Raw genomic sequence first — 117,565 nt, 5'->3', positions numbered from 1 at the left:
GGGCCGCGCAGCGGGGCCGCGGGCAGCGCCGTCCCCCCGTCGGTGCTAACGCCGGCCTGGGGCGGCACAAGGGGCACGGAGACGGGGCCTGCCCTTCTTGATGCAGGCGATCCACAGAAGCGCTGATTTTTTCGTTTCTTTCTCCCCTTTCTTTCACTCTGTGTCCGTATGCAGCTGGGTTGTGCCCCCAACGCGCAGGGTCTGGCCTGGCGTGCGGGAACGCGCCCCTCGGGGTGAGCGAGCTGTGCCCCTTGCACCGAGTCTGAGACTCGGGCCTGGGTGTTGCTGATGCGTAGGGCACGGAGAAGGAACCTGTGGGGTGCAAGCCCCCAAAGCCAAAAACCGCCCTGGTGAGTCCAGGTCAACCAGGTTTTAAAGCAGATCGGACCACGCTCCAGAGAAAGCCACCCATACTGAGCATCTATCTCATGATTTTTTCCAGGTGACTTCCTGTATCCGTGTATATATGCAATCATACATGCATAAATAGGGTTGTTTTCAAGAAGTGATTTGGTCTAAGCTCCAGTGTGGCCCAAAATGGGACACACTGCTTGGTGAAGTGGGAGGGTTTAGTTACCCCATGCTACAGCAGGAGAGGTGAAGCACAGCCGAGCACTTAATGGTAATTGTTAAGTGACCTGTGGCACAGCTGGGACTGGAACTACCCTTTCCCTTTGCTTGTTCTCCCTGATGCTTGTGGTCCTGTATTCCAAGTATCTTCCACCTGATTCTGTGTATTCAAAGAAAGCAAAACTGCATACCTCCCAGAAATGTGCTTTGTTGGGCTCATTTGACATCTTTTACTTCTGAAGGTTAGTAATGTGGTAATTTAAATTGAATTCTGTGTGTTATTTCCTGATCTTCTGGGGTTAGTTTGTTTGTTCATTTTTTTCTTTTTCCTCTTACATGAAAAGGAATTATCCATCCACTATTCCTTTGAAATCTGAGTCCTTACATGTGGGACATCTTTTTAAGGGAGGAAAATGTTTATGTTAGCATCTCACAGCAGGGAACGCAACACTGCAGTGTGAGATGGCCCTCTCCAACATGGCCATTGTGTTTCTCTCCCCGAGGTGGAAAAGGGTAGGAGAGCTTCAAAACACATCCCTCCAAGCACTGAGAAGGGAGAATGAGAATGAGGGAGGTAGGGAGAAGCTGATATATGGCTATACACAATCCTCCCCATGTCCTGGTTCACCTCCAGGAGGAAGCTTTAAATACCTTGGAGCTGCCTTCTCCACAAAGCCCTTGGGGTGGTGAGAAGGCTGTGGAGATGGGAAGGTTGCCTGGAGCCACAGAAGGAGCTGGTTGGGAGGGAAGCAGCCCCAGAGGGGAGACATGAGGCAGATGTGGGTGTTTTCATGGCTCCCTCAGCTGCTGTATGGGCTTGACCAGGTCTGCAGGACATCTCTTACCCTGTGGCAAGTTTTTTGGTGTAACTAACCTTTCAGCAACTGTAGAGGTTCTGCTTCTCCTGAATGAAGTTAAGCCAATTTTTCGGTTACTGTGTGAGGTGGAGGTGGAATTTACCCCTGCTGACCCCCTGCCATAGGGCCTTCCACCTTTCTTTCCACGCTAAGCAGCCATTTCCATTTCCACCAGCCTTGTGGAAATAAGCAGCCTTAGCTTCTCTAATTTCTCTTTTGCATTACTTCTACTTTCTTGTCCCTACTCTATCTATCTGGACTTTTTTTGAATCAGCTCTCTGGCATGTTTGGTGTCATGATCCACTAAGGTTCCCTTTCACAAGAGATGTGTGAGAACAGAAGAGAGCTGTTGACCTGCACTCCCTTCTCGTGATCTCTGTCATTAACATCTCCAGGACATGCAGTAGAGCTTATGCTTTACCTCATGGATGCAGGTACAGGAATACTTTATGTCAAAATCATCATCAGCTAAACTGAGGTGTGTAATGGTATGAAAGCAATATTTAAGTCTTGTCTGAGTTTAGTTTCTGTGGGATTGCCCAGGCTATTTGTGTTTCAGTAAGTTGTATTTGCGGATCATTTGTACGGCACCTTTGCGTCCTGCATCCAAGTTATCCTTGTTAAACAATCTTTGACACCATAGATGGTCTTTGATACGCTAGGTTAATGCTGTCAAAATCTCAAATGATCTCAGCATTTGATTAATATCAAAAGCTCAAAATCTGGCTTCCTCTAAGGTGCAGTGTCTTTTTCTACCTGGATGAAGTGCAGTAGCAGCTGATGCAACAGACAGTGTCTCTTAATTGATGTTTTGGACTAATTGCCACAAACATTATGTGGATACCAGCTTGCAAATCCAACTGGTTCCAGTTGTGTGTCTAGCTCTTCTGGCAATCTGAATACAGGGAACTTCCTTGCTAGAAGCACTGGCTAAGAAAGCTTTATGAGTAAACTGTATGAGTTGTCAGCACCTCCCTGCTTTCCTAAGATGTCTGTGAGGCAGTTTATGCCTTGGAGGCCCTGAAACCATTTCTTGTGCCAGCAGAAAGACAAGGAAACGCCCCTCTGAATGATATAGTTAATGCCAGAGAAAGGATAACGTTTTTCTGATAAATATTGGTGTTATGGAACAGGAGGTTGTCGGAGTAGTAATGATAAATTAGGGAGTGGGTGCCTTGCTGAAGCAAGCACATCTGAAAGCCCCAGCTGTGGTACATTTATTAGGTATGTCATGAAGAACAGCCTTTGATTGTGGCAAATAAATGGCTTGTTAAAACAAGCCTTTTTACGTCCGTGTGTTTGTTCATTAGCAGTCAGTTGTGCAGGCTTGGGTGCCCTCCATTCCACAGGTGCTCTAATTGATTTCATTAAGGTCACTTCTGCTAATAAGGATGACTCATATGCAGTCACAGCCTATTAGGATTCTTTGCTTTAAAAAGCATATCTTCATTAAAGTAATCACGTATTCCTCAAAACTGCACCGAGTCATGCTGAACTGCACAGCTGCTTGTGTGGCTCGGGTCTCTGTGCTGCTCAGTCATTTCAGGGTACTTTTGTAGTCTAGGCAACCTCAGAAATAGCCTCTTATTACAGGTAGAGCCTTCAGTTTCCAGCATAAGAGCTGTTTTGGGGCTGGTTTGGAGCACTGGCTCCATGCTGAGAGCCTTCAGTGCTTTTCAGGTCTGGCTGCGTGTTGCTTCGTCTGCTGAAATGCTCAGTGGTAGAGCAGGGGTCTGGGCTTTGCTGTCAGACGGGTAAGTTGTTGTCCCCCTCTTCACTTCTCACTCGCTAAAATTAATATCCTTTTAAGAACCAGCTAACGCTTTTCTGCTGCGTAAAACTGTAACAATGCAAATTACATCAGGGCTGATGATGTTGGGAGCGGTGTTGAATCACATTTTAAAATTGCAAAATAGAAGCACGTAGTATCAAAACCTGGGAGGCTCTAGAGCAAGAAATGATGTCATGGTCTTCAGCATGGAACCGAGCAGTATGAGCTGAGCAGCACCTGCGGCTACAGTGCCAGTTATGTATTTTTCACAACTTATACTGACAGTTTAACTTCCTTTAGATCATTTATTGTAATTCTTGCCCCATACTGCAAATGAAAAAAAACAGACTTATTTAGCAGTATCTTTATGGTGGAGTATGTCTACACACAGCCAAAATATTACTTTAAGCTCCACGTGAACGACCTTTCCTCCTTTTACATATAGGACAGTGGAAAGCCTTGAGAACGTGGTCATCTCTATAGATTTATTTTTGGCTTAAAGTCATATATAATTCACATCCTCATTTATCTTTTGATTCTCCATGTTCAAGAGGTCTTCATAAACAGTTTTGGAGGATTTGAGATGTAGTAAGCTGAGTTCTTCATGCTTAGGTTCAATGACTCATCCTCTGGCCATATATATATATGCAGTCTTTAATTTCTGTTGTAGCATTGGAAGGTTTTTGTTGTTGTTCTTGTTTATTTTCTGGAGGCATATCAACGAAAGGAGTATTTGGCATCTTGGGACATTTGAATAGAGTTGCTTCATTTCCAAACACCCCAGATATATGTGTAATATCCTTTAATTCCTTTCTAATGAGGTTTCAGGATACAAGGATGCACAATTAGAATCTGCTCTAGTCTGAAATATCTGCATACTGGGAACTAGAGCACAGGGTAATTTTGTCTTTTGTTTTCCTGCTTTTTGCTCAGTATATTTTCTGCTGCAGGTATCAAGAGGGATTCAGAGCTTTTTTTCTTGGCTGTGTGCTATTTCTGCAGCCAGATATTCTGAATTTATTCAAAAACAAAAGGTTTTGAAATCCCTGTATTGTCTTGGTAGGCTGCTTCTACCAGCTCAAGGCAAAATCCAGGCTCCTTGCTCAGTGTGAGCTTGTGTGCGTGTCTGTGCATGCAGGTATGTGTCAGGAACCTGGAATTTACTGCCTTCCAGAGGGAAAGGGACTTTTTGGTTGTGTTAGTACTTCATGAGTCTATGCATTACTTTTCTGAATCTACTGGTTATTTGGAAGCTTAATTACTGTGTGTGTAACTTCAGACACAGTGATTTACTTATTTTTTACAGTAGAAAGAAAAAAAAAATTGCCAAAGAAAAGCTCTAAGAAAAAAAAAACACATGGAGAATCATGATTTCAAGATGCGTGAGCACTTCTTGTCAAAAGCCACCTTGATTATAATCTAAGTCTTGGAGACATAAACCTTCCAGCTGTTTGATGCAGCTGAATTAGATTTGGGGGAGGGACAAAAAAACTGAGGAATCCTTACACCTATTCTATCACTGCACTAACGCTGCAAACTGCACTTGCAAATCTTGTATAGCAGAAATATCCATGCTAAGAAAGCTTTGGAACATTTGGGCTTACTAGTTTTGTGAAATGTGTACACTGCACTTCGGAAGCAGCTGCTCTTTCAGGATTATGCTTGTAATTGCTGTCAAAGATGCTAAAAGCAGCAAAACACTTAAGGATTTGCTGCACTTGGAGTGCATGTGTATGGTTCCAGTGATATCAGCGGGACTGTCCATTAGCTTAACATTAAATGTCTCAAAGCCTCGCACAGATGGGATGAGGATGCTTTGCAATTCTTCGGAGCTGTTCCTAGAAGAGCAAGAGGAAATAGTTCTGGTCATGCCGCCACTCCAGAGAAAGCCAGGCCATACACTTTGTATTTGGGGATGGCTGCATTTCCACTGATTAACAGCAGGACAAAACTCTCATCAGAGTTGCTGAAGCTTATGAGAAGAGTTCAGGTGCCTGGCTTATTTGGCAGTGGAAGCCCAGCTGCAATGTATTCTGAGCCCTGAGGCTCTTTGTAGGCTCGATTGGAGCCCAGTTTACTGGGTAGCCTGGTGCTACTGGATCCTCAGAAGCCAAAGGCTAGAAAATCTAGCCTGGATATAGCTTATTATTATTTTGGGCTAATGGGACTCAATTTCCCAGCTCATCAATGAACTGCAAGCATGGGGGAGGAAGGAAAACGTTCTGTTTTAAGCTTTGTCCGAAATGAGATTGCCTCTGGCCATTAGGTTAAGTCAACCTAGCCGTTTAACTGTTCCTAACCTTGTTCTCGTATCGGGCAAAAAGCAAAGGGCCCAAAACTCCAGATGAGTCAGAGCTGCATGGGATTTGGTACCGCAGCATGATGCTTTGGTGACCATTGGTACACGATCGAATTGAGTTATTGCTCAAAGGAAACATCAGAGCTTCCAAGGGAGTGCGGTGATGTGGAAAGAAGGAAATTAGAACAGCAGCCCAAGTAAATTCAGCAGTGACCAGCGCTGTTCACTTGCTGTGTCTGTCTGCTGGGACTTGCTTTCCTTGAAGGTATTTCCTGTCATGAATTGCGTTATCTCCCTAAGCCAGCAATTTCTCTCGGTCCTCTCTGTTGCTTCACTAGGCTCCTTGGCTTGATGAGTGTATGTTAGACAAGGTTGTTAACTGTTCACGGGGGCTATGGTTTTTAAAGGCTTGTTTTGAAGTAGTGATAGCTGCCTGGTATTCTGAGCATTTGCTTTCCAGGAGATGCACCCTTCTGTGTCCAAGGAAGGTCTTGGAAAGTTGGTTGTAAATGGAAGGCAGTCATGTCAGCCTTCAGTGCCTTAATCTGCTAACTGTGCCTGGGAATAAGGTGGGAATTTGTCCATTGATTTCAGTGGAGTAGCGGCATTCTGAATGCGGGGGCAGCCTTTGGAAAGCATGAGCTTGACTCTGTGTATGAAGTAGTTGGTGCTCATGTGCAAAAAGGGCCGGAATGAGGAGAGTGAAGGGCTCACCTTCTGTTTGGAAGGCGTTGAGTGTCCCAGCGGGGCTCCTCTCTATCCCTCCAGCTTTGCAGCCAACAATCCTTGTGTGTACATTAAGCATTAAATAGAAGGAAGAACTGTATCAGCTGAGGAATGCTACGTTAATTTTGCATATATGCTCCACAGCTTTGGAGGGAGGAAGGGGAGCAGAGGCATCACTGTGCAAGAGTTCTCCCTGCAAATATTATGGTTCTGTGGGTAGGTGGCAGCCAGAGCTGTTGCTGTTAGCAGTAGTCACTGCCCACCCTTTCGTTCTCATGCTGGCTCCCACACACAGTCTTCTAGGACTGTCTCATAGCACTGGCTGTTTAAAAATATGTGTATTCTTAGCCTGAATCTGAAACCTTCCTGCTGCCTTCTGCACTCGTAGCAGCTGAGGGAACCAATACCAGCCAGGAAACAGCTAATTAGAAAACGTAACCTTACAGTCCCTTCAGAAGAGCTCAAAGCCTCTGCACGGTCAGCACTGGGAGGACAGCTGGATATAGGGCCAATTCTTTTGGTTTTGCAAAGAGATTACCTCCCATGTCAAAGTTGTGGCTGGGGGGGACACCCTCAACCAGCTGTCAACACTTTGCTTGTTCCTTAGAAGCCTTTCTGATGTTAGGGAAGGAAGAACGCTCCAGGAAGGAGCAGCGTGTGCTTAAAATGAAACCCTGCTTCCATTCCACCGCGACTTGCTTTCTCTGCCAAATCAATTGGATGAGCATCTGCAAAGCCTGCGAAGATGTGCTGAGCCTTGGGGTTTGTGTTCTGGGACCGGGAAAAGCTACCAGCTCCGCGGAGCCGTGGCACGTATGGTCCATGCAAGCAGGAAGGGCAGCGGTGTCGCTTCAGCTGATGCATAAAGGTGTTGAGGTGCATATTCAAGGAGGAAAATGATTGGAGAGCAGATTTGGAAACACATGTACTAAACAAAATATAAAGTTATGGGGGATTTCTAAAAGAGCAGCTGAGCCTCAAGTCTTGGAGCTGCTGATTATGCTTTGGTTCTCTAAGCCCCACTTAAATATGTGCTTAGATTTAAGTGTGTGAGTAATTCTCTGAACTGTTGTTTAAATAAAGTATATAATTAAGTGCCTTGATGTATTTGAATAACTGGCAAAGCATCTTACAGTACCAGCATACCTTTTTATACAAGTGATGTCGACACAAAATTGGGCGGTTCCTTTCCTTTCCCTTTTCCTCTGCACCACATGTTTTTGCTGAACTCCTCTCAGGGATTTTATCTCACCCCTTTGCATATACACATGTATAAACATTTCTTAAGTCAGATCTACTGTCTTTTTAAGTATCCTCTTTCTATACTTCTCATATCCTCTCTTCCGAATTTTATGTATTATTGTAGATGCTCTAGTTGCACTCGCTCAAGTCCAAATTCCGCAAAGATTTGAGTGTAGATCTGAAAACTTTGAAAGAGTAAAAATTCTTATTGTGCAGAAAGCCATCCGTGTGCCTTAATTAAGATCTGCCTTCTGAGAGGGAGCGAGTATTTGCACAGGGTTGCGTGCATTCAACTTCAGCAGCTGAATCCAACTCTCATCCTCTGAAGAGTCTGGAAAAAATGCACTGTTGTTTACAGAACTGCAGATGAAGAAGATGAAATTTGGGCAAGGGGAATTCACTATAGTAGTATAGAAATTGAGCTCTAAAGCACAAAATCTCTTGTTCTAGCAACATTTTTGTTCTGTGTGTTATCCCAGCAAATCCTCTGTTTCCCTACTGATACTTTGAGATCTCCAGGTGGATTATGTAAATAAATGACTAGGCAAAAGTAGTATGTGTTTGATGTGCTTATCAAAGAAGAGATGCTATTGAAGAAGAACTTGCTACAGTGAGAGCATAAGCAACCCAACCGAGACCTTCTTCATTGTCTTGCTAAAGACAGAAGTGTGTTCGTATGTTGTATGTCTACCCAGAGACTTTACTTAGTTGCCAGTTAGACAAACTAGTGAATAGTGAATACAGAACCTAAAACCCTGGGAAAACAAGTATCATCTCATCCTCTCCGCTTTGTCTTTTGTTTACTCTCCAACTGAGGCAGTAAAACATAACACACCAATCTGAAATATTCTGAATTTTCTTCCCTAGATGATGAACTTCAAGATTTTTGGGGAAGGCTTTACTGAATAAATGGTTAATAATGTTAAGGCATGGCGAATGGGTGTTGTTCTGTAATAGGATTCAGGCAGCTGTAAAATGGTTCATTCTGTCTTGGTCTCTGAACCATATGATTGGGCATGCTGTGAAATTGTGCAGATGGGTAGAGCAGTGAAATCCTGAACTGATTCATTGTCAAGGTGGCAGATGTTTTATTCCCCTGGTGTACTTTCTGGCATTTCTCTCCGATGTGGAACAGAATCAAAAGAAATTGAATTGTTGTGCTCTCTCTCCCTTTTTCTCTAAGGCAGTCTTGCAATTCATTTCTCCTGCAACATTATCAAGTGCGAGAAGAGGTACCTACCTCCTGACTTCGCTTACACCTGTGCTTTAAACTTTTACAGCTAACTTTCTTTACTCAGCTGTAATTTTTAGCATGGGTGGGTTTTATCGTGCGTCTCTTACCCCTTTGGTGTACAGTACAAATTCTCTCTCAAGTACACAGTGTGCTTGAGCTGATTTAGATAATGCTGGCCAGGTTCTTGGCGCTAATTTATTATTTATAAGTGTTGGCTTAGAAAGTGGTGCCTAGATTACCAAAAGACGTGGGTTTTTTTTGGTTATGGAGAAGGAAAGGATTTGGGAGAGCCTATTCTGAGATTATAGCAGATAAGCTGGGAAGGACATACAAAGCCATCCCCAATGGGAGCGGATGGAGGAGGGCTCTCCAGGGAGCCGGGTGCCCTGCAGCAGGACAGCAGCGTTGCTGGGGCAGCGAGCAAGGGACAAACTGAGCTGGGAGAGGGGCCACAGGCTGCACTGGGACTGGGTTGCGCCAGCTTGAGCACGTGCTCTAGGATGGGGCAACGACTTGCACAGGTAGAGCCATGAGCGGCTGTCACGGTTCTTAGGGTTGTTGTCTACGTGCAATGTATTGTGTATGACTGGACTTGATGATCTTCAAGGTTTTCTCCAGTCAGAATGACTCTACAATTCTACTGCTGTTACTTGCCACCTACCCAGCTAAACTTCTGATCTGAGCAGTTGCTTTAATTTCAGATCATTTTACAAGGGGATAAAGTTTCACATGCAAATAAAGGATGCTTCTGAGAGGAAGGCATGACTTGCCCGTGCTGCCAAGGAGAAAATAAGATCACAATGAGAACCAGTGCTCGTTTGTCCTGAGTTCTGTGGTCCGCTAGAGGCAATCCAGAGACTTCTGTTTTCCTGTATCCTCACTATGGCCCATGTAATGGAGTCAATCACTACACATCCCTATAGTTCTGCATTCTGACAAAATTAAAGCTTCAAGCTTGCTGCCTTAGCTTTCAGCCCGTGATTTATGGTCTAGCTCTGATTTTTATTTATTTTTTCTTTCTAAATATGGAGCTGTTCATTTCAAAATGAATCTAGCAGGTGAACTTACACGGTTTAGGAAACCTGGCAGAGCAGGGCACACTCCTCCCTGAAAACGAGCAACATCTCCGAGTGCTGGCTTGCCCAAGTCCTCAGTGCTGGGATGAGTTCTGGGGGAGCTCAGGACCATGCTACGACTCTGATAGCCATGTCTTTGCTGCCATCCCTGTCTCTTGATAGTAACAGTGTTGACAACGGAGAGAGGCTCCAGCTGTCCCACCTGTTTCCAGCTTCCACCTTCACTGGCGTGGGATAAACGCCTTCCCGATTCACGTGCTTGCAGCATCAGCTCTTTATTTTTAAAATGAGTCATTTAAAAAAAAAAAAAGCAAGCACAACTGAAGGTAGCATCGCTCTGTCAGCACCTTCTGTGGAGACTGCAATGTTGTGCTTTATCTGGTGAGGTCCCTCTCTATTAAAGACCTAGCATAGAGGTCCCTCTCTATTAATTTAATAAAATACCTAATCTAAAGGCCATGTGCTTACCTGCTGGAAATAGGTTTTATCTCTGAGTTGTGCAAATGCAGGATCTGGCTTTCCAAGTGCAGTTTACACTGGTGATGCTTGTTCACTGCTGTTGTCTTATTCCTGGGTTTAATTACCAGCTCTAGCAAGATGAGTAACTGCCTCACACGTAGGTAAGTGGTATTTGCTGTAAAAAGGCTGAGTGAATGTTTAAAGCAATAATAATTAGAGATGGCTTTCTTGCTTTGTTTGAAAATATTGAGATAAAACATTTGAAATAATTAACACTTTCTCTTTGATAGCCAAACAACAAACGCTTGAGCTCATATTTTCCAGATTGTCCTCTCAGAAAAGTGGGCGCAGAACTGCCTGCAGTGGCTTATATAGTTGCTAAGTATTTATTAAGTCAAACAGCAGTTGACAGCACACCATCCTCTAAATTAAGCACTAGATTAACAAAACTGTCGGGACTGAATCTCTGCTGCTCTGCCCCTCGGGGCTGTGGGGCTCCACGCACTGAGACCTTCCATGGCCGGAGCTGCAGCCGTGGCTGGGGATGAAAGTGGTTGTCTTGCAGGACAGGATTACATGGTGAGAACCACGGTAACTGCCCCAGGGCAGCCCTGGGACATGTATTCCTGTAGAGTGGCACCACTGGTACCTACTGGTATTTATTTTAACAATTGGGAAGGGTGCAAAGCCGAATTATCTCGGGTCTGAGCAGCGGAAGGAGGGTGGCTGAGTGCCAGGTTAGCTGTTATCAATCACACGCTGCCCCTGTGCTTGCTGTGTTTTCTTGTGTTCATAAAAAGGACTATGGGTCCCGTGGGAGCCCAGCAGCCAGTCTGCAGCTGGAGCACTGGGGCACAGTATGGCCCCGTGTACCAGTAAGCTCAGCCCCAGCAAGTGCTAGTACATGGGCAGTATTTACAGGGATGCAGTAATGAGGCAACTTGTGCTTCATTTCCTCTCGTTTGGGGAAACCTGATTCCTCCTCCTGCCCCCTTCCCTGCCCTGCTAATGCAGACTTGCACCTAAAATCTGAGAGAGGTCAGCGAGTGGCAGTGCTCGACTCTGCCACTGCCCTCTGTGTGCTGCTGCCTTCCTGCCCACCTCATCAGCCAGTATCAAACAAGCCTGGTGCTCCTCTCTTAGGCCTGCTAAAAGAGGTATTTATTCAGTAACTTTAAAATACCGTCCTATGCAGGATCCTGGGCAGTGCTCCAGAGGTGGCTGCACGGATGAATCTCTAGGGAATTTCTGCATTTCCCTAGAAGCGCCAGATTGTGGCTTTCAAAGTGCAGCAGTCTGCCTGGTTCCCCTCGGCTTTTCCTCCCATTTTGCTAAATAATCATAAAATAGACCTTGTTTTTATGAGTCCAGGATCAACACTTCAAGAAGTACAGCTTAGATTAGTCTTTCATATGTCGTACTTTTTTTTTTTTTTTTCCCCTGTGGAAATGTTTATTTCATATTTGATCTGTGCTACATTTATTTCTGTAGGTCCAGATTCATGTGGTAGGCTATGCTGCCCAGACCTAGCATTGATTTTTACATAGTAGGAACTGTCAGATGAGACTTGATTTTTACTTTTTTAACTTCTTCACAGAAGCTACTAAATAGCCTCTAAATCTCTTATTTGAAAAATATGACCGAGTCCCAAAGAGACAGGTTGATGGGAACCATTGCTACGAAGGCAGTGAAGGAGGCAACACGATGGTAAGGGTGTATGTGCATTCACATCACTTAGACCTGATGTCCACCCATGTGAGTCTGAGCACGTCTTCTTCGCTGCCCAGGCAAGCCCAGAGGCGACAGGATGTCACCTGATCTTATTACCACTTAAGAACAGGGTTAGCTCTAGACTTTTGGCATATGCAGGAGCAGAAGGCATCTCGTCGGGGTGTCCCGGGCAGCTCAGTGGTCCTTGAACAGAGGAGCACATGAGCATGGAGATATGGACGGAGGGTGGAACTGCTGCTCTGCTCTCCGTGTGCTGCTGTCCCCGGTGCTCATCCCAAAGAGCCAAGGGAGGTGCCGGGATCTAGGGGCACAGGACAGCCCATCTTAAACAGTGTTTCTGATACCCTGCTCCATCACGTTGTTTGAGGGACTTTTCAGGTTCACGTTGTGTGTTGAGCACTCTGCGCTCAAGTCAGTCTTAAAACAGCAATGGGAATAAGCACCAGCCTTGCCTGGGCTAAGTACATATGTCCAAGGGAAAAGAACACACAGCTAAAATCATCATCAAGCTGAGATATACAGCAGGGTTGGAAAATAATGCAGGAATCACGAGCAGAACTAGGTCTACTCACTATTGCTGTCTCTTAGTGTCAGTGTCACATGTCTTTTATTGAGAGCAGTTCTTACATTTTGAGCTTCACCCTTCTTTTTGCCACAGAATAAGCATTGTGAATGGAGTGCTCATAGGTTGTTCAGCTCCTACAGAATACATTAATGAAAGGCAAGTTAGCATTATACAGAACAGTGGAGGGGGCAAAGACACAAGCCGAGGAAATAACAAATGACTGATCAGCACCAGTATGGATGCAGAGTAGTCTGGGAGTGTTAGGAAGACTTGGAAAACTGCAAGGATCAAGCAAAGAGAAAAGGATATACTTTTTTTTCTTAATCTTTGGTCTTGTCCTTGTCTGTCTTAATTTCCTGCCTTCAACTTAAGAGCATTTCTTTCATAAATAAGGCTTTGTGTCAGCCCTCTCATCTATCATTTTGTATTTCCTGTCAAAAATGTGAGCTCCTAATTCCAGCTGGCCTACAATGACCTCCTCCACTATCCACTTTTTAGAAGTCAGAGATGCCTTCTCCCACGTATCTGCAAATCTGGCTGGATCCTGCTGTCCATCTAACTGTTGCTCTATCAGTGCCAGCTTTGCCCTTCTCCAAATCTGGAAGTGTTCAGCCTTTTATTTAGCTTTTGATCAAGACACTTCTCTATTTTTTCATATTGCAATTTCTTATATTACTTGTCGCTATTTATTCTCATTGTTTCTGTTAGGAACTGTAAGTTTCCTTCCTTGCAATTAACTAGGGCTATTAGTTTCTGGAGTGAGGAACAAAATGAAACATTTTCAAATCACAAGTATTGAAATATTCAGTGGATTGAATACAGTCCTCAAGGGATTTTCTTTTTCACAGATGTGAAGAAAACTAATAAAAGTGCATTCCCACATGTGTGTCCGGATATGTCTGAAGTGTGATGCTCCCAAAACATGAACAGTTCCACAGTCACTGGCTGCTCATAGCCCTGCTACTACTCTCCAGTAGCAAAGAGTGGACCATTTTCTACTAGGCAATGAACCTGTTCTGGGGATATCTTGTTTTGGGTGGTCCAGCTTCAATGTCTTTCACTTTGCAGTAAAGTCCAACATATAAACAGACAAGAAAGAATACAGATAAATTATATTTAAGTAGCCATATGGGATAACCAGAGAACATCTCCGACAGCTCCTAACAGAGCTAGTGAATTCTGTTAGTCCTTCGGTTCTGATGCGCTCAGCTCCTCAGCAGCAGGTGAAAGATCAGCAACAGAAGCTGACAGAAAAGAGCAATTCTTTTATGAATCCATTTCTTTGCAAAAACTTCCTAAGCAGCATGAGTTCAGCTGCTTTTTTGCTTGATTAGCTGGCAACTCGCACAGCTCTGCCACGCAGTTCTGTAAGTGGGGAAGAGCAGCCTCTCAGTTGTTCATCTGCTCTGAACTGTCTGCTTGGATCACTCTCCTAACGGTAATTTTTAGGTAACTGAGGGAAAAAAACAATCTCATGCCTCGTGTTTATGCCTCTACTTTCAGATCTGGATTTTAAAAATGTGCATTTAGATTCTGTTTTATGAGCCTATGTGTGTAGTCCATTTAATTAGTCTTCATTTTTATTTTTCAGCCTGTTGCTGAAAGTGCTGTTGTTTTTATACATGTGTCAAGGTTTTCATTCCTTTTCCAACCCTTTTCTGGTCAGCTGATATTTGTGTGTACCTTTTCAGCATCTTGTCCTCACTCCATCTTTTAAATCAGGCCCTCCGAGCAGCAAATTCAAATTAATTGTCGGACCTCAGACATGCCCCTTGGCTTGTTGCAGTGAGCTGAGGGTATCTGGCATATTTTCAATAAATGTATCAGTCACTGAGAATAGGAACTACATGTGTGCTGGTTCTGCATCTTTAGAGAGGGAAATAAAAGCTTAAGTGTGGATATGAATGAGGATGGCTAGAGGGAGATGGTTGTGGCTTTGAACTGCAGACAGTGCCTCAGGATGTGCTGTCAGGTCTGCAGAGCATGGTCTGGTCCAGTTAGCATTGCTCCAGTTTTGGTTGATTTCTTTCCATTTTCAATGGCATTATTATAAAAAGAAATGGCAAATATTGTAAAAAGAAAAGTCATCTGAAATTATGATGCAAATTAGAAGTCTTTTTTTCTATTACAAACACATTTATTCTTGCCCCTAGCTTCTTTCCCTTCCTCACCCCTCCACTTGACAGAGCATGTTATTCAGCATATGTGAAGAGTGTCACCTGGAAGAAACTTCATAAATGTATACTTTCCATGTATATATGCGTTTTTGGACCATACAGCTAAATGCATCAGTGTCATACACACATCATGCATTTTCTTTTATATAATTTCTGTGTTAACAGCATCGCTAAGGTCATAAACTTCTATTCTGACCTGACAAGTATCCTTTTTTTTTTTTTTTTTTTTTTAAATCTTATTACAGTGCTTTGTGTAAAAAATGCTTCTTTTTTCACTCAGACTTGATGTTAATTGTAACATGAATATTTATCTTAGCAAAACGTCATACCTCTTAATCGACAAAAGACCACAGTAACTTTTTGAGAAAACAGCATATGTCAATATCCCCTTAATTAAGTCCATTGATGTCAAACCTTTAATACTTAATATATCTAATGTAAGTAGAGGAACGGGAGTGGTGAGAGGAGAGTAGCACTTGGTGAAAAGGCAGCCGCCCTGCTTAACTTGCTGCTGTTAGTTCAGCCTTCTGGTCCCCACAGCTTAATTACAGGACTCTCTGTTCTAGCACAAGTCTTCTGGAGGGTGGATGTTTTCTTTTTTTCTTCTTTTTTTCTTTAACCCCAGGAGAAGACAGTGCTACAAAGAACTGACACGAGGCAATCACATTTTGTAATGAGGACCCCTCTCTCCTGCTGTAACACTTCCATGAGGTTTTTTGAAGATAAAAATGAACGTGCCCTTGTATTTAGCCTTCCAGTGAAGAGTGCTCAACAGCAGCCTTTAGCTGATGTGGCAGGAAAGTCCATGGCAGGCATTTTTCTGACAGAACTGGTAGACCAGCTTGTTAGATTTTGCATTTGTTCCATGCTCTGAATCCACTAGGCCGTTAAGATTGGCAAATCATAAACTAGCAATGAGAATTGCTAAAAATAAGCAATACCCTATCATTAATCAGTGGGCAAGATTAAGATCAGTAAAGAAAATTAGTTCCACCTTTCCCTTTTCTCCTACTTCATTGTGTAAGTAATGAGATTTGAGATGCATCTTTCCTTGTGAGGAAACAAATCCAGTCTGGATGACTTGGCTGCTGTTTGCATGTGAGCTGATGCACGCTCAAAATCCATCTCATTTGGAGCCTTTTATAGGCCAAGCTCAATTGGCAGCTGAGGTTTGGTTCTAAGTAATAGATAAAGATTTTCTTGGCACAAGACGTACTGTACCTTTCTTTGAAAGATGCTAGTTCATTCTGCAGGCAGACATGACACAGTGATATTTCCTTGGTAGTGAGTCATTCACTTAAATGCTTTCTAGAAACTTTTTATCTCTCTTTTTTTTTTTTTTTTTTTTTTTTTTTTTTTTTTTTTTTTTTTTTTTTTGTTTTGGCAGCACCACATGGAGCACAAGAGCCCCGGGCATCTCCTGCCCGAGGCCACGTCCTTTAGGCTGCAGGAGCCGCCTGCGCTAAGTGCAAGATGACAGCGCCCGCTGGAACTGCTCTAAAATTTTCTTTTTCTCTCTCTTTTCTTTTGCTCCACTGGATCAGCAAAGAGTAGAAGGAATTGTTAATGCCCCTTCTTTGGAGCAAAGGCTCCAATCCAGGCTCTGTTTTCACCATGGTATTGGTTTTATCAGTGCTGGGGGTAATTCATTGCCTGGTTGGAAGGGAAATGCTCCTATGAGTGAACTTCAACATGCAGCCTGGCTTATCTTGGTATTTGAAGAGCAGATTCAGCATCAGCGAGCCTTAAATGTGATTGTGGGGGGATTGGGGTGTTTGTCCCTTCTTTCACACCAAGGCTCTGTGAAATCTGGGAAGACTGCGCTTGAGAAATATGGCTTTGGCCTGGGGAATCAATGTTCATTTCCCATCTCATTCTTTCTAGATCTTGCAGTGGAAAGTTTAAGTTATCCAAGGCTGACTGTAAAATCTTGTGGACTCATTGCAAATCTAATTGGAAAGACTGTCTTAATGAGCATTTACAGGGATTTATTGAGACCAGTGTGAAATGCACAAGGCATCATTCCCCAACAGATCCTCTTCCCAGCATGTACTGGTTATGTATCTCTTCTCTGGTGCCTCTAGTCTACCTGTATCTCTCTAATCATATTACAACCTCCTCTAAGCCTTTCAGTGGTATATTTTGTTCCGGAAAATGGGACCAGGTAGCCAGGAGGAGGACCATGCCATGACTTCCCAAGCCACAATCAGAAGGGCCTTTGCTTTTACGCACAGAGGCTAAAACGGGCATCACAAGAGCCTGATTCCTCCTCTTCCTGTTACAGTTCCTGCCACTGCATCTCACAGTCTGGTTCTCTTATCTCCGCTGTGGTATCTAAATATCGCTTTTGGAGTAAGCAGGGTGTTGCGTTTTGTGAATATTCTTTAGCTCTGTCTTGTCACTTTTGCCTGCAAGCAGATAAACCCTGCAGCCCTCTGAAATCAGTGACATGATTGCGTATGACAGTCATTAGTGGATGAAACAGAAATCTGTCTGCGAGCATCTGTTTTGAGAGATCCAAATATAATTAAAGTTTAACCATGCTGCATTTGCTCTCTTATTTACTGGGACCCCATCCGACTCCTTATGGATTGCGGTCACATTTCATATGGTTCTGAAGAGTTCTGGCTTGCTGCCTTTTGTCACTGTGTGTTTCATACAATCATGTTTCATATCGCAGCTCTATTAAATAGGTGTATTTGGAGACTTGGGTCAGATCAATGAAACTCCACCTTCTTGCATGATTACTTTTTTTTTTCTGTAAAAAATCTTCACTTTAGGTTATTCTTAATGTGCTGACTGTACACTGCTATCACTGGCTGTTGTAGTTCCTAAAATAAATGAGACGGAAAAAAGACAGTCCTGATGATTCCTGATAATTCTGCTAGTAACTCCCTAAAACTGATAAGTCATTTCTGCAGTAAATGTTAGCATGAAGCTAATGGAAAGAGGACAGTTGGATCCAATAAATCCCATTTCATTTTTCTTATACATATAGTAGCCATGCTATACATGCCATGCATGCCTGGAGACTAACTGAGAGCAGTTGGTTGCTCTTGGCCACTGGTAACTGCAGTTACTAGTTATAATTTTAAGTAAACTGTAGTCAGAGTGCGTAGAAAAGAGGGGGGGCTCCCTGTGCAACGCTTTGTGCAAACCAAAACTGTGGAAATCCATAGTAAAATTGAACCATTCTATCAAAAACTTGAAGCATATGAAGAACAAAAAGAAAATGAATTAGGAAAAAAAAAGTGCAGAGAAATATGAGTTTCTTAAGCAGCGTCAAGGATATGAATAGGTTTTCTTGATGAGCACCAGCCTGCTTACCCATGGCACCTTCTAGGTCTGGAGTGGTTCTTTTCTGATTGGGTGACTATCTACAGTTGCTGGTGTCCCTGCTGTGAAGTTGGTAGAGCTTCTCCATTGCCTTCCACAGGCCCCTTAGTCCACATGTACTTTGTATGTGGTTGGGAAGTGGCCTGAAATTTTGTTGTAATTGCATTTTTCCTTTTCCTTTTCTCTGTCTTAACTTGAATTCATAACAGCAGTCTGGAATAAATGATTCTAGAGAGAGTTGCAGATGTTTTGTTGTTGTTTCTTTTTAATTTCCCACTTTTCCAGCTCTCTTGTTCCTGAACTGAGCTGGCATTTACTGTTACATAGCTGAGGGGGAAATTTGTAAGCTAGATGGATTGTGGCTTTTTTATTTTGTAATTAATTCTGTGCAATGGTCAATAAATAAATAATGTCTTTGCTTAACTTAGAGGAGCTTTAGGTCATGGTCAACCATAGAGGAAAGGAATTATGTTCTCATTTCAGAATGCAACCCACAGAGGTTTTCAAACAATCTCTGCAATCAGTGAATGTACTGTGATACTGACTTCCTGACTTCTGATTTATTTTTGAGGAAGAATTTAATCAGGTAAAGAACATGTTAGGGGGAGAGCATGTAAAAACAGCAGGGTCCTACAGAGTGAAAACATTTTATTTAGGTGCTGGAAAGACTTTGCATAAAAGGCTGCCTTGTGTTGCAGGCTACAAAGAAGGTTGTTTTGTCTGGGAACATTTTAAAATTTCTAACCTGAACTCGGTTTAACTTGGGTGAATGTGGTCTGTGGTCATCTATTTTTGATTTAGTGTTGGTTTTATCTTTTCAAATATGCTTTCAGTGTACAGTTACTTATATTACAGAAGGACATACGATATGCAGGGCACTTTCAAACTAAGAAAATACAGAAATGCTTAAAAAAGTGATAATTTCATTCAAAAATAAATCCTTCCCTTCTGCCATTCCTTGTATTAGTAGATTTTTTCTTTTAGATATCTTAGACATGCTTATCCATATCTATTTTAGATTTATGTCTGTCTGCTGCTTTTTACTGCAACTCTAAAGTTTTAAATGAAGTAAAGAAGACAAATAAGAAGTATGTTTCCACAAGAACCTGCCAACATAAAAGTTTCTGATATAATCTGGAGAAGATGAGCAATGTGTGCAGTTCCCTATTGCACTATGTTGTCAGTGGAGAGCAATGGATGTCTCCATAGGGAGATCATGATACCTAATTTAAAATCCTAAATCTGTCTCCTCTTGACTGGATAGAGTTTGCAAATGTTTTTAAGGACATTTCTTTCAGGCAAGCCAAATGAAGTGAATGTCTCTGTACTTTTTATTGATGACTTTACTCGTTTCTTGTGGCATGTGTTGTAATTCTTTTTTCTCTGTAACTTCCCTTCCTGAGTTCTTGGTACCTGGCCCTATTGCATATGTGCTTGTGCAAGGCACAGAGTGGGGTGTGCAATGCGTAAGGTCCCTGGAAATGGAGATATTTAACCTAGCATTTCACAGAATGCTGATGAAAGATCTTAGGGGTGCTTGCAGTTTTGCAAGTCCAGGATGTTTTCACTGCTGCTGCTGTAATTTTTTTTTTTTTGTGCTCCTTATTAGGATTCTTGTGTTGGATTTCTGATGAGCGATGCTCACCTTGTAAAGGGCTGGATGTTCAGTTTAGATGTCGGTCCTGCTGGTGAGAGCCCCTTGGTGGGTGCCCAGCCGGCTGCTGGCGCGAGGGAGGGACTGGTCCCGGCTTTGCCCCCAGGAAGCAGCAACGCCTGGAGCGTTTCAGGGTTAGCTCAGATCAAATCTCCTTTGTCTTCCCCTCTCTTCAAGAGGTCTTTACTCACAGTTCATGTGATTTCAAAAGCCAGACTCATTGGTGCAGTGGTATCTCAAGCCTCCAGTTTTCCCTCAGCCAGGCCTGTAGCACAGCTTGTTGCTCCTCAGTGAGTCTCTTCATAATCTCTCCAATTTTTATCTCCTTCCCATCTAGTTTCCTTACCATATGCTCATTAATGCCATGAACAAATCAGACTATGATATTTTACTGATGCTTAAATTGGCTTCAGAGGGGTTATAAATGAAGTCTCAACGTGGGTAAAGGTATTATAATTATAATGAATGAGATCATTATCTATCTTAATATTTAAGCTTTGGGCAGAGGAACCCAGCCAGCTTTTCACTTGCATTGAGTACTGTAGAATCAGTCACATGTGAAAGTCTCCATGAGACTTTAGAGACCCTGGGCTTCTGCCAGGCATTTTTATTTACAGAATTTATTTACAGAATATTTAAGGTTGGAAGGGACCTCTACAGATCATCTAGTCCAACCTTCCTGCTCAAGCAGGCACACCTACAGCATGTGGCACAGGGCGGCATCCAGGTGAGTTTTGAAGACCTCCAGAGTAGGAGACTCCACAACCTCTCTCCACGGCTCCTCTTTTACCCCTCTCCAGAAGCTCCACGTCCTTCCTATACTGGGGTGCCCAGAACTGAACACAGTACTCCAGGTGCGGCCTCACCAGAGCTGAGTAGAGGGGCAGAATCACCTCCCTCGACCTGCTGGCAACACTCCTCCTGATGCAGGCCAGGGTCCCATTGGCCTTCTTGGCCACGAGGGCACACTGCTCACTCATGGTTAACTTGGTGTCAACCAGGACTCCCAGGTCCCTCTCCGTGGAGGTGCTTTCTAACAGTTTTCATAGGACTTTTTCTAACAGTTTTCATAGGACTTGTACAAAGGTCTTCACAAAGCAGACTTGCAGACCTAGATGTGAATCAGGGACCTAATATTTTAGTCTGCTATACTGCTATCTACCTTCCAGTAGTTAAAGTTAATTCTCACCATAAAAATGTGTCTGTATAGAGTCGCATTTGTTCTTGCACCTGCAAAGGAGTATCAGGATCTATGGGTGTTCTTGTCTTGCTGCAGTCTCAGTCCTGTATCTTAAAGTGTCAAGATAGACACTAGCTATTTTGTTGTTGGGGGCTCTTGAACTTTAGTTGTTGGGGGCTAAAAGGACTCTTAACTTCGGGTTTAAAGGAGAGTCTATAAATTTACTTTGGCTGACAGGCCCTGGAGAAATGGGTGCAATGTTGGTGCCAGCCCCATTTTTGATTAGACGCCTTAGCTAAAAGACCTCTCAGCTGCTTGGTGGTGTTGGCTCTTTCCATACCCGAACTGCATCAAGGCAAGGGACAATAACATTGTTCTTCTGTTAATTGCAAGTTTCTCAAGATGCTTATACTTTCAAAATATTGCTCCAAAACAATATTTCTGCAAGCAAAGAAGCCAAGTGAGTGCAAAATCTGTCTTTCAGAAGACAAGGAAGGGCCACAGAAATGCATTTCATGGAATATCCAGGAGTTGAGTCAGATGCACATGATGACTAGTCACTTTGGTTGATCTGTCCAAGATAACTAGAGCAACAGTCCTCTCTCCTGCTTCTGGCTCTGGAGTGTTTTCATCCATGGTTTTCCATAGATTTCAAAACCAAAAGAGATAATTAGGCACAGATCCTTTCCTGTCCTTTTCTCCTCTTCTCTCTGAGCTGTTCCAGCTCTCCAGAGCAGTAGTGATTCTTCAATTCAAACTTCACTGAAAATAAATGAAGAAAAAAAAATAGAAAAAGTAAATTTGTCTTTTCACTATCCCCTGCTCACCCTTCCGTAACACAAAAATGACTGAACAAGCTTTTACGGAAATCATTTCTGGGTAGGAAAAAAATCATTTGCAAGGAAAGCTGTTCCATATTCATGCCTTTAATTAGCCTGAGCAGTCCCACCAACTGTAACAGTTCAAAGCACAAATATCAAATTGCAAATAGAAGTATAATAAATTATATATTGATTTGCGCTCATCCTGTGCGTGTGTGTGTGTATATATACACAAACAGCCACAAAGGAGTGCTACTTTGCATACACATATATAGACACACACTTGTTTAGAGTGAAGGAATCAATGTATAATTTATTGTATTTTTCTGTAATGTGCTTTGAACTGTTTGAACAGTTACACAGAAGCACACAAGCACAGATGGTTTGGCTCCTCTGTTTGTCTGGCACGATAAAGGTGTCAGCAGCTGCTGTCTAGTTGAGCCACACTTGATCATCCCTTGATGGCCTTTGTAAGTGAGCAAAACTTCGGTCGTAAGACCTTCAATTGTAAGAACATATGCAATATTTGGCTCTGATGAAGGCTCTTCTCACACTTTGTTGAAGGTTTTTGCCCCCCACAAAACAGACTCTTCCTTCAAAGCACGAGTGAACCAGGCTTACTCTAAGGCCTTTGTAGAGTGTACTCAAATTAAGCCTGCGAGTATACTCAAAATAAGCCTGCTGTCTGTCTTTCCACCAAAGTGGATGGGAAACACATGTTACTTCTCCTTGGGCACTGCTGGGGAACACTAAGTCCTAGAAGCTGGCTGAAATGGCTGCCTGGTGGCAGTAAGTTCTTAAGCGCTCAGGATTTACAAGTGGTCTAGCTTTTAGTTTCTTCATTAAATTCAGCAAATCATCCTGCCTGGGAGGCACTTTTCTCAATAATATGAATTCCTCTTCAAATGTCATAAATCAAGGAACTGGCAACATTTTTTTTTTTCTCATTCTAATTTAGATTCTCTTCTGTAATGTGTGCTTAGCTCACTTGTGAGGCAAAAGTGGAAGCGAATCAGATGAACTTCTACGCAGATTCGTTTCTTCGGGTATAACCCACTATTGAAGCATTACAGGACAGGCTATAGGGACTGGGCAGTCTATAGGTTGTACAAGCTATGAGCTGAGCCTGCTGTGCCTGATGTAGTCAAGGAGTATGGCAGCCCACCAGATGCAGTTATTGTATCAGATAAAGTGCACACAGCAGGAATAACACGGCATTCCTGCTTTTTCCAACACTTTATCTGACTTCTTTGAATGCCATTATCCCTGTCTATAAGGCTTCAGACTCGAGGAGTGCTGCTTGTTAGGGCTCACCGTGTCAGACTTCTCTTTGTGCCCACCTCACCTCAATATACTGTCCTGGTCTACCATCCGGCTTGTCTTAAATTCTAGCCAAGTAAACAACTAGGAGTGTTTACACTCCTGTTTACTCCTATTAAGTAAGAAATAGGAGATGTGAAGATGTGAACTGGCCTCCTCATCCCTCATCTCCTCTCTCCCTTGCTTTTTGTTTTTGAGATTATGAATTAGGCTGAAACTATATGTCACTCTGTTTTCCTTCATTAGGCTTCCTTCTGGTTGCCTGTGTGAGAGTTTATCTCTGTAAGGCATCATAAACAGATTTCCTATCCCAGTGGGCTCACACTATGGGGGAGCACTGAACTAACTCTTAAGTAACATATGTGAGGAGCGATTCCAGGTAGCTGTCCCAAAGGTACTGAAAACTGAGGCATTTTTACCATGCCATTAGGCACAGCAAAGCTGCCGTGATAGCTGTGACTTTCCTCAGCAGCCCCAAGTATCCCAACTTGTACGCGCAGTATAACCTCTCTGGGTACAACACCAGACACATGGCTTGGAAGACTTCTGAGCCTGCATGGAATAGTAAGTAATTTCTCTGATGAAACAGAGCTAAACTATTTTAGCCTGTTAGTGTAGCATAGCAAAACCTCAGCTGATTAATGTTTCATGGGCTGTGTAGCAGGGATTGGAGCAACTACGATTTTTTTTTAATTCCTACCAAGCCTTTCTATTTTTTTGTCTCAAGAAATGAGGTGGTGTCTAAAATATCTTTCTAACACTTGCCCCTAACTCCTGTTCCTTGAGATTATTTTAGTCTTTGTCAGGCAGCCTGACTGCTGAATACTGAAAGGTCAGTCATTAAGAAAGTCACTGCCTTTGTCTATGCCCAAAGATTTATGTTTTAAACAGTTTTTCAGTTGCAACTAGTTTAGTTTTGCTGCTGTTTCTTCTGTCGCTGGGAGTGACTCCTGGTTCCCAGCCCTCCCTGTGAATTAATTGAAATGAGAATTTGAAGTTAACTGCATAAAGCTGTTGCATGGACCCTCCCCCCTCACAATTAGACCTGTTTAATTGGATTAAATAAGATTGCCTTAGGTTCTCTTCCATTCTGATTATGTGTGTGAGGTTAATGCATTTAAATTAATCCACTTACAGTGAACACAGAGTAACGGTCCTGGTTGTCCCCATGTGCCCAACGTTGTAAGTAGTTGGGAGATACTTGGCACGGCGTGGACAGAAGGGCTTGATTCTCCAGATATTAACAGTACACAGATAGAAGCAGTAAGAGGCACACAAGGAAGAACTTCTTCACTGTGAGGGTGACAGAGCCCTGGCACAGGCTGCCCAGCGAGGCTGTGGAGTCTCCTTCTCTGGAGATCTTCCCAACCCGCCCGGATGCCGCCCTGTGCCCCGTGCTCTGGGTGTCCCTGCTGGAGCGGGGGGACCGCCGCGGGGATCCCCCTCTGCGGCCACGGGCTCCTGGGAGCCCCGGCTCCGCTCTCCGTGGCTGGGCCAAGACGGGCTTCCCAGCAGGGTGATAGGAACTGACTCCATCCAACTCCAAAATGAATGTCATCTGATTCCCAATGGTGCAATGCTGTCGCTAAATGATAGATTTTATGTGACGTTACTTAAGAAAGCCATCATTTTTAGAGAATCAGTGACTGCTACCTGACTTTTTTTTTCCCCTTCTTTTACATGAATCACATCTGCCATAAAATAGGATTTTTCTGCTAACTGGGAAATGTGCCACTTAACTGTTCAAGGGCCTTTCTTTCCTCCTTATGACCCCAGAGCCTGCTGATGGATGCCAGCAGGAGGTATTCAGCACAGAGGGTGCTCTCATTAGCACTTGGCATTTTGCTGTTTGATTTCCTGCCTGTTGTTATTTAATTATTTGGATTTAGAAGCCATTTAGCAAGAAATGTACTATTAGCACCACTATTAGCGTGTAGTCGCTAGGAGAAGAATTTCATCTCAGAGCAGAGCTGCGGCAGCATCCGCTCTTGCCATCTGCTCGTGCCACGTTCCTCATCGACTCGTTTTCCAGTTAACCCTTTGCCCGGCCCCCTTGCCCAGTGCCCTCGGGGAGGGCAGTGCACGAGCTGCACAGCTCAGCCCCAACCGTGGAAACTCACAGAGGCCAAGAGAGCTCTTTGTGTTGTCAGTGACAGGGGTGGTGGTTTTGGCTGATGTAAATTGGTACGTGGGCAAACAGAAAGCCCAGGAAGCGCTGTGTGCTCCCCATCCTTAGCCTGCTGCTCATCACAGACACCTCGCGCTCCATTAGCAGGGACTTGGTGTCTTGCTGCCCTTGATGGATTAGCTCACACAGGATTGTGGAGGAAGGGTGCAGCAATAGAGCTTCTGGGAGAATGAAGACATCAAGACTAAGGATGAGATTCATCTCACCAAAGTCGATCTACCAAAAAGATAGATGGTTAGTTGATACTAAAGGGAAGAGCATTTCCCAAGGATGATTTGTGTCACTGGGAAACCCTGACTGCTAAATGGCAGCAAGAGGCCGGATTAAGAAGGATGTTCAGCTCCACACGAGCTCAGGCAGAGGCTGGACAAGTTTGTGGCAGTGAAATTCTTTGCAAGTTAACTGAATCCATGGGAACAGCATCTGGATTATGAAGCTGCCAAGCTGAAAACAGTTGCAGGCCTTGAGATATTAAGGAGTAGCACCAGACATGCTTTCCTGTTTCTGTTTTTACCCTTTCTTAAGCCTCAATTTTGGCCACCTTCAGAGGAGATGGGCTTTGTGTCAGACCCCATATGGCCGTTCCTGCACTCTTATGTGAGGCTGTTTTAGTAATGAAAAGGGAGAATGCACATTTAGTAAGAGCAAATTGCTGCAAACTGGAAATTGGCAGCAGGGTTTGTTTCCAGATCTGCAGTGAAGTGCTACTGACCTACAAATAGAAAACTGGAAGTCAGTTTTAGAGAAGGAGCCTGTGCCAGGTGCTGAATGTCAGTGCTTTATCACAGGTCACTGCAAGCCTCTCAGAGAGTCAGATGAGCTGTTTCACCATGTGTTCCTCTCAGATGGAGAAAACAGCCGTTTTGAGCCTTATCCTGTTTAAGATTCAGACCTGACATGGTTTGCAGTGCGTGCGTAGCTGTGCTGCTTTATGGATGCTGCCTGCCTCTGTGACAGCACCATGTGGACTAGCAGTGTGGGAGCTTGTCAGCACAAATAACTCACTGAGGGTGCAGAATTGATGACCCACAAACCAGACATCGCTCATCAGAACAGTTCTCATGGCCTCTCACCATCTTGGGCACATACACATACCTCCTTCTTACTGTGTATACGTGGACCCCTGCATGTGTTGAGAACATTCACGTTTTGATTGCCTCTGTGGTGGTGGTTCCAGTTAAGGACGCAACTGGTCTACACCTAAGGGCTGGTTCCCCTAAAATGGTTTGCTAAAGAGCCAAGCACCTCAGATGGAGCATTTTGTTGCTGGTGTTTGTTTGCCACAAAGATCTCCAGTGTTTCTATAGCTGTTAAATGAGAATGCTGCTGCATGAATCCACTTGTCACGTGTTTGAAATCCCATTTGTCTGTCTTGGCACTTCCTAAATAAAAAAGCAATTCTGATTCAGCTGACCAGTGTTTTTCTTGCACAATCCCAAGCCATTAAAAAGATTGGTGGAATTGGATTCCAGACATCATCAAGCAGGGCTTGTTGCGAAATGGATACGTTTGTTTTCTTTAAAACACTTGATGCTGAAGCTGGAAGCAAAAAATGATGTAGAGGGAATGTATCAAAGTTGACTTTTGTAATTTCCTGTTTGGTTTCTTGCAAGCTGTGTTTGTTTAATCCTGTTTGATCTCAAGTATAATTTTATTTCATGTGGATTAGGTAATACAGTAGAGCCATGGTGGTACTTCATCATTCGCTTTTTCCTTTTGAATGTGACGTGATATTTTCTAGTTCAAATTAAATCTGTTTAGCGGGCAGCTTTGAGAGACTGTCATTTACAGCGCTCTAAAATGTTATGAATAGCAATCAAATAAAAGCCACTTGATCCTTAGGGTGCTCGTGGGTGTCTCAGTCCGTTGTAGGTTGCAGCCAGCACCGTGGTTCACTTGCTTTATCCTCTGGGCCTGTCCTCTCAGCTGCCTTCATAGTGCAGGTCCCACCACCAGGAGGGGGTGCAGCACCAAAGGGAAGGGTTGCTGACAGAATCAAGGGGAGATGTGGGAACTGAAGGACAAGATCTGGAGAGAGAGTGATTTTCGCATCTGAATAGGTACGGGGCATGGTTGTTTATTGCCAGTGGCATTTAATCTTGAAGGCAACTGTCTGATTTGGCCACAGGAAGGCAAGGTTGGTTCCTCTTTTATTCATAGCCTGTGGTAACTCCAGCAGTTTTGTGATGCTGCTAGTAGTAATAACAGGGCTAGTGCGAGTACCCTGCTAGTACTAAGGGCTTCTATTTAGCCTGATGGGTTCAGCTTGTGAGAGCCCGGTGCTCTCCAACCAGCTTCTTTTAGGTCTTCCACATAAATGGAGAGTGCAGTGTTTAATATAAAGGTTGACTTTGAAGATACTTGATGTTACATGTGATTTTTTTTGATTTAGCAATATTCTGCAATCACAAGGGTGCACTTACACAGTTCAATCACAATACCAGTGTGATTGCCACTACTGGCCTTTATAATGTGGTCACTGTCAGGATGCTGGGGCTCCCAAATTGGCACCAGGAAGGAGTGTGTATATATATATATGTATATATATGTATATATGTAGAGATTAAGCCAGCTCAAGCCTGTTGGTCCCTTTGAAATGTCTTTGTTAGTTATTCAAGTTTTGTACTCTGTGTTGGGCTGAGGCACATACATGCTCCCCTTGTGCTGGCCTGACTGATCTCAGGGAGACATTCACATTCTTTTGATGAACCAGGAAGAAATGTTTATACCAGCAGATCCACTCAAGAGCTGCCCTTGCTTCTCTAGCACAGAGGTGCTAGATCTCTGTGTTGAGATAAAGTCAGTTCTCTGGGCATCGGCTCTGATGCTCGAGTTGCATCTTATGCTATTGCTGAGCTTCATGGGCACCTTGCCCATCTCCTCTGATCCTTCTTCCATTGGTTTTGGTCAGTCACACAGCTGCAAATGAAAGCCTTGCTGCGAAAGGTGTTCTAGAAAGAATAATTATATCCAAATCCAGAATTGTTTGCAAGCAACAAGTCTATAATGTGGTCTACAAGTTGGAAGATGAAAGCAGCAGCTTGGAAACCATGGAGAGTAGGGGAGATTGGCTGGTGTTGCAGCAAGCTGTTTTTTTAGGAGAACAACAGAATAGATTATCCAGGAAGCTATCAAAGATGATGATGGTTTTTTGATTGCAATTTTTGAGTTTTGCAGATGTGTGGGAAATGTGGGATAAGGCAAAAAGCACTTGTTTGAAATTTTGCAGGTGGATAAGGGAATGTGTTTAGTTTATATAAACTGTATGGAGGGGGGAGGTGACACTGTGACATGATGGGCAGATGACAAGGGTGAGAATGGATCATGAATGTGAAGGTAGGGTTAGAGTTTAGATGCCTATGAAAAGGAAAGGGGACCTACCCAGTGTGTGACACAGAGACAGGTGACACGATGGGAGGTGACTTTTGCTAGGGCCTCCTGTTGGATACAGGCAGGACAGAACTGCTTATGTTACAACCAAAAGTATGGAAGCACTCTCATTCATTACTGGAAAAGAGGATGATGGTCATTTTAGTCCATGCTCCAGCTCAAACCAGCCAAGTCCTTATGGAGCTTTTACACTCAGGTGAGCCTGGCAGGGGTGTTTGGACACGTAACTGTTTGTACCCTGGTTCTGATACTGGTCTGGTCAATCTGCTGCAATGCTCTTGGATTTTAGTTACTGACTCTGCAGAGACTTGGGGCTTTAGGAGATCCTCGTGGTTCCTGCTTTTCTTGCAGTACGTGACAGTTGTGGATTCTGAGGTTGCTCATCAGATTTTAGACTTTTTATAGATGTATATGTGCTTGGCATCTACAGATAAGTGAAGCAGATGTTTTGCAGGTCATTTCAACACTGGATCCTTGAGCTGTAAGTGATTGCAGAGTCTGGACTCAGTGAAGCAGGGCAGATGCTCCCAGACTTGCATTCCTAAAAGTGCAAGGAACCAAGATGAAAGCAAAACACTTTCATGGGAGCCTTTTATTAAAAGTGATAGATAGTTCTAGCTCTGCAATACATAACCTTTTTCTGCTCAAACAAGAAATCCATCTGTAGGATAAAGCAGTTGTTCTATCAAGAAGCATTTGCACTGGGGTCTGACCTAAGGTTGGGAAGACAACTGAAACTTGTGTCAGGACAAGTGTAAACGATTCCTTTTTACTTTGTTTCCATATTCTTATGCTGAATTACTGCCATCCTGCTGAAAACATCTGGTGTTTTATACTTCCCAAAAGGAGCAGAGTGAGGTGGGAAAGCTGTTAGAAGCCTGACTCCTGCTGTGGAACATGCCTTGTTGAGGGTCTTGCCTTTCCTAATCCAACCTGAAGCTTCTTGCTGTATAGGCTTTTGAACCCTGCATCTTTACAGTGGGGTGTTTTGCAAATGAAATTAGAGCACTGCACACACTCCACCTCTTTTACAATAACAACTTCTGCAAGAATCTCTGTGTAAACCAAGGGTTTGCTTTTGAGCCATACATGTCAGGGGAATGAACTCCCTGCATGAGTTCCTCCTCATTCTGCCTGCTCCACTCCTCAGTGCAGTGTGATCCCATCGCTGGTGATCATTAGTTGTAAAACAGATGCAGTGCTTTAAGTCTATCTTTTTCTATAGGAATGCCTTATGGAGAATTCTTTTTAAATCTATATATTATTTAGGTTGATTTAGAGTCTTCTAACACAGTGTATATTACATGCAGCATTATTGTTTTGTGCAGTAAAATGAATTCTAACAGAAAAAGAGACATCTGAATACAGAATGTCCACGGAAGTTACAGAAGCTATAAAGTAAAATACATGCATATATGTGAGGTTCCTCACAGCTTAGCACCACATACATGAAATAATAATTTTGTAGGTTGTCTACTGGCATCTTTCTTGTAATGACTTCAAGACAAAGCAAATAGAGACATGAGCCTTTAATCTAATTTTGCCATGTGTTTCTTCACAGCTTCCTGTTATGGGAGGAGCCTTTATGGACTCACCCAACGAGGACTTTAGCACAGAGTACTCCTTGTTTAACTCATCAGCCAATGTCCATGCAGCTTCTTCCATGCAGAATCCGCCAGAAGAGACATCCCGTTCTTCAAACGATGCCATATTACTATGGATTGCAATAATTGCAACAATTGGAAATATTGTGGTTGTGGGAGTGGTGTATGCCTTCACCTTCTAGGATGACTGACACTCTAACCATGGGAGGCGAAAATAACTGCAGCAGTATTTGTCCTGTGTATGTATGTATGTGTGTATATATACATGTATATCTCTATAAATACATATAGGTAGGGACTTTGTTAATTAAGTGCTACCCCAGTCATGGAAATGAAATACAAATTAATCACCTTGAATCTTGATGGCAGAAAAAAAGACTTGGTTGCAATTGCAAATTGTATGGAGGTGAGAGCTTTAATCACGACCACAGCCAATGTGTGTTTTGTATAGAAATATAATGACAGAGAGGACAGCGTGGCTACAATAAATGCAAAAAATAGTGAGATTTATACAGACAGTCCTTATTTTCTACTGTTTAGATTTTTCTAGCAGCTCTTCTGGCTTTTGTCAGTTTTTTTTTTTTAACTGTGCACTTGCTAGGTATAATGTTCTATGAAATCATGTTTTTCTGGACAGCTCCATTTTTCAGATGGAGTAACGTTAGTCACTGACTCGGGTCTGATGGAGGCCAAGTTCATCATGTGGATCTAGAGCACAGGCGTACACTTTGCTGTGCTCAAAGCTGTGAGCTGAAAGCTCTAGCAGGCAGATCTTTACTATCTAAATCTAATATCCTTTCTGCAGTCAATTACTAGATATGAATTGATGCTAACCCTGTCTGCTGCTTCCAGGAAGGGGCACAGCTGTTACAAGGTTTGCTGCTCTCCAGAAGATGAAGTGTTAAACAGAGTAGCTCCCCGCTCTGTCTAGGGGATTGCAGTGACAGCAGTGGTCCTTAGGTGTGTCCCTTCCAGAAAATAAAGGCCAAATACCATGTGTTCAGCTCATTATGTTGTAATCTAGATTTCCCACAGAAAGCATATATGTCCATAAACATATTGGTGAACCAAAGCAATGTGAGGAAAGGGTGAAGTCTAGTTAACTGCAAGTGACGTCTATGAGAAAGGTACAATTGAAAGGCAGATTAGACATTTTTACCCTCAGTGAGGAAGTGAGTGCACAGATCAGGAATGTGCTGAGGTATAAATAGCATTCAATATATATAATGGATATATAATAATGGGCAGATTTGTGAATGCTTATATTTAAATATGAATATGCCTCTAGGTTCTCATGAGGTTCCTGTACTTTATATAGCCAATTTAGATAATTCTACTTAATCATTTGGAATTGGGTCTATATTTTCATTGTATTATTCCCATAAGAGTTGTCTTTTTTTTAGAATTGTATTTTCAAAACAGGCTCCAGCCTTTCTTGCTTTAGAGATTATAAAATCTTCAAGGAAGAAGGTTGCCTATGATGGAAATCTCTCTCTTCCCCTTTAAAAACCAAACAAGAGTACATAAGGTCTCTGAGCTGAGAGAGCAGTAGATAAATCCTTTCTCTGAGTCCAAATGTACTGTAAAGGTTTCTGTTCTCATACAGCTACTATCCTCATTCCAGAATGCCTTGGCTGTTGGCACAGAAACTATTTTTGATGCACACCTGCCATTGAACTTAAGGCTGGACTAAGAGCTGCCAAAGATATAGGAAAGTATGGATTTCCTTTTTTTTCCTCCTCTTTAAAGCAATTTTCCTGGAGGGGTGATAGGAAGTTACTTGAATTAAAGCAGCATGCCCTAAATCAGTATTTATTGTCACATATATATTTATTTACTGTGGATGTTTTTTGCCCTTTGTGGGAGCTGGCCTTCAAATTTGTCCCAGTTCTGTGGTAGGAGTTTGCTGCCACGCAGTTGAAGAGATCCCTGGAGGGGCAGGGGAGCTCTCCCAAGGCTGCATCTTGGATACAGCCGAACCCGCTTGGACAGAGCCCTGTGCCACGTGCTCTAGGTGACCCTGCATGTGCAGAGGGTTGGACTAGATCATCTCTAAAGGTCCCTTCCAACCTTAGGGATTCTATGATCTCTCCTCCACCTGCACTTTCCTTGGCGCACACCGGGCATCAGCCTGTGTGATTGTGCTCTCCTCCACTGGATGGGGATCATGGAACAGGATGCAGACAGAGCTAGCACGAGGGAGAAGGTTAAGTTATTCACAGGATAAGGAAAATCCTGACAGCTCGCTGGAGGTATAGAGCTCTTACGCTTCTGGTTATTTCCCTGTTTGGAGGCATTATTTTGTGAAAGCGGCTGATACCAAAAGAGGGCTGCAAAAAAAAGAAGTTTGAGAAAAACAGAAAGCAAATCTTGTCTGGTAAAGCAGCTGAAGTCTTAAGAACATGAAAAATGATACCCTTCACTACCCTAAAACATCAGTTTTCTTCATACACAGAGGGTACTAAAGAGCATGGAAGCTGTTTAAGACGTGAAACCTCCTTTTCTTACGCTCCTTAGCATCTCAATTAAAAAAAAAGAAAAAAAAAAAAAAAAAAGCTGTGATGTGCCCAATCTTGAGAGACGCTGGCAGACAGCTTCCAGTGCAGAACTGAGTAGGACATGGTTTGGTGTGTAAGACAATGGGAATATTATGCACTGTCCCTACAACGTTCAGATATTCCATTGCCTAGGAACTGTACCACTTACTCATGCCCTTTTCTTCACTTCTTCAACAGCATGTCTAATTATGGCAGCTCTTGCAAGCACTGTTTCTGCATGGAGAAGAACAAGACATGATTAAAAACAGTTTGACAATATGGTAATTACCCAGTGGGATTATTCTACTGCTTAATGAATTTGCCAGTGAAGTGGTTTCTGTAAATTACTCAGAATATTAATCTAAGTGCAATTAACAATGCTTGCATTTCTCTCCCAAAGCACTGGACCAGATTCTTCACCCATGAAGAGTACTGTTTGAGAGGGAACAGCAAAGAACCTCCCTCCTGCTAATGAAAATGAGAGTGACACATTCGTGTTGCTTTTCCCAATGAAAGTGCCCTACTTTCATGGGAAATTGATAGTAATCGCAGAACTGCTGGAAAACAACAAGTTCTGCTTCCCTCATCCAGATCATCCTCATACATATTTGCATCATTAGAGGTAGAATTGTCAAGAAGGCCCAGACGGAAGTTGAATTAAAGTAATTGGTCTGACAGGGTGAAATGGAAAACAGGGTGCAGGCAGCAAGCACAAGCATTTGCTGTCTCACAGTTGAAGGCACTAATTATGCAGGTTTTCCTGTTAATATTTTTACAATGCAAGTGTATTAGTGTACACAAGAGTCTCTGCAGCATATTGCCAGGTCTATTAAAGATGAGATTCTATGTCCCTGAACTACAGTAGCCAAACTGGTTCAAACTTGGATCCATCTTTGATGCTGGCAACATACTTGGCATTGGGCTGTGTAGTTACGATACAGCCTTCTCAGGTGTCAATCTGGCATGCCCTGAACACTTCTGTCTTTTGGGAGGTAAGGGAAGGGTTAAATCCAATCACTGCAAAAGAAAGACACCCACCCATCATTAAGAAAGCTTGTAGAGACAACAGAGGGGAATGGAGAAGGAAGTGAAAGGCATAGGGAAAGTGTTACTACTACTTTACGCAGGTACATGTTATTCCTTCCTTTGGAACCAGGCAGTTGGGAACTGCTGTCACTCCCTCTGTCAGGGCTGAGGAGGAGGCCCAAGCACTTTGCCCACCGCTTTTCTCCCAACCTGTTCTGCAAAAGCAGAAGAGACCTCTGTACTTGGTTAAGCCTTTTGTGCATCAGAGAGAGCAGGATTCCACTTCCAGATCAAGGTCTGTAAATAAAAGCACCTAACACAGATAACTCTTAAATGATACCGAGCTGAATTTGCTCTATAGTAAACAAAACAATTATTTTGTGCAGTGTTAGACCCCCCTAATAAGTTGCAAACATCTTAAAAACACAAGCAATGCTAGCTGTGCTCTGCAACGTTATTAACGAGCTGTGGGAAGCAGGAAGACATCCTGCTGTGTCTTTCTTAGTGGTAGCCTTTAAGAGTCTCTGAAAACATACTAAAAAGAAATCAAATTATATCTTAAGATTTCTCTTTAAGCAGCCACGTGCTAAAGCAGGCAGCTGCGTGGCCATCACAGCAAAGAAGCTGACTGTTCAGGGAATGGAACATCTCTCGTATGAAGAGAGGCTGAGTGAGCTGGGCCTGTTTTCTCTGGAGAAGAGACGGCTCAGAGGGGATATGATTAATATGTATAAGTTCAGGAAGGGAGAATGCAGGGAGGAAGGGGACAGGCTGTTCTCACTGGTGGCCAGCGATAGGACGAGGGGTAATGGCCACAAGCTGAAACACAAGAAGTTCCGTCTCCAGGTGAGGAGCAACTTCTTTACTGTTAGGGTGACAGAGCAGTGGAACAGGCTGCCCAGGGAGGTTGTGGAGTCTCCTACTCTGGAGGTCTTCAAAACCCGCCTGGATGCCACCCTGTGCCACATGCTCTAGGTGTGCCTGCTTGAGCAGGAAGGTTGGACTAGATGATCTGTAGAGGTCCCTTCCAACCTTAAATATTCTGTGAATCTGTGGTTTTGGAGGTATCTGCAAAGACAGGTTAGACAGGGAAGCTCACAGAGGGAAGCTCTGGCAGGGAAGCTCACAGAGCCAGTGCTGCATCTCCAAGCCTAGGGGATCTGTCTTCATCACCGTCATAAATACACTCTTAAAATAAGATGAAGATATATTTCCATGTCAACACATTTGCAAAACAGAACGACAAAAAAAGAAACTGATGAAACAACAGCATCAGAGAGACGCATCTGCTATAAATAATATACTTAGCCATTTAACTGGGAAAATGAGCTGATAGTTACCTCAAAAATAATGAGCCCTCCCTCTCAAAAACTCTTGTTTTCAGTGGGACTGGAGGCCAGTCAGCATCTCACCAACTTGCTGCATCCCATCAAACAGCTGAGCTGTCTGTTAGAACAAGTCCCAAATCAAAAGAGATTAGAGCCAGCGAGCTATTATACTCTGATCCCATACATCCATTTCAGTTGAAAGAAAATTCCTCCTTTGTGGCCGGGAGTAAGCCAAATTAGGAGTCTTTAGTCTACAGGTTGTTATGTATTTTGTCTATTATTAGAAGCTTTCTTTTACTTTTCCAGTTCTTAATATCCTTTCACATTTCTCTGCAGGCAGCTGAGACTTACTAATTTCACGTAGCTCTGCCCTTTTATATCATGTAATTTTACTGAGTTTCCTGTGGCTAACCACAGAGCAGAATGTGGAAAATTATTCTTTTTAAGCATGATTTCTATTATTAAGAGGAAACAGGCCAAAAATCAAAATCCTAGTGGAGTCAGCTTATGTGCATTAAAGCTTTCACAGCTCTGAAGAATGGGATTTCATCTGGTTAACTCTCAGAAAGAAGAAGGGCATCCAGGTCTCTGATGATAATGTCAGACATCAGGATTCTGACAAGCAGAGCTTAGCGCTTCATTAAATCTTATTTTGGCCTTGGGAGCCCTGCTGACTTTCCGGGCACACAGTCTGAGCTGAGTTTAAGTGAACAAGCTATCAGGTACAGCATGTCCTTCCTCGTTTTACAGCCTGCTAATCCTCAGAAAAACAAGTGTTGCTTCCATTAGCAGAGCTCAATATTCTATTAGGTGTATTTTATCAGTCAGTATCACAAGATAAAGACAGGGACAGTTTAACATGTGGTTGGCCCTTTGCCTCTTACCTAAGGAACATCCAAAAGAGATCCAAACATCCCATTTTCTTCACTATAAAAGCTCCCACTGCACTTGATCTGACACTGACTGTACATGTTTCCTTATATCCATTCCCTTGCCTTAACTATCTCTGTTACCAGCTCCAGATAGAGAAAATGAAGGTGCCACTAAACTCTTCTGCAGATAAGTGAAGAATTCATAGCAGGCAGGGACCAACCAGCTGCCGGTTTCCTTAGTGGTGCTTCAGGCACAAAGTAAAAGGGAAGAATCCAAGTGTCCAGAAATCCCCAAGGAAATACACGTCTTTGCAGAACAAAATGTATGGCAATTTTATCCCCTTCTGGCCTGTTCCAGGATGGTTACACCAAGACCATCCAGTAGATCTGCACAGATTAAATAAATAAATAAATAAAAAGTCTCCATGTCATCTGGCCAGAGTGAAGCCAAAGCAAAGTTTGCAAGTTTATATGACACATGAGCCATGTCATTAACAGAACTGAAAACAATCCTTGGGCTAAATGGTACAAAAAGCTAGTGGGAAGGGAAAAAGGAAAACCCTAAATCCTGTTATTACACTGGCACCTTTTACCTGTTTTTCTTTTTTCCAGTCCTTCTCACACTTCTTTCTAGATCCCACTTTTTCAGTGACCTGTTTTGGGAACAGACCAAGAAAAGGAAGCAAAGTGGTGATACAAACCTGTCACACGTCCAAGCATCTCAGTGTATTGCAAATCCATCCTTTAAAGCCAGGCTTTTCTAGGTGGTATAAGTAGCTCCTGTCTCTTGGTACTAAGGCAAATGCCCTTTTGCCTGAGCCCAACCAACATTTTCTTTCAGGGAAGTCTTATGAAGGCTCTTTCTTCTGTGGAGGCTTCTGGAAAACTTTTTTTTTCAACTTTAGAAAGGATTCAAAAATCTGCCACTTTTAATGGAATATATGCAAGGCTGATCATCCAAAACTCTAGTCTCCCTTACAAAGGTTTTTTTTTTTTTTATGCATATAATATTAAGACATCAAATAGCAGCATAACAATCATGTGCAATAGCATCACCTTATTCTCCTGTACAGGTCTCAGAGGGAGCTGTATCATTACCCACACTTAAAAAAAAGGTGAAAAACAGCACCAAGACACTTCTTAAGCCCATCCCAAAAGTCAATACACAATCCTTGAGGCTGGGAAGGATGATTCCTTTTTCCTCCCAAGGTACCCTGACGTGACCACATCCCTTTGCCACCAAAATGTGTCTCTATGCCTCCAGTTTATTTCTCCCCTGGTCTTTTAATTCCCTGACATCATACCATGTATTCCAAGTATTGGAAGCCAAAAATGTTATTCTGCCCTTCTTAAAAACCTCTGTTGACCTTTACTGCGATACGACACAAAGATCAGTAATACAACATCTCTTCCTGGAGCTAAATCTCAATCATCAGCTACCTAGCCAAACTGCAAGCGTTTCCCTCAAGCAGAAGAGTAAGTTGTGGCCACTACGTTTAATGACTGTATTATCGATAGCCATAAAATCCAGTGCTGCCATTCTGAAATTCAGATTTATTTATTTATTGATTTTAACTGCACTAATCCGTACCCAGCACTTAGTCTTTCTATCCTCCCCCCCCAACCTCCTGTTATTCTGTTAGTCTTGGCAAAACAGGATTAGTGGTAAAATACTTGGAGCAGGCAAAAAACGGGAGTCAAAGCGGGTAGTATAAGGAGTTTCATATACAAAAGAGTGAGGTCATTCCATATGGGCTATATTAGGGTGAAGGTCATAAGATCCCAGCCTGGTCAGTCAAAAAACATTCTATTTAAATAAATAAATAAAAAGGCCTTTTTCAGGGTGCTTGCTAAGCCATGGATATTTCAAATCCATTCTACCTGCTGTTCTCAGCTGCACAGCCAGGCTGCTACTGCCGGTAGCACTTGATCATTTCTAAATCTCATTTGGAACAAAAGGAGATTACAGGAAGGCCTGGGACAGAACTGAGAGGCAGTAGAAAACCTCCTGCAGAGATCTGTGCTTATTCTGGCTTCATCACAGGAGCTTTCGGAGCTGCAGTCAATAAGACTATGCTGCGCTTCTGGTGTAATTCAGTCCCATTTCAGAGGAATAAAATTAATTTATTGCAGATGTCGGTCTAAAATTCTACTGAGTTCTGACCTTTGCAAGGATGCTTGAAGTTCCCCATCTCACAACCTGCTCAGTCCAGAGGGACTTTTGTCTGCACCTGGATTCAACAGGATTAAATCCACTCCTATAGTGCTAAGGTTCAGCTGTGGTAGATGAGATTGCAGAGCTAGCTCTGGTTGATGGGGTTTTATTTTAAATATTTCTAAGGACATCTATGCTTTTCTAATCAAAGGGAGGAAAGAAACCAACACACTCTATTTTTTTAAATAGAAGGTAATAAAAAGGAGTCTGAATATTTTGATAGATATGCTGGTAGGGTATGTAATGTAACAGATTGCTGTACTATTTTTTCTATCATCTCAGCATGTAACCTCAGAAATCTTGGTTCTTTCTCTAATAAAGTTCTCTCAGTTCTGAAGTTATCAAATTTGGAAGGTGGGCTGCAAAATCCCAATTTTTTTAATAATGTAAATAAATCTATTTGCTTGCTTTCTGAGGTAGCTTGTAATACTTGCTTTGAGTTTTAAGTTGTCTTAAGTATTGCCTAAAATGTTATTTTTCCAAAATGCAAGCTAAATAGTGACAACTCCTGGAAATATCTGTACTTCACTCATAATTGCAGTCATTTGGAAATGACATCTTCCTTCAGCTTAAAACAGAGGCTTACAGGAGTCCTTTAATATATGCTGTTATTTTAACTGATTTTCTCCAACAATTTATTTTCTTGTTCTCTCTGCTATTCCCTCTTGTACATAACAGGTTTGCAGGGCTTTTCTGTGTTGTTTTCATAGTATAGGGATTGGTTTATTAAAAAAAAATCCTTTACTGTTGTAATAATTGTTCTTGAAATGTGGATCTCTGTGGAAAGGAAAATAATTTAAATAATACCTTCTGTTTTCTCTGAGTTTATTGTATTTAGCCAGTTTAGTTAACAGAGCAATCTTTTAAACTCCTGTTAAATTTTTCAAATTACTGACTGTTTTCACTATATCTGTACTTAATACTGGTTCTTTCTTTTGCTATGGTGAAAATGACAAGTTTTGTTAACATCAGATGGAAATTGTGTTTTTGGATAAAGTTCTTCAAATTGATCGGTTTGTGTGCTTTTTCTTTTGTTCTCTGTTTACTTGACAGAACTTAGAATTTTGTAAATATATCTATTTAATTATTACCTCTGGTGACATATTGACACTCATCATTTGTTGCAGTTTGCAAATCTGGATGATTTGTCAGCCTTTGTGAACCATTTCCTTACACACATGGCACAAACTAAAGGCTGTTGGTTTTCTACAGAAATAGGCTACCCCTCAGTCAGAGTCCAAGACGTGTCTCAACACATCCTGGAGCCAAAAACGAAGTCTCAACTTTTTGAAGCTTCAGCTGAGATTTTTGTCATAGGAAAAACCCTTGCAGGAGCTGTTGCCCTCCCTAGCTCACTTCTCAGTTTACCAGACTGACCTGCTATGCAGTATGGATATGTTTGTGATCGTGTCCCCAAACTGTCCTGGCTCAGCCATTCAAAGGGCAACTGAGGATTCAAGGTGAACATCAGTGCACACCATAAAGTGTGGAGTGAGCTCCTTAAAAGGTGGCAAGAGAAAGGAAAGAGAATATTTGGCTGGCCTGATGTAAGGTGCCGTCAAGTAAAGCACATGTTATTGCCTGCCTTACAATTCCTCAAAAGGGAACTCATAAGTCATATATGTTCAGATCTACTGAGGGATGCAGAACAAAGGACTAAATGACTTTTCCTGTACAAGTATAAATAAAGACTTACTTTTGAATAAATCAAACACAAACAAACAAAAAAACTATGCTACTTGTTTTGGTCCAAATCTTTATCAGATGTAGCAATATACTCAAGAGTCTCTCTATGCAATAAGGTACAATCACTACACTAAAGCAATGTCTAATTATAAGTCATTTTTTCATTGTAGCTATGGTAATCTGGCTGCATATTGGAATCATACAGATCTAATTTTTCTTCATTTTATAATTGTGCAAAATAATTAAAGATGAGAATGACTAAGAAAAAAGAACAGCAAGAAGAAAAAACAGACATTTAGACTCATTAGTGATGAGACTAGTAAAACCAGCATAATTTGTTGGAGATGTATTCTTGCAAATCAGTATCTATATAAACAAACTGGAAGCCAATATCTGCTAATGTAAATTACTTTTCAGAAAGCATAACAAGGAACATCAGTCCTTTGGCCAAAGAGAGGCTATCCATTAAACTGTTTTCAGCTACCATATTTACTTTCCCTACTGCTACATGACAGTTTTCTGTAGAATATAGAATAATTCAAACAAAGTTTGGAAGGACTGCCTTAATAACTGCATTAAATTCCATGTTCACACTTTTTATACTGAGGCTGCAGCTGAGGCTGTAAAAAATCAGAAGCACTAGAGTCAGCTAGGAGCTTGAATTTGCCTTGAATAAATATGAGGTGCAGCAGTGCCCCTGAAAGGCAATAGGTTGTGAAGAGTACTCTGTGACATTGCTCCTTGGGTACGAGGAGGGTTATGCCAATGTGATTCAGCCTTGACCAAGGATTATACCAAGGAAGGCAAGTTAGTTCAGTCTGACAATTCAGGCCTACAGCTGCCAGCAAGAGAATCAACTAAAATCATTTCTTACGATGGCTTTATCTTGACCTGTCCAAATATTACAGTTCATAAAGATGTACCTTGCAATTCTGAATTTATCAAACTGACTGACTCCTATTTCTCTTTTACATATGTAGAAAATTCTTGTATATTAGATGCTCTCTTTATGAAGACCTTTTTTTATAGCTTCCGACTTAAATTACAATGGTTTTATGCTTGGAGGTGTAGACTTGATACAGAAGTATTGGTCTGTGATTTTCCCTTTTGCCACATTATAGGATAGGTAAAATGATTAACTGCTTTCCAGACCTCCAGCACAGGAACCGGTTTTGAACAGAGCTGACTTATTTCCTTAGGAGTTCAGCTGAAGTTTCTGCCAAATCCCTGGATTTGGTGTCTTGCTACCATTTTATCTATTATCTTGTATTAATACCCCAACTCTTCTGATCTATGGCAATATTTATTACTTAAGAAAGGATTCAGGATAGGTGCCCTCTCAAAATCCTCTGTGATAACAGCTGATGCAAAAGAAATCTTACAAAATAGTTACTTCCCTCACTTTCTGATAAATCAGAAGACCCATTAACTCACTCGAAAGCTTCAAGCTTTTAGCTTTTTAATAGCCTATATGTAGACTACTCTCTAGTCTCCCTTAGCCTCTCTAGTTTCCATCTTCTATACAACCTTTCCTAACCATTTCTGCTCTTTGTCTGTTTGACTTCTTTTTTTTCCACCCAAGTTGGACCCCATCTTCTGAAATACATCTTGATTGGAAGTACCTAAAATCAAGTTTTGATCTTGTAAGAATTTTCCTTACCTTCTTTTCTTTCTTTTAGTTGAAGGAAGTGTATGATCTAAATCTTAAAGTAGTTATCCCAGTTGCCTCACTTCTGATTGGTGGACACTGTAGATGAAACATTTTTTTTTTCCCCCCCATCTTCCATATCCTGTTGGCAATCCAGCATTCCCAGGCTTCAGGCAATCTTGGGGAAAAAATGAGAAAAAAGCCAAGAAAACATAAAACCCACAATATTTTGCTGTATTTCAGAATGTTTTAATTTAGCTTCAATTTTATCTGTAAGATGTCAAAAATAACTGTAATAAGAAATCAGAGTATTTTTATTATGACATGAAACAGCATAACTGCAACTAACTTGGAACTTCTATATTCTGAAGCATGCAATATATTATAATTGTTTCAGTGACAAAATTAAGATGAAATACAAGTAGGCAGAATGCTGCCAGAAAATGAATTATGGCTGAAAAGTGATCGTAGTCTAGTAGCTGTTCAGGGAAAGAATGGTTCTTGAGATAAGTTTTAACATGTTTCAGTGCTGGGGTTAAGTCAGAATCCATCGTCCCATGAGGTTAATTTATAATAGATGGGAGCCACTGCTACTTGACAGCTTAACACCACCCCATGCTTCGGTCAGAGCTTGCGTATTTTTGCCTGCTCCTTAGTGCTCAAGTGTAGGGAGGAGCCATCTCAGGCTCTTGCCTTGTCAAGAACCGATGATTTAGGTGTCCAGAAGGCACTTCTTTAAACAACAGCTTATGGAGTGTTTGCCAGACCGCCAGGGCCCGGCGGCGGCCTGCAGAGGGGACCCCGCGTGCTGCTCCGCGCCATGGGTGGCCCTGCTCGGCCTGCGCGGCCGCCAGAGCTGAGTCACTTGGCAGCTGAGGCAGAGAGGGGCCCGCGCCGCCCTGGGTGGCACTCGGGGCCAACCGGCCCCAGGGCCTTCTGCAGGGTGACGGGGGCCGCGGCTGCTACCCCCTCATCCCCGTGCAGGTGAAGCCTCTGACTCAGCCCAGAGAAAGCGGCCGTGCCTCCTTCAAACCTGTGCAGAAAGAGGCTTCTGTTCCATCCCATCCGTTTGTATTAGGAAAGAACTGCCTATGGAGAACAAATGTTAAATCGAGTGAAAAAAAAAAATACTGTTCTACACATAAAAATAAAAGCAAATTTGACATATAAGTGAGGATAATGTCCCTCTTTAAACTGCTTGATTATTCTTCCTTTTGGCATAACGCAAACCATAGATAATGCCCTCGCATTAGGTATGGAGAAGTCCTGAGTACAGGATCAACCAAGATTGGTAATTTAAATTTAAAGAAAAACCCTGATTTTCTTTTCTTTTCTTTTTTTTTTTTTTTTTCTGCACTGCATCTCCCAGTCACCCATCCTGTGCACATCCTACCATCCCACACACAGCAGCACAGCACAGTAATGATACCACAGAACACAAAGTAGAGGAGAGACAAATCTTGCCTGCAGGTTTTGTCCTGCCTGAACTGTAATGAATGGTTGTGCTTTCTGCAACCTGCTGAAAGGGCAGCTCCATCAACCTGTCTGGCACTTCAATGACTACGGTGAACTCAGCTGGACTTGCTACTCAAGTGGTGAACACATGCCATAGATCTCACTTTTCATTTCTCCTGCACCTCCTGTTTAGTTTGCAAGGTCCTCGTGATCAATGACTGCAAGACAGGACTTTGAGTAACCAGGACAGTATCTTGTTATTGCAGGCCTCTATCTTTATGATGCTTTATGAACCATAGCTAGTCACATTAATTCATTCCTAACATATTCAGCTCACACCAATGTAAAGCTTCTGCTGGAAAGCTGCCAGACCCAATACCTGAAATTTCCACTTTGCCGAGAACATCATACAATATTGTATTCAAAACTCTCCTCCCACTTTAGCATGTTTTTATTTTCACTCCCAGCAAATGAATTAATCAACTCCACACCAATATTTGTTTGTACCTGGTTCTTCTTCTGGCCCAACCTTGTTTCCATTGGAGGTGAGATCTAAGAGGCGCATATTTGGACGGGCAGGCTACACCAAGGAGAGTCTTGCTTTCCACACGTGGATACTGGCGACCTCCCTAGAGTACATCACAACTACATTTCAGTTTGTATGCCGGGGGTTGGTGCTTTGGGAAGGAAAGTGGTCTTGCTTGAAAGAGCTTTGATCTTGCTTGAATGCTGGATCAGGACTTCATCCGACCTGCTGTAACCCAGAACTTCAGAAGCACCGAGGGTCAACCAGGAATACAGTATAAGGATTGATTATTACTATAGCAAGTGAGTTTTATGCAGATAACACTGTAATTACTATAGCAGCACTCCAAGGTTCTCTGTCCCCTGATAAACTTTAAAAAAAAAAAAATTAATCTTTTCATTCTAGATGCTTATAGTGAATATTTTTTTTTTTATTAATTAAGAAAGTGGTGCCTGTGCATCTATTTCAAGTTTTGAATTTCACTCCACCATGGTGCCAAGCTTTAAAAGTTAGTCTAGTCCATATCTCCTATTGCTGTAGGAAAAACTGGCTAGTAGAAGTCATGAAGACCTATGAGTTACCTGAAGGGCCCATTTTTCACACATCATTTTCAGCTGGAAATAAATGGAATTTATTAATAAGTGGTATTTACTGATAATTACTTCTTAAAGAATGAAGACAGTGATTGGACTGTCACTTACCAATGTCAGTCCATGCAGGCCTTGCTTGGTGCAAGCACCAGTGTGTATGCACACCAGTTCAGCTCCTTTAAGTCTTAAAAACAGTAATTAGCTTGGATTTGAGGGATTCATTGCTGCTGTTCTTTCTTTTGAAATCAACAGCAAGTCATATCTGCTAGAGCGGAAACAGCCTCCAATGCTCATATTTTGAGCTGTAGTCGTTATCATCTCCAATTCTTTCCATGGCCAGAGGAACTCATTGCATACATTATAATATATAAGAATTATTATTCTTCTACACTGATTTGTTACTGTCCTTTTTCTCTCCTATTCTCACTAAACTGTCAGTGTGTCAGCACACACACTGCAAGGGTCTTCTGGTGTTCAACTTATCTGAAAAAGTACTTAGGTTTCCTTGGACATCTGCAAAAATGAGACTACATAAAGGCTATAAACTGCTTTTATTGTGAATAATACATCAAAGCTGGAACAACAATCTAAATGGATATTTTTCTCATTTTGTTTGAGAGACCTTTAATATTATAATAAACAAGGAGAAAAATCCTTTGGTGATCATCAAGAATGAACACTGTATCATGCAATTTTATAGCCTTGAGGTATCATTAGAGCTCTCCACTGGAATGCTACAATATGTACCATGAACTAATCATTATACCATGTTACGATTATAGTAAATTATGTGTCTTTTTCTTTTTTGGTTATAAAATCAAAATGATTTACAGTCCATCTGTCTATCAGTGTACAAGGAGTTCACAGCAGTCCATGTTCTCCCCTCTGTTGACTGAATGCTTTATCTTAAGTCACAAAGGATATAGTCATATTAGCTATGTAGCTATGAATCACAAGCTTAAAATAAATATTGAAACAAAAAAACATAGCTCATTTCTTGTCCTAGATACAATTTTCGACACCATGTAGCTTTGAGAAAATACTCCTTTTCAATCCATGGAGCTCAGTTATGCATAGGATTCATAAAATGTAAATGGTGAAAGTACTGCTTGGAAGTTTTTTGGTCTATTTATACACAAGATCAAGTTATAAAAAGTCTCTTTTGGCTTTAGCAGCTATGAATTCATTCCTCCTAAATATTTTTAAAAGTCTACAAATATAGCTTTGAAATACAAGTCTCTCTTATGCAGCTTAGAAAGATGTAGAAAAATGATCTTCTCCGACTTTTCTTGGATTTACAGATAAATTGCTGAGGACCCCTAGGAATAAAGGCATTAGAATTTCCTTTTCATTACGCAAATAGCATCATAACTTATCCATTTCAGCAAAGTAAACCATATTGACAGATCACCAAGAGATAATCTTTCTCATAATTTCATATATGCTTTAAATGACTCCACCCAGTGCACAACACTGGCTGCAGAAAGTGATCAGGAGGATGAGGGATTCTAGGAGAAAGACAAAGCAACAACTGATAGTCCCACAAGTTTTCATGTTTTCAATAAGCTCAAGAGCCAGAAGAATCTGAAAATTCTTTCAGTGTTACTGTGATTCCTGTCAACGTTTCAAATCAATATTTTGCAATTAGACTTTCCCTTCATAAACCAGCGCATTTTAAGAGTGAATCGGTTTCTCAAGTCCTGCTTACTTTTCCACACTTTTTTTTCTAGGAAACTGAATCCCTGAAGGCAACAAAGGAAAAATTCTCTGGAGAAAAAGTACTATGGCTTAACTGTCTTATAAATGTATACTGTCCTTTAGCAGGTCTGAATTTTAAAAAGGGACCCATCCCAGTAGCAGGGGACTTTAAATGCAATTTGCCGAGTTTCTTTTTCCTGGGCCCACTCTTTGACATTGCTTTCCTGGTTCTCTATGAGAGACAGCCTGTCTCACTGGGACATACACCAGCAATGATGTTTCCTCCGTCTAGTGTTTTCCAGATGAAACTGGTTATGAAACTGATCTGCAGGTTGAGGAGATGTTTCTGCAGATTAACAAACTAACCTAGGAACATTTATGTTATTTCGTATGATTCTAGGTTGATTTATTGCCTTTTTTATAATGTCCACAGAGCTTGCTGTTCAAGTGCTTGCCCAAAATTCACTCATAATAAGATAATGGGCTGGACAGACTTCACTGAGGGCAGAAGCTTCATGCGAAAGTCCCTATGAGCTCAGCTTCCAGGTCATCCCTTGCAGTAGGTTGGTTCTTATGGCAATGACAGTAGTTGCTCCCTTCTGCCACACTTTGTGAGCTGCAAACAAGTGTACCACAAGTAATTGCACATGCCCATCTTTACGCATGGCAAGTGATTACCAAAAGGCCTGGAGTATCCAGCATCCACAGGAAGGTTAACATGCCCCCTTTTCTCTTGACAAACTAACTTGTCAGAGTTAAACTCAACCGTGCCTTTGAGTCACTCAGCTGTAACATTAGCTCCTAACTGCAAAGCTGCCAAAGACATTTTGAATCTCTCTCAGGTTTCTTCGTAGTATTTCATCACCTATAGATTAATGCAAACACTATCTCAGGCCTTTGCTCTGCCATGTTATATTCCAACCATACTAGAGTCTCTCATGCGTATGTTTATTCTCAAATCCACTCTTTTGATTTTAAACTGGGAATTCCTGCCACACACACTGACAGTTGTTCAAATAACTACCTTCAGATTATGTATTTTTTCCACATTTTCACTACACGACCCCCATATTAATGCACGCCAAATGCAAAGTCCCTTACTTCTGAAGGAGAAAGGTGCTAACAGCCTATCTTCTTGCTACCAGAATGACAAAACTTGCTTCTTATTTGCATCTTGACAGAATAAATCAATTTTTCTGCAGGTTAGGCTGAGGTCTTCATCAAAATAAGTATTTCTTAGAACTTCTACATTAGATTCTTTTCCCTCTTATTTATATTTCTTTTTAAATCTGATTTTTTTCCCCCCAATCTGTGAAGTTTTGTTTTGTGGTTTGATAGTCCAGCATTCAAGGAATCTCAGATCCTCAAGTTAACGGAGATCCTGCTTAAATCTTCCCTCAGTGACTCAGGACACATGGGAGATTCAGCCTAACTCACACAACCCAAAATCTCAACAGCATTTCTGTGATCTCAAAAAGATGCCTATGTGATATAATGCCGCATTAGGCCAAGATAACCTAAACACACCATCCTAATTACACCCCACAATAAATTCATTTTACCACGTCAACCTGCTACTGGTATCAAATAATCTTTTTGCAGAAAACCTCAATTTTTTTTTTTTTTTTTTTTTTTTCAGGAAAGGGGCCTCTGTCTTGCCTATGCCCAAGATAGCTTGCCCTCTTGATACAAGGCACTCCTGTACCACAACGAAATCCCAGTACAACCTTAGATAGTGTCACTGCACATGGCAAGAACAGCCCCCATCCCTGCCAGGGATTCAATTTCTTCTCTGTACATCCTCTGAGAGGCTTTTTTTTTTTTTTTTTTTTTTTTTTTTTTTTTTTGAGTACACCAGAAGGATTAAAAATTTAAGCAATTTAATGCATCAACAAAGCAGTTATATAATTATATTACAAACAGGACAAAACAAATGTGTACTTTGTGATTTTCTTTTTTCTAAATCTTTTCATTCACATTTAAAAAGTCACTAAAAAGTCAAACTCTGATTTCTTCTCTAGCACAAACCCAGGAGTTTCAAGCAGTTGGGCCAAAAAGAATAAAAAATAAATAAAAAATAAATAAAAAATAAAGTCATCAGACTCCATTGAAGACTGCAATTTCCACCCTCAGCGACAAATGTGAGACTTTCTGTACATTCTCGAGTGTGAAACAAGGAGAACAGAAGGCAAGTTTCCTGAAATAGACTTTGACTGTAAGGAGCTTGACTAACCGGGAATGTCTGAGTAAACTATTACAAGCAAAGAAAGCAAGAAGACAACAAAGACACATTTCAGCTCAAAACTACCTAAAAATAGATTCTGCAATATGACAAATTATCAGCAAGATAAATGGCCAAGAAGAGGAAAACCATAATTGTTTCCTACAGGACTGGATTTCTGGAAGTAAACACTTCATCTAGCCCTGACTTTATAACAGAAAATAGAATTCAATGGCATAGAGGAAACGTTAGGAAAAAGTCATACAATGGCCATGCATTATTTAAAACCCTAGCCATAACAAAGAAAGGGTCAAATAATGACAATTATTGTTCTTCAAGTCGGTGCTGAAATCAGACTTGCAGGAAGTTGTGTCTGTCAGAAAGGCAACAGTCTGTCTGTTGGGAGACCTTGTTCTAATCCCAGCCTCTCCCTTGGCTCTCCTGTTGCTTGTGCCTGTTGAAGGAGAGATAGACTCCCCATGTACACAGAGTGATAGCAAAATGATACCTTTGCCTGAGAGGAAGGTACGAGCAAGGTGTTTATCACATTCTAGTGATAAATCTCACTCTTTATGCCAGAAAAGACATGGCAAAATATTTTCAGATACTTTCACAAGAAATCAACGTGAGGATATAATGAATTCATCCAAGGGACTGTTCTGCAGCAATAGTTTACATCTGATTTTCAGAGAATATGCAACGCTTGTCCATTTTAAACATACTGTTGTCAATTAGGAATTCTGTAATTTCACTAAAATTTTGCCATTTGTTTTTTCATCAGATTTTCCAGGAAGTCTCTGATCAAGTTGTTCATGCTTGCACAGTTGACATCCGACCAAGTTAAGTAAGGGCCCATCCAAGAAAAAGCAAAAGGTTTTATTGGTATAAACGAGTTGAAGGTCCTGGGAAAGACTCCAGCCCAAGCAATTCTGAGTATAGCTAATTATACAGACAGAACTGCCCAAACGATTACTTAAGTCCCTGTCTAATTTGGATAACTTTCTAGACCTCTCCATGTAGAAACACATTCATTTCATTGATGAGAGCTGAGGTGCAAGCGCATTTTCTTCAGAACAGATTTTGGAAGATGGATCCCTAACGCACTGATCCAGGGGAAACTGAGCTAAACAGCTTTCAACAAAACTCAAATATTTATGGCATTTCTCCATTCTTTCCATTGCAAGTACTGATGCTAATAAAATACATTTAGCTTTTTCTGAGCAATCATCTAGTTCCTTAATAAGCTACACAACAGGGGGGAGAGAGAAAAAAAAAAAAGTGTCAGTTTTTTCAACCGGTATCAGTTAATTAAATGGGACGAGCACTGCCTGATATCCGAGGACAAATTCTGGGAGCTGTAAATAGCTCACAGGCAGCCACATGTGACAGCATAACCCAGCCTTATGCTCTGTGCTAGTACTGGGTAAGGATGGAGCAAAGCAACCGGGTGCTTTAACTGCTACCCACCCGGGCTGAGAATGGGCGTCTATCAGCCCCGTAACTTGCATGTTCTCAAGTCCTCCTGATGATGGTTATGTACAGTAACCATCTTCTTTCAAGTTTCATTTGCCTCCAGCTCTCTAACCGTGCAAGTTCAGACATCGTATCTTTCTAAATGGAGAATAAGTGGCATAAACCAGCTCTTTGATTTCTCCTTTAGAAAAGATGTTTAAAGGCATTTATGAAAAAGTACATTGCTAACAGTGCTATTCACAACTAAACATAACTCACCCCAAATATGGTATGATAGGAAGTTATTAGAAGGCTTCTTTAACTGAATTTTGGGGAGAAAAGAAAACAAAAGCCTTGTTTGCACTGCCTTTCAGCAGCGTGTAGGGGAAGGAAGAGCTACAGCTCACTTACGTTGTAACCAAGTACCAGTTTCCTATCACCAACCCAGGCTCTAGATGAAACTGCCCTAAAAAGGAACCTTAAAAGTTTGTCCCAGTAATAAATAACATTCAGACAGTTGAAAATACAAGCTGGTGAAATATTAAAATAAATAAATAAATACAAGGGCACTTCAGGGGAAAACAGTTTCCTGCACTTCCCCAGGATTACCATAAATACCCCAAGGCTCCTCAGGTCCTTGATGAAGCAAGGGGAAGTGCATAACTTTCTCACAAATGTTCATTCCTTGGTTCACCGTGCAGAGAAACACCCTTCCTGCTGAGCTGTTTGCATTAGCAGTTGGATTTTTTCCTGCACTTTTAATTTGACCATAAACAGACACTACATTTGTCTCTCTCATCTCTGAATGTTGTTTATTCTCAGTTGGCTGTAGGCAAGGCGCGCTAGCCCATCTGAATTTCTTCCCCTACTGCTCTCCAGGCCAATTAATATATTATGTTCTGTTTATTGGTACCCACTGCATGCCACCAGAGACAGACAGCGATGGTGGTTTATGTTAATTGGTTTGAATTCAAAAGGAAAATTGCCAGCCAAAACTTTCTACAGAGTTATAAAACATCATCAAGAGGAGCTGGCACTGCTCTGCGAGAGCTCATCCAGGACAGCACAGCAGGGAAAGGCACCCATGGCATTAACAATGTGCAGAAAAATAAGGAGAGCTCAGCTCGCGTCCAGGCACTTCACATCAAGTGTTCAAAGCAGGTTCATGTTCAATATCTGCATCTAAACACTCAAAAGACCTTTGTACCCAGAAGACTGAGACATTGCAAAATCTGTCCACCTGGGCCCCCTGTTTACACAGGAGCACCGAAGGGTCTTTTCCAACAGGAAGCCTGTATGAATTCCTGCCCCTAAGGAGAAATGCATGAGCTAGGAATTGCTACAAACACACAAGCTATTATACTTCTGAGTTTTATTTCAAATTCTGTAATGGGAAGCAGAACACACAGCATGAATCACTACAGTAGGTGATAAACCTGGTTCCTCACACAGGTCGTTACTGCAAAGCCTATTTGTCTCTGTTTACTTCTGCAGTGAAGCTGCCCTGTAAAATATTTTTTTTTGTTAAAGGCTGTGAGGAAATAAGTGTACTCTTCTAAGCGAGGTAGGCTGGGAAAGCGGGCTGGTTGCTCTCCCAGTTTCCTAGGAGAAATTCCAAGGGAAACAAAAAGCTTTCTATCTGCTATTCCATAGAGAGAATCTCCAGTTTCCTAGGTAATTTTGTATGTCAGAAACTACTCCTCATGGAGATCCTGGTGCAGTGTGGACGTGCTCTAGGACTGTCACAGAGGACCACAGGCTAATTCATCCTAAGGGGCTCTATAAAAGAGGCTGCTATGATACCTCTAGAGCATCCAGGCGCTTGGTGCTGCACATCATAGAGGCAACGCCAGACTCATCATCGAGCCCACAGGCTACATGTGCTGCACAGGCATGAAAGGCCCTTCCATCATTCCCTCTCCCTTGCCTCATCTATACTGCACAAAGCTCATACACATGACTATCTGATTTCTGGCATATTGTGTTAGCTCTTATTTTCCATTGCCATTTTCAAATCTCTGTTCTTCCCAGACTGCCTGTTATTTTGCAACTGGCTCAGACCCTGCAGTCTGGGCAAGGGATAGAGCAGAGCAGAAGGCTTCAGAAGGGAACTCAAGCCAGAGGGAGGGATTTTTAACTGAACCCTGTCATGCTCTCTCTTGTCCTGGTCCACAAGCCACAGCCCAAGCCCTCAGGAATGGAGAGGAATCCTATCAATAATACCTAATCAATCTAGTACAACGGTACCACACTTACTCCATTGAAGGTACTGTTGCACAGGAACCTGCAAGGTCATGCACTGCCTTATCTACAGCTTGCTGGCTGCAATCCACTGCGCCGCTCTGGGGACAGGACATACCCAAAGGTGACATACCCTTTGGCTCACAAAAGGACATACTTCCCCATTCATAGTACTGCAGGGAACCCGCATTGCCTCCTGAGGAGGCTCTACAAGACCACCAACATCCACTGGGAGCACCCACATCCGTGCTGTGCCCAAGTCCTCTCCAGTTAGGTAGATTTACACACTCCTTGCTTTGCACAAGGCCAGCATGGGAGGTGCTGCATGGAGATATCAAGTAAGGCACAGTCTGGTTCCCAGGCTGCTGTTGTGTCTGTTCAACAAGGGACTTCATCACAAACCCCTCATACATTTCGTGTTTTGCAAAGAACAAGAGAAGAAAAGGGTCTAGCCCCAGATTCATATTACATACTACTTGCAGTCTGCCTTGCCATAGAAAATTTAAATACAGATGTTAAATATGACCTTCTAGCAACATCTTGCCTTGTGATCATTTCAGAAAAGCCTTTTATAACTTAAAACATATTCACAACTTCTGATTACACAGGAATACTTTTCATTAATGCTGCCTTCAAGCTTCATCCATCTGAACTGTGTAACCCTACGTGAACTGTAGTTCTTGTCCCTCCTGCTCTCCTTGTCTCTAATGAGCCTTACATCCTAGCTTGACTACATTTCCCATGCTTAACCAGTGTTTAGCTGTAGAGAATGCATGAGAGGGCAGTACAGAATAAACAACCTGACCAGTGACTCCAAGTGAAGGGAGAGTGAGGCCATTTCTAGAGTGCTTTCCAGCCCAGTCAGACACCAATTTATGTCAAAATGACCAGCACAAAATAGGCACAGTTTGACACAGATAAAGGATAAACTTTCAATGAAACTGTTTTATATTTGCCCACACAGGAGATAAGACATTTAGCAAAATATTTTTTTTTTCTGTAAACATTGATTACAGGAATTGTAAGCTAAAAAAAAAAAAGTCACCAAGAAATCCTTTAAAACAATTCATAGAAACAATTTAAAGTCAAACACATTTGCATTACTTATGTATCACGATTCTCCCTCAGTGTGTCTATTAGATGTATTTATTAGTGCAGATCTACTAGGTACCTCTCAGCAAGACTACATGGATACTGATAATGTGGATACTGAGTCCAGTTCTGGAAATCCCTAAACAGCTGAAGTTGGGAAGAAGTTGTCTGCGCTGCAGACACAACAAGCACCTAGAAAGACTCTTGGTTTGAGCTTGTTGGGCAGTTCTCACACTCCACAGCATGTCGCTCTGCCCCACATGCCCCTCAGCACCCCCAGGCTATGCCCCCTTTAATGCCTTAACTTAAGGGGGACAGCCAGGTGCATGTGCTATTTGTGCATGTTGGTAGGAGCCATTTCACAGCAGTGTGAGAAAACCCAGCTGTACATGGATGTCATCTGACAGCTCACTCAGTCTTGTTAGAAACCATCTTACTGAAGACAGTCTTATTTTTCTCTCTCTCAAAAGACAGCCTCTTTTTTTTTTTTTTAATTATTTTCTCCCTAACAAAGCACATACAGTAAAGCTAGGGTCCATTCTGTAGGTTCCTCTTACTCAGAAGAATCAGATCTCCTCTAATTTATACTAAGCTGATCATTGCTTAGTGGATCCTTTCAGTAGATGGACATTGCCAGCCTGGAGGTGCTTCCGTCTGTTATTTTCCCAGCTGCACCTCCCATCCTGGGACAGACCTGGAAAGGCAGAGCACACAGCACAAGCCCCAGGATTCCTGGGGATTTCTGCCCAATCAGCCAGGCTAGCTGAACTGCACAGATTTTCTTCACAGAGAGAAGAACTTGCATGAGAGGATACCAAAGTATTTTAAAAATCTCAAGCATTTAGGAGACAGCCAAGAAACATCTCCCAGTTTTCAGCAACATAAGGGATAATTGAGTTCTTCCCCTGGAGGAGGGCAAAGCTACGCTTCTGATCTATCTAAAATAGAAGAAGGTTAAGCTGACACTGCTTAATTTTGAGTACACTCTAACAAGCTGGGGGAGAAGTATTCTGCTTGGGTTAAACAGCAAAGGGAGAATCAGAGAAAACAAAAAATGGGTACACAGGGCAGCGGGGAGGGGAGAAAGCTCAAAAATCAGTGATCATGACAACTCTCATCTAGAAGCAACACCAAAGCACCAGTCTAACCTTATGAGTCACACTGATAGGCTTGAAATTAGGTAGAGAAACATGGGTCCTTGTGCTTTTCATCGAGATCTTTTCATCTTCAAAGGGGTAAAAAAAAGGTTCTGTCACATTTTTTTTTTTTCTTTTTTTGAATAATCATAATGGAAAGAATGACAGTTACTTTCTGATCATTCTTACCAAAACAGCAACATTACTTTGGAAAGGTTATTTCCATGGCTTTATGTAATTAGCAAAAGCACAAGCAGAGACACATCTACAGTGGCAAAGGTGACTGTGCCAGAAGAATTTATTTTACTTAGATGAGATGCTACCATGCTAATGAGTCTAATGTATTCTTTTCACAATAATAAGGATCCCTAGCATGGATGCTAGCACAGATCAACCAACCAGTCTTTTTTTTTTTTAACATGTACCCAGCTGTGAATGTAACACAGATTTCCTCTTAGCTGCAAAGCACTTACAGTTTCTTCTTAAGCTCATTTCTTTCCTTGAAGGAAAATCTGATTAAGTTACATACAAAAGTTCATGAACTCAAGCTAATGGTGCAAATCTGAAAACAAGATCTCCTAAGCTTTGCTGAACTTCCAGACGTAGAGTTTATTGCCAGGTTTATAGGACTGCTGAGCCAGTGACACAGACCAGGGCCAGGTGGGTCTCAAGCACCGGCGCTCACGACTGCAGTTAGATCTAAACCTGTCACTAAACACCAAGCACTACTAGAGGGAGCAGGATCACAGACAGCTTGTCTACATAACTATGACAGACAGAGCTTTGCTTTAGCTTTGCAATTTTTTTGTCTATTTACAAGGTTATTTCCCTTTTCACAGAATTAGATGCATATCCTTCAGATCCCAAAGGGGAGAGAACCACTGTTTTGGCCATTCGTTTGCAGGAATTTGACCAGTGCCTTACAAAGAGGCTTTGAAGAGATGTTTCCTCTCGTGCTCCCTAGAGACAAAAACTGTAAATAAATCCAGTCCAAATACACTGCATTTTTGTGTGTCAGACATAAAGAGTGGACACAAAAACAACTCCTCCAAAAGTTGCAACAGGCTCAGGTATCAGTGCATTGCATTTTTCTGCTACTAGAATTTTTGAAAAACACTAAGAGGCAGATTAGAAATGAAAGGTCAACAACCAGATCGACTGTGCAGTGAAAATTCTTTCCCTCAGGCTTTGCTCTAGCATATCAACAACTATTACCAACTTTGAAGTCCTCCTCCACGTTTCTGATGGAAATAGGAAAAGATTAACGATTTCGTAACTGCCATTCTCAATGTAGCACGATCAATTATTTCAATAGGATTCTGTGTCACTCTTTTGCTTAGGTACATGCAAATTTATTTTATTTGAATATTTAAGTTAGGAAGTGGAATTATGCGCTGGCAGCCAATTCTTCTCAATGTTTAAAAGGATAGATTTGAAGAAAAAATTGTTTCAGTGGGCTTTAATGAAAATGTCACTACCTACCCTTCTTAGAGCAAGCATTAAAATGGGGGAGTCGTATGGCATATTATCTTTACCATTGCTTTTCAAATAAACTGTTACACAAACCAAGTGGCAGCACATGCAGAGATTCATTTCAGGTCAGATTCACACCAAAACCACCTCTCTGCCCCTGTGACACTGAAATTGCCAACTCCAGCCCTTAGAATGTCTTTCTCCAGGGCCCTCTAATAGTAAAACAGATGCAAATGGGCACCAAAAGCAGCAGTTCAGGTGCAATCAGGAGCCATGCAACCTTGTCTCACAACATGGGTGAAAAAAATGCCATGAAACAGGTGAGAGCCTGTCCCAAACCCAGGGAATCTCCATTTCTGCTCTGGTTAGGATGTCACCTCTTCTTCCTCCACATCCGCTGCTTCTGCCTTCACTGTCACAACTTCTGAGCTGCTATACTTGCTACTCATGTTTTCCAGCTCTGATGATGACTCCTTTGGGAAAGGAAAAATTCACAAAACTTCTGCAAAAGCTCTTTATCCTCAGGAGAGTTTCACTCCTTTGAATTAAGCATCCCTACAGATTTTAGTAGATATCAAAGATATATCCCTTTCAGTTATAAAGCTTGTCACTGATATGATAACCTATAGCAAAAATAAATAGATAAATCTATATAGAAGGCTATGTTAATTAAATCAGCTTAAGCAATGTCAACTTCTGGTTTTACATTCTCTCCCAGGACAAACTTCCACTTCTTTCACACATTCTTGAGTACATGCATTTGGTGCATCTTTTTATTTGTCCCCTTTGCTACCTTGGTTTTGGGCTCATGCTTGCCTACTTTTAGATCATGATCCTGTAGACAGGTAAATGCAAATCCAAACTGGCCCCAAGATTTCAATGGAACTGTTAAAAAGGAGAGAGAACATGTTGAAGACAGGACCCTTCAAATGAGATGTGAACTTTTATTTGCCTCTTGAATAGTAGATACAGATACTCCTATTATGCCATAAATACTACCAATTATACCAGTTATTCTAGAAAATGCCACCCTCACGGAGAATCCAACCTTGCCTTAATGCTATGGTCTATTCAATTGAGCATGGTTCCCAAGTAACATACTTCTGATTAATGGTTTTACTACAACAGAGAACTAAAATAAGACTGAAATAAATTTATCAAATTCAGGATGTATTTGAGCACGATAGTTCTCCAAGACTGGAAAATATCAAAAATGGCCTACATTAAAACAAATCAGGCCAAATATAAATAAAACTTTCAGATTATGGAAATTCTGTTACTACAGTGCTGAGTTTATGGAAAGGACAACAAAACAATATTCTCTATTTAAAAAGAATGAGTTTAGAAACTAATGATGCTGTAAGCACTGTAATATGCAGGCAGTGGGTAAGGAGTCTTTCTCTTTTAGCTCTTGCCAATATGAGTAACCACATCTTGCACAAGAACTCTCCCATGCAAGGGATGAAATCATCTTCCATGCCAAATCTCACAATAAATCACTTTATACACATTCTTTCCCGCGTGTAGGGGATCCTGTGTCAATTTGCAAACATACCAGCTTTACAACAGAGATTTTTCAAGCAATAAGAGTCACTGTATATCTATTCTGCGGTTTTTATTTTAATAGAAAGCATCAGAAGATGACAGCTAGCTGCAGGACATATTTTCCTTTTAGCATAATGAGAAGAGCTGCACAAGTCTGTGCATATATAAGACTGTTCTGTTCTTATCCATCTTGCCTTTATCAGGTGATTATGCTACTAAAAAACACCTGACAATCTGACACTAATAAGAATAAAAAAGAACATTTAGAGATTACAAGTTTTTGGGTTTTTTTTTTCTTTCCTGAAGCATGGAAACTGTTTCTAACAAAAATTATGACAGGCAATAATATATCTGGGTTATCATATATTGACGCTACTGAAGTATGACTTAAATAATAGGAGTGTTAATAAAAATACTTTTAATTTTTAATTCCCAAATCTAGAAAATTAACAAAAACTTTAGCCCATTTGAACATCAGTGTTTGGACATGGTCACACCTTTTTTAAATTTTATTTCTAAGTCTGATATAACTAGCATATCTTCTTAAGGTCAAAAGTTTGAAAAAAAACCCCAATACTGAAACTATATGCATTAAGTTCATGTTCACTTATTTTAAGCAAGTTAGGCAAAAGCATCAATATCTTCCTTTAAAGAGTCTGTGATCTTTCCTTATTCATAAGTAAACCGCAAATGACCAAAACAAGCAAATAACAGAAAGAAACAGCAACAGAAAGCATACGTGAGCTGTTCATTGCTCAAGCTCTTGAAAGCGATGCCAGCTCCTTGACCTCCTTATGACTTCATCTGCAAACTCCACGAGAAAGGAGTTTCTAGCACTTCCATATCACGAAAAACACACCTAAGATAGAGGAAAACAGTTTTGTTGCAGCCCGCCCTGAGCTGGGCTTCCTGCCCAGTCCCATGATGGGGCCACGTGCCACAAGCATCCCACCACCATTCCCTGACACCCATCGGCAACAGGCTGGGTGCCATCAGCTGCAGGACATTCCGGACTCCCAGGTGGAGCAGAAAAGCAGAGCCGCACTTAGATACAATTACAGCAGTGAAGAGGAGCCTGTTAGTGCATTGTCCAGAGAAAATAAAATAGCAGCTTCAGGAAGCTTCTCCTCTTCCTTAAACCCTCAAAACTCACAGATGGGTGTTGTTATGAAATAACCCTTTAAGTCAAAACAAATCTCAAATGATTTATTTTTGCCGCTGTATTTAGTCTGCATCTAGAAACCTAAAGCATTTCAGGATGTTAAGACTATCAATAATAAAAACCATTCCCCCACTTTGAACTCCCGCCATCTCAGCAACTTGAGAGCACTCTTTGGGGGTACCAAAGCGAGGCAATTTCTTTGTCATGTCTCAGACCCAACACTCCAGCTTCTCCATCCTGGCTTCCTTTCAGCCAAATCAATCATTCTATAACTGTAATACAAGGTTTTGAGAACAAATATTTAATTGTTTGTCTTCACAAGATGATTTTGCAAAGCCATCGGTCCAAATTCAGCAAGTTTTATATGTACACACACACACACACCACTTCAAACAAAAGCCCCACAGAACCCAGTAAAATTCAAAACTGAGATTGAAATTGTGAAGCTTCACAAATTTATAACGAATCTGGCATCTGGATGGAAGATAACGCAGAGTATTTTTGGTCTGCTCCCCTCTCCATCTTTACATACAACAGAAAGGCAAGCAAGCACTGAACACAGCTGGACACCTTTGCATTAAAACAGTAGGAAGTTAATTATCCAGGGTCGAAATTGCAAACTTAAATACAGTTTTCAACTCTTCAGCACCTCAAAACCAGTCCTGAAAAGGTATCCTGAAAGGTAGACACATCTTATTCCAGGTGTGTGGGGAATCAGAACTTTCACAAGAAGTTAAACACACTAATGCTTCTTTTCTCAAGTAATTGAGAAAAGATACAAACAATTCACAATCAGACAGGAAGAAAAGTCACATGGAACTTTAAGGAATAAAATGTTTTCTTTTTATGTTTTGTTTCCCTCCTCAAATTGGAATGAAATGTCATACTGGGATTATTGGAGCATAGCAGAGATGCACAAAATGAGAGGAGATGTCATTAAACCGCAGTGACCTTTGCATCATGAGCAGGTAAGACAACCCCCTTCTCCTTAAGCATATTTCTCTGCTTCTCGTAACCGGGGAAGTTGAGCATGAGCTGTGAGCAGCCCTTCCTTCCCCCTGCAACCTGTCCTCGTACCCAGTAGCACCCTATTTCACGTGTCTGCATACTTCACATACAACATGAAATTGAAGTTGTTTTGGAGACAAAGTAACTACAATAAAATCCTATTTCTCTTTTTCCCCTCCCAATCCACCCAGAGGAGAGAGAGAGTTCTCTCTCACTCTCTTTCCACACACACCTTCCATGTGTATTAACTATGAATATTTAATATTCAGAGAGCTGCACAAAAATCTTTTCATGGATTTGTTACCCATCACTTAAATGCCTTTACAGTTTCTTTGTGAAAATTAAACCTGATAAGTGTACTATAACCAGATATAGATTATTTAGAGCTGTACATTTCCCCAATAAATATCTTCAATAAGCTTGCTCTACCAGATCTGCTCATTAAAGGCTCAGGTTCTCTGCATGGTTTACAGTTTCTTTCTGGCATTACTAAAAAGCAAGGACAGCTACAGACTTTCCATTACTCTTAAAAGAAGTAACAGCCAGTTAAAAGCAGGCATACAGAGCCTTAATGGAACATATTCTCCAGTCCCAATATGCCAGTTTGTTTGAAGACATCAGCACTTTATGTTTTACATTCATGAAGACTTGCTTCCTTTGGGAGTTTGGAATCAGGACCTTGACACTTTACCTCCTTCAAAAAAAAAAAAAAAAAAAAAACCCTCAGGATTGGAAACATAGCAAAGATACAAGCCAAACATTCACAGGGGAGGTTTTTAAATAATTAAATTTCATTTGTCCTATGTTCTCCCTTCATATCTGGAAAATCATGGTGCTTCCCTTATGAAAAGAATACAGTTTGACCATGCTGCCTCAGACCTGCCTGGAAAAAACAGCAAGCTTCCCACAGGAGCAGGAATCACACAAGATGCTCGTGTGCTCAGGGCTACGAAGAACTCAGGCCTGATTTCAGAGAAGCAGAAGCATCTTTCATACGCTGCAGCCTCTTTCCAACCATGTTTATTACTGTGTTGTTTATAACCAGCTCATTGTTACTACTAGCAAAGAAAGGCAGGGAATTAGCGAGGCTCTGCTAGGGGAATCATGCATCATTGTTCACAAGGTCAGATTTTTAAGCACTTCAGATTGTCCTTCGTGTTCTTGCTGGCATCCATCACCTCCCTGTCCCCCAGCTACAAATCCCTTGGAGCTATTTTAATTGTCAGAATAGTACAGAAGCCTATAGGGGAAAAGGAGCATCAGAAGTGGCATATGAAAGAAGAAACAAGATGCAAGATGAGGGGGACTGGGGGGATGGCATTATGGTAGCAGAAGCATCACAGAAAATAGGCCAGGAAGAGTACAGAACTGGAGGCCACGGGGATTATGAACAGAACAGACTAAAGAAGTTGAGCCCAGGCACAAGGCTGCACAAGGACAAAAGCATCCTCCATCTGTAGTGCAGACTTTCATGAGTGTTCCCTCCTTTTTTTTTTTTTTTTTTTTTTTTTTTTTTTTCACCCTTTCCTCTCCTCTCCTCTCCTTTTTGAGCACCACACAACAGAAGACCAAAAAATGGGCTGGACAGTAGTTTTAGTGTTGACTCAGTCTCTGCTTTTGCTTTCTTCTCCTTCTGTTCCCTCACCCAGGAGGTTACGTGGCTAAACCACCCAGGAGGTTATGTGGCTAAAACCTCCCAAGTGGTCCTGCCAGTGCCAGTTTTGCCTTCACATCAACCTCCTTCTGCTTGGCTGACCCTTCGCCTCCCTCTGGAAGTATCACCTCAGCAACTTGCGAGGACTAAAGTTCCCAAGGTGTCATCTCTCCTTTGCTCACAGCTGACATTCAGTCAAAACCCCTTAAGCTGTTACAGTTGATGCTTATTTGGTATAAGATTAGAATGAAAATCCTACTGCATTAATAGAGGTTTCTTTGATTCAGTAACTGATGGCCCAACATCTGCTTAATACTTGTTTTATGGACTTCAGGCATAGAAAAGTACATGGATTTGAGCCTAGGTTTGTTTCTGCTTTAGAAATACACATGTAGTATTTTTTCTCTCCTCTTTTTCTCTCCTTTCTCTTCTCTCCTCAGGCCTTTGGGCCTGAGAAGGGGGACAAAAGGGGAACAAAGATTCTAGTAGGGCAGAGTAAAACAGAAGAGAATAGAAAAATAAAATTTCTAAGGCTGAGGTGCTTGTAAGTGGCCACTGCTAGTGTCCGAATCCTCTGGATATTAAAAATGAAGCAATAGTACAATAATACTACTTAGTATTATGGTACTAGCCAACAAGGACACTTTGCTGGGTGAAGAGAACTCCAGTATTTTGCAAAGTGTGCAAAAACTTGTCTCTTCTATCACCTCCAGTATCACACTGTGCCTCCAACCACTGATTGTCAGGGGCAGAGACAAAAAAAGAGCAAGTTATTCTGTAAAATTTCACTGCAAAGTCCCAGTGCTACAAATGAGATCATGAGCATCAAGATCCTCCTACCATCATCCTCTCCTCAGACATATGTGCTAAGCCTTGAACATGGCCAAAACCTCAGCAGAGCAATGTCCTGCTTGATCCAGTGCTTTCCCAGGGAGAGGAAGACCACACCAGGACCAGGTGTCACATGTCTGGGTGTAAGATTAGCAGGAACAACATCACAGGTACAGCGGCAGGATCTGCACCTACACATGGCATTACTTGTTATGGTTACATGAGCAGTCGCACAGGGACAGCAATAGAGTCCAACCTCAACTATAATGTTAGGTTTAAAACAATTACTTTCCCTCCAAAGGCTTCTGCATCTCTGTTGGGCTTTCTCACAACACTAGTCCAGTAACATCTCTCTCCACCCAATTCCCATATGGTGAGCACATTTTCAAACTGCTCAAAGCATGGCCAGAATAGCATGGAAGCTTTGTTATAAACACTGTGAATTAAGTTTGGCCTCTGATATCTTTTAATATATTTTGTGAATCTTATGATAGCATTATGAAAATCTTCAGTTCATTGTTCCCCTTTACACTTTATATCCCTGGGGGTAAGTGACTGGTAGTGGTGGATATTAGAAATTGCTCAGTGGAGGGAACTGCCAAGGTCCTCGCTCTCCAGTTCCCGGGAGGTCGAAGAATGAAATTCAGAGCTCTCGCTATCATGGCTGCTCCTCAGACAGGAGTTCTGAATTGCCCATGTGTGCATTAAGCCCACTGAGTGCTTCTCAGAAGTAGCACAGAATAAGGACAGAAACAAAACTTGAAACTGAACAGCCTGAAGAACTGAAGAACTGAAATACTGCAAAACAGTATTTTTATATATGCAAAAATATATATATATATTTTATATGCAAGACAGCAACATAACCAAAGCAACACCACTTCATCCTGTCTTCTAGTTCCTAGGTTCGCCTGCTGCTTGTTGCTAACATTTTTTTCCTCCCTTTATTTGTTAGTGAAAATTATTTGTTTGGATATTTGCAGTCAGTCAAGACAGAGAATTCACCCATGACCACTGCTTATTCTTCACTTACTGCTGCCCTCATCTTCCCCTGGCATTACAGGAATTTTGTACAAGGCAGGAAGGAACAAGTAGGGGCAGACAAGCTCTCTACAGGATACAGACCTCTCATTAGGAATGACAGGCACAGAGAAATAGCCAGCAGGCTGGAATTTCATTATGTTAACACTGAATAAACTGTAGTTTTTTTCACTCTTGCATATAAGGCACTCAGCTGGTTTCAGTGTCTGCATCCAAGATCATACTGTGTAGCCATGAATAGGAAAAAAAAACCTCCTGATTTTCAGCCTCCTACCAACCCTTTCTCATTTCCAAACACAGAAAAAAAAGAAGAAATCAAACACACAGAGCACAGTCCACAGGGACTCTGGTGAACTTTGTAGCAACCTCATTGAATTGTCTGGAACCCTTTCCTGGGAAGTTAAGTCCCTGGAGTCAAACGCTCTGCATTCCACAAGTATCTGCAGAGCAGATCTGCTCTCACAAGAGCTCATAAGAGCTTCCCAACAGATCTCCAATGAGCTATTTGTTTGGTAATTTACAGTTTACCCTGTGTGGCACCATCTGGCATGATTGTCAATCTAGGTCCACCACACATCACAACATAGTGCTCTAATTAACAAAGCTTCAAGCTCCAAGATTGCAGTAAACTGAATGCCTCGCTAGGACAGAGCTGGTTTTCATCAGTGATAGACGAATCTGGTTTAACATTCATAAAACACCCACTCTACTCTCAGGAGGAGACAATTCATCTCAGATGGCTAGACACCATCCTCTTTCTGACATGGTTATCACCACTTCAAACTCTCTGCAGTCACAAGTGTTGCTGCTTCCCTGAGGCTTCACATCACATCAGCAAAATGAATAGAGATTTGGACCAGTCCTTTTTCAGCACCCAACCACCTGCACGCTCAAAATTCTCAAGCTGCAGACATTTCTATCCCAATCCTAAGGAGAAAGTAGTCAAACATCCTCCCAAATGCAGCAAAAAGTTATCTGGTTAGGCAGCTGTCATTCCTATATGCATGCAAACATACACACAAGATTAAGAAAAGCTTTGACAAGTGAGAACATAGATTGCTTTTAGTGCTTGCCTTTCTTTTACCACAACTTTCATTTCTTGCTCCTTTAAATCTTCTAATCCTCTAACTTCACCAGCATCACTCCATGTGGAGTTGCACATCTACTTTTTTTGTTTGTTTAAAAAGTACCTCATCCCAACACCAGATATTTTATGCAGCACTTCCTAAAAACTCTACCAAAGTATGTATGGCTGAAGAGCACTAGTCATCTTCCCAAGCCACACCCCTGGGGACACCTCTCCAAAACCAGATGTAAGCATTTCATCAACTCCTATTAAACAAGCTAAAGAAATCTCAGATAGAGATGTCATTTTGAACCACAAACCAATGTTGTTTCTATACTCATTCCGTGGAGCTCTATAGATAGTATTTATCTGTTCCTAAGAGTTCAAAAGGGTCAGTTTTCTCAATTGAGTCAACTCCATACTTTGTGAACTATATACTGCTCTATGAACCATGTCAGATTGGCCTTGTAAATGATGGCCAAGTGTGCGTGCACCTGTGTGTGTCATCGACTTGTGGACTCCGCGCTCATAACACAAGGCAGAGTGCCTGCACTGTCACCCCTGGTGCCAGAATCAGCATAAGAGATGTACATTACAGGCAAGAGATTGGGAATTTCAAAATTTGGCTTATACTTGAGCTAGCACCTGGATGTCACACAAAATTTTAGAAGTCCGATTGTTTTACTTAGAGGATTTGGTGCCTTCCAGGGGCAATTACAAGGTTTTCAGAACAAAGTCTGAAGACAAAACAAATCAACAGAGAAACTCTGAGCTTGCAGATAACTAATAGATGAAACGTGATGACGCTGCCTCAGGAGGAGCCTTACTCATTATTTTCTGCACTTCATCATGAAGTGAGACATGAAGGGATTTCCAGTATTTAGAAATACCCTAATTCTTTTGCTCGAAGAAGGCTAAGAATGATAAATCAAGATGTCCAACATATGTAATAAGCTCTAAATTTGCCAAGAACTTCTATTTGACAAGAAAATCTTTACAATAAGACTAGCGAGTCGTATATGAGACTTTTTAAAGAAAATTAAAGATAGTTGTTTACATCAGAACTGGGCACAGGAGACTGGATATGAATTGGACTGTTTCCAGAAAGGGAACATAATGAACTGGTGCTTGCTTCATCTGACCAGACATGACTTACTATGAATCAGGATCAGCTCAGGCCTCTTCATATCAATAATGTCCTGTGGAAATCCAGTAGAATGACTCGTAATCTCTGGAGTTAAGGTGAGGGTTATGCCAGTTATGGTGGATGCCAGACATTACTAGGTTAAGGAAGGTTAGGTTACAAACCTAAGTTAGGTTTGTAAGCCTGTAAGTAAAAGATACCTTTTGGAAAGTTAATGTATCTGTGTAGACCATCCTAGGAATTTCTTCAAGGCCATTATATACACATTAAAAAGCAAAAATAAAGCAAAAATAAAGTAAAAGGTACATCACCTGGAAGAGGCAGGTTCAATGTTGTATCACATTAAGACATCAGCCATATAATCAACAATGCCAGTGACTTTTTAAATTTCTTTCACACAGTAAACAGAGTCAGTTGCTAATATCAGGATAATACATTCACATTTGGGCACTAAAATAAGTGTGTGAAACCTCAGAAGTTCTGGGATTTCAATGGATTTTGTTGACCCTTGCTCATCTCATCCCAAGCCTGCTGAACCCCTTTACCAAAAGCTGCATTCTGAACTCATCTATCCTTCTTCAGGAGACTGTCTCCTGGGCTTAAACTGCATTAAATAAAAACTCTTAGGTTTTCACACTTAAAAAGAGAGACACTGCCTGAAGCTATTTTGTTTAGCTGGTCTGCATAAATCACGGAGCAAACTCGGTTGAAAATGACCTCTAGAGATTATCTAGTGCAATCAGATGATTCACACCCTTATCCAGCCAAATTTCTGGATTTCTCTGCCAACACATGCTCCAGCCTCAACTGATTTTTTGATCCTTGAGCTCTCTGCAGTTTGTCAATGCCTTCCTTGAGCTATAGGACCTGCATGGCACACGGGGCTCAAAAGCAGCCTTGCAAGTGCTGGGTCAATTAATACATTTCCCTTCATCTGTTGGCTGTGCTGCAAACACTTGATCTCGCTTTCTTTGATACTGTATCATTTCTCCCATTACTTAGTACAATCACTTGAGTCCATGTTTTACAGAAAAAGCTTATTCTAAAAAAAAGGCAAGCGACACCAAAGTTAATGAAAACCAGAAGCAGAAGCCTGGAACATCTGCCCTATGAGAAAAGGCTGAGAGAGTTGGGCCTGTTCAGCCTGGAGAAGGGAAGGCTGAGGGGGGACCTGATCAGTTTGTTTATGTTACTCAAGGGAGGGAGTGAGGAGGATGGGGCCAGCCTCTTTTCAGTGGTGGCCAGGGATAGGACAAAAGGAAAAGGCCACAAATGGAAGTATCAAAAGTTCTGCAGGAACTTAAGGAAAAATTTCTTGACAGCGAGGGTGACAGAGCCCTAGAACAGGCTGCTTAGAGTCAGGTTGTGGAGTCTCCTTCTCTGGAGATATTCAAGACCCACTTGGAAACAATCCTGTGCCACGTGCTCTAGGTGACCCTGCATGTGCAGGGGGGTTGGACTAGATCTCTAGAGGTCCCTTCCAACCTTAAGGATTCTGTAATTCTATTTTATGAAAATAGATTAAATTAATGCAGGAAATATATCTTTTTAAACTGTGATCTGGAGATCACAATCATATTAATGATGCTAGGATTCCTATTATTCGTTACATTCAACTCAGAGAAAAGAAAGGTGACGACATAAAAAACCATAAAGTAGGCAAAAAATAAAAGTTTAAATATGTTGAATATACTGTCAAGACTCTCTGGAGTGACTTTGTCCTGAAGAAATTATATATTCCTTCTAGATTACAAAGCAGCTCCAGTATTTCCATGGTACTTTAACATTCATGCAGACATGATTGCTCTGTAAATAAATATACTAAAGGAACAGGAAAAGTAAAATGGATAAAGAAACTGAAGGACCTCATAAGACCTTGCTTAGTCCTCTGCTGTCACAAATGGATCCATCCTCTAATACTGACTCATCAGACATAGCAGTACCCTCGTACACCCAAAGACAGCATGTTTGTAAAGGATCCATCCCCCACCCTTCTTATCTGTACTGACTGCTGGAACTGTGTTTATGCTTCTTTCTGGGGGAACAAAGCATCTTATTTAATTTTCAGAGAGCAGATCAATTGACTGGACTTATTACTCCAGTTTCTAAATGGAAGCCCAGGAGGCAGATTAAGTGGAATTGCACAATTGCCCCAAAACACGGAGATGCAGCACAGTCATCTTCTCTCTCTGCCCTAGACTTCAAGAATGAGGTCAGCTCCTTAGCCAAATGGGTAGGGTTTACAGCATACAACTATCTGCCAAAGATGTTTTATTTTCAACATTCAGATTTTTCTCAGGTTATCTCCATTGCTGCCCAGTGGCAGCAATTGATTTTGCTGCAGCCTTTTCCAAACATAACTTCCAACAGGTCAAAGCACTGTCCCTAAGATAATTACTCCCAGTGCCAAGTTAAAATGAGAGGGAAAACATAACCTCTGTCATTTCCTCCCTGTATATTAAAGACTATAATCCACCCCTCCCCATGCAAAATAAAATTTCCTTGCTTGCTCTTTGTAAGAAATCCAAAGGGAAAAAACAACAGCTGCACTCTATAATAAAGTGTACTTCTCCCCACAACTAAAAGTAAAAGCTGCCGTGCCTTCCACAAGCCCAGGGACTTTTGCAAAATAACTTAGAGATCTATTTGCCATTACTCCTGTGATGTTATCTCAAATTTCATATTCTCTTCCAATATACTAATATACCACTAAAGTGGTTTGTATAAGTAAGGCAAGTAATTACCTGGTAAAAAGAAAAGCATAAAAGGAGAGCTCTATTAATAGTATTCTCTTGTTTACTATTCTCTAGAGTATTTTCAAAGCAGTTTGTCTTTTTGCTGCATTTCCCTTTTGGCCAAGGGGCATGTGCAAAAGCATCGGGACAACGCGTTCTCTTTTAGGTTGGCAAAAGATAAGCCTGGGAGATTTCTCCTTACTGTGTGGCAAATGGATTTTCATTTTGTTTTCAACAAGCCATTCGCTCATATCTAAAAAAAGTAAGTATTCTTTTGTTTAGATTTTGTTTACACTTGAAGAGTTCACTGTATGTATGTTTTCAGAGGAAAGTTAATGGAAATAAAATACTCTTGTAATATCATTTTTAGTTCCTTTTTTTCCAAGGTGTAAAGCAGCAAGTCTGAAACTGTCTCCAACTGACCTCAATGAACTAAATGATAGAGGAGCTAATGAGATCCTCAAACCCTTGTGTTCAAAACCAAAGCTTAAGTTTTGTAGTAAATGTCCATAGTTAGTAAGAGTAATTTGTAATACTTTCTATATGATAAGAATATTGATAGACCATGAGCTGCAAAGTCAGATTTTTGTCTAATTCTTTGACATCAGAGAGAGGTGCCATGAGGAGACATCACTTGTGTAAAGAGATTGCTGGGCTTTGATATTATTAGAGTATTAACATGTGACATCTGGATCTTTTAAAACAATAGATAATGGCCCACTGCTGCTTTTAGGCAAAGTTTTTTTTTCCTCCTTGGAAAAGTCACTGTTTATTAACTCTTTGGTTTAGAGTAGCCGTAATTTTCTTGTTTCCCCTTCTACTTTCTGTTAAAGGCTGAACTCCCACAGCAAATCTTGTCATGAAAAAGTGTAAGACTAGTTCTCTAAGAGTATTTGGAGTTTATGCCTGAAAACTGCTGGAGAAATTGTCTTAGCAAGCTCAGTCATGTGATATTCATGAAGTATGCAATAAAACACGTGTCAAGGAAAGCCCTACAGAAAAAAAGAGTTATGATAGTTTGAAGGAGGTAGTATCCCATGACACGAAAGGAGGAGATTTAGAGGAAGCATTCCCTAGGAATCTGAGCTCGTGTAGCTTGTGAAAACCCAGTCGGTGCAGGTGGCCTGTGACCAACGTTAGCATTTCCCTCTTGAGCCCCGTAGAAGTGTTGCCTGTGCACGCTTTGACCACCCAAGAAATGCAGAGGACGGGGCAGGCCCTGCCTTTAGCGCAGGAACTGCTGTCGAGACAGTGTGTACAAAGGCTGTGGCTGTTACTGCAGGAGCAAGTCCAGTCCCTGTTCTTCAGAGAGCAATTCAAGGTGTGTTTTCCTTTACTGGCTGGACTGATAAGCAAATTGTGTTGTAACTAACAGGACACAAATAGTTTTTACCTTGTGCTTCTAGCAGAAAAGCTGCTTTTGCATAGTGTATGCAAAAAGTGTATGCATAGCGCAAGAATAACACTAGGCAAAGTATCATACAATATTTATCTGACCAGGCTGCAAGTCAAACGCACAATTGTATGCTTTTTTGAATTATGATCACACTGTCCTTTTTCTGCCAAAGAGAGAAAGGATACTCTGTATTCTTTAATACAAAAGCACAGGGCCGTTTTGCAAACCAGTGAACCCTTCCTTCAAAAGGCCTATAACCTGAGGGAAGGCAAATGTTGCATAAAGGAGCAGAGAGATAAAAGAATTATGTCCCTCAAATACATCAGTTTATTGAAATTTACAATGCTCACATCACCAAATGATACATTTCTTTCAGGTGAAATGAAGAATTAGTCTTTTCCTTTCCCTCTCAATATATTCAGCATCAATAATTTAAGCTCATGTCCCTTTGCCACAAAAGGTTCTATTTTTTATCAGAATGGAAAATTAAAATTGGACTTGTGCCTTTAAACCAAAAACTTTAAATCCTACTTTGCTTGAAGTCAGAAATCTGCTCGCCTAATGTGTTTCTCTTTCTTCCCACTTTCCATAAGCAAACACAGAGAAACGGCCCATACTAAATCTTTACACACAAATTAACAGTGCAAACAGATGTGTTTTACAGTGTATGTTCACCAGATTTGGGTTGTTATTTAGTGGTACTTCAAACCTAGGTCCAGAAAGAGTGTTAAGTTAGTTACTGTAACAAAAGTCTGAGTCAGGAAAGCATATGTGTTAGTCAGAACTCCCACACATAGACACTCAAAGTATAGTTACAAATATTAAGAAAGAAATATTCTGGAGCAAACCTTAGTAGGTGGAAGTTTGGGATTCATTTGATAAGACTGCTATGAACAAGTTTTGTCTCATGGTTCCTAAAAATGTCTAGAATAGAGAGAATCCACAGAAAATGAAACTACTTTTTCAAAGTCACAAAATGGTTCAATACTGCAAATCCAAAAATAGAACCAAAAATTCCCAGTCTTGTAGTCTTAACACTTGCTCACATCTTCCTAGTCTTTCTTCTCATTGCCTGCTTCCTAAACCAATACTTCTCTCTTACCTAATCCCTCCCTGCCTTGCACTCATTTTCCCATAACCTTGCCCAGCTTCTGAGTTAAGTGTTGAGCTCTCCTAGACAGCTCAATAGTCCAACTCTGCTCCTTGGCTCCAAAATCCACAGAACAAAAGCATCATTTACCACCAATGCATTCATCAGACCTTGCTGGTCCAACCTTCCTGTAGGGTACTTGGCTCATCTTTAGTCAATAATATCCATGGGATGGGGATTGTGTTAGTCCCTGCAATTGCACAGGTGACCTGCTCTTCACTCTGCCTTTGGAAGTTCTGAAATTAATGAGTTGATTTTCCCACAAAGTTACAGCATTATATACCAGGCACACAATCCTTTCAGATTTAAGGAAAAAGATTTATCAAAGCTCTCTCCAACAAAACTGTAAGATTCTGCACATTTGATTGTTAAAAAGAAATCATAATTTAAACAGCTAAATTGATACTTTACAAGTGCAGCTAATTACATGAACATGAAGATTTCTCTTAACAGAAGAAACACACTAAAAATGCTGGCAAAGGTGCCAAGATGTAGTCCTTTACTCCATGTGTAAATCAGCTCCATCACATTTTGCATTTTGTCACAAACACAAAAGCACTTCCATGCTATGGACAACATCCATTTTTTTTACAAGTAGCTTTTTTTGTGACTACTACATAAGTGTTTCTAAGCAAATCCTAAACAAAAGTTGTAGCTCTGAAACAGCAGCAATCTGGACAAAGCTCAAGCAGGTAGAGGCAAGTGATGCAACCTTTTCTCATTCTGTGAGCAAACAGATCCCTTACTGCTTTCCCTGATGATCTCTCTTTCACTTAACTGTACAGTTTGCTACACATCCACTGCTGCCTTCATTTTCCATGCCATTACACTGAGAATGGACAGAACTTCATGGAATTTATTAAAGTTACAGTACACCCCATCTGAAAACAGTGGATAAAAAACAACTAGCTTTACAAAGAGCTTGAAAAGCCTATCTGCCGTCTTGGGTTTTAAATATACATCTTATTCTGTCACTTCCGAGGTGTGACCAAAGTCTTCCTTTGTATCCCACTTAATCTATGAAGCAAATAAATTCACCACACAAGTAGCTTCCAAATCATTGCACTGGGACAGAAATGTAAAGAAAAGTAATAATTTCTATTACTCTTGTTATTCCATTTTTCATTCTCACTGCTCTACTATTTAAAACAACTCCTCTGCAACTCTTTTCCACATATCAAAACACTATTCACTTCAAGACTTGTCTCATTTTGGCCCAGTTTATTACAATTATATTTCACAGTTGCTTTGTCCTTGCTGCTAAACTCCATTTTCAGTGCTATATTTTTGTTCAGCATGAGCAAAATTTCACTCTACTGAGCTCCATCGGCAACATCTCTCTTTTACCCTCCGGGCTTAATACTATCTTTGTTCATTGCCCTTTCAAATTTGACCTGTTCAACCTCAATCCTTTCTTGCTCATCTCTACGTAATACTTAACTCTCACCTTGTCAAGTCTGCACATCACAGAACTTTAAGCTGCAGCACTTGTAACAGTACATTTGAATTGATCCTTATTTTAATAACTAGGAGACTCTACTACCCTTAATTGTAGCAGGACTAAGATTTATTGTTTACAGTACTCAAACACTTTATACTGAGGCTGTATTTAAGAACAACAGTAGTAATCCCAGAAAGATTTTACCTTTGCCTAAGTGAGTGCTTTAAACACTGAAATACAAAGCCACGCTCTCTCTTCTTGATTTTATGAATCTTGTTTTTAAGGAAAGTTCTTCCACAGGAAGGACAGAAAGCATATCTGAATCCTGAAGTTTGGGAAAAACACCTATGAAGTGACAGATAAGATTTTTCATCTATGGTTGGAAGCACCATATCTTGAGTATGCTCTATGAAATACATCAAACTACTTTAGAAGTAAACTTAAAAAGTCATCGCATCATCATTCAGGTAATATTAAGGAAAAAAAAACGTGCTGTTTTGTGTCTACAGTCTTGAAGCTGGGAATATGTGCAACATGTCAAGAGCAAAAGCTGCACAATGCAGTTGTCTAGATGTCCCTTTTTCTTGTTTTTACATTTCAGGTGGCTTTTAATGGCAGCAAGGCATTGAACTGGCTGGACTAGCTCTGCTTGTGCAAATGCCTGAGGAATGCCTGGAGTCAGGCAAGGACAAGCTCTGCCGGATTAAGAACCTCCTGAGCAAGGCGATGCCTGGTGACAAGCAGTGGATGTGGATTCAATGTGCAAGTTCTGCTCACAACTTGATTTTGGCTTCCAAGTTCTCGCTTTCCCTTAGCGCATTCCTGTAATGTTCCCTCCTCCACTCCAGAACAGTTCCAGGTCAAATATTTCGTGATTAACAACATGTATGGGAAGTCATATGTTCTTTATATGATTCATTCTCTATCACAGGAAAAACGCTTGCAACATAATAAATCTTGCCTTCAGACTTCTCAGGCAAAAATGCCCGTGTTATTACATCACTTCACAGGGCGTTTCTTTTAAGATCTTCCTAGGCAGCTCTTCTGTATCAGCACTGATGCTGATACAGATATGGATGCTACTTACATGTCTAGAACTGTGTTATATTTGGCTGTTGCATAGTTAAACTATCCAGAGATTTTTTTTTTTTCTCCTTCCAGACCCTGTATTTGTTTTCAAGGATTGTCTATCACCATATTCACAGATTCAGACACACTGGTCTCGACTCTCAGTAATGTACGGTACAGAGTGCTCACTCCTCTCTGACTCGGTACATAGGAGGAAAAGGGGAGAAATCAAAATAAAACTTACATAAAGTAGTCACATCAGATGGTCTCGTCACAAAAGACATCACTAGTTTTCCTTTTTTGTCTCTATTTTCTTCTACTTATTGCACGAATGTGGATAAATCAAATTCTAATGCTTACATCTTTACCCTATAGTTCCTTTCTTGTCCTGCATTTCTGGGCAATCTCTGAAGGTAAATTGGTAGGACAAAACCAAAATGTAAGCAAATGTAAAAAACCCTGCAATTCTAACCCCATATCTACCAATCCTGTACTCTGTCATTATACATTCCCACATTATCATTACCTTGAATATGTTTCCAAGAGCTGTAATACTAATGCATAACCACAGACAGTTTGGCCAGGGAATCAAGAAAGTCATCTGAAAGAGTTTAGAGAAACAGACACATCTAAGCTACCTGATGAGAATGGAAATGGAATGAAAATTCACCAACTTAACATTTCGATTTCAGAGTGCAGATGGTGCATTCAGCTCCTGTCTCCTAACCCAACGTGGTCAGGCTCAGACTTTTCAAGTAAAATCTTGCATGCCCTGAAGAGAATGGGAATTTTGCCTTTCAGTCTCTGCCAGTTCAGAATTTTAACCACTTTTGCTGACATATAATGGATAGATCCTCTGCAAAATCACTCATTTAAAGTAAACAAACAGAAGAACAAACAAAATCCACACATTTCTGTAAAACCTGAAAATATGGCACTAGAAAGGAGAAAGAGAAGGTTTCCCTCCCCATTTTTGCTGGTAAACAGCATCTCCAAGATTCTTTTTGAAACTTAAGATACTCTATCTCCAACTTGCTGCATGTAGCCTGAAGCTTGCATAGCCATTGAAATGAGAAATAATGGGCTACACTATTAAATAACTCTCGGCTAAAGAAAATAACAAATTGCTTTTTGGGAGGTCAAAACTCATTTCCTGGGTTTACTTCTCGCAGATATGCCTGAGCAAAAGTAAAATGGTATTAGAGATCTGGGTTATTTTCTGTCTCCCAGCCACCTCATTGCTGAGATTGCACTGCCTGTAAAATAGCATGAGTACGAACAAGGCTTTGTAGTTCCTTGGCATGCTTAGCTCCTTTTTTTCTGCACTGATTTCAACATTCTCAAACAATCTGTGGCACTTGCTCACTTTACCAAGAACTACATTAAACACCTGCTGCACTAAATCCATAAAACTCACACATATCTTTTCTGCTCTACAGATACATTGCTTCCAATTTGCTAAGCCTATACAACCTATCTTTACATTTGCTATTCAACTTAACAGTACACTTGAATCTGATTCTTTATTAACTTGTTTGCATTAAATGCACAATCACCACATTTTTCATTCTTGATTGAAAGCTAAGAAACATCTTTGCTTCTTTGGGCTGAAGACAGCATGAGCTGTGGCACTTATTTGGCCTTAAGGAGATAGAAATTGCCTTAGATAAACAGGAAGGATGACTGTGAGGCCATTAAGCTTGATGGTCATCATCCCATGGAGGTCAGTAGGAGAACAGCACTATCACTTAGTAACCTGGACACAAAATCCACTCATGGTTGGAACGAGACTTCAGTGGATCTTATTTCTGGAGCAATGACTAAATCTTGTCAAGACAGCTCTGATGATTGGATTGACACACTGACACGAGACTGAAAATAACAAGACCTAGATTATACGTGAGCTTTAAGAGATGTCTTTTCTTTATCCACCCTAAAGATCTGGCAACTTTTTAGCTTGTAAGACATTCCTCAAGGTCCAGTTGGGATGTGGAAGTAACTGGAAAGCATCATAAAAAATAGTTTATATAGTTCCTTTATAATTTGTGAGAAATTCAGTTTATTTCAAGTAAATTGGAACTTGTGGAAGGTAGTGTGTGTCTATCACAAGAATGGATAATAAATTTAGTGCCAATATACTTTTAAACAAACTGGTCATTTGTTTTCGTGATTTGCTCTTACTTTTTAATACAGATTCCTCTCAAGCACCTGCCCCTCCCTCCCTCCAGGGACTAAAGCAGATAATAGCAAAACCCTTAGCCCTTGGCACATATCTGTCAGCTGCCTAACTCCACCTCTCAGTGACAGCACCTACATTAAAAATCATAGAACCATTATGGTTGGAAAAGACATTTGATATCATCAAAGTCCAACCTTAAGACCTTCAACACCGTACCTGTTAAACCTCATCTTTAGGTGCCTTATCTACACATTTCTTGAACACTGCCAGAGATGGTGTCTCCACCACCGCCCTGTGCAGCCTGTTCCAATGCTTGATCAACTTTTTTTGTGTAAATTTTTTTCATGAATATCTAACCTGAACCTTCCATGGTGCAATTTCAGGCCATTTTCTCTTGCCCTATCGCTAGTTGTTCTGGAGAAGATATCAACCCTTGCCACACTACAACCTCCTTTCAGGTAAAATTATATATATAGTAGATGATAAGTAGTATTTGAGGAAACAAAGGTGTCAAGAAGAGCCCTACAAGAAATGAAAAAAGCAAGCAAACAAGCAAATAATAAGTTTGAAAGGAAGTGGTAGCAGAACTCCTCTTATATGTGCAGTCATATAAGACTGCTAAAAATCACCTGTCATTTCCAGTACTATAACTGTAAACAAGGAGAAAGATGTAGTAGTTACAACTGTGACAACAGAGCCCTTGGGAACTTGAACGCTCCTTTCCCTGGCTTACAAAGCACTTTCCTCAAGACCTTGCCTTAGGAGAAGGCATCAACGATTTAGAGGAGGGGACAACGCTATAATGATTCTTACAGCCAAGCTTTTAAAGTCCCAAACATCACCTTAAGCTAGATTTGTCATTGTCCATATACACAATGTCAGTGCACTCACAATTCCCCAGGAAAAAAGTAACGTCTAATTGCTGTTACTTTGATTTAATGAGAGTTATGAGTAGCTACTGTTGCATCAAATTTAGTTTTAAATCTTCTACTACTACCTGACTTGAATAGAAAGGATGTGAAATTGTCTATGTCAGTTAAACTGACAAATCAGTTATCCACATCCAGCTGTAGACCACGTTGCAGATTACTTTTATAGACTTGGACAAATTTCCTAATTGGAGTCTTGTTTTCTTTAGCTATAAAACAGGAAAAGTTCTTTTTTTTTTTTTTTAACCAATTTTTGCCTATCTTGATTATGTGGATTATAAAACCATTCTGATTAAAGTACACACCTTTTTTTTTTTTTTTTTTTTTTTTTAAATCAAGTATCTTGAAGGATAGCGTTTCTAAACGCCACCAGTGTGAAACAGGAATATTACCAAAGAACTCATATTTGATAAACAAACATCAGTGTCAAACTCAAGGTTTTCCTATATCCACATTCTGTGCATTACATATCCAAGGCAAAATTTGCTGTTTGTGGGCTACTGCATATCATTAATATATACTGAACATGTATCTCTGAAGACAGAAATTTAATATGTTACTATTTTTGTTATCCAGGTGTATGACCAAATATGTACTTCCACCTGTGACACAGTATTTCTCATGCAAACATTGTTTTAGTCAAGAAGGAGCTAACTGCATTTCTTTATAAAACTTGCCCTATGTTTATCCTGTAATACACAAGTAATAATTTCCAAGATAAATGTTTTGTCACAACCGAGTGCCCCAGAGTTTTAGCCCAAGAAACAGCAGTTGCAGGACAGAATTTATTGCTTTGTCTTGTTACAATCTGCAACTACTCCTAGGGAGGTCCGACAGAGAAGGCCAAATGATGAAAGTCAAGTTCTTGGTGTTTTTGAAGAGAGCCATCCAGGCCGACCAGGAGCAACCTCACTGTTTTTACACTTGTGGGTAGTGATCAGTATTGATACTATGGCAGATTTAGTTCAACATTAGACTTCACTAAATTCAAGACAGAGCTCATTCCAGAAAGAGTTCATTCCAGAAAGAGCTAACACACATTTGGAGTTCTCTTAATCCGATATATACTCTTCAGTGCAACATCTCCACATCACCTTAGTTCTGCATATTACTGCAAATAAAAGATGAAAGGAGTTTCTGAAATACTGAATTTATCTAATCTTCAAATAATCAGAATATCAAAAGATTATCACCTTAACATCTTATTTACTAGCCTAAAATAGAAAGGATCCACAATCACATATTCCAAAGCAGAACGATCTATTTTGTCAGAAATACTTTACGACTGTAAACATATTATTAATGTGTTATTAAGAATCAAGACGAAATAGCATACTCAACTTTTTCCACGGTAACTTCAATTTGGTCGGAAAAAAAGTGGAGATTGAAATTACTGACTCTGAAAGCTTCTCTGAAATTAGTACTTTGTGGGTTCAGACTCAAGGTATTTTTTTTCCTAAAAAGTGCTTTGTAATAGCAATCGATATCACTGAACTTTTGTTTGGGTAGAACATGTGCACAGTTCTTTGTATGCTTAGGGCTATGATCAACAGAGGAGATACCAATCTGTTAATGTGGTTACCACATCAGCTCCCTGCCCCTAACGCACAGGCATATGAGCTGCTCGGTCACCTCATGAGCCACTGAGCCTCTACAGCTCCATGGTTCTTGGCAGAAGAATCACTATTTTTGTTTTGTGACCTGCAGTAATTCAGGTTCTGACCAACAAGCAGCACAGATACACCTGCAGAATAGGAAGTACAGAGAACTGAGAGGAAAACATCATCTTTCCCAATTCAAACTAATCCATTCTCTCTTCAACCTGAGACATAGAATATGAAAACCACACTCTTCTTTAACCTCATCCCTTAACAGAGAAGGAGTATTTCAGATTCATTGATGCTTTCGTTTCATTCTATTTTTCCCCATACATTCCATTATATATTTCTGATTTTGTTCCATTGTTGATTTGCCTATTGTGTAGTTTTGAGATAGAAGTAATAGCTAGAAGAAATACCTAGTTTTCTCTACAGAGAAAGAGTCTAGCAACATCTATTACTTCCCAGCAACATATTTCCATGACACCAGAATTTCAGTGCTAAATTAAAGTCTGGAGAGGCCTGAATATCTTTATACATGTACACAAGCTACTCTACTGCTTTTATGAATACCATTAGCACACGGCTATAATTATGACAATAAAGAGCAAAGCACTTAATGTCTCTCATATTCCTTAATAACTCCCAAAATGGACAGCAGTTAAAGGAAGTTGTTATACACAGGTCAATTAATTCCATCTCCAAACACCACTCATTTATCTGTCACTGTTATTTCTGTGACCTTATTTGACTTAAGGCTCTCTACCCGAGTGCTTATCAGAGAACTGAAGAAAGACTTGCACATTCAGATCAGAAAAATCAAACTGATGTTGTTCCACATTAATATCTTATTCTGTACTTTTTTCTTTTTTTAATTCTTCTTTTATTAGATGAGGCCACTCCAGAAGAGGATAATCTTTTAAGAGTCACAGGAATGGAAGTGAATGAGAACAAAGATTCTTCGCCCATTCCACTAAACCCAAAACAGACAACACAAACCAGACATCCAGAGTAAAGATTGCTAATCAGTGATCAGCGGAAGGAAAGACTAGCAGAAAATCTAATCTGTTTTACATTCAGTCTGTAGCAGAGGCCTTTCAACAGGTACATCTTGATCTCTAGCAAAGCCAACAACTTAGACAATGAACACTAAAGCAGCACATGCATGGGAAGCCTGCACAATTAGATTTGTTAGAAAGCTGATTTATGCCAGGCTCCTACCTCAAATTGTGCTTTATAAGGCTTGTTTATAGAATCTGAAATAAACTTGAGTTCCAGGTGATATTATAAACTAATATTCAATCTCTATGGCTGTATCAAGCTGGAAAAAAAAAAATGCACTATAAACGAACAATCTGTACTCACACTTTTTTTTTTTTGGTCTTCCAATTGCTGCGGGATATGGCAAATTTTAATAGCAGAGGTTTGCAAGCATTAAAATAAATAAATAAAAGCAGATGCCCTATTAAAGTGCCAGGAAATCTCGCTGGCCTCAAGCACAGAGTATGTCTGAACCAGAGAGTAGGGAGGACACTTCACAGTTGGAGAGAGGAAAAAAAACAAGACTAGAGATACTATCGGGTTTGCATAGAAGAGAAACAAAGAATTCAGTTCCTCAAAAAGCTGACAAAATTTGACTGTTCATTGTTGTAGAAAGATGTTCTGAAGATTGTTAAAGTAGTCACTGCAACTGTGGCTAAAACTCTGCAGACTTTCACACTACAACTCTGCAGGCTCGCAGAGGTGTTGCTTCCTAAGAATTCTTCTGTGAGTTGACAGGGGTAAGTGCAGGTCGCTTGCCAGTTTTGAAAATCCTCTTGAATTATTTATTTCTCCGATGCTTCTTTCTGCCTTCAGTTCAGCATTGGCCTAGGATTGTTATATTGTTATAAATGTCTTCTTAGAAGGATGAACCAGTTTAATGAACGGAGATCTTCAGATTCCAAGAAAATTCTTTCCTCCTCCTACCTTGGAAGTACTTACTAGATTACAGATATTGCAAGAATATTTTGCAATTTTGTAAGAGTGGTTGTATGGCCAGGATTCAGGAAGTACCAAAACAGAAAACACCACCACAAACCTAGAAGAAATGATGATTTAGTGGAAACTACCAATCTGTCCAGGGAAGAGAGGAAGCTAAGCAGAGAAGACATCACAATAGAGATGTTTGTCTAAAGATCATCTAGGATGCAAACTATGCACTTTAATTTCAGAGCAACCTTCCAGGCTGTTCAGCCTCACTTCTGTCTTGCATGGCAGAAATTACAGCTAGTTTGGGAACAACTGTTCTACTGATATTACTGAGGTATAAATGATACCATACATTAAATGACAGCAGCCTGACAATAACCATACTTGTGGAAAGCATAAAATAACAGATATTGCAGTGGCAAGCAGGTGTAACCCAAGAGAATCATACTGTCTGCAATGATTTTAAAATATATATATATATAAATCTCCTTTTACAGTGCAAGATGAAGTCTGCAGCACTGTTCTTCCATCAGAAATGTTCTTCCATCACTGATTTTCCATCAGAAAAATCCACCACTCTAAGCTGGCTCCATCGGCAGTTTATTTCTCTTCTCTTAAATAAGAAAAGAAAAACTGGACAAGTGATATCAGTATTCTGGAAACCAGTGGCAATAGTTAAAAGCACTGTTGCTTCTGAAGGCATCCTTTAAGGCCAGCAAAAATTCTGACAATCTGGTTGGCATCTATCACTCATATCCATCCTTTTCATAGCTTTAAAGGAAAACAAAAAGAAAACCTTACAATGTTATAAATCTCCCCCATATATATATTTTGTATCTAAATGCTTGTATTTCCACATAACAGCTTGTACTACAGGTTAGATTTTAATCTTTGCCGTTTTTGCCTTACAGAGAAGTCATTGTGCAAGATGACAGCATTTTTATAGTTAGAGAAAGTGCTCTTATTTAAACGATACTGAAAGATGCTTGAGAGTGTATTGTAGCCCCAGCTGATGTCAGACCACATTCCTCAGTCATAGTCCCAACTCTTCTAGAGCAGACAGCAGTTAAAGTGGGAAATGTAATATCTCAGAATGAACTTATTTTCTACTTGAAAGGGGATGCTGAAGAATTCACTTACAGTGCCTTTTAGTCTATATGCTAGAACAGAAGTACTGATATTTTGCTCCAAGCAAAGTAGAAATTCAACTAATGAGTTCTCCAACTGTTTCTCCTGGTGTCTAAAGAAACAGAGCAAGTGCTTTAATACCATTATTCTAAATTCCAAAATCATCAAATTATGAAAACACACTCCAGGATCAGCTCAAAGTGCTCAGACGTTGGTTCTGATTTTAGGTTAAGAAACCTAACTCCTATTTAGTCTTTAAAAGCTCAAAATAAGCCAACTGTCCTAAAAAAAAAAAAAGCATGTCCACAGGACCTCCAACGATCATCTAGACAACTTTGCTTTCTCAACACAATACCCTGCACATTTTTTCCAGGTAGCCTTCATCATCCTAGAAACAGATACATCGATTATATTGGTTCACTCTCCACAGTACTAGAAGAATTTTTCTAATGACCAACTTAGATCACCCTTGCTGCAGTTTATATCTATGATTTATTGATAGTCCACAACAGGGAGAGATTACTGTGTCTTTTCACAGCATCTTCTTGCTTATGTGAAAAATAAAGGCTTATTTGTGAGGCTTTACCCCCAGGCTTCTCTTCTCTTACCGAGTGGCCATTTTTTCTAGATCATGGTCATTGCCATTGCTTCTCTCTTGCTGGTTGTTCAATTGATCCACACTTGTTTTGAAATGCAGTATACAGATTTGGACGCCACTTTGCTTCAAGCTTTAGTACTTCCCCAAATGATGAAATAACCCTGTACATGTCTTCCAAGGTATAATTTTCTTATTATAGTTCCAGATACACACATCAGAATGTGGTTGCATCACATTTCCCTTGTAACAATGATATTCTCTTTATATTAAGAAGCGGCTTACTAAACAAAACAAACAACCCTCCTATACACAGCTGTAGCTCCCTATTCTTATCTCTGCTGGAGTGAAAATACAGGCTCTAATTCAACCTGCAAATATCAGTTTGAGTAATGTGCTTTTCTTCCAACATACTGAGGCGATATCTCCCTGTTCTGCATTTTTTATTAATATGCATATATGGTCTCTTTCATCAAAGGTATCACAAAGTACAGATTAGAAATGAGTACAGAACAAAGCCCTGTAGAGTCTGCTCGGCTCCTCCTGCCATTTTGAGTGTGACCCGTTAATAACTCTCCAGAGTACATTACAGTAGTTTCATTCAGCCAGATTTTGCTAGCTTGTTTATGAGAACATCATATGAAACATTGTTGGAAGCCTTACAGTCAAGGACTACATATATACTTCTTTCTATAGGATGTGGTACTTTGCAGTAGAAGCAAATAAGACTGTTTCAAGATAGGTCTTATCTAAGTTCTTTATGAAGCCATATAGGCTATTCTCTTTCCATAAGTTATTAAGGAGATAGTGAGCAAATCATACTCAAATTCACAGGGCAAAGGAAACTCTTCCAGATGATCTTTATTTCCTCCTTGCTCTCAAGATTGTCACCTCTCAATCAGCAATAAATCTAACCCAAGACTTCAAAGGGCACATACAAACTGAGAAACACCATGCCTACAAGAAAAGCCTGAGGTTGATATTTCAGTTTGGATTGCATTCAGCTGACCTTGCTCTTACAGAATTAAGTGGAAATGGATGACAGTGGAATTATCCCGAATTAAACTCATGACTGAAAGATATAAAGCAGATAATACTTTCCAGACCTAGTATAAATGTTTGGGTTTTTTTCTAATTAAATAGGACATCAACGCTCATTTCATGTACAAGAAAAACACTCTTAGCTAAATATCCCACAGTCATTAGTAGCTATTAGTGCTAAGGACAATCCCACCAATTTCAGAAAAAAAGCTGTTGTGTTAGCTTGGAAAAAGCTACCACAGAGCTCCTTAGGAACCATTCAGCTTCTATTTATGTTTGAGAAAGTCATGTGAAAGCTGAAACAGGGACACAGAAGAAACTGGAAAGAGGATAAAGCTGAGAAATGCTGGAAAAGGCATAGAAGTCACTAGTATCAAGATGAAAACTAAGCACTCAAAGACTAGGCCAGAGATGCCATCATGAAGAGCTGAAGAAAATCAATCTTTAGAAAGGAACTGCAACTGTAATAAAACCAGAGGTAACGCCACAGAAGCAAGAGAAACCGCAGTATTTAAAACCTGAAAATGGGGCGGGGGGAAGATATTGTATGCCGGAGTTTCCTATTATCTTTACAAGTGTCAATAATCAGCTAAAGTTTCTTTAAACATGCACAGGCAGCAAAAATCCTGCATATGCTCAATAACCCAGGATTCTCCATGAGGTACTCAATTCATTGACAAGAAGTAATTAAAAGTAAATGTAGGAAAAGCAAACCAAAATAAACCAAAGAAAGCCATAGGAACATTTCATGACAACTGATTAAAGGGGAACACAAACACAAGTGTTAACATGGCAAGAGATAAGAAATTTCCAGCTAGGAATCAGGTTTTAAGCCTGTTTAAGGGCTTAGTTTATGATCAAGGAGCTGGACTTCCTGGCCTGCCTAGCGTGCTCCATCCTATGTGGAGTTGGGGCCTGGCCACCCCTGCTGTCACCCAGAGCATTCAGCACTTTCTGAAGTTGTTTTCTTGGTGTCAGAGGATTCCTGGGGACAGAGTAAGAAAAGAGGGGGAAGATGCCTCTGCAGAACGTCTTTATCACTACTGAACTTCAGACACAAGGAGCATGCTTTCATCTAGCAGGCAAGAAGGCAGCAAAGAAAGGCACCTCAAGCCCTGTCTCACTGGGATGCAGAAACCCTATCGTGGCTAGAGCAGATTGGATTCCTTCCACAGCACAAGCCTCAAGCAAGACACACTGCTTCACAGTTAAACACATGTAGCCAGAGACACGGCCTAGAGACTGCCAGACATTATCTTTTATGAAAGCTTTAAATCAAGGACTCTCCTTCAGAGGAAAGACTTTTCACAACCTCTACACTGGGACAGAGAAAATCAGTTACTTGACTTCTTCAACAAGTCTCTAGCAGACCATTAAACATTAAAACTCTTGATTATTGCGGGAGTAGGATAACTGCTGTCTTTATGAGTCATGAATAAGATTTTTTTTTTAAATAACTATACACTGTACAGGAGAGTCATATCTCACTGAACAGGAGAGTTCCATCCCGCCCAAAGATGCCATACAGAGTTGACTCATTGCTGTAGTAACAGTTAGACGTAGTTTTACAGTGTCTGCTTGCCAATACATCACTCAGAGCTGAGGACTCGTTAGAATCACAAGAAGAAGAAAAGGATGGGGAAAAAAGGGAAGTTTCCTTCCAGCCCATACAGACATAATACAAAACAGGGAAGGTGTGTATTGCTGCTGCTTGCAAGTACATACTTATTTCAAGTTTATGTCACCACATTACAGGTAAAAATCTCAAAAAAGCATGTTTTTTTTCACTTCTCATACAGATTAATTCATAAAAAAAGAGCTTTACTATTTAACAAAAGTGCATGTTCCAAAGATGTATTTATCTTTTTCAAATCCATTGCTTCTCTACCAACTTATTTTCAAAAATTAAGTACATTTCATTTCAGTTAAGAAATCACCAACAAATACTGCAGGTCCTGAAAATATCAGGGTTCTTGCTACAGCCCTCCAAAAATTGCTGCTTAACTCTAAAGGATGCCTCAGATCTAAGCTAGGAGAGAAGTATTAGAGCAGGAATGAAGCGGCTGTGGCTGCTTTTTTCACAGAACGTCACGTACCTCTGTCTGTTCGGACTGGTGCCAGCATCCTCAGAGGGCATAAGCTGCCCCATTCCTCGTAAATTTGCCTCTAAAGACAAACAGCTTCTACTCCAAACCAGATTTTCAGCTCATTACCCACTCTCTGCTGTGCAAAGAGAATAGCTCATTTTTACTATGTTAATCAACGTGTTTTTTAATGAAAAAAATGGTCTTTCTACATAAAAAAATTGGGTGGAAATAGCTTAATTTTTGGAAGCTACTTATCTTCACTTTGCTTCACAGTTGCTTAAAAAGTAGCTGACATCTCCACTGAGCAGTTATATTTCTAGCAAGGTTTCTTGCATTCTTTCAGATCACTGACAAAGAAAATAAAAATCCCTTGCTAATAAATTTGTGGAAAGGGATTGCGTTATCTAGGTATACACGAAGAATTATTTTATTTTGGGCAAGTTTGATCTTGGATGCTATGAAATTCAGTCTGTGCAAAACCCCCAAAACTCTGCAAAAGCAGCAAGACGGTAGGAAGGTGTTTTTTTCTGGTTCTCTCTTTTCCCCTATGCTCCCTGTAGTGTTATTGCCCCATTGTTTCTTCCAGCCTTCCCCTCTCAGTCTCTAACAGTTGGTAATGGAAAGGCACAAAAACAACTATTTGTTTTGTATGTCTAATTCATTCTCAAAAATAGTTAAAAAAAGCCCCTCAGCCCACACACACTATTTTAAGTAACAGATGGAGGCACATTTTGTTTCCAATTGTTTACAAAGAATATTGGATAAACTACCTTTCTGTGGCTAGTTGGAATACAGACCTTCAGGGTATAAGACTACAGTATTTTGTTTTATCACGTGTGAAGGATGCGGCTTAAAATTCCAATTCTACTGACTTGGTCCAACCCTTAAGTCAGCCTAGATGTGGAGATATTTGTCATAGAAACATTAAGGTTGGCACGAATGCAGTTTAAATGGAAAGATTATAAATGTTTGTGAAATTTGCTCAGAAGCTCATAGACAGGGCAGAGTTAACTGCCACAGAACTGGTAAACAGTGATGAATGTGCTGCTTGTACCAAACCAGGGCAGAGATGACTCATCGGCTGAAGGCCTGTGCTTTGATACCAAAGGGATGGCAACCAAGTTAGGGCCCCATGTTGATGCTATTTATTTCCTGTTATTCCAACAGGAAGACAGGCTGTAGCCAGAAGATGCCTCAAAAGAGAAAGCAAAACACACGGCAACTTTGCTTCACAGGTGAAGCAGAAGAAAAAAGAACTTTAAATGAAAGGACATACCTGCTGTCTCTTTCAGGTATAAGTGGCATCTACAAACCCAGATCATCCTGTTGTTAAACAGGAGGAACCTAGAAGCAGCGGCAGAGGCCAAGCAGCCACCGTTCCTCATCCACCACATGTAATCCCATTCCAACTACTCTGACACACGTATGGAGCTATGGGAGCATGACAGAGGAAACAACTAGAAATAACTTCCCCCTTCTCTACAATCTCACTGTTTTGCTACACTGATTTGTACAATCCAATGGACTCATGTCCTTTTTTCTACCCTCATCCAGGGGGCAATAAACAAGCGGAAGGAAGGAAGTCAAGAACCTTATTGCAGGGATTACCTAGCATTGAGAATACTGCTGGTTTCCAAGAAGAGGTCAGAAATATTGCCAGCTGTAACAGGAATTAGTCACTGCCAGCCATTTGGCACTATATGAGAATTCAAAACAAAACAAAACACCGCTAACAGCAACAAGAACCTGCTCCCAAAAAGCAAGAATTTCCACATAACTACTTGGAGTTATTATTCTTGAATTTAGTTGCAAAGATTTGATATCTATAGTATCTCCTAACTTCAGAGTGAGAATGGCTATATAATGGTGAACACAGCTTTTTAACCCATTTTGTATGACGAGTGCATTGCCCCAGGAAAGGTCCAAGCTGTTCTCAAGTTCCCCATATACAGCACCCAGGTCTGCCTATGGCGATGCACAGCTGCTGTCCTCAAGCCACTCGCCACCATTCTGCTCCCAGAAACCACACTTTTCTTGCTCAAGGAAGTGCCTAGTCTTCCCATCCTCCACACTTCATTTTAGCAGAAATCAGTTAGATGCTTCCAGGAAAGCTTTTTTTAAATTCGTTTTTAACTCCTGCACTAAGCAAACACAATTGAAAATGCTGTAAGAATCCTCTACAATTCACGGTTTATATTAATGCTTGGTAGGTATGACAATAAAAAAAGTACCACATGTCCCACAACATGAAGTGTGGAAGTGCAGCATAAGCCTCAGGGAGAATCCCAATGCTACACTTTGCATGGTAATTTCTCTCCATATCTAAAAATAAAAAGTCTCTCCTCTTACATAGGAAGCTCCTATGGTCATGAATTATCTTTTTACCATGAGGTATAATGCATTTTAAAGCAAAACAAGAATAAAAAGGTCCATGTCTTTTCACCTGTAAAAGCACAAGACAGTACATTCGGAGGTTGGCTTTAGCAGCAACTGTCCCTAGTCTGCCTGCCTGGGATTGGAACATATTTCATACTTTAAGCTTTAACTCTGTCAGATACATCTCTTTCTTAAGAGACAGTAAGAAGATCTGCATCCTTTCATCATCTGATGGATCAGTGCATGGCACTGTAGAGAAGTTCAGAAACTTGCACTGACTAGGAGGCAAATGGCCTTCTACTCAACTGTCACCTTTCCACATAATTTCAAAGCCTGAGGAAGGGAACAAGTACTTTTCAGCTAAACCATATTTCCTCTGCCTACCTCCAAGCAGCAGCTACCATGCAGTCCTATTAAATTCCATGTAGTTGCAGTGATTGATGTTGATGGGAGGATGTGCTGCCAGGAATTGGCTAAAATATTGCTACAGATGACAATAACAGTACATACATACTGTATATATATCAGGGCAAGGCACATATGAAAAACTTTACACAGACAAATTGCCAGCTAATTCACAGCGCATACTACAAGTATATCAATATTACTGGAAGTGCAGGTAAGCTAATGACAAAATATTGCACCTGAATATGAATTTCCTTCCAGTTGATCACATAGGGATCTGTGTAATGAATGTATACAAGGATTGCCTTAGGGGATCGGAGTTATCTCAGCACATCTGTGGTTCATCAGATCTGTGAAAAATCAGTAGAGCTTTCATATGAAAGATTCAAGACATAAGCAGAATATATTGCCCCCGAGGTCTATGGCTGCTTTTGACTGAAAGGCCATTAGCTTTTAAAATATGAACAGTTCCATCATCACAGCATCTCAACTGGAATCTCAACAGTCTGTTTTGGCAGGTTTTCATAGAAATATTTTTGAGTTTGTGCAGGAGTTCCTTCATTTGTTAAGTATATGAGGAATAGACTTCTTCACATTATGATCTGCAGGGACCAGAGACGGAAAGGAGTCACAGAGCACATGAGTGTCTCCTCATCCACCCCGTGCCAAACCTACCATCCTCACTCCTGTACCATGTTGCTTCAGCCTTACCCTTACCTTGGTGCAAAAAGAAGCAGCAGCACATTGCACAGCTACTCCCCCTCTGCTCATATTTGGGGCATTAGTAACCAGTGCTATTGACTTATCATAACAATTTTTAGAGATAACTGTTGTAGAGTATCTTAAGTACCTATTGCATGGTTGCACAACATACACCAAATAGACCCTGATGCCTGTGTTTGCAATATGCCGCTATTAATTAAATATAATGGAACAGTAAAAAACAGCTAAAAAAAAAGAGGCCACCTGAAAACCTCAGAAGAGTTCGTGGAAAACATAGCATACATTGCCCCTTTTCAACAAATGCCAATGTAACTGCAGATACGTCTCCTTACTCTACATTTGAAAGTGAAATAGTGTTGAACTTCTGCAGTTAACTTGGGAAATGTTTAGTCCAAAGTAAATTACATTAGAAAAAGGATATTTTTGCAACAGACAGCATAGTTTATACGCTTGCAAAACTGGATACAGAATGTGATGTATCTCTATACTTAAAGTTCTGACAGTGCCTCCTTGCAAGAAGTTCTGTCCAGCTTATAGAGGAACTCACAAGTCTTTCCCTTAAGACTGAAGAAAAAAAGCTTAATTTGATTTCAGCGAGGGGGGAAAAAAAAAAAATAGCATTTCCTTCCTGAATGGAGGAGGTTAATCTGAGCCATATCTGAAACACTGCTTACAGGAAAGTTTCAGTAACTGAGAGATTAGTTAAGGGAAGACGGGAGGAGGGGAGGGAGAAAAAAACAAACAAACAAACAAAAAAAACAGTAATCTTTTTCCTGGTGCTAAGTGATAATAACCAATTCCACCTATTCTCCACAAAGGAAACGTGGCGGGGAAGGAAATGGAAAGGAAACATTTGACTGGAAACAGCAAAAAGCACAAGCTAAACTGTAACATCCTGCTGTGAGGTCTGCCAGAGCTAATCCTTAGCACTAGCAAAGACACTCTCCAGTTTTTGATCAGATAAAGTAATCTGGTTAGTAAGGGGAAAAAGGCATGCAGGGCTACAACAGTTGGTTTCTGAATACCACGAAAAGCTATGAAGCCCCAATTCAATAAGTACGTGAGGCATTAGTGAGGGGGTAAATCCACCTCCACAATAAAAAGGCACTTGTGTGGGGAGGCACAGGGGAAAGCATCAGACCGCCAGCTCCTTGGGAAGATAATAAGCCCTTCCCTGGGCACGTTGCTAAACTGCAACGACTGCCAAGGAAGAAGCAGAGCCCACAGTTACAGTCACAACTATATTTGCTCCAGTGCTTCTAGTCAAGTAGAAAAAACACAGAACTTCTGCATCTTAAAGACAGACATTCTCATCCCATCAGCACCGTTAGAGCATGCATTGCCTTAATGAAAGTTTTGGGAGAGTAGGATCCCTCGCGTCCTTGGTTCAATCTAGTTGCATTTGCTTGGGCTCAACCACTGCAGGTTCAGTCTCCATCTATCCAAGCAAAAATAGTTTCTCTGCTAAGAGAGCACTACAGCAGGAATGCCATTACGGAATAAATCTTCTCTGTGTATACTCAGAGACGTTGCCTGACTCGTTCCACTAAGAATGCTGCCCTCTCACAGCACAGAAGAGGTCTAATTCTGTTTACCAGTATGGTATCATGCATTAGAGGACCAGCTTTTAAAGTAAAAGGGTGTTTCCCTGGTAAGTAAGCAACACACACACCACCAGCAGCAGCACTGGCTTTGCTTCCCTGCTAAAATTCTGTGCACCTGCATTCACCTTTCATCTCGTGAGAAGGCTTTTAAAATAAATTTCTGAAAGCCTGTGCACATGGTCTTATATACCTGCCTCTCAATGTTGATTAATTCAACTTTGATTTGGTATGCCTCCCCCACCAAAGCAAATTAAACTTCTTTAATTTTAGGAGGGAAACAGTATGTCTATCTCGATTAAAGAATAAGATTTTAAAATAAACAGAACAATTTCTCTTTTTTTTTTCTCCTCCAAAATGGCCAGAAACACTTAGAAGACAAAAATTATGTTCTTAGAAGAAAAAGATGTTCTTATCATTCCATAAAAATGTACTTGACCAAAAAGGAGGGTTGTTTACACTTGACGGCACAGCAAGCAGCTGATACACAGAAATGATGCATCAGGCCTCACTGGTGGCAAAGAGCTGTCTGAGTACAGTTTATTTAAGAATTTCCGACTCAGTCCAGGGCAAAGAAAAGAAATGTAATCAGCGTACACAAGATACCCATATCACTTCAGTCTCTGATTTTATCATTAAATCTTGGGCAAAACACTGAGTGTGGAGAGGAAATCAGATGCACGGCCTTAGCTCCATGGAAAGCTTTTGCCAAGAGTCAGTGAGCTGAACATGCAAACAAGTACAGATACTTCAAGACCTGCAGATGTTCTGACCACAGTTTCTCTTATACAGTCTGGAGCACAGGCGAGCTCCATCCAGAGGAGCATTCCTGCTCACACAAGGTCCCTCAGAGTTGCAAACTGGCAATATTGCTAGGCAAGATTTTCTCCCCTAATAAGTAATGGGTGGAAAAAGAGCCCCAAATAATTACCACAGCAACCCATTTCCCCATTTTCTTGTTACTCACTCTTTGTTGTGCTGAATTAATAGAGTCCAATATTCAGATAAATTCCCTTCCAGCTTCCGGGAGAATGTTAACCAAGCATGAATTTCCCCATGTAGCCCACCTGAGAGTGATTAAAACTTTCATGATTAGGTATTATGGCTCCCAGCTGTGACCTCCTGCAGCCATCCAGACAAAGAGTCCTCCCCAAAACTGGAATGTGGCAGGGGAGAAAATTTTGTTCATCTGTTTAGGACTAAGCTATTTCAGCTTTATGTTAAAATATTGAATAACCTGCATTTTATCACCTTGATACTTATATTTGAACAGAATATTGGCAGAAGTATTGCAAACACCTGAGTAACTGAACTGCAGACAAAGCCTGGGTTTTGCATTTATTACTTGCCTCACACAACTGAACCAGTAGTGGTTCCTTCTTAGCAGCATGAGGAACCTCTCTAAAACTCTGAAGACTATGTGATTGAAGACTATTGCTCATGTGATTGTGACCCATTTTGACAAGTGTCCACACTGGGTTACCTACTTGCAACGTTTGCTTCAGCACCCTTGAAAGACTGCAGAACATTCCTCAACTGCTCTTTGAGAAGTTGTTCACATTCCTCAGGTTTAACTGAGTAGATCACATGAGAGCTGGATCTTATCACCATACTACAAATAAGTAAAAGATATTTAAAAATGAAAGCAGAATTTTGTTGTATTTGCAAAATTGTTTTAATGTTTTGACTAGTTCCATGTTCAAAAATGAAAGAAATCCCAAAAAGAGTTCTAAAATGTTTCCAGCATACTAGGTTTTATTCAGGTAGAGAAGGATTTTAGGAAAAAGCAATGATAGCAATGATTTAACTAGTAGCAGTATAGCAGCAATGAAAGAAAACACACTGAACAGCTGCTCCAACAGCTTCAGAAGAATTAGTTATGCTTATTGGAAAAGCTGAAAGTGAAAACATTGCTCCAGTGCTGCAGTTGAAGAACCAATAGACATCAGGGGCCAAGTATTTTTTTCTGGTATACGTGCCTGATCACAGTGTACACAAATACAACACAGATATATATTCTCTATATAGCACAAATTGCTCCAAATGTTTTCTTGTATTTTTTATTTTCAGAATTAGTATTTTGACAGTATGTCAGAGAGGAAAGTCTGCTCTCTGTTCCCTATTTGACTGCAAATTTATCCATTGTGTGGGATGCTGCAACCATGGCTGTCATTTCAGATTTAATTGCATAAATATTATCAGAAAAATAGCATGAGTTCTCTATTTTTTATTTTCTCAAATCTAAGGGAAAAAAGTTATTGTGGTATTAAAAATGACTCTTTTTTGTGGTATTAAGAATACTTCTGGTTTGTACAGCTATCTGGTTCAAGACCTTGGAGAAACTTTGGTCGTATTTAAGTTTTACCTGAAACTTGTGCTAGTTCTCAGCAGGCTGAGTGGACAGAGACTTCTGCCAAGGAAAAGTAACACTGTCTGCCTTGCAGAACTATAAATAGCAGATTTCTCACATTAAAGATGGTATTTAAGATGGTAAATGAGGTATTTGATGTGCTCTGTTTTAAAGATCTCAGCATGACAGGCTGACCCAGCTAACTTTTGATAGTGTCTAGCAACTGTAAAAAAATCACCATCAAAAAAATAGCAATCAAAGTTCTGTGTAAGTGCATGGATAAATTTCTGAAGGCTCTTGTGCAAACACACACGATTGTTTATATACATGCTGTGGCACATCAATATTTTAGCTTGATTTGTATTATTTATCGTCCATAGTCAAACATTGCTGATTTTCCTGGATACAGCAGACAAACTTTGGTTTGAAATAAAGTATCGTAAGAGAGAAATCCAGGAATGTGATGTCATCAAAAGGGGATGAGTCTGTTCTCTTCAGGGAGGGGCAGAAAAGCAGAAGTTAGGCTCATTCACACAACAGAAAGGGCTTGGCTGCTCACTAGCAAGCACTGCGCTTCACTCGTACCTGCTCTGTGGTGCATTTGCAATCAAGGTATGTGTTTCTGCATCTCTTTGATATGAAAACTTCTCATTATTTATATCCAGTGCAGCTTGCTGCTTTTTAGAAAAAAAAAAAAACTTCTTGAATTCTTAATGTTCCTCATTCTCTTATAAAAGAGGTGATGTTATGAATATTTTAGGAACAAAAATGAATAGAATAACTGGTGCCAATGTAGTTTTGTAATTTGGCAGGTTTTGAGGAGGTGTAGCATTAGCAGAAATATGATTTATTTGAAGGTATCCGACATGCCAAAGACAGGAGGCTTTTCCCCTGCTGCAACGACTTCCACTGAGTGTAGCAGCCATCGAGGGCACGATCTGATCTGTGAGAATTTCTTAGTCTCTTTCATTGCACTGTGGGTGCCCTTTCCTTTATCTCACAAAAGAACTGAAAGTGCAAAGTTAACTTCATTTTCAATTCAGAAATTACGTATCAAACAATAGACAAAAAAGAGAAGCAATTCCTTCCTCTATGTCGGAGTATGTCTCATTTTCTCTGTTTATTATTTCGACTGTAAACTTTGTGGGGTAGGAAGAGTGTTTATATGTATACCTTATATTGCCAACCTGTCTCGTCTGTACTGACTAAATGATAAAGATGAAACCTTTAAAGTTTTGTCTTAGCTAACGAAACTTTAGGATGACCTTTAAACATCATTATCAGTTCCCTTCTAACATCTGCATGCAAATGGAAAAGTACAGTAGCAACATGACTGCATTTATCAGATGCTGATAAAGAGTTTAGAACTAGAATTGTAATTAGAATGATGTAACTGAAAGACCAAAGGCTGAAATATATGCTGTACAAATTTAGTTATTCATTTTGTATCACTCAGTATACTACAAAGCAGTCTTATCATTATGATAATAAAAAGTTATACAACAGCCTACACGAGAAGTGTTCAAATAGTTTGTCATTAGAATCCTTGTTTTTAATATATGGTAAGCAATCTTACATACCCGATTTCCTAGATTATACTTTTATTTTGAACAGCTGCACGTATCTTAAGGAAGTTACAAGACAGACGGCTAGAAAGACGTATGTTTCTAGAGCAGAATCTCTAAGATAAAAGTATCAGGATATTGGGTAACATTAGTCATGATTTCTGTCTTTGCTACTCCCTGAAAACATGCAAGAATTGTAAATGTGGAGGAACAGAGAGAAAGGAAATCATCTTTTCACCTAAGAATCACTCATAGACTTCCAAAGGTATTTTTCCTCATTGTTGCTAGGAATTAATATCAAAAACACAAAGAGAAGAGATGATTGTACGTAACTATGCCTTTGAAATAGCAAAATCAGAGACACCTCCAGAAAAACTCTGTCAAGTTTTCCACTGAGTCCCATACATGCCAGAACAGGACTAAGGGAATTACATTATGTTAGCTAGATTGTCAGTACAAAATGTTCAGGTGACTCTGAGTAATTCTTAATGAGTTGGAGTTTCCTGAATTAAGGATCTGATCATTCCACTGGGACACAGTTTTTAAAAATCCTCAGAGCTATGTAATGCTTGAAGCCTTTTTTCAGGCAGAAGACAGGAGGAATTTAGGAAAAGTTTTAGGACATTAACTACAGAGACTCTAAATTTCACTGTTTAAGAATAGTCAGTTTCTAAAGGTCTCTTGTTAATGGAAAGGGTTGGGAAGCACTTAGGAAACCAAATCCCACTGCTTTCAAGGTGTACCAAGGTACGTTAAAATCCAATGTGATTTAACTGACTATACCAGGGTAGACAGGGGATTAGCAAATTCCGAGAGGAATACCTTGCTGAGGGCCGAAGCCGAGTCAGTAATCTAGCAGCAAATAGCTGTGATTGAGTCAGCGCCCAAAGACTTTACTGTAGGATTTGATTCTTTAGTTACAGCCTGTTAACCTAGAGTTACTCTGGTTATAAAAGTTTGGCTAAGAAAAAGGTTTAGTGCTTTTTTTTACAGGTATGTATCAGCCAGGCAGAGATAAAACTTTCCTTCTCTTATGTGTGTAAAAAGTACAGTAAATGCAAGCAGCGTTTAGATCAGCCTTTAGAAAAAGAAGGAAAACATCCAAAAGTATAGAGGATGAGAAAGATTTTTTTAAAAAAGCCCTCTTGGTAACCAAGCTAGCAACAAAAGTACGCCCAAACTCACCCAAGAGGAGTAAAGATGACTGCTGAGAAAGATCCACTTCAACCACTCCTTGTTAGACCCCACACCTAATGAGGCTGTGATTTCCTAGAGCAAAGTCTTTAGCAATAGTGTTTAGAGTATTGTTGCTCTTTCTCTTCTTCCCCCTTCTCTCCTCACTCTCTTGCTGATATTACTTGAGCTCCTGTGCATTGTGGTGCAGATAAGGGAATGGTTAAACATAATGTGGAAAGAAACTTTGCTTCGAGTACACTTATTTCTTTAATTCATGCACACAGTGGCTATACAAATAGCTGCTATGGCACCAGGAAAGATGTTGCTATGATGCAAAAACAGTAACGCATGGCAGGGACAGGCTGGGAGGAGCACAGCAATATTTAAACTGGGGTTGCCTCACAGGATTTCATCTTGTTAGACCAAAAGACACATGGCATAGCTATGAGAATATCCACAGTGAACCCTGCACTGAGAAGTGATGAAGTTTGTCCAGGAAGGTAGAACAAGGCAGGAGACCAGCTTATGATCTCTGCTGTACTCAGCTTCCAAGCAGCCATGCTACTCTACGCAGATGTTAGGCATTTTTAATAATACAGCACCACAAAGCAGCAAACGGTAAGTAGGTTAACACTGTGCAGCTGCTAGGTTAATGCAACCATACAGGCTGCCTGCACTGACTCTGTCAGTGCAGAGAGAGCGGAGAGGAGAGGAACATTTACCAAGTCACCACCTGTGGGCAGGTCAGGAGGGAGCGAGATGTCCTGCTGTGGCTGCTGAGGAACTGCGCTGGCCTGGCTGCTCGCTCTCCCTTACTGGTGCTGCAGCTTTTCATGTCTAAGCCTGAAATGACACCAACCTAGCAAGCAACTAAACTGTCAATAATAATAATAATAATAATAATAATAATAATAATGCAGTGTAAAGGTACAGGTTCTCACCACTTCCCAAGCAAACCATCCCACACCTCACCATTCCTTGACTTATTTTTCCTTCTCCCTCACTGATTTTGACACTTATGCAAGACCCAGTTCAGAGATCTAAACTCCCTGATCCAGCTTCCTGTGAGCTCAGGTAAAAACCTATATAAAGGAAACCACAAGAACTGATGGCCAAGAATGGAGGCAAGGGAGAGAGCAACCTTGTACTGTGACAGCCCTCAGACAACTGCACAAGGTAAACGAGGAGGATGATAGCAACCCAGAAGGGCTTCTGTAAACTCAGCCTCTGCCTGCTGCTCCCTCCACATGGTTGAATACCAAGTTTACCCACTAGTGACCCTCACCACTGTCACTCATATATATATATGATATAAATATAAGATATATATCAAGATATATAAGATATATATATGTATATATAACTTGCTCAGCAGTAATAGTAGTACTCTGGGGCTGAGGGGTTAAGGTCATGCTCCAGTACTCCACTGTGAACCCCGAAGAGCTGAGGAGTTAAATGCTGGAGAACAGATACTGATGGCATACAGACCAAACAAACACAGGAATAACACTGCCTGTGAAAAGCTGAAAGCAGAACTGTCACATAAGAAACTAAATTGCTAAAATGGGTCAGGTCTCTGGGCAGAGGTGTTTCCTAAAAGGTGTTGCATTCCCCCAGAGCGACAGATTTTTCTTACTTTGCCTGCTGTGCTGTTTACCCTCTTACTCCATCATATGCTAACTCAGTTGGATTTTACAGGGTTGCACTTGGTTTTGTGATCTCTCCAAAGAGATCTGATCATTGAGGTTTGCAGATGCACCTGTAAAGAGCTTTGCACATTAAGTACACAAACATGGTGACAGTGATTCAAATAAAGGTAGGCTTCAGGTTACGATTAATTCTAAAGAATGGAGCTGCCAAAGCATGGGAAACAGTTTCTCCAAATAACTTCATCTGAGATTACAGGTAAACTCTACAAAAAAGGGAACAAGGGTAGACATTGAGGTCTCTTTGATACTAACCCAACTGTACCTGTGTGTCAAGAGGCAGACCTAGCTGTAGGTGTTTTTCTTTCTGCAGTTTTTCCGCCTTGGCAGATGGAGCACATTGGGGGCATGAGGACTTGTGTCTCCGCAGGTGCTCCTTTTCTTTGCAATACCTGTGTAATTTCCTATCAGCTAGCTAATTTGCTGAAAGGCCATGGGGCACGAAGCAGGGACAGCAGGTTACCTTCCAGAAGGGTGATTTCCCACAACACATGCAGCAAAGCAACAGCCCAATCACTTCCTGATAAACTATCTACAGATAAAGCAAACCAGAAGTGCTTCATCATTATTTCATCAGTAAAGCGGAAGTGTTTCATCTTCTGAGAATTTTTATGTAAAAGCAACTGTAAAGTCTTCACAATTCAAAAGTAGGACCATGATCCTTAAACAAGAAGTCAGAAGACAGACATATTGCTGCACGTCACTCAGGTTTTGATTAGCTTTATAAGGACCTCTCATCTCCTTCTCCAGTAGTCTTTCTCCATCTCAGGGTATATGCTGCACTTTCTGTATTAACTGGGCTTCTGCCACTGAGCCTCAGTGAAACCTCTGGTCATCAGTGTAACACAGACAGTATCATAACCTTTGCAGAGCTGTAATCCAGGTCCTAATGGGTAGACTGGGACAAAAAGCAAGCCAAGAAGCCCCTGAAGAGACACAAAGAGTGAATTAACCACATGGGATAAATCCTTGGCTGAAGTGTCATCAACATCAGCAGAGTAATAGGTTACAACAGATGAGGTTTTACAGATGTATTAGTAGAGATGAGTAATTTGCTTACTGGTAATCTGCTTATTGATGATGTAGGGTAGCCACGTCCCTTTTCTGCCTTGAATCCTGGTTCAGGAACCAGAGAAAGGACCTGCAAAATGCTTGTTTTCCTAGCTGTGAAATCAGGATACAGAGTGCTATATCACTGAAATGCTTCTTTCACACTGTTTCTAGCTAGCCAGGAAGGTTACAAAATTATGCAGTTAATTACAAAATTAACTATCCTCACAGGACTCTGTTATGGGTGGCCCACAACATGATCCAAGACAGATTCAACTTTTATAACTGTCTAGCATAAGCTGGATGTTGAATTTCATCCAGTAATAACAAAATAACAAAATAACAAAATAACAAATGTCATCATGCTATTTATTATAATGGTCTCATCTCCTTAAAAATCCATGATAGCTGAGCTCAAAGATAGAAGATAATTTCTTTAGACTGAGCACGTTTTTATTCTGGAGAGCCCTTCCACATCTTCCTTGTGCAGGACGTGGCTTTACGCTCCTGCAGTTAGCTCACAGCCCTCCACAGCATCACCCAGAACGCTGCACCGCGCAGTGCTGCCTACTGTGTCCAGGACCGGGCCCTGGAAACACAAACTGCCCTCTCCCAGAGTATGCAGCAAAATGGCAAGCACTCAGTCTGTGGCACTAGAAGTGACCAGGAAATGTTTGCTTTGTGGGAATTCTCTCCTTTCTTTCAATACACACATATACAGACACACACAAAGATTCTGCATCTTGAGAAGTTAAAAACATGTTCAACTGTACATGCATGCTATGCACGCAGACCTGTCCTACCCACCATCAGATCACTCCCTGAGACGGGGTGATTCAAGAAGGGGTTTTCACCTTCTCTACTACCTACCATCTACTACCTTACTCTACTACCTTACTTTCTCATCTCCACATTTTTACTTCTACGAAGAGATCAAAGTTAATTTTCATCGGACATTCCTGATGTCTCCATTTATTAGGATCAAGAATGCTCTGTTTATTTCATCTCCTGAAGTTTTTTGGTTTTCTGTTTCTTTTTGTTTGTTGGTTTAATTCTAGTCAATGCTGAAATTCCCAAGCCATGAGGATCTGGGAGATGAGCCTCTTCCTCATGGGCACATAAATGAGCAAAAGCAGTTATCTTCTCAAATACCTTCATTCTTCATTTATAGTAAGAAAAAGAGTCAAATAATTAAGCTGGACTAGCAGTGATTTAAAAATTAAGCACTTTCCAAACAACCCTGATTTTCTTTTTTTTTTAAATGGGTGAATTGCAAGCTCATTTTCAAGTGATACTACTTCAAACTGGTTAAACAAATCAAATATAAAGGTGGTTCCTGAATGGCTGGCATATTGTTCACAGAAGATTTTAATTTATAACATATGCATTAAAAAAAAGGAGTATGTTCAGGCATGTTGCATAAGACAATTATGTGCTCACACCTTCTACTCACGTCATTTCTTTGAGAAGACTCTTTATTTCATTAGACGAGTCACTTTATAGACAAGTAATCCCAGCCACAAGGCTCAGCAAAAGAAGTATCTCCCAGAATTAAAAGGAAGAAGAATTCACGAAATAGAGCCAGTCATCTATAGGTGTTTCCTGCAGTGTTTTAGAAATGTAAGTCTTTTTTGGAAATGCAAAAAGACAGCAATCTTTTTTATTCCACACAGATGTAGCCTATAAATTGCAATTTGAACCACGAGCACAGTACAGTTACACACATTAGAAATTTTGTTGTGCTGTACTTAGCATCATGTATCGCACATGAATTACTGCATAAGCAGTTTCCACCATGTGTTTTTGTCTGTTTTAAAGGGGAATTAAATTAAATACATTCATAAGTTTGAGGTTAGGAGGAATGAGTTACAGTCAGGTAACTAAAAAATTAAAGAAAGGCTTGACTTTAAATATTAGATTCAAACATTTAAAATTCTGGACCGCTTTGAAACTAAATAAATATCAAAACTGTGTTAAAGATCTATGCTTTATAATAATTTGAATGAAAAACTGAGACGAAATGTTCCTGACTTTTGTATATTCCTTACTCAGACTGGGATCCTTATATATTCTTTGCTTTGTATCCTTTTGGGGAAGTTAAAACTTTCCTTCCTGCTTGGCTTCCCGCCTTCCTGCTTTCTGTTCTCTGCTTCCCAGCAGCAACATTTCCCTTCTATTTGCTCTCCTTAGCAGTGTTTATGTTCTGCTCCAGAACTCATGTCCGCTCATTTTCTCCCCGTTTGTTCCTGTCCTGACACTCTGCCACAAGCCTTTCTGCCTGCTACAGAAAACTGTCGCATGCAATACCGTGTAGCGCTTATGTTCTGCCATCATTATAAAAGCCATGGTACAAAGTTCAAAAGAGGCATGATTAACTCACAATATTATCAGGAATAAACACAGAACTCGTGCAAAAGAATTCTGTCTGGAATGGGTATCACAGAATAGGGATCTTGAACCAGGTATTTTCCTCCTTACGCAAGTGACTGAGGGATGAGCTTTTCTGGATAAGCTTCTCTTTTCTGGAGTGGCTCCACTTTGTAAAGATAACTATTTAGTTGATCAGAGAGAGCAAGAGTGAAACAAGGACTTGAATCTGGGTTTCATACTAAGCTGTTGGCTATCTGTCCATATGGCTCTTCCTTTGCTCAGGATCAGAAATGACATCTTTAAAACCTTTCCTTTTGAAAATAAAATTGTCATTGGTGCTGTCCTAGGTTTTCATAAGAAAAACTTGAGTGCAGTATATCCATTACCTACTGTGGCTATCAAGGTGATAGCAACACAATCTGAAAGTCACTTTAATTACTCACAAGCACATGATTTAAAAAATATAGGTATTACCTCTTTTTTGAGAGTAAAGAGCCATCCACTCCAATGCACAGACTGTAGTAATTTCTGATCCTATTTTCTGAAAACTGACCTCTTTCCCATTGCAAATGTTTACTATGTTGGCTAAATCAGGAGCAAAACCATGAAAATAATATGAAATGACTGTCCCAGCTGTTCAAGGAACAGTATAACAGGCTGCTATGGTTATTGGCCTAAGTTATTAAGATAGGAAGGGCAATGAAAAATGGCTTTCTGAAGTTTATCATTGAAGACGCCAAATTAATTCCAGTGTAGGCCTCTGCCTGAGAATAGAGTTCACCCCTGGTTGCACTGTTAAACCTTGCATTTAGGAACACTCAAGAAAATATGAAATGAAAAAATAAAAACACCCAACCTTCTTAGTAAAGACCAGCTCCTATTTAGGCAATAAGTATCTTCTGCTTGTATTGCTTTCCATGACGCCAACCAGTAATGCTGAAGATCGTTCACTAGGCTATTCCACAAGCAAAGCCAAGCTTTTGAGGAGGCTGAAATATGTGCTTATAGGTTGATGTATATTTTGGGGTGAGTATACAGATGTTGTGTAAGGCTCTCTTCAGTAGCTCATATAGTAGAGATGATAACCTGTATATTCTAGATAAATTCTATCTTCTCTAAATTCTACCTCTGTGAAATTAATAATTTTAAATGAACATTACATAGCTAATCCTAATTTCTAGCCTATTCTGCTGTCAGAGCCCAATAATGTGGTATTTGTGCCCAGTAATGCACAGTTAATCAGAGAAGTTGTCTGTATAACCTCTTTGGTGGCATTAGAGTAACATAAGGCATTATTACTATTAGGGGAACGTAAGGCATTATTACTGTTTTATAGAGAGGACACATGTCTGTGATGCCTTCAGAAGTCTTCCTTCACTAAGGAATCCTCTGCTTCCACAGAGCCATCAGTGTACAGCTGAGTAACAGAAAAAGTAGCTGTGGCTGAAACATTTCCAGCTGGTGATGGGGATGAGTATTGGTAGTTGGGGACAGTTTTGAACATCCTTCATGTTGCTATGCCATGCAAAAGAGCCTGAATCAACTCTGGAGTAAAACAATTTTTGTAATTATATTACAAAAATTGGTGAAAGAAAGTGTCTATCAAGGAGATGCCTATTAGAGTTCAGGCACAGCAACCAGTCAGTCCTCCATTCCATGAGCTTCCAGTTTTTGTTATTAGAATCATAGAATCATAGAATCATAGAATCATAGAATGCCGAAGGTTGGAAGGGACCTCAGAGGTCATCGAGTCCAACCCCCCTGCTCACGCAGGGTCACGTAGAGCACGTTAGGGACTTTCTGGCTTTTCTCACAAAGCCACACTTGCAAAAGTCACTAGTGAAAATGTGAAGTAAATCCCGTGTTATTGCAGTTACTCTTGACAGCAGTGTAAGCAGTGGACAGGGGAGGTGACAGAGATGGCAAATCCCTACCCTTTCTCTAAATGGTTGCCACAATGCTTCCAAGGTGCTAGAAGCAAAGTGCTTTCAGGGCACAGAGCCAGTTCATCTGGAAGGCAAATCTCACCATAAAGTATTTAATACACAAAGAGAGCAGCACTGCAAATGCTATTTGGCCATTAGACCTTTACATTCTGCCTAGTCATGAGAACAGCAAAGCTGCTGCCCAGGCCGCAGGGCTGCATTTCAGCTAAGACAAAGGAGTGGCTGCACTGAACTGAACAGGTCTGCTGTACTTCAAGAGTAACATCAGGAAACACAAGTGATTTATTTTTAGGTGAAGTTTTGTATACTGCTGAACAACTCTACTCCCATAGAGTTCCACTACAGCAGAGCAAATAAAGCAACAGGAGTTGCTAAGTTGTCTTGGGCAATACAATTACTTCAAACCTTAAATTATTTTTCCTTTTACTATTCCACTTATGCTGCTCTAATTATTAATATGTAAAAGGATATTCCTATCATTTCTTGTAATGAAGATATTAAACTATCCATGTCATGCTTCATCACTGCTCCCCTACTTTTCACACTGAAATCAACTTCTCTGAGGAGAAGGTCCTGGTAGACAAGTTAACTGTGAGCCAACAATGTGCTCTTGTGGCCAAATGCATTAGGAAGAGGGTTGCAGCAGGCTGAGAGAGGTGACCCTGCCCCTCTACTTAGCTCTGGTGTGGCCACCTCTGGAGTGCTGTGTCCAATTCTGGGCTTCCCTGTACACGAGAGATGCGGAACCAATGGAGAGAGTCCAGCAGAGCACCACAAAGATGATTAGGGGACTGCAGCATCTCTCCTATGAGGAAAGACTGAGAGAGTTGGGACTGCTTAGCGTGGGGAAAACTGAGAGGGGATCTTATGAGTGTTTACAAGTGTCTTCGGGGAAGATGGGGCCAGACTATTTTTAGTGGTGCCCAACAACTGGATGAGAGATAGTGGGCACAAACTGAAACACAAGAAGAATAAATAAGAACATATATTCTTCCTGAATATGACAAAAAGCTTCTTTACTGTGAGAGTGGCAGAGCCCTGGAACAGGGAGGTTGTGGAGTCTCCTTCTCTGAAGGTCTTCAAAAGCTACCTGGATACCACCCTGTGCCACATGCTCTAGGTGTCCCTGCTGGAGCAGGGGGGTTGGATTAGATGATGTCCAGAGATCCCGTCCAACCTCAACCTTTCTGTGATTCTGTGATATTTCCAAGACAATGATACAGGACAGTTCGCGCCCGTTCTCCCCCCCAATTTGCCCCAAGACAACGGGGCAAATATTATCAAGCTAAGCAGCAAGCCAGGTTTTATCAAGAATAAATTATGTTAACATACATAATTTCCACAGCAACAGAGTTAATGCTGAGTGCAAGTTCTTTGAGGTTGAAAAATGTGAGCAAAATGTTACCTGATCATTGCCCCTATTGGCAGAAACCATTTTACCTAATGATACTAGTGAGTTCTGTTAGCCTTAGCAGACAATACCAAGTTTTGAGTGTAGTTCACCCTCACTACAAACCAAGTCCAATATTTTTTTGCATCTCTCTACTTAGCAATAAGCAGGGCTCCAGAGAGTACTCTCTGCAGCAGATACCTCTCCCTTCTTCTCTACCTGTGTGAACTGCTAATGTGCAGTGGCATCTGACCTATATCTGCCATCTCCTCACCATTTTCCTCCACATCTCCTCTGCCTGCACCTTTGAGAAAGGGAGCCACTCAACCTCAAAGCAGGGCTGAATGGGAATCCTAAACCAGTGCACTTTGAGATGTGTCTCACTCTGGCATTGCTTAAAACACCTGCCTAGCAAAGTGTAGCAGCTTTCCCAGTTATATTATTGATGCAAGCTAGCACTGCCTTCAAAGATACCAAAGAACTTGAGAATGGAAGAGACAAGGTTGATGCTCCCTACAAAGTTCAACCCTCTACTCTGCACCTTACCAAGTATGTAATAATAAAAAAATCATTGTAGATGACACATGAAGATCAAGTGAGCAAGAAACCAAAGAACAGAAATCCTCCTTGGCACCAGAGAGATGAATCCTAAGCTCAAGATTTCCTATAGGCCAGTCAACTTTACTTCAAGACCTGGCATGGAGCAACTAGTCCCTGAAAATAGACTCTTCTGCCCAGTGACAGGACAAGAGGCAACATACACAAATTGCAACCCAGGATAATCCACTTGAACATAAGAAAGCAATTCTTCGCTGCGCTGGTAGTTGAACACTGGAAGAGATTGCCCAGAGAGGCTGCAGAGTCTCTATTCTTGGAGATACTTAAAACCCACCTCAACATGATCCTGGGCTACCTGCTATAGGAGATCCAGCTTCAGCAGGAGGTTGGATCAGACGATCTCCAGTTATTCCCCAACTCTCCCAACTATTCTTTGCTTCTCTGACTTGAACGTTGCAATAACTGAGTATGCATTAGGAAAGAGAGGAAGAGCTAAAAGATTGACATTAGAAGCCCAATAACTTTTGATATTTTTGCAAAAGGAAGAATTGGATTCATGCCATTGCTTCAACAAGTATGTAAATATTTTCACTGTGTGAATCCTGTGTAAGTGGCTTCATTATAGTCTTGATCCACATTATTCAGTGACCTTGTGGCTTCTTACTATCCTGACACATGGATCATCTGAGTTCCTGGCCTTGCTCTGAATTAGGCAGAGCATGAATTTAGGAAGGGGTCTCTCACCTCCCCAATGTCTACAAAGAGATGAACAAATCTGACTCATGCTTGATTAACATGAGTTCAGAGCTTCCTATACTTCATTCCTTTCCAAGCATATACCATTTGAGAAAGCTGGGCATGGAAATGTAGTAACATAGTAAGTCAGATCATCTTAAAACTTTTCAAAGGCATTTGAATGTGTCTGGAAATGTGTGATGGGTAAGGAAGGGCAGAAATGACCATTTGCAGAACAGTTTGATAGTTCTTGAATTTATCTTCCTTCTATGGTCACAAAATACAATGGTAAAGGTTGCTAAACAAGCACAAAAAGTTCTTCTACTGTGTTTGCTAACTCGTGTATGAAAGAGAAGTGAAAAGCTGCACAGTATTAACAAAAAGGAAAACTTCAGGCAAATAAAGCACAAAACCAGTTATTCATGTCTAAGTTTAAACACATCACCATGTATAAGACATCTGTGTATCATATTTTCAGTTCTTCATGACTTCACCGTTACTGATCTCATGTAGTTTTATTGCCAAGCACTTTCAGGTTTTAGAAGCAGATTTATTGTGGGGTAAAGACGGATTTATCCTAATAAGTCATTGCTTTGTCCAAACTCTATCTTGTCACGATGTGCCTCAAAACAGTCGTGGAAGTATTCAAATGATTCTTCTCTATTTGTTTATACAAATAGGATTATTGTGTATAAGGAAATTTCTGTGTTAAGTCACTGAAAACCTGTCCCTTTTTATTTTAAAGAAACCTTGATGTAGCCTCTCTCTGCAAGAACATTCTCACTCAGTTATCAACAACAGCAGTTCTTTTTTGCAAGATTTTTTGAGACTCAGGATAACCAATACAAGAAAGGTTATGTTGCTCCAAAGAGCAGCTCTATAAACTAATACACAACAGGACAATGACTAATCTTTATAAAACCTTGCCAGTCATTTCCAAGCTCTAAAAGCTCCTGTTTTGCTCATCACAAACTGGAAATAAGTCCTGTAAATTCATAAGAGTTCCTCTGAGATTTTTTCCCCAGGAGCAAGAGATCCGAGAGGCTGAATCCACTTGCCTTTCTAAATTACTCCCTGTGAAATTACTACTAGTCAACAATACTATAATGCATCACATTTATAAATATTACAATAGAAATGATAGTTCATCAAAGCAGAACATTTCTAACTAAATATGTTTTCTTTCCTCCATACTTGGGGGAGGGGGAAGGTATTTCAGTGAAGAAAAAAAGTTATTTCTCAGTGAGTATTTTCAGCTTGCATTTCTTTTGAGATAGTTATGACAGGCTAAAATAAGGATGGGCTTTGAGTCAACCTTGGGGAACAGAACGTTCTTTGAAAGAGAAGGAAGGTGCTATGGGTGTGCAGATTTTAAAATGAATGTGTAGAGTTACAATTTTTTTCCCTGTTTGTTTTGCCTATAGCTAATACCTTTTGTGAGAAGAAATACAAAGCAGGAAAACCAAAAACTTTTGCCTTTAGCTCTTCTGCTTTAACTGTTGCCAAGATACCAGAGCTTTACATAGCTTTCTGATTCTCCCAAGAGGCAAAAACCAGATTTTTCCTTAAAAACAGCAGTGCACCAACTAAGCACTAAACTCCAATATACTGAACACTATATCAGACTTTTATTAAATTTCAAATAGTGACCCAAGCCTTTACTAATATTCAAATACTTTAAAAGCAGAAGATTATATTTCAACCATTTCTTCTGGAACAAATCAGTAGCTTCTCTTTTTGGAATTCTTAAAACCTGGACTGTTTTAAATGTCTCTCATTCACAGGAGGATCTTTGTATCTTTCTTTGATATGATTCTGTATTTCCTTTTATAAATATAATGCTCTCTTTTATAGTCCCTATGATGCTCTATTAAACCCAAAGATTAGCTAGTTTCACAGTGCAGTTATGCCCTGTACCTTAATGCTAAATGGCAAGGGACAGAGATGCCCCAGAAGTGTCTGCGAGTGTTTCAGACATCCAGGAGTATCTTGCTTTACTGCACAAGATGGCATCTCTCAGAGGTCCTGAATCATGTACCAGTCCCATGCAGTAATGTCAAATACCCTGCAGTTCCCAAAATGCCCATATTCAAACCTTTCAAACACCTGGCTGTTATTCACATTTTTTTTTCTCTGCTCCTTATACATCCACTAAATACCAGTCCATCAGGATTTCTGCTGAATTACTACATGTGACTAAGTTGTCCAATTGCTTAGAATTCTAATTAATTTTCTGTATGTCCCTCCTACTTCATCTCTCTGCTTAAGTCTTCCAGATCCTGGTGATTTACTGGGAAAACTCAGTGAAGGAAGATTCCAAGGTAGGGCCCAATTCTACATTTTTTTTTAAAAAACTTTATTTTATTACATAAATCCAACTGAACACTTGAATTCTTAGCATGAGAAGCATAAATAAAGGACTTTAGGATAACTCAGTTTGGAAGAGACCTCAGCATGTCTCTCCAACATTCTGCTCAATGTGGGGTTAGCTAGCAGGGGATCAGACCAGGTTGTCAGGGTTTTATCCAGCTGAACCTTTAAAACCACCAAGGATACAAGCAAGGCGAGACTCTGACTGAATTCCACCCTGGCATCTGAGACAGAAACTGTTAGCAAGTCCCTGCTTTGAGGGCTGATGCACAATTACTAAGTGGAATACCATTGTCCAGATTCCCTTCCTCTTCCACCTTTAAAAATGATAAAGACATTTTATGAGAACCAAACAGAAATGAACTCTGGATTATTTTTATTTCAAATAGATTGACAGGAGTTTTAGCGGCTAGAGAAATTTGAAAATTCTCCCCCAAATATTAAAAACCTCTGTTTCCCAGTTCAAATGAAATAGAACTACTGAACTAAAATTCTCTGATCTTTCAGAATGGCAGCAATATCAAGCTTTGGTGACCTTCATTTTTAGTAGAATAGTTGGCCTCAAATCAGAAAACAAACATGGACCCAACACCAGCTGGACTAAATCTAAACTTGCAGTGTTCATAATGAGACTGACATTTTTACATGTACAATTGTTTTATCTTTTCTATTTCCATGTGGTCCAGCTCTTTCTTCCTCGTAGAAGCTCTCATGGCAGTTCAGCAATACTGTTCTGCTCTTTCTTATCTCAGCTATAATTACTTTGCTTGGATAATACCTTTTACCAGACAAATTGTTACGGCTGTTGACAGGATACACAAACAGCTCTGAAAGACAACACACCAAGTTATTTGTGCATCTTACAGGGAAAGTATAATACTGGAAAGCCTAAATTGAGTCCTTCATGGATTTTGTTTTGGGATTAAGGTGCCTTGTTGCACTTCATCAGGTTAGTGCTCTTTCCATATCCTTCCTTGGGTGACTGCAATAGATGCTATCAGAATTGAGTGGCCTTCCTGCCCGCAGGAACATTTAGTAGCCCGTTCTCACCTTAGACTCATCATTATCAAAATAACTTCCTCACCAGAACAATTATTTTCCCATTTTCCAACAATATAATTGAAGTGAGTTACTGCAGTAATTATTAAATTAAGGTTGTCGTTCCATGGGGTACTTTAAGATTATACCCAAAAAGGTCTCCAAAATTCCACTTTTAAGAGGCAGTAATTGTAGCTTTTCTTACTTACTTTTTTAACAATTTAGGGAAGCGATTTGGGTTTAAAATAACCTGTTTGTTTGTTTGTTTGTTTTTACATTTGTTTTTGGAAAGTTATTTTTATCCCAGCCAAGTTCCTGGATCTGGTTGAATGTGAAGTCTCGCAAGTTTGAAAAGTGTAATTGCTAGGGCAGCTGCAGAGAGGAAAGCAACAGCAAAGGGTGAATGAAGAACAGGAACTGCTCAAGCTAACACTGCCACTATAAGCATCCACTGACCTACAATCTCAAATGCAGAAAAGCCAAGGAGAGATTTATTATACAAATTGAAAATTAAAGTTTTGGTAAAAAGTAGAAAAGAAATACTCCTTGTGTACACAGCAAGAGGCAAAAAAAAAGGGGGGGGGGAAGGGCTTTTTGAATAAATAAAAGAAATGAAGAAATTTAAGAAACATTTTTCAAATGTTTCAGACATTGCTCTAGCTCTCCAAAATAATTAACACTCTCTAAGTAAAACAAAATTAAAATGATATTTTGAGTAATTTTCAGAGCACATTTTGGAGTTGTCACAAGATCCACACAATGCTACCTTTTGCCATTAAGTCCTAGTCAGAAAAAGATATAAATCACACCCCTCCTAAAGGCAATGAGAGGAGTACAAACAATTCCACTGAACTTGGATTAGATGAAAACAGGAGACTCAGTACAATGGCAAGAAGAAAATGATTTAAAGAAAAGCAAGATGAAATAAAAGCTCTGAAAATAAGCCTTAAAGAGAAGGAGCACATTTATAAAGACATCTTGCCTGTGTTTTTCCTGACACCAAATTCCCAAAACAAGAGTCCACCACAGAAGATGACATGAATCTTGCAGTGAACATTCGGGATGCTGATGACCATAGTTTCTGGTATGATCACCTGTCACACAGGCTTCCATCCTGCTAGTCATCCAAGTGTGGAGTTAAAGGAGAGAAAGTCTACTGAGACTTTTATATTACATTATAAATATGTAATACGTATACATAAAAGTTGTAACGTTTATGTTATAATTTCATACTCATAACTTTATACTTCATTCAATGAAAAACAAAACCAGCTCCTTTTCCCTCACAAACACACCTCATCTCGTAAGCTGTTATTCTTTTTCTCCAAATTAAACTCCCCTCTCCTTGATCCAGAAACACCTGTCAAATGATCACAAATGAAGCAGTTTAAGGGACTTTTAAGGTACATTCTTTAGCCTCTTAATAACTTCTGGCGTTGGCCAGTTCTACCTCGCATGCTCCTGAGAAAGCAGAAGCCGTATCTGCCACATGTGCAAGGAGTCCACAGGGACATGCTTTCTTGCTTGCACAGCACTGCACAGAGCCACTCTTACCAACAGCAGCTTTTAAAGTCGTGTTATTTCTCATTTGACCCACAGCAGCTCTGTCAGGTAGATCCTTTTTTTTCTTCTCATTGCTTTGACAGCCTGTTTCATTTACTGTAGTTTTTTTGGATTAGCATGAAACAAGCAAGGCTGGTAGACTAATAGGAACCACATGGGTTCTATATTTATTTCTGTAGCTGCTCTGCCTTCTAACAATGTGCCATTTCTAAATCCCAATGTGTCAGGAATGAGGCAGTGCCCCTATCAGTGTGCAGCCGTTGCACACTTGAAAACCATTTTGTTCTCCTACTTTTTCTCCTACTCCACGTTCAACACCCAGCAGTACTGGCAAACCACAATCATTTTATAGCAGTATGACAAGAAGCCCTGCAAAACCAGAGCTAGGGTCTGTTTCTATTTCTGGCAGGAAGGACACTTTGCTTAGGATACAGTCACCTTTGCTGCATATTCCACACACTTTGGGGACTTGTGCATAATCACAAGAGAGCATCATCTGCATCTTTACTTTTGCCAAGTTGCCTAATGTACTGAGAAAGCGGCTTCTCAGATTAAATTATGACTGGGACTGTGTCCTTCCTTGCCTGTCGCTACCTCTGCTTTCCTGGCCATGCTTCTGCTTCCATGCCTTAAAGTACCTGCTCTCTAGGCAGGCATTCGCTTTGTTTTAAGCCAATTGTAAGCCTATACTGCTAGCTTCTTGTTATAAAGTCTGAAATGATGAAAATCATTTCTGATTGATGAAAATCATCACTGAAATGATGTCCTGGTTCAGGCAGGCACCAACAGGAACCAAAGGTTCTCAGACACTACCAGAAAATAAGCCCTTACAAAATAAGATTTTAATTTCCTGAAAGAGGAGGAGGGATTATAAAAACTTACCTGAAGTGACCTGCATGAACCCTGACACTGAGTAATCATTAGGATTTTCCTTTTAATTTCAGGGACTATAAACAACCTGGAGGCAGGAGTAGCTTCCACAGTAGCATTTGTCCATGTGCTGTTATCCAGATGATGCCATTTCATTTTGAATAAATGCCATTCCTCTGAGTTCCGTGCATGTATCCAATGAATGCGGAATTCAATTCACCCAGGGACAAAGGGGGAAATCAGATGTATCCTATAAAAACACAAGGATGATTGTAACTGTAATGGTTTCAGTGCAAGGACTCTGGAGGCCCTAGTTATATGTTGGCAGTATAACCATGCCCTGGCATGTCTGGCATTTTAAACACTGAGAGGAATAAATTGATGAGTCTGTCTCAACCTCTTTTACCTCTGGTAAAGTTCTCTTACAGATAAGTCTCTTCTTTCATTTATCTGAAAGCCTAAGAAGCAATAATTTATGTACAAATATTTCATTAAGCAAACAAAAATAGTAATAAAAATATTATTATTATTATTAAAAAAGTTGTTCTCTACTACTTATGCTGATACAGTTAAATAAGATCTAGAGCAACTAAGAGCTCCCAAACACGTGTGTGGATATGTCTTGCTGCTGAACAAAGAAGTCTTTGAACAGGGCATCAGGGTTTCTGATGAGGGGAAAGCTTAGTTCTATTTTTCACGGGTTGAGGGGGAGGAGTCCAAATATTTCTTAAATTAAATGGAATTAAACGTGAAGGATTTAAATCTGAAGGATTTGAAGAGAATTAAATCTTCCTATCGCCAGCAGCAGTTTATTGGCTCCTCACATTAGCTCCATGACCCAAAGCATGACACTGGCTAATTATTGCTGCCAGGAGAAAAATCTATATAAATGTACTTAACTGTATCCAAGAAGATATACACTTTTCTCTGCACAATCCTACTATACATGATCACAGTAAGTGGATGCCCGGAGGTCCTTGCACTGCACTCTGTGGCTCTGTGTGGGCAGGCACAATTTTAAACTCCTCCAAGCAGCTTCTGCAGCCCTCCCATGCTCTGCTGAGACATTTACCAACAGACTGCATCAGCTGAGGAGTTCTGGGGCCCCAACATGCAAGGAGAGGTGCTGAAGACCCCAGGCATGATCACTGCTACATCCTACACACATATTCGGGTTTTGTGAGAAAATATGTTTCTTTCCTCATTCAAATTTCTTAGTCAGAAATACGTAACCCAGCAGCACTTCCAGATTCACAGAAGGGTTGAGACTGGAAGGGAACTCTGGAGATCATATAGTCCAAACCCCTGCTCATGCAGGGACACCTAGAGCACGGAGCACAGGGTCACATGAAGGCAGCTTTGGAAGAGCTCCAGAGAAGGAGACTCCACAGCCTCCCTGGGCAGCCTGTTCCAGGGCTCTGTCAGCCTCACAGTCAACATTTTCTTCATATCCAGGAGATGCTTCCTGGGCTTCAGTTTATGCCTGTTGCCTTCTGTCTTGCTGCTGGACAGCGCTGACAAGAGTGTCCCCAGTGACAGACACTCATGCTTCTCCAGCCACAGCCATGCTGCAGCTCCTATGCCGCTCAGGGAGCCTCCAACAGGATATCCCCATGTGCCTCTGCAGCCGCTCATGGCCGATGCTTTTCCTTAAATCCACCTGTGCCAGGTGCCACACGCTCCCTGGCCACTGGTGGATGCGTCACACCAGCCGGAGCCGGCTGCAACTGGCTGCAACCAGCACAGGGCAGCTCATGGCGGCCTCCCACACAAGGCACCACGCACCTCCTGCCACCCACGCTCTGCCTTTTATGCCCTACATTAGGACATAAAGTATTTTAGAACTAGAAAAAAAAGAGGATGACTGCTAAAGTTTTGCTGGCCTGGTGAAGGAGGAGGTAACTAATCAGAGGAGAAGTGATTGCCAGGGAATTCAGTCTGCAACGGAATTGCCTCTCATTCAGAAGCAGTCCTGATGGATTGCCATGGCTGGGCGGTATCTAAATAAAAATGTCACTGACTCTTCTTAGGAGCCTGGTTTTAATGTTAGGCCTGCCTAGCACAGCACAGAAAGTGCTTACAGAGCATAGGTAAACGGGTCACCAACACTCCCTTTTCTATATCATGTCTGCATAAATCGTAATTTATTCCATAAACACATGGTTTATACGAGTTTGCTGTGATGCTGAGAACGCACCAGGCATAACATTTATATACACTGTGTGACGTGCTCAGGGAATACTCCTTAGTGCACTCTGCCTTATTCACAGGCACATTTCTGCCAGTTTTCTGCCAGTTTTTCTAGAGAAAAACTAGAGCTAAGAGCAAGGCAGAAAGTCTTGGGATCACCATCACTGGACCAGCTCTCATCCTGACTGCAGCCCTGTACACTCCTCATATATTATAGAAATATATATATAAATATTCTAAAGCATTGTCTTTCTGGGGTTTTCTGTTCCAAAACAATAATCCAAAATTGATGAATTGTAGGAAAAAAAAATCCATAAAAAAAATCCATGGCTATTTGCTGAACTGTTTTCTGTGTCTGGCTATTGTTTTTCTACTAGTCACAATTATGAGGAAAAGACATAGAAATTGCCAACTATTTCATGATCTTTATGACTGCTCTGTGAATTACTAATGGTGGCTTATTAAATATGTACATAAGTCTAACCCCAAAGCATAAAGCAATTTTAAGCCTTGCTGCTAATTCATAGCTTGCTAGCAGCAGAATAAACAACTTCTGTTAATTGCATTCCCTACAGAACTTTTGTTCTCAGATGTCCTTTTTTTTGATGCTCTGTCAGTATATTGCTTCCTATGTGTATTTACAGCAAAAAGGGCCAGCAGACACAGAGAATTTAAACAGCTATTTGCAGATTGATCCACATCTGGAGGATAATAAAGGATAAGAAGGTGATAAGATACTTCCTATATGAGCTCATCAGAGATAAAGCAGAGGCAATCAATGAGGCATACCTGTGTCCGGTGAGACTTTTGGTATAGTTCTGTGTTCCAGTGTGCTGAAATATGAAGTAAAATCACAGAAAAAAAAAAAAAAAAAAAAGAAAAAGCAATAGTTGCAGCTGGTAGACCTGGAAGAGTACAAAGGCAAGATCCATATCCAAGACACTTACAACCTAGACTAGTTACTCAGAACTGGAAGATGAACAGAAGATATAATAGGAAGATGAAAAGAGACTATACATTAGATTATTGCCAGTGTTAAACAGCAAGCACTGAAGGTGGTATTTGCTTCCCACCTAGAACAATAGACCTAAAAGTTTCAGTCACTAGTGTCACCAAAACCACAGGTCATTGGAGGGGCTGCTACAATGCGTAATGCTGCATGACACATGGGCTTCATCAACCTGTTCTCCAGATGCTTGTTGAAAAAATTTCAGAAATCAAAGGGGCATGGTATCTCAAGGCGAGGTGGTTCTAATGGTGATAATATGAAAAAAGAGGGAGGAAAGACGATAGAGAGCGGAAATTATTTCTGCTTTAACGGGATAGGCTTGAAATGTTTTATTTACAAAAGACTGAACTTGGAAAATGAGAATATTTTGATTGCTGCCCAGTTTATACAAATACTGTGCTCTGGCTGATCAAATTATGAAGAACCATTGCTGATATTTTGTGCTTTTTATTTAATTTTTGAGCTGGCTTATCTGTCCTTATTTTTAGTCCCACTCATCCTTTTTATTCAGTTGACCTATGCTGCCTGAGACATATGTTATAAATTCTGTAGAACAGGTACAGCGTCCTCTTTAATTGCCTTTATTGCTCTTAGTGCAAAGTGATCTTGATCTTTGCCTTACATTCCCAAGCACTACATGCTTAATGAGTAATAAATACCCAAAATATGACCATCATTTATTAGGAATTCTGCATCCAACAACCGAATCTCTGTTTACATACCCAGCATGGACTTGTCTCAACAGAAAATGTGGTAATCAGAATACAAATGAGAATTTCATCCTTCCAGGAATAACAGATATGTCCCCTTTTACTGCCAGTTAACCAGCTGGATCAGACAAATGTCTTAATTGAAAATACATCTGAAAGACTTCAAATCAAAGCATAATATAAACAATAATATTTTAACAATGTGAAACAAAAAAGGCAAACATTCTCTCAGACCAAAGAACTGTATACACAGAGCTGTAAGACAAGCTTGCACTTGTATTTGTACTTGTACTTGATGTGCGCTTGTACTTTCAGCACACATCACCTCAGAAACTGCAGCGACGACCACAGTTAACCTTTTAAAGACAACATCCTGAAGCTGGACACTCAGCTTCTGTTTTACCTTAACAGCACTTAAGCACATACCTAACATTTGTGCCCTTATGTAGCTTCCTGAAAGATGCTAAGATGTTCTGATCCGTATGGCAATTTACAGTATAGCACCAGGTATTCAGATTGTATTCGCACTGATAAATTATCTCACTGCAACCTGACTGCAAGAGGTCCTTGCCTACGTGATGGCCACCATCCTTACTAATCCACTCCCTATGAATTTTGTGAAAAAATAAGTGCCCTTACCAAGGCTGTACCATTCATTTTCTCTGTGACTTGCTTCAAGAAAGAGATGTGATGCAGATACAGACAGGTGATTTCAATGAGACATCAAGAAAGCCTGCAAATTGCAAGCAAAGCAAGCTTGCAAGAAAGCCTGCAAATTGCAAAAGCCAGCTTGCAAATCAGGTTCTTGCTTCTGCAGCATCTTCAGCAAATACAGATTCTTGCTTCTCAGTGCAAACTAGAGCTGTAAACTGAATGACTTTTGATAGCCATGGTATTTTGGAAAAAAAAAAAGGTAGTGCTGTATGAGGAGGAAATAGCACTGAATTCTGTCAAATCCTTCCTTTACAAGACAGAATGTGAAATGCTGCAAACCTGTCACTTTACAAGTAGCAACAGAGGCTCAAAGGTTACAGAATACCTTTAGGAGGTTATGATTGTTGATATACAAAGGTGAGAAAATAGTCATCCACCTCTTCAAAGATGAAGAACCAACTATTTGATTCTAGGGAATAAAGACCAATAAATGTTCTCTCTTCCAGTTTCAGTTTTGCTTAATATAGACAGTGTCTGTTGTTTCTTCAGCCCTCAGTTTCACCCCCTTGAGTTTGGCCCACCCAGCCCATAACAGTTCACTCTTAATTCTCTGTATATAGAATCTTTTCTATTCTATATACAGAATTCTCTGTATATAGAAGTATAAAGAATCTCTATGAGAGGGCAAGACATGGAATTGCAAATCTGTTCCAAGTCACACTTTTTGTGTGAACTTTTCTTACTATATCTTCTGCAGCAATCAGCCAAATGTAGCAATGTCATTTCATCTTTTGTTTTTTTCTCTGCACAGAAATGGTTTCCATTGCAACAGAAAATATTACTCAACTTTACAACGTTATGACCACCCAGGAGCTCAAAACGAATCTGGCAGATTTCCATAATGCTTCAGGAGTGTATCACACAAATGGATCTGGATGCCTAGATTCAGATGCATGGGACTGGCTCTACACATTTCAGCCTGGATTCCTCTGGTTTATATTTATTCTGGGAGCGATAGAAAACGGATTTGTCCTCAGCGTCCTGTGTTTCCACAAGAGTCGCTGCACAGTGGCTGAAATTTACTTAGCAAACATGGCTCTCGCTGACCTAATGTTAGTCTGTGTTTTGCCTTTCTGGGCCATTAATATTTCTAATAAGTTTGAATGGCCTTTTGGCCTATTCCTCTGTAAAGCCGTCAACTCAATTAGCTACATGAACTTTTATTCTAGCATTTATTTTCTGACATTAGTTAGCATCGACCGCTATCTGGCCTTGGTGAAAACCATGTCTCTTGGACGGATGCGACGAACCGCCTGCGCCAAGTGGAATAGCTTCATAGTCTGGATGTGTGCATTGCTCATATGTTCTCCTACAATAATGTTCCGGAAACTGCAGTATTTCAAAGAATACAATATCACAGCCTGTTCTCTTGACTATCCAACCACCTACTGGCACCCTGTAAACAACTGCTTGCTTAATATTGTGGGTTTTGTGATCCCACTCTCTGTAGTTGCCTATTGCACCACTGAAATCATCAAAGCCTTACGAACTAATGAGTTACAGAAACTCAAGCTAATCCAGACAGAGAGGAGAGCCACTGTGCTGGTCCTTGCTGTGCTTTTTCTGTTTATTATTTGCTGGCTTCCATTCCAGATCAGCACACTAATCGACACGGTCTCTTATCTAGCAAAGACTTTTGAATGCCTTGAAGACATCAATGAAATAGTGACCCAGATAGCTACATACTGTGCCTTTAGCAACAGCTGCTTGAACCCAGTCCTGTACGTTATTGTAGGGAAGCACTTCCAGAAGAAGGCTGTGGAATTCTATAAGGGCTTGTTCCCAAAGAGATGCAGAAAATCAGAGTCTGTGAAGATGGAAAATTCCATGGACACTTTAAGAACTTCTATTTCCAGTGAATGCCCAAGGAAAAAGTCTGTTATCCCATTACCACGATAGTACACTTTGTTCTTTACAGAGAAAAAGATAAAACTTCTAACATGTGAGCCTCTACTAATACCCATGTGCAAAATGTGCATAAATGTGTGGCAACATTCATCATTTTGGGGGAACTAATAGTTGGATCTTAATGCGAACTCCAGTTAGATACCTGTTTCTAATGCTGTTGCACATTTGTCCTGGTCACAACATACATTGTGGTGGATTTACATTTTATGACTGATTTATATTAGCTGGCATCATTGTTTGAAATGTTTGTATTTCTAATGAATGTGTTTGGATGTACATAGAGTTCTGAAGAGAGGCCCAGGATAGAAACTACTGTCTGGATTGTGTGACTACTTATGGTACCCATAGAGTTTGTTTGACTACATAGGAGAGAATAATATTTAAATAAGTTTCTCGAAATCTTGTAGGAGTTTTATTCAAGCTGATTTTTAGGAGTTGCCATCTTCCATGTCCCTTCCTTCCTCTGCTCTGTCATCCAGAACAATTTTATTTGATTGACAAACTGAGCCTTTTTGCAACTACTCTGTGTCTGCAAGCAGAGGGTTATTTACGCATGGAATATAACTTAGTAAAAGTAGTGGAAGGAAGGGTGCAGGCAGCTCCCTGAAGCTGTTTTTCTTTGTAGCAAGAGAGTGTTTCCTCCTTCTGCAAAGTTCCTGCACTTCCTTTGGGTGAGTGAATGTTGCTTACACTCATACATGCGCTTCACCTCAGAGACTGATTCTTTTAATAGTCATCAACGACAGTTAATGTTTGTGATGCTACTTATTGGAAACATAAATACTCAGCACAACTGGTATAATCTCACAGTAAGAAGAAAATGAGTACATGAAGGAAAGCATCTATCACCCTTAGAAATACAACAGAAGATAATAGTTTTACATTGTTCAGAGTATGTAAGTGCAGCCTCTTTACACTCTCTTATCAACTCTGTTTTCTCTGTAGTGATATTAATTTGAGTGATATTATAAAATACCTCTTCCTAAATTAACCTGGATTTATAATCTATTTATTTCTACAGAGAAGACTGATAGTGAATCAAATTATCAATGTGTATTTTTACCCGTAGGACCCTTG

The 117,565-nt window shown here is 40.6% G+C and overlaps 2 protein-coding genes and 2 long non-coding RNA genes across 4 annotated transcripts; 2 read left to right on the top strand and 2 right to left on the bottom strand.

Annotated features, from left to right (window-relative positions):
- Positions 1 to 30,160: 30,160 nt before the first annotated feature.
- On the top strand, positions 30,161 to 31,162 carry CUNH14orf132 (chromosome unknown C14orf132 homolog). The gene has a single exon (XM_026050464.1). It carries the CDS (start codon positions 30,167 to 30,169, stop codon positions 30,380 to 30,382), a length of 216 nt encoding a protein of 71 aa, XP_025906249.1. The 5' UTR covers positions 30,161 to 30,166; the 3' UTR covers positions 30,383 to 31,162.
- A 4,896-nt stretch (positions 31,163 to 36,058) lies between these two features.
- LOC112956968 lies at positions 36,059 to 41,582 on the bottom strand. The gene is made up of 3 exons (XR_003251137.1): positions 41,525 to 41,582; positions 36,557 to 36,616; positions 36,059 to 36,350 (listed from the first exon to the last, which is right to left on the bottom strand). It is a non-coding gene; the product is annotated as an uncharacterized LOC112956968 (long non-coding RNA).
- An 833-nt stretch (positions 41,583 to 42,415) lies between these two features.
- Positions 42,416 to 90,302, bottom strand: LOC112956971. The gene is made up of 3 exons (XR_003251138.1): positions 90,238 to 90,302; positions 43,475 to 43,596; positions 42,416 to 42,601 (listed from the first exon to the last, which is right to left on the bottom strand). It is a non-coding gene; the product is annotated as an uncharacterized LOC112956971 (long non-coding RNA).
- Positions 90,303 to 114,891: 24,589 nt separating this feature from the next.
- BDKRB2 (bradykinin receptor B2) lies at positions 114,892 to 116,919 on the top strand. The gene is made up of 2 exons (XM_026050451.1): positions 114,892 to 114,937; positions 115,332 to 116,919. Exon 2 carries the CDS (start codon positions 115,334 to 115,336, stop codon positions 116,477 to 116,479), a length of 1,146 nt encoding a protein of 381 aa, XP_025906236.1. The 5' UTR covers positions 114,892 to 114,937; positions 115,332 to 115,333; the 3' UTR covers positions 116,480 to 116,919.
- The last annotated feature ends 646 nt before the right edge of the window (positions 116,920 to 117,565 follow it).

This window comes from Nothoprocta perdicaria, unplaced genomic scaffold (genome assembly GCF_003342845.1).
Source record: "Nothoprocta perdicaria isolate Ctin4 unplaced genomic scaffold, notPer1 scaffold_69, whole genome shotgun sequence".
Classification (NCBI taxonomy): domain Eukaryota; kingdom Metazoa; phylum Chordata; class Aves; order Tinamiformes; family Tinamidae; genus Nothoprocta; species Nothoprocta perdicaria.
Note: the sequence above shows the minus strand (reverse complement) of the source record. Positions and strands in the feature narration are given on the sequence as shown.

Excerpts from the sequence above, each read along its gene's own strand:
- BDKRB2 (XM_026050451.1), top strand. The coding sequence starts at position 115,334 with ATGGTTTCCATTGCAACAGAAAATATTACTCAACTTTACAACGTTATG.
- CUNH14orf132 (XM_026050464.1), top strand. The coding sequence starts at position 30,167 with ATGGGAGGAGCCTTTATGGACTCACCCAACGAGGACTTTAGCACAGAG.